We start from the raw sequence: 144,179 nt of genomic DNA, 5'->3' as shown, positions 1-144,179 counted from the left end.
TTTACTGTACATTTGCAAATTATACAATTTTTTTCTGTTTTCAACAATTGTAATGACGAATATTCAAAATTAATTAATTGAGGGGAATGAAACCTACAAAGTAGGACTTGTTTCAGATACAAAGCACGTACGGTCAGAAGACACGTGCACTGGATTTTAAATAAAATTACGATAATATAACATCTCTATGTATATTATTACTCAATAAATCCATCTAACTGTCTAATTACAAATAATAATAATAATAATAATAATAATAATAATAATAATAATAATAATAATTCATATTATTCTGCCTAAGGACAAGTATTTCACTGCAAACCCAGGTTTCTCGAGTCTTTCATATTTTCGGCCTTACTCTTTGCCTCCGCATATGATCCATATAGGGTCATTCCATAGTGACACACGTAACATTTTTTAAGTACCTAACTATGATCTTCACAGGATTTTTAATTAAATACTTAGTAATTCATGAAAAAGACATTACTGTCTTTTAACATAAGTATTCCTAAATATAAAGAAAAATTCTTAATGAAAATAAATAATTAATAATGCAAAAAATATTAAATATTGTATGTTGTGACACACGAATATTTTCTTGCCACTAGATTTATTACCAAAATGGAAAATGTTCATATTATTGTGCCAAATGACATAAATGAATTCAGTTGTTTTCCAAACAATTAAGACACTTGTGTAGTACATGTAACTGCTAAGCTACGAACTTTAAAAAAAATTAACAGTGCCATTAAGAAACAAAATATTGCAAATGTGTTGTGACACACGAACGTGACACATGAACGTTTCTGTCATGTTGGTTACTAATTGTTTTAAATGCACTATAAATACATCACTTCTTGTGGAAGACTATGCCTACAGTTCTTATTATACAAACCAACACTAGATTACACTAAAATACACTTTTAAATTTAAAATATCCACGGTTGTTTACAACCATATGTGGTGATATTTCCTGTGTAATGTCATGTGACGAATATACCAATATGTCAACCATTTGTAGTACTTCCCTTCCTTGGACATCACAGACACTTTAAATTCTTCGCCACCACAAGATTTTGTACTAGGGTAAATTAATTAATGTTATTAAATAAAACGATTTTAAATTAATATCAGAAATTTAGTACCATTTACCTAATGTGCAAATAATTACACCAATTTATTTATACACAGGCCTAGTATGGTGGCTATCTATTTACGATATAAATGTACTGCATAAGCTTGTTTTTAATATGAAATAAACATAAACCAATTTTTTAAGATTTTAATTCAAGGAATTAAAAAAATAATAAATATTTTATACGAACTTTAGGCATAAATTGTCTTATGCTAATTTTAGGCCTACACACTATATTTTTACAACAGTTGTTGTTTAGTCTGTCCAAACACAGGTGTGAACCTCACAAGTGATACCAAGAAGGCACCACTCATGAGGAAACTAGGCCAGGAGATAATGGGATAGTGTGGCCAGTTCCTTTCCCCCTTACAACAGTTATGGAACACATATTTTAAAGAGTGTTTAACTTACAGTTTCTGTACTTTGAAAAAAACGCACAGGTGCGTGTGCACGCACACACAATTATCTTAATCAACAATAAGTATTTGAAATTCCACTACTAATTATGTTTAGACGTAAAGACTTCCAATAACAACAAAACTTGTAACTGTATTTTAGGATAAACTTTAGTGACACACGAACATAACTTTTTGTTCGTGTGTCACAGTCATTGTGTTACGTGTGTCACGTGTTTTTCTTGTAGAATACGTACATAAATCAAAATGTTGTCCATATAAGAAGTTGATTGTTATGTGTTGTTTCTCACTTTTACATTTATGAAACATAAAAAAAATTAAATGGTTTTGAAGAAATATAAACAAATGTCCATTTGTGCGTGACACACGAACTCTCAACCTTTCCCTTGTAATAATTGCAATCAAGCACGAAATAGTCATTGTATTTCGGTTTCTATGCATTGTAATTATTAACAAAGGTCCGTACTTCATTATTAATTGCATTTAACATACAGAAATAATGATTTATTTGCCTTAAATGTGCATTCAAATATGTCATTTTTAGTAGATAATTTCGTGCTCTTAAACCACAGACTTCTTGGCGCTTTTTCTCCCACATACGTGTTGTTACACAATGAGTGTTATCAGATTCAAAAAATTCGAATCATAACGAAAAAAAATGACATATGACAAGCAGAGATTCGTGAGATTTTTATTTTTCGTGAAAATGTCGCATTTTCGTGGAAAGACCCTATATGTTAATGTCGTCTATCATCTGATATCTTCTGCACCGTCTCCCGTTCACCATTCCTTCTAGAGCATCCTTCAGAAGGCACTTTCTTCTCAACCAGTGACCCAGCCAATTTCTTTTCTTCTTTCTGATCACTTTCAGCATCATTCTTTCTTCATCCACTTTTTCCAATCCAGCTTCCTTTCTTACTTTATCCATTTCACATGCTCCACCCTTCTCCATATCCACATTTCAAATTCTTCTATTCGTTTCTTTTCAATTCGTCATAATGTCCATGTTTCTGCTCCACACAGAGCACTTCACTAATCTCTTCCTTAGTTCCTTCTTCAGAGGTCCTTTTTCTGTTAAAAGCTTCCTTTGCCATTGCTATTCTCATTTTGACTTCTTGAGAGCAGCTCATGTTACTGCTTATAGTACACCCCAAGTGTTTGAATAATAATAATGATAATAATAATAATAATAATAATAATAATAGTAATAATAATAATAGACTAATAATAATAATAAAAACTGATATTTTATTGGGTTAAGAAGTGTTTATAATAGAGACTTAAGATTATGTGCAACACACGGTTACCGTTATTTCAATGTTAAGAAGCGCTTATAATACAAATTTAAGATTATGTACAGCACACATTTCCGTTATTAAAAATGTTAAGAAGTACTTATAATACAAATTTAGTATTATGTACAGCACACTTTTCCGCTATTAAAAATGTTAAGAAGTTCTTATAATACAAATTTAGTGTTATATACACCACACTTTTTCCGTTATTGACTTCACACTTGACTATTATCAAACAATAACCTAAGTTACATATTTAATGCCTTTGTTGTTTTGCTGACAATTAAATTTTGTGTACTTCTTAAATGAAGCGCAGACAATGTTGTGGTACGTGTTCGAACAGTATGAAATCTTACTTGTCTGTTGAGTTTTCCAGCGGAGATCTTCGGCAAGAGAGAGGAAGTCTATTCTATCAATTTAGCTGTTATTCCGTTATTCATAAATTAAATATATGGTAATTTTAGAAGTGTAACACAGTTTAGCACACGAAATCGATCTAATTCTCAATTAAATTATGTTCTATGAATTACTGTAAGTGAAACTAATTAATTCCCAGTACTCAAGAAAAATACTTATAAACAGTTGTTGGAACAGCCTCCATATGTTCGATGTTATTTTCTTAAAGTGGAATCCTCTATAGTTTTGTATAGACTTGTGAAAGAGATCATGTTACTGCTGCAGAATTGTCACAAGCTACTAGACTGGTAAAATAGTTTGAGAAACAGGATCTACTAGAGCTGGTGAAATATGCTCCGGTCACTAGTAACTGGTGAACTACTGAACAAGTATTTTTGAGAAACAGTCCCCAGGATGTAAACAGTCACTATACCTTCTCGACGGCCGATTTGGAAATAATGGAGGTAACCCTGCAGCTCCTTCAGCTTCCGCTGCTCCTCGTCACTGATGGGCTCCTCCCACTCGGCGTGCCGGCTGTCGGACTCCACCAAGTGGTCGCTGCTCGAGGTCTGGTACACCATCATCGGCTTAGCCAGCTTCTTGTCAGTTGTTTCAAATCCACCTAAAAGGCAGTGTAATTCTGAGTTGAAATCTTTGTAACGCATAGGATAAATAGGTACTGCTCCGCCGAAAGGCTATTTCGCATCCCGCTTTGCCCACTCCTCTCTGTAAGGGCTAGTGGATGAGCTGTTACGTTCTTCTTTGCAAATATTTTCTGAACGGAATTCGAAGATTGCGTAGTATTATACAACTGTTTAAAATAACTTAAAGAGAAGGGCCGCCAACCCGAATCTGCCTAGCGGTACCATATGATACCACAGGTATATAGTTTCCGGTCGCTGTGTTGTCAACAATGATTATTTTCACAATTTCTCATTGTTTAATTTACTCACTGACATTCCAGTCCTTGTTAGGAAAAGAGTATTTTGAAGTTATTTGGCTTGGTATGCGTAGTGGCGTTCGGTAATTATATACATTTTCTTGAATCACTCAATTTTGGTATCTGTTTGAAGTAAATATTTGAATACATTCAATTATGATTATAATTTTGAATAAATTCTGTTTTCATACACCTATTGGAAAAGATTTATAGTAAAGCATTCAATTAATGTTTTCACTATAAATATACGAACTGTCAAATATATGTGACGTAGAGTAAGTCTGGTACCGTATGGTACCACTAGGCAGATGCCGTAGCATTTTGTAAGGAATCGATTTTTTCTCATTATAGCATTCATATTGATAATTTATTATGGTTCCTGGGACATAACACTTACTGAAGCTGTAAGAATCATAGAGGATGACAGTATAATAGTCTAAGTACTATCTATATTGAACTACCAGACGTCACAGTGAATTCTGATGAAAATTATAGAGAGGAAGATACAGGCGGTTTACTTGATAATCTCTTAGTAAATCAATTTTATTACTGTGAAAGGCATATGAATTATCTAACTGTGATGAAGATAGTGATGTGACAAATGAAGAAAGTTAGAAGAAATAAGAAAACATAAAGAAAACTTTTACTTTGAAGAATCGAAAGACGTTTGAGTATAAGAATGAAGATGAGATGAGGACAAGTAGTTCAATTTCGTGCTCATAAAATACAGAAGGAAAGCGTAACCAAGAAGGAAACAATCAAACTCACACTAAAACCAACTTCATCGATACGTGAACATCTCCCTTCTAACAGTTGCATTTATCCTGTAGTTGACTACACATTTCATAGAGGAAAATAGCCCACAGATTTATTTGAAGTATTCTTTGACTGTAATGTTATTGATTTTATTTTGTAACAGAAACCCAACGTTATCCTTTATTTCTAAATGTACAAGGTTTACAAATAACAGCTGAAGAAATGAAGTCCTTAATCAGAATTCTTCTCTTTAATGGCTACAGTTTTGTACCTAGCAGACGATGCTACTAGGAAAATGCTCTGTACACGCAATGAATTAGTTTACAATTCCATGTAGTGTGATCGATTTGAAAAATCGTGCGATTTGTCCATTGTGCCGATCATACCAAATTTTAGATCGGCAAGACAAAATGTGAAAGCTCCGACCTCTGGTAAATCTGATGAAGGAGAGATTTATGAAAAATTACATTCTGGCATAATGTATGAATTTTGATAAATGTATGATTCCCTGTAGACGTCATCCTGCAAACATTTCATCACGGGAAAGGTTCGGCTTCAATTATTGTGCCTAAACATTGTTTATGAGCATATCTCATATCTTTTGAAATATGCCAAGGGAAGAGTGTAAGTGCGAATGATCACTTTGAATTTAATTATGGTAAATGTGCAGCACCTCTCGTTGAAATGCTCGACAACTTACCATGTGATATGAAGAGCTTACCCTTCCGACTGTACGTTCTTTGATAACCTGCGAGGACTGGCTGGCTGGTGTCCTCGTATACTCACACAATGCATTAAGAGTGAAGTGGGACTCTGTGTAAAATGTTTTGAAAAATGATATGTAAAATCTTAGGAAGTGCAACTAAACCAAGGAGCATTGAGGTGCGAACCCTTGCTATTTGTAAAAGCTAGCTCCACTGCCCTGTTATTATCATACATGAAATAAAATAATAAAAGATAGTGAATGATATAGTGAAGATTTCTGTCATTCCAATAAATAACGACTTAAATTGATGAAATCTGAAAACAAAAGATATCTTGCACCCGTATCTGCGTAGCGGTACCGTATGATACCACCCCTTATCTTTGAAAGTAGATGATTTTAAACAAAACCGAGTTTAATTCCATAATAAGCACGTAAGTTTGAACTAATGTTGAATAAATTACAAAAATCGCCACATGTCAGAAAACCGGGCAGATTAGGGTTAATAAGACATGTGATTTCCCTGCAACGTAACCACTCGGACGGAAAGTAGCATGACAACATGTACGTCACAAAACTATTAACTTAACAATAACTGAATCATAAAAGTAAAGTCTGAAAATCAATCAAAAGATGAAGCACGTAGTAACTATTACTTTGTACATACATACAACCCCAAGCATTTGTTCTCTATGAGTTGTATTTAGTTACTTCTTACCTACTTTGAAATACTACTGATGTAAACAATTACTGTACCTTCAGAAATACTAGATTCCAAAGTTTGTGTGGACGCCTGTGTCAACACAATGACTACAGGCTCCATGTACAAGTTCTGGCAGCTGGTCTGAGTGGCTGCTTCTGACATTATTTTCTCTGCCGGTCCAGATGAAGAGCCTCCATCGTCTTCATCTAAGTTGGTACCGGTACCGGTACTTACTGGCGGTAAGTTGGTCGTCGCCTTCTCTAGAGCCGTCCGGATGGCAATCGGGCTCTCGGTCTGCATCGAATCTGTTAAGTAAAGCAAAATCAACTTAACATTGAACAACATAACTGAATTGCAGAATTTGAAGTTTACTCTCCTCAAATATTTTACTTTGTTCCTATTACCATGTTCTAATTTAACATTGTAAAATCCAGGAGTACAAGGAGAACAAGTTGAAAGCAAAGGAAACTTGTTGAATACAAGGATAACAACGTGAATACAAACAGAAAAAGAGCAATACGTGGAGAAAACGGAGTATACAAAGAAAACAAGGGCAATTCAAGAAAGACATAGGACATCCAAAAAAAAAATTGAATTGAAGAATCGTATCATATATATCGTGTCATGTCATGTCATGGTTCATATGAATAGTATAGGGGAAAAACCTGATAAGTCACGTTTTACAGTCACAGGACAGCAAGTTAAAAGTTTCAAGATCCATTATATTCTATTATCTTTGAGTGCGTGAGTGAGTGAGTTTTTGAAATTTATTAAGGAAGATAAACTAGAGGCGGCCCACTCTCCAGTTGTCAAAGTTTGTGAACTTACACTAAGAATTCCTACACCATTTCCTCTCTACGCTAAAGAGAGTAAAGGCATTTGTGAGAAACTCTATAGGCCAAGAGCGAATGTCAGAGTCGGCTGTTTTGAAACTCAAAATTCGTTTATTAAGGAACTGTAACAAGAATTTCGATTTTACGATATCGTCATAGACGAGTTTGAGAAATAAAACGGGAGAATCGTTCTGCAGTTCAAATAACAGATGAGTAGGTAATTTATTTTCTAAATATCTAGTGCATTTAGTTACTGCTTCCCTACTTTGAAATATTACTACAGCCATTGATGTAAACCATTACTGTACCTTCAGAAATGCTGGATTCTCCTGTCTGTGTGACTGCGTCGGTCTTCTGGATCACTTCGGGAGCTTGTGTGGCCGCGTCCGTCCATCTTCTTTCTTCCTGTACGTTGGTTTGGGCAATGATGTTTCCTTCCCCAGTATCCCCCTCCCGGACATCCGAGTGGGGGGATAGTTTACGTCCGGAATTTTTTACCAGGGAAAGACTCATCATGCCATTTAGAATCATATCTTCTGGGATATAAAAATGCGGCAGCTTCCCATTGCTGTCCGCACACCACTCTCTCTTTCGCATCTTAAAAGATCCCAGGGGGCCCCAGCGTGGAGGTGAGGAGAGTGGATTTGACTAATTGGGCCCTCCGGACTTCACCGAAATTCACCTCAAGGGTTAAATATCAGTTCCATCAGGGTTTTTGACCCGATCAGAGACCGGAAAATCCCAATTAGCCTTTGCCCCCCTTTTTGAGTCTGAAGCATTATAAAGATCATCAATGTGAAAAGACCAACTAAGATGCTTAAATCGAACATGACACCAAGAAACTGTCTTCCAGGATGATTTAGCCGTGTATTGTGGGTCCCTATTACCACGGCATGGCGCATCCTCAGGTTGCGTGTAGAGGAGACGGCCTCCAGATATGGAGGGTAGCTACGAATATATTGAATAAGCAGTCGTGGATAGCCGATAAGGGGTGGTCCTCCAGATTGTGGGTTGGACGAAGGGCTAGCAACCCATCACCGTAAAAACCAGCTTCTTACGAATCAATACAATAAGCCTCGGAATGGATCTGATTCCCTGGCACGATCATTGCAAAGTCTTGCACAGGATAGGGACCGTTGGCGGGCTTATGTGAGGGCGGCGTTCCTTAAAAGACATTTGTATGTATGTATTTATTCACACTGCAAATGGGTGTATACCCGGTGGCAGTGGTAATTAATTACACTTAAAATTGGCAATTAATGGTAAACAATACTAATAAAAAACAATAATTAATAATAATAATAATAATAATAATAATAGTAATATTAATAATAATAATAATAATAATAATAATAATAATAATAATAATAATAATAATAAGGACCATCCTGAATTAAATGAAGCATGATCACTTAAAATAACATTTCAATTAAATCTAATTTATATCTTAACCCTAAGTTCGAACTAAGACCAACGAGTGTGACAGGTCCATACCTGGATAAGTACCTTTCGGCACTACACTTATTTCGCTTTCAACTCACTCACTGCACTGATTCTATCCTGATTTCACTAACACTCCTAATTATTTCACTGTTCAAATACTTTGCACAGCCACTTCACTGACACAAACACACTTTCCTTACACAATAGACTTCACTGACACTACACACTTCACTGACACAACACACTTCCTCACTGATAGAACAACTCATATAACAAGATATCAATTACACCCTTGAAATAGTGTATATAATATACTATCGTCTATTATTAAAGTCCTTAAGCCTATTTTTAAATACAATTTTTGATAATTGGTAAAGCCTTTAGGAAGTCTGCAAATAAAGCATTCCAGTGTGAGTAAGTAAGTAAGGAAGTAAGGATGATTTAAGATTGAAGTCATGTCATTGAAATACTTGATATGCAAAATTAACATTATTACTAAAGAATAAACATAATGTTCTGTCTACATTAATAATAAGATTGCTAGAACGACATCATTTTTAATTCATGAATATCATTAATTAATATTCAGTTTGCGCAATACCTAGATGCGAAACAAGAACAAGACGAAGTTAAACTTCTGTAAAGATTAACCAAACTAACACTTCAATATTATTAATTTATGCAGTGATAAGAAAATTTGTGAAACAACACAAAGGAAAAATGGTGACCTTAACATAATTTATTAAAGTAATAATTATATGATTCATAGAATTAAAAAAAAGTTTTAACTTCAATTTTTATGTTCATGTGGAGTGAGGGGCACACAGGTAGGCATGGGGTAATTTTCATTGTGCTATGAAAGCCCCTTGAGTCTTGGTGTCCCTGAGTGAAAATACGTCTAGCAGAGCTCACATTTGACGGAAACGCCATTTCGTGGCACTCCGTTTTCTGAACTATTAGGATAACCTAGAGCATCGGTCATCAGCACAGTGCACCTCGGGCTAGCGTCTCTTACTCGCGGATAAGAGACTGCACCATGGTACATCCGTGGCTGCTCGCAGGTATGCTCTCTCCCTCTTCCTGATGCACGAAGAGGCATATTATGATGCACTGCATACCCGTTATCCATTTCAGCGAGTGTTGACGACCACTGACCGCGTAGGTTGAGAAAATTTCGCACTGTGTCATGTATAGAATGTAATGTACAGCTCTATAACATGTCCACGGTAAAATGCTAATTTTTAATTAATTTGTATTTTATATTTTGGTTCAGGGAAAATTCTCATCCTTCACAACACTCGCAAAATTACGATTATTATTATTATTATTATTATTATTATTATTAGTAGTAGTAGTAGTAGTAGTAGTAGTAGTAGTAGTAGTAGTAGTAGTATTAAGCATTTATTGAAGTGGGTGTAACTATAGAATTGAATCTATGTTAATAAAGCACATACATTGTGAAAAACTTGCATTTTGAATTTAATTCAAAGTGCACATTCGCTATCGGCCTACTATGAACTTTTATAAGATTTTCACGCTATAGTTCGGAATACCGTAAGTACTTACGCACAAGGAATGTGCAAATTAAAAATAATTAAAACGCATGTTTTTATTGATGCCACAAGTGTAGATAAATAAATAAACAAATAAATAAATACATAAAAATATATGTCCCCTGGACCAAAAATAAATAATTCAATAAGCAAAACCGACATAGCTATGTACTTAGGCCTACGCGGTATTCTGAAGTCGTTCCCATCTCTAAAAGAATAAAGAAAAAACAAAATAACCCTTACGGTGCGAATGTTATTATACTTTTATATTATTTAATCACTAATACACGTAATTATAACCTGTAAAACTAGGACTTGACAGTTCTGTTGAGATAGGTGATGTTTCATGTTTCCATTGATTCGTATTTTCGTGACATTGTACACATTTACATTATTCTCTAAATTTAAAATACTATTTAAATACAATTTACGATCAACGGAATTGCACGCTATTATGCCAGTCCTATCGTAGCTAAATTATCAGCCCTCAATATAGACATTTAACCTTAGAATCGCCATTGACGCCACAAAACGTAAATGTTCTTATTCCCTAAATATTGTTGAAATTTGCAAGCATAATTCTTAATATAACTTAGAAAGCTTACCTCAGTGTGAAGAGGTTTATCCTAGTTGTTCCATGGGATTCGAACCGAGCTCCTCAATGCACGTACTCTCCTTAAGGCGCTATCTTTGCTTGCTTTAACTGAAATCGACACTCATCATGGCGGTCCAATATGTTATTTGCATTGTTGAAGACGGCGTTGTTACGCGTTGAAAAATGAACGCGAATTCCATAGAGAATGAAAAAATGAAACTAGCGTCAATGAGTAGAAGCTGTACAGATAAGAAAATTTATAGTATTTGGGTTGGGAACTTTCGATCTGATTTTAAATGTAGTAAACCGGCGTAAGAGAATTTAAATATTCTCGTTTTCATTTGTTATATTTAAATAGTATTTTTTAAGTTTTCTGAAGAATTTGATGTAACGTACATTTTTATCTGTATAAAAATCACAAATCTCTACTTTTTCTGAGAATATGAATTTCAAAACTCTTTGGCTTAGAGATCTTTTTTTCTTTTTCTGAAACTTCATTCAATACTATGTTGGCTGCGTTTTTGTAATACTGGGTGTTCAGTTCAAAATGTGTCATGGCTCGCTGTATGCCGTCATGTGGCTAGCCGATGAGCCTAGAGAATTCAATCTTCCTACACTTCCGCAGAGGTGTATAACCTATGAGGCAGAGAAGTTGCCTAGCAAGTACGGCGTTCATTCTGAAGAGTACGTACCGATAAGTACGGCAACGCCGGTAGTGGCAGGAATGTGAACTGTTTGGAAATACGTACTGTCAGGATATGGGGAGAGGGTTAAGACGATTAGTTACGTATTTGTTGACATTAACTTCGACGGTCAACATGGACACGGAGCATTTGATTTGTGTTGTGGAATGTTACCTTACGCAACCGATGATAACAAATACCCTGCGTACGACTTGCCGGCGCAAAACACAGTTCGAAAGAGGTTATGGTAGCACACAGACCGTACAGACCGCCATCTGTTGTTACGACATTCAAGTTATACCGTACACGTTATCAAGTAAATAATAGGCAACTTCTCTAACATATAAGCTGAAACTCGCTTCAAATCGGTGACCCAACAACAGTGACGTCATGACACACATTGAAATGAACACCCAGTAGTTAGGAGATGAACCTTAATGTTGCGGCTGTGCAGTTAAGTAAACCTAATTCTTCCCTCGTGTTCAAATGTGTATTTGGTTTTAAAAAAATTACATTTATTTGCATGTGTCCTAATTTTCTCTGCAATAAGTGAAGGTAGACAATTGAAATTTCACCGTTTTTTTTACTTACTACATTTTGTCAGTCATATGGTAATTGGCTGACTGTACTGATAGAAAATATAAATTAGAAACTTCTGCTAGAAGTCAGATCTTTTTCACATATTAATGCAATAAACATAGGTTAATTCGGTATTGGATAATTGAGGGGCTTAGAACAAAAAGCAGGTAAGTGACGGACACCTAGTTTTGAGGAAATTACAGTTCTACATGCAATGAAATTATACACTTGTTTGGTGAAATGATGTCCTATAGCAGCACTGCACAGTGTAATCACTTACCTGCTTTTATCCCTAAGAAACATTCTTTTGGGCTATCACAACACGCGCTTGCCTCACTTTTTTTTAATAATGTCACTTACTTGCTTTTTGTTCTAAGCCCCTCAATTGGAATGGATGTTTATTACTACAACTGCAACTGCATTACTACAAAAATATAGATTTCCAGTTTGACTAAACTGTATATTTTTGCATACTTGACACAAAGTAGTGGTTTTTGAACGAACAGTATCTCTGTCTTTCTTTCTGTGTTCCTCTTTGTGAACAGGCAATTCGTGCATGTTATTAAACGAATACAGTTTACTCGGTAATCTACAGTTTACATACCAGGTCATCTTGAACAGTGCATTATACTAATTACAGGTGAACACAGATTGGATTTTTCGAAGCTGAACAAAATATACAACACGTCTTATCGAAGGTTAGATCTGCCTTGCTTCCTGCGTAATATAGACCATCAGTCTGTCGTGCAGGCGGTCTTGGTTTGAGTCTCGGTAATTCTGAGATTTTCCATTCAAAAATTCATAGTGACACTTGAGGCGGACAAGATCGCAATTAGGGTTTTTCTCGATATTCTTCCGTTTCCCCGTTTTAGGCATTAATATTTTTCTGGTCGCTCTCTATTCCGTTATCATATTCATCACACTTCTCTGATCACTATTCCGTTTTTAGTGCAGATAGTGAAAAATGGAAAGAAGGGAAACTTTTTAGTCCAGTCTAATGTGCTTGAATTTTCAACGTAGAATACACTGTTCAGAGTGTACACTAGTACGACACACCCGGCGGTGCAAATGTTTCGAAATTAGTGGATTTTTCGCCAGTTTTACCGGATTTTAGATGTTTAGCAGTGTTACCAATACACGTTCAGGGAAACCCGCCAGGCAAAAATGAATTCCGTCTGAATTGTTACGCTATCAATGTAAAGAAATGCTTCTTTGCACTGTGAGAAGTTAAATAACAGCTAAACTCTGCATGTCAGCTATTCTTCTCCGTTAAATAATATATACAGTATCTAGATCTAGCCGAAAAGCCTCTAATAATGCAGCATTGAGACTAGTGGCTGTGTCACACTATTGTACAGCTTCAATGGTGCATTCTACTTTGAATATTCAAGCATATTAGATTCAAAAACTATTTCCAACAAGTTTCTCCTCTTTCCATTTTTCACTACTTGCACTAATAAACGTAGCCTATCCGGATTTTCGCTCGGTCGCAGTTTCGATTCACGTTTGGGTTGATTACCTCGTTAGGTTTTTACCGAGATTTTCCACAACCGCAATACAAATGTCAGGTAATCTACGGAGAATCCTCGCCCTCAAGTCGTCAAATTCAATCCCACTATCATCAAACCCATCGACGCTATATAACCTGGTAATTGATACGACAGCGTTAAATGAGTCACTAAAAACACGTTTGTTCATGTTTACAAAGCGCTAGTGTCCCTAAAGTTATAACGTGTTCTCGATGATGACATCGTTTCTATAGGCAACACACATTACAAGGATTATCAAAGCATGTTCCACTTGTTAATGATCTCGTTATTAGAGTATATTTAGAGGGCTGTTATGATCATACTGCACTGTATGTGTTTTATGAAATAATGATTAAAAGTAAGGTTGTAAATGGTGCATAAATGGATGATTTACTTCAAATTTTTGCATTTGGCCCATTCGAATTTGAAGATAGACCCATAGTTCGTATATTAGAACGATTTGTATTTAAATGATCTATCATGCCTTGTGATGTCACGTTCACCATTTTTTACACCCTGTATATAATCTATAGCTCCAGGAGCTACCATCTGTTTTTCAACGAAACGATTGGGAGCCCAGCTGCAGTTCCACTGTAACTTACTATCAAATGCTCGCAATCATCCAGTTCTTGCACTGAAATATCGGGCATAATTTTTAACATATGAAACAAGCAAAACATTAATTTGACCAAAAAGTGAAACCACATCCTTTTTGCAGGGAGTTCTTCAATTGTATGCTGAAGAACGACAATTTTCATAAGTTGGTATGATGGTCACGTTTCTTTAATCTCGCAATCTTAGTAATATTAGAATCTGATGGTGTAACCAGGAAGATCGAATCCTGCTCAGATTGTATTTTCACCATCACACAATTGCCTGAACAGACGAGGATTTAATTAGCAAATTTATTTCGCTTTTATAAATTATAACAAGGCTTTTGCTTAAAGTTGATCATAATATATTATCGAAGGTAGCCATAAATCGTGGGATCCCATGTCAATGTTTTATAGAGCATTTACAAAAACACTGTAACAGTGGTTCAAATTCTCAATGGTAGAAGTGAGATAATAGAAATAAAACTGTGAATTGGATTAAAAGTGGTGTTTTTGCTGTTATTTCTACGATAAAGGAGAAAAATTGGGAGTATAAGGTACAGTGCATCAGTTATTCATATATTTCAAAAAGGCATATGACTGAGTTAAGAGAAACGTATTATATGATATTCTTATTGAATTTGTTATTCCCAAGAAACTAGTTCGATTAATTAAAATGTGTCTCAGTGAAACGTATAACAGTGTCACTATAGGTCCAATTCTGTCAGATGCGTTTCCAATTCACTGTGGACTAAAGCAAGGAGTTGCACTATCACCTTTACTTTTTAACTTCGCTCTAGAATATGTAATTAGGAAAGTTCAGGATAACAGAGAGGGTTTGGAATTGAACGGGTTACATCAGCTTGTTGTCTATGCGGATGACGTGAATATGTTAGGAGAAAATCCACAAACGATTAGAGAAAATATGGGAATTTTACTTGAAGCAAGTAAAGAAATAGGTTTGGAAATAACTCCAGAAAAGACAAAGTACATGATTATGTCTCGTGACGAGATTATTGTTCAAAATGCAAATATAAAATTTGGAAATTTATCCTTTGAAGACTTGGAAAAATTCAAATACCTGGGAGCAACAGTAACAAATATAAATGATACTCGGGAGGAAATTAAACACAAGAATGAATATGGGAAATGCCTGTTATTATTCGGTTGAGAAGCTTTAATCATCTAGTCTGTTGTCAAAATATCTGAAAGTTAGAATTTATAAAACAGTTATATTACCGGTTGTTCTTTATGGTTGTGAAACTTGGACTCTCACTTTGAGAGAGGAACATAGGTTAAAGGTGTTTGAGAATAAGGTGCATAGGAAAATATTTGGGGCTAAGAGGGATGAAGTTACAGGATAATGGAGACAGTTACATAACAAAGAACTGCAGGAACATTAAATCCAGACGTTTGAGATGGGCAGGGCATGTAGTACGTATGGGCGAATCCAGGAATGCATATAGAGTGTTAGTTGGGGGGCCTGAGGGAAAAAGACCCCTTTAGGGAGGCCGAGACGTAGATGGGAAGATAATATTAAAATGGATTTGAGGGAGGTGAGATATGATGATAGAGACTGGATTAATCTTGCTTAGGATAGGGACCAATGGCGGGCTTATGTGAGGGCGGCAATGAACCTCCGGGTTCCTTAAAAGCCAGTAAGTAAATTATTTCTACTCGCTTTACCATCTCTGATCAAATCGCGAGTTAATCTTTTGGGTGAAATGCGAAGGCCTGTGCACTATTGTTGAGACTGGTTCAATTGTTTTGAACTAGATGGCGTCTTTAGATGTATCACTGATTTGTTATGAATATGATTTTGATGAATAATGAAACCGGTGTTATTCAGGGATGATTTTGCCTCAATTTCATGGCATTTGCTTTACGGTTTAGGTAAAACCCTGGAAAACCTCAACCACGAAATTCAACCCGACCGGGAATCGAACCCGGATCCTCTGCATAAGAGACAAGCATGCTGAACGATACACCACAGAGATGGTCAAATATGTCTTCTTTCACACAATATTTTAACATAGTCTGGTCGAAGAACTATTGCAGTCTAAACCCCTGATGTGCCGGCAAATTCTCTGCATCTGGTGTGTAGCAAGACGATATACTCTACAGGCGAAATCTGCAGATTCTTACTGCATCGGGAGGGGATTTTTTATGTTTATTTATTTATTTAACCTGGTAGAGATAAGGCCAACAGGCCTTCTCTTCCCCTCTGCCAGGGGATTACAACTACAATCTTAAGAATAAAATTGCAATTATATTTACAAATAATATTAAATTTACAAATACAATAAAAATCAAAGTACTAAAAGATTAACTGATTAATAAAAGCTATTGTAAAAGTTAAGAAGAGAGAAGCATTTCTTTTATTGATTAAGTAAAAATTAAACCTACTGTAAGCAGTAAGAAAATGCTTAATAAGCTTGCTTTTGAACGCTACTATATTCCGACAGTCTCTGATACCACTAGGTAGGGTATTCCACAAGCGCGAGAGCGAGATTGTGTATGATGATGAATACGATGATGTCTTATGTGTTGGTATGGCTAGTATGCTGCTATTTTGCGGGCGTGTGAAGAGATTATGATATGACAGGTAACTGAAACGGGAGACAAGGTAGGTAGGTGTAGAAGTGTGAAGGACTTGGAAAAGGAAAACAAGAGAATGAAAATTTCTACGTTTGTTAACCCGTAGAGGAGAGTTCCAGATGTGAGCTGCAGAGACGGTGAAAGGTGAAGAGAAGGAGGATGTTGTCTGTTTAGGAATGGAGAGTATGATGTGGTGTTGTGAGCGAGTATCTATTTTGTGATATAAGGACAAATATGTTGAAAACGAGAAACTAAGTAGATAGGGTTGAGTTCTGAAGAATATTGTAACGTGAGAGAGTGAATAGTTCTTCGCTCTTTGAGACGGATCGACGACAGCATAATTAGAGAAGGTGAGATACGGTCAGATCTTAGTCTGTCTGTCCATAGCCCGCTCCTATACAGTATTACTGTACTCTAACAGCTTTGACAATACATACCTCTCTGTGTTGTAGTACGTAGTTCCTTCTGTCTCCGCTGAGGCGCTGATCAACGATTGTTCATCCTCACAGCATGCTGCTATAATCGTAACACCTTGCGACCAAGAGGTTTTGAGTTTAAAAATGTTGGTCTTTCAAAAGCTTCAGTTTGAACAATTGTCACACGTTTTAACACTGTATGCAAAAAGTATTTACACACGCCACTTGCTAGAATTGTTGAATTATTTTGCGATTCACAGTAATCCCACGTAGCAGTAAAAAACTTATTTAGTTTTGGTATTAAACTCTATTGTAGTTGTTTCCTCACACCACACGAAGGCAAGAATATATTTATAGTAAAAATGCAGTTCTTAGCTTGTTTCTTTCCCTATGGACTGAAACAACCCAGAACTCACCACGAGGAGGTGGCTGCATGTCGAGTTCCGCCCTGCCCAACCCAACTCCCTACCTTCTGGACAAGGGCTCTTCGTTGTTATTTACTCATGTATAATTATCAGTCAAATGTCTTCAGAATGTTTCAAGTGAAACCATGTCAGTCTTGTATTTATATTAGCGTTCCATTTTTGAACTCTTTATGTGAGGCTTTGAAAGGCCCCATGATGAAATTCTTGTAGTACTATCAATAATAATTAATGATATTATACTAATCAAATATATCACATTCTTAGTTACATTTCTTTGTTTCTATATCAGTTGTTCTTTGCTTCCAAAGACCATTTGTCATTAGTAAGAATTAGGTAGTATCTTAACATTGAGTTCACATAACATCGATGGCTAAGAAGTAATACCTCGTATCTGTGAATTTGCAGGTGAATCAGAAAATTATATTTAAAATTGAAGACATCGGGGGTAAGTAATGATAATCCACATACACAAATTACATACTTACTTACAAATGGCTTTTAAGGAACCCGAAGGTTCATTGCCGCCCTCACATAAGCCCGCCAGCGGTCCCTATCCTGTGCAAGATTAATCCAGTCTCTATCATCATACCCCACCTCCCTCAAATCCATTTTAATATTATCCTCCCATCTACGTCTCGGCCTCCCTAAAGGTCTTTTTCCCTCCGGTCTCCCAACTAACACTCTATATGCATTTCTGGATTCGCCCATACGTGCTACATGCCCTGCCCATCTCAAACGTCTGGATTTCAAGTTCCTAATTATGTCAGGTGAAGAATACAATGCGTGCAGTTCTGTGTTGTGTAACTTTCTCCATTCTCCTGTAACTTCATCCCGCTTAGCCCCAAATATTTTCCTAAGCACCTTATTCTCAAACACCCTTAACCTATGTTCCTCTCTCAGAGTGAGAGTCCAAGTTTCACAGCCATATAGAACAACCGGTAATATAACTGTTTTATAAATTCTAACTTTCAGATTTTTGGACAGCAGACTGGATGATAAGAGCTTCTCAACCGAATAATAACAGGCATTTCCCATATTTATTCTGCGTTTAATTTCCTCCCGAGTGTCATTTACATTTGTTACTGTTGCTCCAAGATATTTGAATTTTTCCACCTCTTCGAAGGATAAATCTCCAATATTTATATTTCCATTTCGTACAATATTCCCGTCACGAGACATAATCATATACTTTGTCTTTTCGGGATTTACTTCCAAACCGATCGCTTTACTTGCTTCAAGTAAAATTTCCGTGTTTTCCCTAACCGTTTGTGTATTTTCTCCTAACATATTCACGTCATCTGCATAGACAAGAAGCTGATGTAGCCCGTTCAATTCCAAACCCTGCCTGTTGTCCTGAACTTTCCTAATGGCATATTCTAAAGCGAAGTTAAAAAGTAAAGGTGATAGTGCATCTCCCTGCTTTAGCCCGCAGTGAATTGGAAAAGGATCAGATAGAAACTGACCTATACGGACTCTGCTGTATGTTTCACTGAGACACATTTTAATTAATCGAACTAGTTTCTTGGGAATACCAAATTCAATAAGAATATCATATAATACTTCCCTCTTAACCGAGTCATATGCCTTTTTGAAATCTATGAATAACTGATGTACTGTACCCTTATACTCCCATTTTTTCTCCATTATCTGCCGAATACAAAAAATCTGATCAATAGTCGATCTATTACGCCGAAAACCGCACTGATGTTCCCCAATAATTTCATCTACGTACGGAGTTAATCTCCTCAAAAGAATATTGGACAAAATTTTGTACGACGTCAACAAAAGTGATATTCCTCGAAAGTTACCACAGTTCGTTTTGTCCCCCTTTTTAAAAATAGGTACAATTATGGACTCCTTCCATTGTTCTGGTACAATTTCCTTTTCCCAAATAGCAAGTACAAGTTTATAAATTTCGCTATATAATGCACTTCCACCCTCTTGTATTAATTCTGCTGGAATTTGATCCATACCTGGAGACTTGTACTTTTTCAGATTTTCTATCGCAATTTCGACTTCTGAAATCGTGGGTTCGGGTATAAATGGCTCAGCAGTTTGTATTTCAATATCGTCCCGATCATTTCTATTTGGCCTATGTACATTTAGTAGTTGCGCAAAATAGTTTTTCCATCTGTTTAGGATTGATGAAGAGTCTGCAAGCAAGTCACCATTCTCATCCTTGATCACGTTTACCCTTGACTGATATCCGTTCTTAAATTCCTTTATACCCTTATATAAATCTCGAATGTTTTTATTCTTACTATTTGTTTCTACCTCATTCAGTTTTTCCTTCAAGTAACCTCTCTTTTTATTCCTAAGTGTACGACTTGCTTCCCGTCTTTCATTGAAATAATTATCTCTCTTCTCCTCAACTGGATCCTGTAAGAATTTCAATTTTGCCTGTTTCCTTCTTTCTACTACCATGCAACAATCTTCATCAAACCACGGTTTCTTTTTCTTAGTTTCATAATAACCTATGCTCTGCTCAGCTGCAATTTTGATACTATCTCTGATATTTTCCCACACGCTATTAACATCTAATTCTTTCTCAACTTCGTCGGAACTTTCTAAAGTGGCAAACCTATTCGAAATTTCGACCTGATAATTTTGCTTAGCTTCCTCGTCCTTTAATTTCAAAATATTGAATTTAGTAATATTAACTTGTTGCTCTACTCGCTTGGCTACTGATAATCTTTCTCTTAATTCTCCAATCACCAAATAATGGTCAGAATTACAGTCTGCTCCTCTGAAAGTTCGAATATCTACTATACTAGTATGTCTCCGTTTATCTATCAAGACGTGATCTATTTGGTTGTGTGTCAATCCATCTGGAGAAGTCCAAGTATATTTATGTATATCCTTATGGGGAATGTTGTACTTTTGACAATTAAATTTTTCGATGTGGCAAAGTTGACTAATCTAACTCCATTGTCACTACTAATTGCGTGTAGGCTCTCTTTTCCAATAGTTGGTCTAAAAATATCCTCCCGTCCTACTTTAGCGTTTAAATCCCCCAATAAAATTTTCATATGATATCTAGGGAACTGATCAAAAGTATGTTCCAATTCCTCATAGAAGCTATCCTTTATATAGTCGTCTTTCTCTTCTGTAGGGGCGTGAGCATTTATAACTATGATGTCGCACCATCTACCCTTAAGTACTAAATATGATAACCTGTCACTGATAAATTCGACCTTTTTTACTGCTGATTTTATTCTTTTATGTACAAAGAATCCTGTTCCTAATTGGTGATTATTGTTTCCTTCCCCATAATACAACAAGTACATATACATTTTAATTTTTACTGCTAACACAATAGGATTTTCATACTTTTCAAGTAGCATAGGCTATTCCAATAACTTAACGTATTTACGTAAATATTTACCAAGTCAAATATTATGTGACTTAGAGCGTGTTAATAACCAGAAAACTGTCGATCACAAATTGTCCAGTTTTGTAAATTTAATGATGTAGTTATTCTAAATAATATAATGCAGATCAACTAAATAACCATTTTTGTAGATACGACGTATCACCTCTTAACCATCGACATAAATAATAATCCTCTTTTCTTTGTACATTTTTTCGTATCGTAGGGTATTGAATTTCTGTCGTTCAGTAATTCTGTATGTTTTTTTATATTTTTCTCCATTTATTTTTTTTTCAATATCTCTTTGCGTGTTTATTCTTCCTCTTCTTATTTCCTTTATTTTTTCATCAGTTTCTCTTCCTATTATTTCGTTGGTAGTATCTTACCATAAAAAAATAAATTGGCCAATGAAAGTTTAAGTAAATTATTAATTTTTTCCAGTTCACTCGTAATTATTGCATTATTCTATTACTCTAGGTAAGAATTTATTGTGGCATTCATAGTATTATCACAGTCTAGTATATACAGTCACGAAGCTTGAGTTGTGAGGGTGCTAGGAACTATAGACTGTGACGGTACTATTTTGCATTGTCTGTAATGCGGCGATATTAGCGATCTTTATGGTTATTAACTATATAGTGATGCATATTTAGTACATACTGAGCTTCATGACTGTATATATTAGACTGCTGTATTATTATGCTCATTATTTCTTACCTTCCCGTCTCTCGCTTTTCCTTATTCTTTTCTGTCATAAGTTCGATTTCCTATTGTCTTCAATTCATTCATAACTTCTTCTCTTATTTAAATTTAATATATTATAGCAATAATGAATAATACACATGATCTTCTATTTATAAAGGCGCCTGCGTTTATCATATGAAAATAGCCGAAATTGAAGTGAAGTGGTCACTTAAACAATAATTTACTGTAAAAAAACTCCTTTCGATGTCGCAAAAAGTGATAAAAACATAAGAATAATATCACTGATAATTTTTATGCATTTCTTCTATCATAGTGTGACTTTCCTTTTTTCACTAACACATCACGCACACGACTTATGTTCGAGAATCTAGTATAATTTTTTTCTTGAATACACGTTAGCTTCCTTTTCATCTTTTCAGAACCTGTTCCAGGTTTTGCATGGCTAATCATTCTAGATGAATACCGGGTTCAAAAGGCAATCGGAGTGTGGTGCCGACCATATCACCCCGTTCTAGTGTCGCGATTAGGACGGCATGATCTTCCTCCATATCTCTGAAGTATCTTCATGGCGTAATATTAATTTGATTTGGCATTATCTGATTATCGCTGTTGCACGGCCAGCAAAAGCTGTATCCATGTTTGTCCACTCAGTGACCGCTGTGATAAAGTCAACTTGAACTGAAAGAACTTAGAACAAATGCCACCCAGTACCTTTGCTGCCACAACTTGAAATGATTACTATTTTAATATAGAAAATATCTAGTGTAATAAAAAATATTGATTAAACATCCATTTATTGGTATCTTGTAATTTTGAATTAAGAAACAAATTTATTTTGAAATCGATAAAACTGATTACAAGGATAACAAGGGAAATACAAGGATAACATGGGGAATACAAGTAGAACCAGGGGAATACAAAGAGAAGAAGGGAAATATAGGGAGAAGAGAAATACAAGGAACAAGGGAAATACAAGGAGAACGTGGGAAATACAAGGAGAACAAGGGAAATTCAAGAAGAACATGGGGAAAGCAACTATGACCAGGGAAATAGAAGAGGAACAAGGAAAATAGAAGGATAACATAGGAAATACAAGGAAAGCATCGAGAATTCGAAGAGAACAAGGGGAATACTTGGAAAATAGGGGAGGATAAGAGGATAAGAACGGAGGTACAAGGAGAACAAGGGGAATACCTAAAGGACAAGGTAATAGCTGCTTTACAAGTGTAATGCCAGAAGAACAAGGGCAATATCTGGAGAATTAGGGTACCACCTGGAGAACGAAGAGGTATACCTGGAAAACAACTCGAATATCTGGAGAACAGGCGAAATATCTGGATAACAAAGGAAATGCGAGAACAACCAAAGCAAATATAAGGGAAAATGCAAGGAGAAAAAAAGGAATACGCGGAGAAGAAGTGGAATAGGAGAGGAATTGTTTTAATAAAGAGGAAAAAAGGGAGTACAAGGAAAAGAAAAGTAATGCAAGAAGAACAAGGAGCATGCAATTAAGACAAAGAGAATGCGAGAAAAAAATGGAAAGAGGGAAAAACAAGGAAAATGTAAGGTAGACAATGGGAATGAAGGAGAAATGACGAGAATTGCCAGGAGAAATGCAGAAAAAGGGCAATGCATTGAGAAAACGGGGTATACAAAGAGAACAAGGGGAATTCAAAGAAGGCATCCGACTTCAAAGATAAAAAATGGGATGGAAGAAGGGAAATAAAATGAGAAAAACGGAAATGTGAAGAATAAGGGGATTAGAATGAGATCAAAGGGAATGAAAGGAGAACATGAGAGGTGTAAGGAAAGATGGGTAAAACAAGCAGAACAAAGGGAAATACAGGGATAACATGGGGAAAGCAACTAGGACCAGGGGAATAGAAGAGGAACAAGTTAAATAAAAGGAGAACATAGGAAATACAAGGACAGCATCGGGAATTCGATGAGAACAAGAGGATTAAGAGCCGAAGGAAGAGATAACTGGAAGAATATGGCAAATGCGAGGAGAATGGGAAAAATACTAGAGAACACGGGAGATAAAAGGAGATCAAGGAAAATACAAGGGTAACATGGAGAATTCGAAGAGAATATGGGGAATTTGAAGAGAAGTAGGTGGTTACGGGAAGAATAGGGGGAATGCAGGGAGAATAGGGAAAATACCAGGAGAACAGGAAGATATACGAAGAATTGGAGGATGAAAGAAAGGGGAAATACTAGGAGAATTTGGGGAATTCGAGGTTACGAGGAGAATACTGGATACGAGGAGATTTTTTTTTATTTTAGTATGCTATTTTACGATGCTTTATCAACATCGCAGGTTATTTAGCGTCTGAATGAGATGAAGGTGATAATTCCGATGAAATGAGACCGGAGTCCAGCACCGAAACTTACCCAACTTTGCTCATATTGAGTTGAGGGAAAACCCCGGAAAAACCTCAATCAGGTAACTTGCCCCGACCGGGAATCGAACCCGGGCCACCTGGTTTCGAGCCCAGACGCGCTAATCGTTGCTCCACAGGTGTGTACCGATACGAGGAGAAAATGAGAGATACAAGTAGAATAGGGACGATGTAATGAGAACAAGGAGAATACAGGAAGAACAGGGGGGGAGATACGAGAAATAAAGCAGTATAATAAGAGAACCGTAGGATGTAAGGAAAATCAGGCGAACAAGGCGATTATAATGACTGCAAGGAGAACAAATGAAAAGAAGCAAAACAAGAACAATACATGAATATGAAGAGTAATACAAGCAGAAGGAGGGGAAGACGAAGAAATCATGGGGAAGATATGCAGAAAAATCATAATACTAGGAGGAAAAAGACATGCAATGCGAATAAGATTAATAAAAGAATAAAGATGGGAATAGAGGGAGAGAAAAAAGAATAGAGGAGTAAACGAAGAATAGAAGGTGAAGAAGAGGAATAGAATGAGTACGAAGCTGTGAATACAAGCAGAACCAAGGGAATGCGAGGAGAAAAAGAGCAACATGAGAAATAGTAGAGTCCAAAGAGAACAAGGGGAATACAAGGAGAACAAGCAAGGAGAATGAGGTAAATAGCAGGAGAATACAGGGAGAACAAGGGTCATACGAGAATAATAAGGGGAAAACAAAGAAACAATCGGAATGCTAGGAGAGCAACCTAGGTACATGGATAACATGGAAACTGCAAAAAGAACAAGGGGAATGCAAGAAAACCAAGCGGAATACAAAGATAACTATGGGAATACAGGTCGAACAGAGTGAATAAAAGAGAATACGCGCAATTAAAGGAAATTAAGTGGAATACAAGGAGAATACTTGAAATCTAAGCGAAGAAGGAAATACAAGGAGAAGAAGGTGATTGCAAGCGGAAAAATAAAACACATGGAGAAAACGAGCAGTATAAGAACATAGAGCATACAGTGATAAAAATGGAAATGGAAGGAAAACAATGGGAACACACATACAGTCAGGGATAGAAATTGGTATACAATAACAATTGCGGGAATAACAGGCGAATTGTAGGAATACTAGGAGAACATGGGGATATGGAATATAAGATGAAGAAGACAAATAGAAGTATGACAACAGGAATACAATAAAACAAAGCGGAATAAAAGGATAAGAATTCATTCAAAGGATAGCAAAGGGAATACTAGGAGTACAAGGGATGACAACGATAACAAGGAGAACGCAAAGAGAACAAGGGAAAGCCGAGTAGAAGGAAAACATAAGAAGTGTAGATGACGGGTAATAAGACAAATATGAGAAAATGGTATACGCAGAGAATAAGAGGAATACAAGAAGAGGAACGAAGGGAATACATAGAGAACAAGACAAGTGAAAGGAAATAAATGGAAGGGGCAGGAAAACTAGAAAAGAGACTGAAACAGGAACAGAAATACAAAGCGGCCAAGGCGAATATAAGGACAATAAGGGGACTGGAAGAAAAACAAATGGAAGGAAAGGAATACAAGAAGAAAAGGTTAATACAAGCAGAGCGAGGGGAATGGTAGGAGAAAAGGAGAAGTGGATGAAAAGAAGAATTGAAGGAGAAAAAGGACATAATCTACAATGAGAACAAGAAGATATAAGAAAAATAATGTGAATAAAAGGAAAATGACAGCGAGAATAGGGGTTGAAAAGAGAGAAGGGAAGGGACAGAGGGACAGAAGTACAAAGAGAACACTTGGAATACAGGGAGAACTATGGAAGTACAAGGAGAGAAAGTGGAATAGAAGCAGGAGAAGATGAATAAAAGCAGAACGCGTTGAATATAAGAAGAACGATGGGAGTACAAGGAGAGAGAGGGGAACACAAGCAGAAAAGTGGAATACAAGAAGAATGGATATAAAATAGAGCACACATGGAGAATACGTGCATACCAAGCAGAATACAGGGAGAACAAGTAGAATACAGTGAGGACAATCGGCGTATAAGGATAACTAAAGGTATGGAAGAGGAACAAGCGGGAGAACAAGGAGAAAAGTCGAGATACAAGGAGGATAAGGGAATATCATGATAAGAAGGAGACTAGGAGGACAACAGGGTAATAACAGGAACACAGGGGTACATGAAGAGAACACAAGATATACGAGGAGAACAGGAGAATACGAGAACAGGAAGAGACGAGGAGAATAGCAGGATACGAGAACATTTCGGATAAGAGGAGAACAGGACGATACGAGGATGTTAGAGGGTTTATAAGGAGAACAGGGGGATCGAGTAGATCAGGGAGTAACGAATAGAAGATTGGAGATAGGCCTAGGAGAAGAAAACATGGGGGACACTTAGAGAACAGGGGAAGTCGAGAAGAGGAAGCAGAATTCCAGAAAGACAGGCGTGGGATTGGGAGGTAAGCAATAATAGCAAGATTGGAAGTGCGAGTAGGAAAACTGAAACATACAAACCAAGTGAATTAGGAAATATAAGCAAAATTGCAAATAGTGCTAGTCATAATGCACACAAAGAAAATTAACAGGAAGAACAGCAAGAGAAATTCCACGAAAGGAGAGCAGCAATGTAAAGAGAATCTGCATGAAACGGCAGACGTACCGACGAATCCCCCTGAGTTGACAACTAAGGCGATGTTACAAGAAATTCTCTCTGCGATAAACCTAATAAAGGAGCAAAACGAACACTTCAAAGAAGAAACAAAGAAAGAAATAGCAGATCTGAAAACGGAAATACAGAAGAGAGACGAAACGTGGAAAAACGACAGAGAAAATATAAAAAACGAATTGGATAAGGTGGAGAGCTGCCTAGAAGAAAAAATAACAAAGTTCGACAACAGGCTCAGAGAAATTGAGAGAAGTGAAGAAATGAGGCGAAGAAGAGAACGTAGGAATAATATCATAATCAAAACCAGAACCATAGCAGATAAGAAGGAGAAACTAGAGCACGAAGTGAAGGAAATCTTAAAAAAAAACTCGAAGTGGATGTTAGCTACGAACATATGCACTACATAGGCGAAGACTGGAAGAGAGGTGTGGCATTGGTACGCCTGAATAAACTGGAAGACAAAATGAATATCATTAGAAATAAACGCAAACTTGGAGACGAGGAATGCTACATACAGGACGATATGTCAAAGAAATAGAGGGAAATCGAAGCCGCAATAAGAATGAGAAGAAAGGGAGGAAGGTAGAGAAGTCAAGATAGGCTTCCATAAGATCATGCTGAATGGGAATTGGGAGAATTGGGAAACCAGCCCTCCAAAAGACGTTACGCGGAGTTCACAGGTGATCCCGAGCCAAAACACCGGAAACCAATAATAGAAAATGCACGGAAAGAAGATCAATTCGCATTAGCCATAGCAACATACAACGTAAGATCTCTTAGAACAGAAGAACAGCAACAGGAACTTAAACAGCATTACAGGAATGCCAGGTGGATGTGCTAGGCTTAAGCGAGGTAAGACGAATGGGAGAATAAATTATCGACAAACCAAATAGTGATATATTTTCCTATGTTGGCGAGACGAAAGGTCATAGAGGAGTTGGATTCATCGTCAAGAAACAAAATCCAATATTAGGGAGATAGTAGGTATCTCTGAAAGAGTAACAGTGCTGTCTCTGGAGTTAAGGAAGAAAAAAATTACTATAATTCAAGCATATGCTCCAACAGACTCAAGCACAGAAGAAGAAGTAGAAAATTTTTACACCGACCTAGATGATACGCTCAACAATTTTAGGGGAGATATAAACTTTGTCATAGGAGATTTTAACAGCAAGGTGGGAACGAAACAACACAAGTTAGAAGACCCAATCGGTCCATACGGCTATGGAATTAGAAATTCGAGAGGGAATGGATTAATCAGCTTTGCCGCAGGACAGAGATTGAAAATAATGAACACGTTCTTTAAAAAGACGAAGGATAGTAAATGGACATGGAGATCTCCAGATGGAAAAACAGGAAAGGAAATAGATTTTATTCTCACCCACAAGGGAAGTTATGTAAAAGACGTACGAGTTAATAACAATCTCAAATTCGATTCAGATCACAGAATGGTCAGAGGAATAATTAACATCAGGAAGAGGGGTAGAAAGCATATCTGGGACCGAAACATACAAGCTGAGAACATAAACTATCCAGTATACAAATCAGAACTACAGAGGAAAGTGCTAGAATGGAGAGATAACGAGACTGGTGGAGGAAATCATGCAGTCTTCCAAATCCGTAAGAAGAGTCAAGAGGGAGCCGAGTGAAGGGACACACTGGATGCTTAGATTAAAAAGACAAAATGAAGAGAAAATCACACAAAGAGATAAGATTGTTGCATCGGCAACTTCCTTCTATAGACAACTGTACACGAGTACAAGAATTGTTACAGCGGACTCAACAGAAAAGTTCATACAGGCGCTTCCCAAAGATGAAGAAGTACCTTCGATTCTCGCCAGCGAAGTGAGAACATCTATAACAGAGTTAAAGTCAGGCAAGAGCCCAGGAAAGGATGGCATCCTTAATGAACTGTTGAAACTCGGCGCCGACGAACTCATACCACCAATGACAGAGATATTTAACAAGATTCTGCAAAGTGAAGTTATACCTGAAGAATGGACTAAGAATACAATAATTCTTTAACATAAGAAAGACAAAAGAGACAATATAGATAACTACAGGCCCATCAGTCTCATGTCCAACATGTATAAAATGTTTTCGAAAATAATATTGCGCAGGATCACTAGAACGCTGGAAGAGAATCAACCTCACGAGCAAGCTGGATTTCGTTCTGGATTTTCAACGGCGGACCACATTCAGACATTGACGCAGATAATGGAAAAAGTCGAGGAACACAATTTAAAATTGTATATAGCCTTTGTGGATTATGCAAAAGCTTTCGATCCGATAGAACACATTAGTGTTTTAAAAGCACTCAAGAATCAGGGTGTTCCAATCAAATATATTAGAATGCTTGGCGTGCTATACAAAAGAAACACAACAAAAGGGAAACTGGATACAGAAGCAACACCATTCAACATACAGCGAGGAGTAAGACAAGGAGATCCCTTGTCACCGAAGATCTTCAATTGTGTATTGGAGGAAGTCTTTCGCAAGTTACCTTGAGCTCGCAAGCACGGCATATCTATCGACGGAAGAAAACTGACCAATCTACGCTTCGCTGATGATGTGGTTCTGTTTGCCAGATCCAGGAAACGATTGGAAGAGATGCTGAACGAATTGTGCGAAGAAAGCATGGAGGTAGGCCTAAAAATCAACACCAGCAAAACCGAAGTACTGACAAATGACGCAGAAGGGCAGATAATCGTCAACAATGCGAACATCGAATTTGTCACGCAATACATTTACCTTGGCCAGACCATATAATTTCAGAACAGCATGGATAAAGAAATTGATAGACGAATAGCATCGGCATGGAGAAAGTTTTGGAGTCTGTCCTTCATCCTAATGGACAAGAGCCAGAAATTGCAGAACAAGAGCTGCATTGCACCTGTACTTCTGTATGGGGCGCAATCCTGGTCCCTCACAAAGAAACAGGCATTACAATTAGGAAGATGCCAAAGAAGAATGGAAAGGAAAATACTCGGAATAAGCCTGAAGGACAGAATCAGAAACGAATAAGTACGGCGACGAAGCGGCGTAGAGGACGTGGTCACACTCGCTAATAGGATGAAATGGCGCTAGGGAGGACATGGTGGTACGAATGCATCCTACCAGATGGGCACACACGGCGACACTGTGGGATCCAAGATTGGCTGGAGAAACCGTGGACGACCGAGAACCAGATGGGGGACGAGTTCAAGTTGCAGGTAGGAGGACTGTGGACCAGAATAGGACGCCAAAGAACACAGTGGAAGGACGCAGTCAACCAACTTCGAGCGGGAGCAACAACCAGTGCTAGTGAAATTGTGGACAAAGAACTAGTTAAACAGACCATGCGGTCGGCTCTTCTCATGGTCAAGACTCGAACCACCCGTGCCCAAGCAGGAAGCCTTGCCCCACTTGGGATTTATGGTTTTTATTATTATTATTATACTAGGAGAAAAAAGGGATACGTAGAGAACAGGGATATAATAAAAGGAGAACAAGGGGAATACTTGGAGAATAGGGGAGGATAAGGGGAGAACAACGGAGATACAAGGAGAACAAGAAGAATACCTAAAGAACAAGGTAATAGCTGCTCTACAAGTGTAATACCAGAAGAACAAGGGCAATGTCTAGAGAATAAGGGTACCACCTGGAGAATGAGGAGGAATACCTGGAAAATAACTCGAATACCTGGAGAACAGGCGAAATATCTGGATAACAAAGGAAATGCGAGAACAACCAAAGCAAATATAAGGGAAAATGCAAGGAGAACAAAAGGAATACATGGAGAAGAATTGGAATACAAGGGCAATAATTTTAATAAAGGTAAACCAGAGGGAGTGCAAGGAAAATAAGGGTAATGCAAGGAGAACAAGGAGTATGCAATTAAAAGAAAGAGAATGGGACAAGAACAAGAGAAATTCAGTGAAAACAAGGAAAATGCAAGGTAGACAACGGGAATGAAATGGAAACAATGAGAATGCAAGGAGGAATGCAGAAAAAGGGCAATATATTGAGAAAACGGGCTATACAAAGAGAACAAGGGGAATTCAAAGAAGGCTTCCGACATTCAAAGAGAAAAAATGGGATGGAAGAAGGGAAATAAAATGAGAAAAACGGAATATGTGAAGAATAAGGGGATTAGAATGAGATCAAAGGGAATGCAAGGAGAACATGAGAGTTGTAAGGAAAAAAGGAGAACAAGGGAACTATAAGGATAATATGGGGATTACAAGGAGAACAAGGAAAATAAAAGAACAACATGGGCAATGCAAGTAGAACCAGGGTAATACAAGAAGAAGAGAAATACAAGGGCAACAAGGGGAAAGCAAGTAGAACCAGGGGAATAGAAGTGGAACAAGGAAATTAAAAGGAGGACATAGGAAATACAAGGAGAGCATGGGGAATTCGAAGAGAACAAGAGGATTACGAGGCGAAGAAGGAGATAACGGGAAGCATAGGGCGAATTCGAGAAGAATATGGTAAATACGAGAGAATACGGGGGATACGAGGATAACACGGGAGATACAAGGAGAACAAGAGAAATACTAGGAGAACATGTGGAATTTCAAGAGAAAAAGGTGATTAGGGAAGAATAGGGGGAATGCGAGGAAAATTGGAAAAATACAAGGAGAACAGGGGAGATATAAGGAGAATAGGAGGAAGCAAGGAGAACAAGACTAATACCAGGAGAAAGGGGAAACACAAGGAGAATTTGGGGAATTCGTTGCTCGAATTTATTGTAACGTTATCCATGATCGCGGCACTACGATGAAACTGCGTGCTCTTCAACCAAGGCTCAAAAGCAAACTAAAGCAGACAGAACCAGTGTTGCCAACTCGATTCTTAAAAACCCGCTAAGATACAGTACAGAAACCGATAAATTGCTTTACTATCAGTGTAAAAATAATATCGTCGCTTAAGAAACAATACCGCGTTAACTGACATTTTTGGTCAAAACTGTTTTTTTGCACAGATGGTACCTCCACTGTCATCTGCATGCATTGACAAGCGCGGGAATTTGATTGCATGAATGGCCTGCGTGTGAAGGAGGGGGGTACAATACCGCGTATCTGAAGTCATGAGAAGTCTGTAGGAAATACCGCGTATCTGACAACAGATAGGCTGTTATGTCTACTCCCTGCGCGCCATCAGTACGGAAGCTGGTTCTCGTTACTGCCTTGTGAAATTGTATCAACAATGTGTAATATTCTGAGAAGATTAAAGAAGTGTTCAGTTTCAATTATTTAAGAGGTAAATATAATAGAACTATTTCACTAATGTCAATTGAATGTTAGTTCAGCTGAATTCCCGCAGAATCTTACTGCAAGTTCATTCACTGAAATATAGTACATTTATTATTTTATTATTATATAGGCCTACAAGTACAAGAAAAGAAATGGATAATGAATCAGACGACAGTCAGTTTAGCGAGAATGAAATCCTATCTGTGCTATGTTCTGCATACAAGACGGAAGAAACTTCTGTGAACATTAACGAAGGTATGGCATAAGAAGTATCACAGTTATTAAACGTTTATTTTTCTTCAGTTACGGTATCATAACAGCAAACTTAATTTAAGTACTTAATATAAATAATCATGAATGGGCCGCTAAAATAATTTGCGCTACATTCACTGGTCCTGAGCTTGGTTCCTTCCATTTCCTCCGGCAGGAGGAAGATCTAAATTGATGATAATATTTACATGTTTTTTAATGCATTTATATCACATTTATAAACACTAATAACCTCATCTTATTCATAGGTGTACTGCCTGATAATTCAAATGCAAAAGAAAACCGCCCTTCTGAAAATGGGCTGCTGCAGTTCAGGGATTATCCGTCTAGTGTTGCCGGTAAGGTTATGATCGTATTATGCAGTCTGGTATGATTTAAAGCAACACTATTAAAATAATACACCTAGAAATAGGATAGGACAGAAACTGAAGACAATACCCTGTCAATGATGGATCTACACCAAATTTCGGGTGCGTCTTCAGATGTAGACGACCCCGGAGAATTCGTGAGTGCTACTTATTCTGCATCTTTACATTTGCCAGAAAAAGGTAAAGAAAAGAATCTACAAGCGTTTCATGGAAATTTGGCAGAAAAGAAAAAGAAGTTCAAAGCCACAAAATGGTAAGTGGAAGAAAATTAAAAATAGAAAACTTAGAGGAAGCTTATCTTAGCTACAAGAGATCGAAAGATGGCAAAGTGACACATGATACGGAAAGAGATGCAAGGAATTTGGGGCCAGAGTGTAGTTATAAAATGTGCAAAAATTCGAAAGTAAGGGGCTGTAATTTAATTTCTAATGAGAGAAGACACATCTTTCAGGCATTCTGGAACAGAGGACCGTTTACATATCAAATCTTGTGGAATTTCACTCCTATGAAAAGACCTGGCAGTACAAATTCTGAATCGAGAAGAAAGAGAACATTTGTCTACAACCTAAAAGTTAATGAGAAAAAAATTTAGGTTTACAAAAAGATGTTTCTGTGTACATTGGGAATTACAGAATGAACTGTGCGATATTGGTTAGCTGTAGTACTGATGGCGTCCCTTCAGTAAAAAAAAGTCATGTTCTCGTGCAAAAGCACAGAAAAAAAAAGCATTAGTAGCTTGCCTAAATTACCGTCACATTATTGTATATAGAACCGATTGTGCCATAGTTTTTATAGATAGTATTCCACACTAGAGTTACTGAAGGATTACTTTTTGTGATTTCAGCATAGGCCTATAATTATTTCTTTATTGTGTTTAACGAATGTTGTGCCTGAAAAATTATCATCATTATTATATTTTATATGATTTTCTTTTCATTATTCGCAAGTCAGTCAAGTCCATTGTCAATAATAATAATAATAATAATAATAATAATAATAATAATAATATTACTATTATTATTATTATTCATTATTTTATTATAAAATTATATTTGTCAGCAACGTTTTAGTAACAATCAGATTGTCATTACTATTATTATTATTATTATTATTATTATTATTATTATTATTATTATTATTATTATTATTATTAAACAATAAACATTGAACTGTATCTTCTTTTTCCTTTCCCATAGTTTCAGAATTTGATTGACGAAGAATGCAGCAATCATTGTCTGGAACGTAATCTAATGCTGATTCAAGCTACAGCCTACCGACCTTGACCTCAAGTCAGATGGTAGGACAACAATTCAGATAACACATTGACATATATAAGAGCACGAATAATATTTCGAGCCGGTAAAATTTACATTTTGTCAGTTACACGGTATTGGTTCTTAAGTGACGATATTATTTCACGGCTGTGAGTGTTAAAAAAAACGCTAAATCCCTATATGAACAATACAAATTTTATAAATTTTAACCGCTACGCTAACACTTAAAAACACTATATCGAGCGGAAAAACTGCTGAATTGACAACACACAAAAGAACGAAACGAAAATGGTTGCTCCGAAAGGATTGAGGTCAACTACGTTCCAGTACAAACCTCCTCCCATATGGCTGCGCGATAGGAGATGCGGGTATCGTCATTTAAGGGGAGACAGAGGTGAAATTTTCAACAAAACTGAAGACAAAATGAAATTTTGGTTTTTTCCGTTTTTATTATCTTTATTTTCATATTCCGATGTTAGTTTTTGATTTTGTGCCCTTAAAAGTATGAAATTAAAACCAAGATAACTGAATTACTATATTATTCTCATAATAAACTAATACTTATCATTATTTATACACCTTCTCTGAACATATAAATAAAAAGATATATTGAAAATTTCTTACAATATGGTGCATGGAGCATTTTACCGAGTGTACGCTTGAAATGTTATACCACAAAGACAACGTGCCTTATCTGCGTGACCTCGCTGTACCTTACGGCCAGTATTGGTCATCTTGAGGCGGTGACTAACTCGCTTCGATATGCGTCAGTCCGTCTCTTCATTACAGATCGCTTAACGTGAAATATCGTGTGTGCGTGCTTTTTCAGTGCAATGCAGGGTTGCCAGATTGGGCTACAAGTAGCCAATTGGGCTACTTTAAATTTTAATTGGCTATTGATTTTTACCTTTGGACTACTTGCGACTTTTTGGGCTACTCAAAAATTTTCGGGGCTATTTTTGGGCTATTTTTTCTGATTTGAATTTGTGGAAAATTAATAATAATAGGTGTAGTAACAGTCTTCCTCTCCGTGAAGAAACCTGTTACAGTGTACGTCTCGCTTTATTCCACCACCACCTTAACCAGAGAAACGATGTATCTATGCGAAATGTATAGGCTATTTATTGTACATGTCACATGACCAAGCCAGTGTAAGGGGATTTTCTCGTTTTACCATGACCAGTGCCAGCAGAAATGCAGTGGCGAAGTGCAGCCTGCAGGCACATAATAATCAGTGGCTGTTTTTCCTCCAATTCAAGCGTTAGATATTTTTGTGAATGCCGATGTAGATATTACAATAATCTTAAATTAGGAACTAGGATCTTTTGTAAAAGTGATATACAGTTTTTAAGTTATATTAGAGAATTATTTTTTTTTAATTTTTTGTATCCTAATTATAATGTAGGCTAATTATTCAATTCTGAGTTCTATAGTGAAATAATTTTAAGAGAACTGTGTTTGTTATAGAAGTGATATACAGTAACATTTTTAAATTGTGATAGTGAATAACTTTTTTATACATTTATTTTGTTTTGTGATTATACTGAAAATGGAACTATTCATTATTTTGTTCTGTAATTGCTGAAAATGGGAAAGTGGGAGAAGTATACCAAAACGTTTAATAGGCAGTGGTTAAATGGTACTTCATTCTCAAACTGGCTTCAGGATGTGAAAGACGACAGCAATAAAGCGGATTGTAAAGTTTATAAAGTTCAAATTAGGGCTCATAAAGGAGACTTGGAAAAAAAAAAAAATTCCGATTTAGTTAAAAATATAAAATCCGCGAAATATAAATTTTCCATTTATATTGGCCTACTTTTTCTGAATTTCGGCTACTTTTCCAGCGAGCTTTCGCTACTTTTAGTTATACCAATCTGGCAACCCTGGTGCAATGTAAATTTATAATTGGTGTCTTCAATACAGTTCGGGTAACGTGAAATATTGTGTGTGCATGCTTTATAATTCGACACTGTCTTCTGCTGTGGCTCAATTGATATCTTTTCTGCGGATTCAGGTTCGATTCCCGGTAGGAATGTAATGTTACATGGCGTTTACAGTCCCACAAAGGGTATTTATAAATAATGCATTTGTGAAATATTCATCTTGGAGAAGGTGTAGTCACAAGTAAACGTACAATTTATAAAATTGCTAAGAAATTTCGCGAAACGGGGTCTGTACTAAATAAGAAACCTGAAAAAAAAAGCCGTATTCTAATGGAGGAGAAATTAGACGAAATCGGTGCTCGATTAGAGGCTAGCCCTAGAAAATCTTTAAGACGTCTTGCTGCACAGTGTGGAATATCTAAAACAGCAGCTCATACTGCAACCAAACTGTTAAAATTAAAGCCTTATAAAATTAGGAATGTGCAAAATTTAGAACCTCCAGACAGTCAAGCAAGAACAGAATTTTGCAGGTGGTTTCAACAGCCATTTCATGACGGTTCTCTCGATCCAGGACTTACATTTTTACAGATGAAGCTTGGTTCACGTTACGAGGACGTGAAAACAGTCAAAAAATAGGCATTAGAGTCAAGAAAATCCACACGATTTTCATGAACTTCCTCTACATGACAGTAAAATCGGCGTCAGGCTTGTATTCGCGCCGAGGGACAACACTTCGAAAACTAAGGTAGGTGCTTATAGCATCAAACACACATGAAATTTCCCAGAGAGTGTTGGTTATCTCCCGCATCCCGCTCCCGTGCTAGCGCCGGGGAACTCGCTGAGCGAAGAGCCTGTATATCAAACGATATAAAGTTTTATAAAATTATTAATATTTACAAAACTATTGTACTTAGAAAGCTGAAACTTGGTATGTCCATTACTAATAACATACTTAGTATCCATGATCAATTTCAAACAAATCGGATAAATTTTGTGGATTTTGAAATATTCACCTCTGCCTCTCCTTAATTGCCACACCTCGTAAACTTAAAAATCACTACTTCTACGTCTCAAACACGAACAACAACAAAATATTTTAAAGAAAATACCACATTTTTTCTTCTTCTTCTCCTTCTCCTTCTTCTCTTCCTTCTCAACTCTGGTTTCCTCTTCTGCTTCATAGTCCACAGACTGTGTTTCTGCAAAGAGCAAAATGAACTTGATCGTTAAGCATGCATTCACTGGCTTTCATTGAATGCCATATTAATAGGGAGAGGATTCGTAATCAAAAACATTTTATATATGTTTGAGCGACTGCAATCACGAATAAAAGTTACTCGTATATATGTTTGCACATTTCAAGCGTTTTTCTATATAAACTGGATTCCTATGCAATAATTTCTTCAGTTTTAAAATCACGGCTTCATCCACGGTACTATTCCCGAGCCAGGTCGATGGCATTTAAGTGTGCTTAAATGCGACGGTCAGGAGATTTACTGACCTCTGCAGTTGCAAGCTTCGTTAAATAAAACATAACCTTTCCACGGTATTTGTTCATGTAGAAGCGAGTCAGTGACACCAATTGCATCTTTCAGTTGTAGCGACGAAGATTCCAAGTACTCAATATATTTTGGAAGGTCACTGAAATGTGCCTTGAGGAAAGCAAGGGAGCCATAAACGTTGTCGCTGCTAAGTACAGATTTTGCCTTAGGGATTGAGGCAGCCTCCTCCAAGTCGAGGGTGTTCTCTCTCTCTATCTCTCTCAATGTATTGATGTTTCTCTCTCTCAAGAAAATCAATATATAACGCAGTAAATGCAAGATAATGCTTATCAACAATGATTTAGGTTATTTTAGGTACTAAGGTCCGATTGAGGTATTTTAGGTTCAACAGATTTCACATATACGACTCCTACGATCATGTTTCGAAAAAGTATTAAGAAATTAGGAATTCAAAAGTAAGGAAAAAAAAAAAAGGTAAAAGCCCATTAATCCGTTCTCTATAAAGTGCTCAGTAGTACCTTTTTGTAGTTGGAAGTCCATTTATTACACAGTTCTGCATGGATTTTGTTGTTTTGAAATACATGAGCGTTTCTGAATCACAATTTCACACTGATTGCAAAAACGAAATCCGTTTTCGCGTACCACGTCAGGATTTTTTACAATTCAAAATTTTATGTTTTCAATATTTTTCGTAATATAGTAATATTACAGTGTGCTTGTTGTTTGTTAAAAAGGCACGACAGCTTATAATTTAAAATTTATTACTTAAAATGTAACATAATATATTTTATTATGTTTGTATTTGATATTTATTAAAATCTCTCCCTTGGGGGATGTACAAAATTGTATCCTCCTCCTTAAAGTGAACCGAGGTTAAGACATCCGTTGTTTATTCATGGAGATTTTTACCTGTCTGCATCCAACGTTATCTATAAACACGAAGTTGAAATGTTTAGTGTCTTAGGTCATAAAAAATTATGAAGAAAATATTTACTCTTAGAGATTGCTATTAAAACTAACAATGAATTGGAGAAATGACATAGGGACCCTGTGTGTATATATATATATGTATATATATATATATATATATATATATATATATATATATATATATATATATATATATATATACACTCAGGGACAAAAAAAATCGGACACTTTAATATTTGCTGGTATTTTGCAAAACATTATCTTCTCATACAATATTATGGTAGCCATCTGTTGTTATGGAGACGTGTATACATTGTTGATTGTTTTTTGTTTTATAAACAAGTTGTTTTTTGTTTTATAAACAAGCCATTACAACCAAATATTCCAATTTTGCTTTCGGAGTCTCAGCTATAACAATTTTGTCTCAACCATTTTGTGCTTCATTATCGTTATCATTCGTTATTTTTTTACATTTTCTGAGTTTAAGTGGGGTTGTAACATTTGTCTTAAAACAAGATGCGACCTGAAGATGTGGCTCGAGCTGTAGCCCTTTACGATGATGGACGCAGTGTACGTTACATTGCAAATGTTATGAATATGGCTAGAAGCACAACCCATGATGCCATAAAACGGTATAGAGAAGCCCTAGAATATACCAGAAGACCAGGTTCGGGTCGTCCAAGAGCTACAAATCCATGTGAAGACAGGTATATGGTGTTGAGAGTTCTTAGGGAGCGCAACCTGCCAGCTACTAGTCTAGCCCAACAATTTGTTAACATGCATGGACGCCCAATTTCGGCCAAAACAGTTAGAAGGAGGTTGAAAGCAAGTGGACTGATATCAAGTAGACCTGCAACTGGTCCCAGACTTCTCAGGATGCATCGAGTTTAACGACTGCGTTTTGCAAATGATCACAGGGATTGGAGAAATGGACAGTGGAGCTGTGTTCTGTTCACCGACGAGTCCCGTTTCAATCTGTGCTCACCTGATGGACGTGAAAGAGTTTGGAGAAGGAGGCGAGAACGATTTTCACAGTGTTGCATTTCCAAAAATGTGCCGTATGGAGGTGGTGGAGTGATGGTTTGGGCAGGAGTGTGTACGGATGCTCGTACAGAGTTGGTTTTTGTTGAAAATGGAAGACTAACAGCTGATAGGTATATAAATGAATGTTTGGCTGATCATGTTGTGCCATTTGGCCAATTTGTAGGCGATAATTTTGTTTTAATGCATGATAATGCACGGCCGCATATTGCCCATGCGGTCGGAGATTATCTCCAAGAAGTGGGAATCCATGTTCTTCCATGGCCTGCAAGGAGTCCAGACATGAACCCAATTGAACACGTGTGGGACATGCTGGGACGGCGTGTTAAGAATAGACGACCGAGACCAGAATCGTTACAAGAGTTGAGGCGAGCACTTGGCGAAGAATGGGAATTTATTCCTCAAGAAGACATTGCTAACCAAATTGAGAGCATGCCAAGACGTATGGATGCAGTTATTCAAGCCAGAGGGGGTAATACCCGTTACTAAAAAGAGTTTTTAATGTTTAAGGCACCATAAAATGAAAAAAAACAGTTAGATCAAACGATGCCATAGTTATACGCCCTTTGTAATTTTTTGTAAATTTTCTCATCAGAGATTTTTTTTCTAATGTTGTCGTATAAGGTGCTAAATGAAACATTATTTTGTTTAAATGGGTTTTGTTTCATTTTTAAATAATTGGCAACAAAATAGAAGCAAATATAGAAGTGTCCGGTTTTTTTTTGTCCCTGAGTGTATATATTTATGGACGTGCAATCAAGTTTATAAGGCTACAGATTTCCTTACTGAGATAATAAACCTATCCCCTTTTAAAAGTTGTTTTAAAATTAGAGGTTCAGTTTTGTGTTTTTGGTTGTCGTGTAAAAGTGAAGTGTGTGAGTTCTCATTTTTCTCGAGAGTATAACATAATAGTGTTGTTTCATAGAAATGTCGAAACGTGGTTGTGTAAATGATTCAAATTTGTTTTGCTATATATGTGGATCATATACGTTAGTAAAACAGAGACAGAATATAACAGCTTTTGTGAAGAATACTTACTTTCAATATTTTGGCATTAAGTTAGGAGACCAGGACAAATCCTAGTGCCCCCACAAAGTATGTCGTAGTTGTGTTGAAGAGTTGAGGAGTTGGAAAAATGGAAAAAGGAAGTCATTGCCCTTTGGTATCCCTATGATTTGGAGGGAATCTACAAATCATGGAGACGATTGTTATTTTTGTACAGTTAAGGTAGCTGGATATACTGCTAAAAACAAGAAAGAGATTCTATATCCTAACATTCCCTCTGCCATTCGGGCCATACCTCATGGTCCTGATATTCCCGTTCCGCTACCCCTTGAATCAGATACATTGCCATCTGCATCCAGTATCAATGAAACTGAATCTCCAGTGGATCATACTTATGAACCAGAGAATACTGGTGATGATAGATGTTTTAATCAAAGTGAGCTTAATGATTTAGCGAGGGATTTAAATTTTCCTGGAGAATCAGCAGAACTATTAGGTTCTAGGTTAAAAGAAAAGAAAGTATTAGCTCAAGGTACAGTTTCCCTGGAAAAGGATGAGACGATTGAATATTCCTAAGTCTCAGATGTAAGACACTGCGCATGATCGGAGACCAGAGCACCGATACACAAGATAACGAATATTGAGTTACTTAAATTCAGGCTATTTGGTTTGTTACTAGCATCGTTCCGAAATTCAATTAAAAACTGCAAAAAATATGATAATATTACGTAAATAAAAGCTAAATATATACATAAATCGTGTAGTTAAATCGACAATGGACCTTCATGACTAGATCGACACTCCGCACAGAAAGGAAAGCTTTCATGTCGTTTCCATAGCTCAGACGGTAAGATTTCTGCGTGTTGTGTAGAAGAGTGCGAGTTCGATTCTTAGTCTACACAACAATTTTTTTTTGTCTAAATAACGTTGAAATAGCTAAGTCACGTTGAAATATAGTTTTACAAAGTCCTGAGATTAAGTGTTAATGATCGCAAACAATACAAAATTACAAGTTATAATATTATAAACGTTAATCTAATTAATGCATTTATACACACACATATACAATGTAAATGCATATATATTGAAAACTAACAATTAAAATGAAATTTAAAAAATATATAATAATAGATACTTTTACAAAGGTTTAGAGTCCTAAGGCTATGTCATTTGTTGAGTAATTATTACAATAATTTATTAATAGCTTTCCCATATGTGTAAGAAATGCACTCGCAAAAAACAATTTTTGTTAAAAGTATGGCTTTGGATTATTTCATTCTCACCCCTGCAGTTAATTTTAACTATTTTATCTACGTGTTTGCATTCAATTTTATTCATGTTATGATTGAATGTATAAGCAATGTTGCAGTTATTGACTAATTACATATATTAATACTAATTATTAAATACATATGTTAAGTAACCAATTGCAGTATCTTTTTGCAAAATCTTGAATGTTTAAGTTGTCAATAATATTTCTGTACTATATACTATAATACGTTAAAAGAATTTGCAATAGATTTGGGATCCTCTACTTTATAATCATTGGTTTTTAATGAAAAAATATTTTCTTTCTTAGGATATCTACAAGTTTAAATTTAATAATATTACGAATAGGTTTAATTGCATTATCTGAATTTTGTACTTTTCTACTCAAATATATTCTATTTCCCTCTTTCATAATTTTTGATAAATTACACTGTACTTCTTGCAGTATTTAAGACCATGAAGATCATTACATTGCAACTCATTACATATAGATTCTTCTTTTTAATACATGAGATTTTGAAGTCCCTGCGTTATCTACATGTTTTAACTTTTGAATTTTTTCACAACATTGAGTGGAGAACATCCACTGAAGTGATTATGAAATTAAGTGAAAAATTCAATATATTTACTCTTAATATCAGTAGTACCAGTATCATATATGTTTTTCCAAGATTCAGTTTGTAGACATAAATGTAAATAATCACTAGATACAGCAATTACGATCCTTTCTTAGTTTTTAAATTAATATTTTGAAATTGTTCAGTGACATTGGAAACACATAGGATTTGTTTATCATGGTCAGACAAGCCATTGATTATAGGTTCTGTCGAATAGGAATTCAGTCTAATTCTGTGTACAAAACGTTTATCAATGGCTGTGTTACTTCAGCTTGTAAGCTATGGGAAAATGACCCTACGAATAAGGTTTCCAGTTTCAAGGAGTGAATTTAATTTACTTTTACGGAAAAGGTCCGAGAGATAATCTATGTTTATGTCACTACAGATCACAAATTCCATATGAGATTTCTAAAGTCTTTTCTTTACAAATTCAATGTTGGCTATAAATATTAATAAATAATGTAAGAAATATGAATGATTGTAGTTATAAGTCTGATTTACATTATAAAAAGCAAGAAGTTACATTCCTCGGCAAGATTCGAACTTTCGATGTTTGGTTTTGTCGTCCAACGCACAACCACGGACCTATTCAATGCTTATGTTAATAACATACAATTTAGCTGTAGCAATGTGGTGTCATAACTTGGGGTTTGTTTATTTAATGTAATTAGATTTAATTTGATTAGTTTCGCAACAATTGGACTTCCTGTTATATCCTGTTATTTAGATATTTAATTTAGGGTTGATTTATTAACTCTTACTATGCAAGATGCCTCTTATTTCAATAATTCTATATGATGTTAAATAGTCATTGTCTACACCAAAGTATCATCGTCATCTCTCATTTCTCATCGTAATGGCGAACCGACGTGACATGAGACAGCGAGTTATAGCTCTAGTTGAGGCTGGATATGGGGCTAGATCTGCTGGCCGTTTGGTCGGTGTTCCTGGAAGTACAGCCGCGAGATGGGTTCATCGTTACCAAAATTTTGGGGAGGTCGAAAATCGCCCTATTCCTGGGCGTCCGCGGATTTCTTCATTGGAAGAGGATGCTCTTTTATTCGAGACAGTTCGACAGGACCCCTTTCTGACTGCTAACGAAATAAGAGCAGCATCTAACTTTCCCGGCTCTTCACAGACTGTGATCAGCAGGTTGAGGAACCGCGGTATTAGGAGCCGGAGGGCTGCGCAAATGGAAATATTGGGGGAAGCACAAGCTGTCGACCGTCTTGCCCTCGCTACCAATCGAGTGGATTTCGATTGGAGAAATGTAATTTTCTCCGACGAAACAACCATCTCGAGTGATTACGAAGGTCCTGTCCGTGTCTATCGTGAGGATGGTCTCCGACATGATCAGCGCTATGTGCACCGACGTGAAAGATCGGGGCGCTTTAGCATATCGTGTTGGGGGTGGATGTCTTACGATGGACCTGGCGTTATAGAACGCATCGATGGCCGGTTTAATGCGGAAACTTACGAGCACATTCTGGAAAATATATTCCTTCCCTCCGCCCGAGAACGTTTTCCCGAAGGAACATTGCTGTTCCAGCAGGATAACCATCCCGTGCACTATGCTGCAAGCATTCAAAGATGGTTTCAAAGTAGACCCGAGATCGAAATCATTAATTGGCCTCCGAAGTCACCTGATTTGAATGTCATCGAAAATTTATGGGCGGAATTGAAAAAGAGAAGGATAGCCACCTATGCCCACCGACGCCCTCGAAATCGAGACGAATTGTGGGATCAAGTTGTTGACACCTGGGAAGATCTCGCCGGGGATCAGAACTTATTCCACAATCTCGTGACATCCATGCCGGATCGACTTAGAGCTGTAATAGAAGCTGATGGCATATGGACAAGATTTTAAGTTAACAGGTCTCTTTTTGTTTCTTATGATTTTTGTTTGAAGAAGAATACTTTTAACTTCCAAGTAAGATTTATTTTTTTTGACGAGGTTCAGCCCACTTGTAAGACCCAGAAATTGGGCATAAATTATTCCATATTTTTCGACAAATTGGACAGTCGAGGAACTCTGAACAAATTAATTACACCTCAATAAAAAAAGTTTTACCTGGGATCGAACACGAGATGTTTCGGTTATACAATGGAACCGGCACGCTACTATATGAGCTACCGAGACAAGACAGTGATAGCAGCAGTCCAGAATGTAGATCCCTTAGCAGGCATTTGCCATTCGGTACAGTGAAGCAATGATATTTTGGGACTCGAGCTATGTTGTGAAATCCTGGCCTTAAATGGCAGTCTTCTTCGTGATCCTTATTCTGGTCCTTGTCCTTGTTGTGGTCCTTGTAACAATTCTTGTACTATCTGTCATGTTATGTATCCCTACGTCGATATCGAGTGAACCGCGCTGTAGAACTTTAACTTCCGACGACCAAGAATCGTCTCATTCTTTTTCAGGGTAACTGTACATATTTTTCATGGTACAGGCATCGTGAGAAGGAACTTGTCCCCCCCCCCTTTTTTTTCTGAAGAAGAAAATTTAGTGTATTACCAAGACATCATTGCCGTCTTAAATTTTATAACATAAACTATAATTCCAAAGAGTGGAGGTTCTTCATAGATTCTTTTCAGAAAAGTCTTAAAGGTGTTTTGCTTCATAATGGAAACATTGCGGACTATTGCTGGATGTTAAAAAGGGACTCCTCTGAACAACATGCAAGGAGGTCAAAGAGGAGAAAATTTGAAGTGCAATATTGAGGTAAGGTTATGAAAGTGTTTATAATTATTAATTAATATTAATTAATGATTAATTAGTGGCAAATAGCAAATTGTGGCCTAGTTTTTCTCACAAAATTCTTGTTGAAAATAATTTTTATGACTTTTCACAAAGCAATAATTTCATTTCTAGTTATTCATGAATTGTCTGAAAACCTGACGTCATGAGGAAAAATGGAGATTATTTTCGAATTCAGCACAAAAAATCCGTTTAGAATCACCTATCAGATTTGAAACAACAGAAAATAAGTTTTGAAATGCAGAACGGTGTTATTTTTAATTATGTTTTTGAGTGACTTACTACGTTTCATTGTTGTGGATGCGGTATTATCATTGAAAGTATAGGGGTAAACGACAGCCAAAATAAGCACAAATGTGTTTCAAGGCTACAGGCATAATAGGCTATCATATTCACGTCTTGACTGCATGCACACTTGAATAGGAAATGTAATAATAAATATCATTCGTTTCGAGTTGTATTTTGTCGTTTATTTTTACATTATATTTACTACCATAATAAAAGCTAGAGAATGCGTGTTAAATTAATGTTCTTCCTATCTGTAAAGAACTTAATTCAAATATTTAACAGCAGGTTCTACGAACTGCGACAAATTTAACAAGCGGTTTGAGCCACCTGGCTGAATGGCACTACTCGATAAATCTGCTCTTCGCAACCAGCAACCGAACTTGTGCGTAGCTGAAAGCGCCACCACTTCAGGAAGTAAACAATAAAATTACTGTAGCCTACCTTCTTCACTGCTCAAAGTGATCGTGCTTGCTTTTCTGTCCAGATGGTGACCGCTCGACGTCGCGTTCACTTCGTACATCATCACCTTGTGAATCTGTTTGGACATATCTGAAATGCAACATAATTCTGATTTTAAATCGTCGTAATAAATTGATTGTTAGATAATGTAATGAACATGATAAATAGGTAGCATATTAAGTAGACAATATGTACGTTATCTAACTATTAACAATAAGTAAATCATAAAAGTGAACCTTGAAAAGGGATCCAAAGTTAATCGCGTAGTAAAGTTATTTCTAACGCACTTCTTCCATTCAGTACAATATAAAATAATATTATTCCGAACAATTTAAGTTCTCGAAATAATAAACAAGTCATTTACGAAGCTAACAAACCAGTGTCATGATTAAAAATGTTTTCCATTTTCATTTTAATTCTAAACGAATTTTAAAAATGCTCTCCGCTAAAATTTACAAAACAGTAGATAGAACCTTGTTAGTCTGAGCACTCGATTGTTCGGCTTGGTTAAGTGGTAATGATTTTACCGCCAAACATTGAGTTGAGAAAAAAAATATTTAGAACTTTTTATCATGTTTCCTTATTAAACGGCAAGCTAGGACGGAGTTGTTAATCTAGTTTCAAAGTGCCACATAATCTTCAAAAATTCTAGAATACTCGTAATTACTAACTACATTGAAGAAAACAAAGCAAATGCATGAGCTTAGCGTGCAGAAAAATCTTTTGCCCTTCACACATTAATTTCAGTGCACTCTAGAGGGAAAGTGATTTCTTGGGTCGGAAATGTGAAAAAAATAAGTGCCAAGAAAAAAAAATGTACATTCCTTTCCTGTTGCATGGCCATAAAAATGTTTAAATCATAATATGCAGCTCGAAACATTTCTAAGCGTGATGTGCCTATCGGGATACAAAAGAATTAAGTGGAAAATGCGACAACACGCGGTTAATTATCGCAATATTGAGTGGAGCCAAGGAACGGAGCGTGAGATTCAGACATATTAAATCTTTAAGTTAAGAATTTCATTTACACTGAATAATTTTATCGTGCAATTCGGTATAATCGGATATATTATATAAATTTATTTTATTTTTATGTTAAAATTAATTAATTGTTTTTGTATATGTTGTTGATTAATTTTTTTTTTAATTATAGTTTATTTTTACTGTATAGGTAATTAACATAACGAAAAAGGCCGCCAAACAAAACGAAAGTTTTAAGGGTTGGTAACATTAAGGAGAGTATATAATTTACTATGATATTTCAGATTTCTTCGTGGTATTGTTTCAAAGGCTGGAAGAGGGTGGGATTTTTATTATGTAGTTTGATATTATTGTTTTTAGCAAATGAAATATTGCGAAAGTAAACACTTATATTTTTGTTTGTTTGTTTGTTTGTTTGTGTGTGTGTGTGTGTGTGTGTGTGTGCGCGCGCGTTTTTTTATGCGATAAAATTTATATTGTCATTGTGTTATACATATAATGAATTCATTTAATTCAAATAGTGCTTATATTTCGTTAATATTTAATTCATTTTTTCACTTCCGTGGTTGTGTGGTTATCAGCTATGGATTTTTAAGGCCGATAAAAATCTTTCGCATGGATTTCTTTGGAAAGGATGCTAAAGCATCCACGTATTAGTATAGATTTACAATATGTAAAGAACTCTGTCTCAGAATAACAGGGCTTCCTATAAAATTTACGAGAATTTCTTGCCAATGGCAAGATTCCATTCTGCTAATCCTAATTGCTGCCTGTAATCCAGGTGCCTCTGCTCACAAATGAAATATTTCACATTGAAAGACAACTTTCTCATGTTTATAAAATTTGTTTATTGTTCAGGAACTTACTATGACAATTAATGATGTTCGAGTCTTATTTGGTTGTTGGGTAATACGTTGCAAACTTGTATGCCTTATAAGTTGATGTAATTAATTACATATTTTCTATATGACCAGCCTCATAGTCTAGTGGTCAGAGCTTCTGGCTATAGTTCATGAGGTCCCGGGTTCGATTCCCGGAATTTCTCCTGTGTTCGTCCATGGTCTGGAATTTAGGTTAAGTTTAGATTTAAGATCTCTCCTGGCACTACATTATCATAATCATCCTATCATATCATCGGAGTAATGTAACTCCGCCTTCCAGGTGCCCCAACCTCAGAAGTGGGTTACAATTAAGCCACAGCCAGGAGAGAAGACCAGAAATGTCGAAAAGACAACCTGGTGGCATTGGATTTAAAAAAAAAAAAAAAAAAAACATAATTTACTATTGCTGTAACAGGAATGCTTAAGTGGGGAAGGAAACACAGAAACACGCGAGGGCGATCTGTCTGAAACTGGCTCTTAGACTTACAATTTGTAAATACTTACGTCTAAAAACACGACGAAACCTAAGAAATACATTTTTTAAACAGGGACAGCAGCCACCATTCGCACTTTCCTTATCTTCGTCTTTGACGAATGACAGTCCAAACTTTAAATCTTCCTTGTTTTCTTCTTTTTCTTTTTCGAATGATTGTACTGGCGTTGGAGCTGGTATGGGACCCATGGACGTTGTCATGGAAGTTTCAAAGGCCGCTGGGTTGTAGGCTGCAAGAAGCAAAACAAATTTGATCGTTGAGCATGTGCCATTTCATTCACTGGCTTTCAGTGAATGGCATATTAATAGGCGAAGGATCCGTATACAACTGTATATTTTTTGCTGTCAATTTGCAAAGTCATACAAAATCTTTTTTTTTTTTACGACTATAACGAAGAATATTGAAAACTAATTGTATTTATTTTTGCATATTTCAGACGTTCCTGTATATAATAGACTATTCAGCATGCAACGTAGAATATTTTCAGTGTTTGAGTAATAAAGCCGCAAATTAACATATCGATGTCCTTAGATCTAGTGTCAAGTATTTGATATTTCCAAAATGTTCAGGAGAGACATGAAACTATTATTATTATTATTATTATTATTATTATTATTATTATTATTGTTATTATTATTGTTATTATTATTATTGTTGTTGTTATTATTATTATTATTATTATTATTATTATTATTATTATTTATACCGTATCTATTTGAACCACTGAAAATAACAATAATTAGCAAGAATACTATATACATCTGAAATAAAAGCTTCATGTTTGTGTGAAATTTCCAATTAACATACACCAATTTTAAACTTACGACGTATATAAAACATGATTTGAATTTTGATTAAGTTCAACAATCCTTTGAATTTTCTCAGCTACATAAAGCTTCAAAATGCAGGTTTCTCAGAACTTTATATTTTGCGTAGTTTCACTTTCGCTCTGGGCCGTCGATATTGTATTCCTGTTTGCACACTTGGATAAGAAACAACTATTTAATAATATGATATTATTATGTTTACTGCCTTATTAAAATCCTAGAGAATTTCGTGTTAAAATGTTAAATTAGTGTTCTTCTTTTCTGTAAAGAACCTAATTTGCTTTAACTTCAAACATTTAAGAACAGGTTCTACGATCTGTGACAAATGGAAATGAGACTCGCGACTGGTGAGATCTGGGTGAATGACGTCACTGAATAAATACCCTATTCGTTAAGCCTACTAGTGACAACCTGTCTCAGATAATCAAAACAAAATATTGCAGTTAGTGTTTAATATGTGATTTAGTGATTCCGATTGCAGTTTTTTTTTAATTGGGTTATTTTACGACGCTGTATCAACATCTAGGTTATTTAGCGTCTGAATGATATGAAGGTGATAATGCCGGTGAAATGAGTCCGGGGTCCAACACCGAAAGTTACCCAGCATTTGCTCGTATTGGGTAGAGGGAAAACCCCGGAAAAAACCTCAACCAGGTAACTTGCCCCGACCGGGATTCGAACCCGGGGCACCTGTTTTCGCGGCTAGACCGTTACTCCACAGGTGTGGACCCGATTGAAGTGATGAAGAAGTTGTTGTGAGAAGAGCTAAAACTATATCGAGAAAGAACATTATTCCTTTATTGGAGTACGGCTTAAATATTTTAAAGAACGGTTAGGTAAAGTGCTGAAAAGCTTGAAGAGTTGTTACATGTAGTGGGACCTGCCATAAGAAGACAAACGAATAGAAGGCGTGCATTATCAGCAAAGCTACAAATAGGCTACAAATTGGGATATTGATTACTTTCCAATGCCATCAGGTCTTTCTGTCCTAGACTAGCAACACTTGCAGAATTTTTATCTAATAACCTAATACAAATTCATCAACTGCAATAATTTTTGCTGGCTTTCCTCCGCCACTGCCAGTTCTTCTGACATTCTCAACTTCAGCCTACAAATTAAATATAAAACTACACTAACGTATGAATAGATCAAATGTAAAAATGAAAATAAAATAAAATTGTGAATTCTTTATCAAGTCATAAGTGGCATTCGTGTCGGCGGTACACCCAATAGCTACATAATATGTTCATATTAAGATACTAACTGTGAACTTGAATTGGTACTTATTAAAGTTGCTTTCTTAATGTTGAACCAGTAAGTGTTCCTAACGTATGTAATATCTTAGTTCTGAGGTATCAGTTCCACAGCCCCACCTATTACGAATTTTTAGTCTATTCGTTTACTTTGTTGATATACTTAGAAAATCGCCGAATAATATATCCTTTGATTCATTAATCATATTGAGTATGGTAAATTTGCCTTCCATTGATGGCATTTCAGCCGAAAAGAGAAATCAGAACCAAAATAAAAACAACTTAGTCTTCTAACCCCAAATAACAATACCTACCAATGACTATGAACAAACGAACTCAATCAGCTGACCAGTGAAAGAGATCATTTGACTAGTGAAAAATTATCACAATCTGCTACAATGGTAAAATAGTTTGAGAAACAGATTCTACTAGAGCTGGTGAAATATACTCTGGTAACTAGTAACTGGTGAACTACTGAACAAATATTTTTTAGAAACAGGCCCCAGGATGTAAACAGTTACTATACCTTCCTGTCCACACCTGTGGAGTAACGGTCAGCGCGTCTGGCTGCGAAACCAGGTGGCCCGGGTTCGAATCCCGGTCGGGGCAAGTTATCTGGTTGAGGTTTTTTCCGGGGTTTTCCCTCAACCCAATACGAGCAAATGCTGGGTAAATCTCGGACTCATTTCACCGGCATTATCACCTTCATATCATTCAGACGCTAAATAACCTAGATGTTGATACAGTGTCGTAAAATAACCCAATAAAATAAAAATAAAATATACCTTCCTGACGGCCGATTTGTAAGTAATTAAGAAAATCCTCCAGCTCCTTCAGCTTCCGCTGCTCCTCGTCACTGATGGGCTCCTCCCACTCGGCGTGCCGGCTGTCGGACTCCGCCAAGTGGTCGCTGCTCGAGGTCTGGTACACCATCATCGGCTTAGCCAGCTTCTTGTCAGTTGTTCCATGTCCACCTAAAAGGCATGTAATTCTGAGTTGAAATGTTTGTAATGCACAGCATAAATAGAGGGTAAATAGGTACTGCTCCGCCAAAAAGTTATGTCGCATCCCGCTTTGCCCCACTCCTCTCTGTAAGGGCTAGTGGATGTGCTGTTAGCCTCGTTTCTGCAAATATTTGCTGTACGGAATTGGAAGTTAGCGTATTATTATACTACTGTTTAAAATAATTTAAAGAGAAGGGCCGCCTAAAGTAAGTAATTGTCACGTGATTTCCCTGCAATATAACAACTCGCATGGACAGTAGCATGACAACATGTACGTCACCAAACTATTAACAATAACTGAATCATAAAAGTAAAGTCTGACAATCAATCAAAAGATGAAGCACGTAGTAAAGGTTACTTCGAATATAGATACAAACCCAAGCTTTTGTCCTTTATGGGCTGTATTTAGTTACTTCTTACCTACTTTGAAATACTACTGATGTAAACAATTACTGTACCTTCAGAAATACTAGATTCCATTGTTTGTGTGGACGCCTGTGTCAACACAATAACTACAGGCTCCACGTACAAGTTCTGGCAGCTGGTCTGAGTGGATGCTTCTGTCATTCTCTCTTTCGGTCCAGCTGAAGAGCCTTCATCGTCTTCTCTAAGCTGGTACCAGTACAGTTGTAGTTGGTCGTCGCCTTCTCTGGAGCCGTCCGGATGGCAATCGGGCTCTTGGTCTCCATCGAATCTGTTAAGTAAAGCAAAATCAACATAACATTGAACAACATAACTAAATTGAAAAATTTGAAGTTTGCTTTCCTCAGATATTTTACTTTGTTCTCATTAACATGTTCTAATTTAACATTGTAAAATCCAGAAGCACAAGGGGAAAAAGTTGAAAGCAAAGGAAACTTGTTGAATACGAGGAGAACAGCGTGAATGCAAACAGAAAAAGGGCAATACGTGGAGAAAACGGAGTGCACAAAGAGAACAAGGGCAATTCAAGAAAGACATAGGACAAAGATAAAAAGTGGAATGGAAGAATCGTGTCATATCATATATATGGTGTCATCTCATGTTATGGTTCACATTAATAGTATAGGGGAAAAACCTGATAAGTCACGTTTTACTGTTTTCACAGGGCAGTAAGTTAAAAGTTTCAAGATCCATTATATTCTATTATCTTTGGGTGCGTGAGTGAGTGAGTTTTTGAAATTTATTAAGGGAAATAAACTAGAGGCGGCCTACTCTGCAGTTTTCAAAATGTGTGAACTTCCACTAAATCCCTACAACCACTTCCTCTCAATTCTAAAGAGGGTAAAGCCATTTGTCAGAAACTCCATAGGCCAAGAGCGAATATCAGAGTCGGCAGTTTTGAAACTGAAAAATATTTTAATAAGGAACTGTAACAACTTCGATTTTACGATGTCGTCAAAGACGGGTTTGACAAACAAAACGGGAAAATCCTTCTGCAATTTAAATGACAGATGATAGGTAATTTATTTTCTAAATATCTAGTGCATTTAGTTACTGCTTCCCTACTTTGAAATATTACTACAGCCATTGATGTAAACCATTACTGTACCTTCAGAAATGCTGGATTCTCCTGTCTGTGTGGCTGCGTCGTTCTTCTGGATCACTTCGGGAGCTTGTGTTGCCGCTTCCGTCCATCTTCTTTCTTCCTGTCTGTTGGCTTGGGCAATGATGTGTCCTTCCCCAGTATCCCCCTCCCGGACATCCGATTGGGGGGATAGTTTACGTCAGGAATTTTTTACCAGGGAAAGACTCATCATGCCATTTTTTTAATAAAATTTTCTTGGGATATAAAAATGCGGCAGCTTCCCATTGCTGTCCGCACACCACTCTCTCTTTCGCATCTTAAAAGATCCCAGGGGGCCCCAGCGTGGAGGTGAGGAGAGTGGATTTGATTAATTGGGCCCTCCGGACTTCACCGAAATTCACCGCAAGGGTTGAATATCAATTCCATCAGGGTTTTTGACACGATCAGAGACCGGGAAATCCCTATTAGCCTTTGCCCCCCTCTTTGAGTCTAAAACATTATAAAGGTCATCAATGTGAAAAGACCAGCTGAGATCCTTATCGATCATGACACCAAGAAATTTAGTCTTTGATGATTATTTAAGCCATGCATTGTGGGTCCCACGGAATGGCGCATCCTCAGGTTGCGGATAAAGGAGACGGCCTCCAGATATGGAGGGTAACAGCGAAAATATCGAATAAGCAGTTATTGACAGCCGATAAGGGGTGGTCCTCCAGATTGGGGGTTGGGCGAAGGGCTAACAACCCATCACCGTAAAAAACAGCGTCTTACGAATCCATACACTAAGCCTCGGAATGGGACTGATCCCTGGCACGATCACAGCAAAGTCTTGCACAGGTTAGGGACCGTTGGCGACATATGAGCGCAGCAATGAACGTGCGGGTTCCTTAAAAGCCATTTGTAAGTAAGTAAGTAAGTAAGGATGAATTAAGATTAAATCATGTCATTGAAATACTCGATATGTAAAATTAACATTATTACTAAAGAATGAAAATGATGTTCTTTCTACATTAATAATAAGATTGCTAGAACGACATCATTTTTAATTCGTGAATATCATTAATTAATATTCAGTTCGCGTAATACCTAGACGCGAAACAAGAACAGGACGAATTTAAATTTCTATAAAGATTAATCAAACTAGCACTTCAATATTATTAATTGATGCAGTGATAAGAAAATTTATGAAAGAATACAAAGGAAAAATCGTGATCTGAACATAATTTATTAAATTAATAATATTGTATGATTGATAGAATACTGAAAAGAAAAAGGTTTAACTTCAATTTTTATATTAATGTGGAGTAGGGGGCACACAGATAGGCATGGGGTAATTTTGATTGTGCTACGAAAGTCCCTTGGTCTTGGTGTCCCTGAGTGAAAATATGTCCAGCAGAGCTAACATTTGACGGAAACGCCATTTCGTGGCACTCCGTTTTCTTAACCATTAGGATAACCTAGAGCAATGGTCATCAGCACAGTGCACCCTCGGTCCAGCGGATAAGAGACTGCACTATGATGCATCCGTGGTTGCTCCCAGGTATACCCTCTCCCTTTTCATGCTGCACGACGGGGCATATTACGATGCACTGCATACCCGTTATTCATTTAGCGAGTGCTGACGACCATTGACCCACAGTGTGCAAAAATGCAAATCTAGCTGCACAAAATTAATAACTTCTCTGCATTTTAGCTGGTTGTTATGAAACTTTGTACAGACCTTATCGGTAGCACACATCTTTCGTGTACAAACTCTGATTACGGTTGTGTAAGAGGAACTACCCTTTATAAGGGAAAATTATATACAAAATTAAGAACTTCTCTCCTATGTAACAGATTTTTATTAAACATTGTACGAAAGTTAGTACAGCTAGCATATATTTTTTGTGTACAAACTATATTTACGGTTCCATAAGAGGAACTACCCATTTATAGGCGGTACATTTACACAAAATTTAATTCTCTCCCATAACAGATTTTTATGAGATTTGGACAGAAAGAATTTAAAGTAACATATATATTGTGTACAAACTGTGTTTACATCCGTATGCTACCTGTAGACTAAATATTTTATATAGAAGAGGAGTTATTAATTTTGTCTAAATGTACCATTCCTAAATGGAGAGTTTTTCTCATAAAAACATATTCAGACTTTGTAGACAAAAATATATTCCACCTCTAACTTCCGTATGTTTAATAGATATATTATTTAATAACTAATACATGTAACTATATAAAATATAGTACTTAATAGTTCTGTTGAGATAGGTGATGTTTCATGTATTTACTGATCCATATTTTCTTGAAATTGTACACATTTACAATATTCTCTAAATTTAAAACACTATTTAAACACAATTTACGATTCACAGATTTCCGAATTAGTATGCCTGTCTAATCGAGGCTTAATTATCAGCCTCTAATATACACATTCAATCATAGAATTACTATTGACGCCACAAAACGTAAATGTTTTTGTTCCCTACTTATTGTTGCAATTTTCAAACATAATTCGTAAAGTTAGAAGAAAGTTAGAAAGCTTACCTCAGTGGGAAGAGGTTTATTCTAGTTGTCCTATGAGAATCGAACCGAGCTCCTCAATGTACGTACTCTTCATAAGGCGCTATCTTTGCTTGCTTTAACTGAAATCGACACTCATCATGGCGGTCCAATATGTTATTTGCATTGTTGAAGACGGCGTTGTTACGCATTGACAAATGAACGCGAATTCCATAGAGAATGAAAAAATGGAACTAGCGCCAATGAGTAGAATCTGTAGATAAGAAAATTGATACTGCTTGGGTTGAGAACTTTCGATCTGATTTTAAATTTAGTCAACCGGATCAAGAGAATTTAAATATTGTCGTTTTCATTTGTTATATTTAAATCGTATTTTTTAAGTTTTCTGAAGTAATTGATGTAACATACATTTTTATCTGTATAAAAATGTATTATCTCTACTTTCTCTGAGAATATTAATTGCAATGCTCTTTGGCTTAGAGATTTTCTTTTTGTTCTTCCTTTATTAATTTTGTTGCTGAAACTCATTCTATACAATGCTGTCTGCGTTTTCGTAATAGTTAGGAGATGAACCTTAATGCTCCGACTGTGCAGTTTAGGTAACTTAATTCTTCCAACATTCATGTGTGTATTTGGTTTTCAAAAAATTACATTTCTTTGCATGTGTCCCCATTTTCTCTGCAATAAGTGAAAGTAGACAATTGAAATGTCACCTTTTTTTAACTTAGTACATTTTGTCAGTCTTGTGGTACCGTACTGATAGAAAATATAAATTAGAAACTTCTGTAGAAGTCAGAACTTTTTCAAATATTAAGCAATACAAATAGGTTAATTCGGTATTGGATAATTCGAAAGGATGTTTATTACTACAACTGCAACTGCATTACTACAAAAATATAGATGTCCTGTTTTTTTTTTTTTTTTTGCATACTTGACACAAAGTAGTGGTTTTTGAACGAAAAATATCTCTGTCTTTCTGTCTGTGTTCCTCTTTGTGAATAGGCAATTCGTACATGTTAGTTATTGAACGAATACTGTTACTCAGTAATCTACAGTTTATATACCAGGCCATCTTGAACATTGCATTATACTATTTACAGATAAACACAGATTGGATTTTTTCGAATGCTGACCAAAATATACAACACGTCTTTTCGAAGGTTAGATCTGCTTTGCTTCCTGCGATGGCTGCGTAATATAGACCATCAGTCTGTCCTGGGACATGTTTCTCAAAAATACTAGTTTAGTAGTTCACCAGTTACTAGTTACCAGACTATATTTCACCAGCTCTAGTAGATTCTGTTTCTCAAACTATTTTACCAGTCTAGTAACTTGTGACAGTTTTTCACTAGTCACATGATCAATTTCACTAGCCAGCTGATTGAGTTCATTTGTTTATAGTAATTGGTAGGTATTGTTATTTGAGGTTAGAAGGCTAAGTTTTTTTGTGTTTTGGATTTGATTTTTCTTTTCGGTTAAAATTCTATCAATTGAAAGCAAATTAACTATACTCAATATGATTAATGAATCAAAAGATATACTATTCGGTGCTTTTTCAATCACAATAAGAAAAATTATAAAGCAAACGAATGGACAAAAAATGTTGTAATGTGTGAGGCTGTGGAACTGATATCTCAGAACAAAGATTAAGCATATATTAGAGACACTTACTGGCCCAACATTAAGAAAGCAACTTTGATGAGTACCAATTCAAGTTCACAGTATCATCACAGTCTAGTACATACAGTCACGAAGCTTGAGTTGTAAGGGTGCTAGGAACAATAGACTGAGCCGGTACTATTTCGCATTGTATGTAATGAGGCAATATTAGCGACCCTAGTGGTTAGCAACTATCTATGGATGCATATTTACTACATATTGAGCTTCGTGACTGTATATACTAGACCCTGGTATCATAATATAAACATATTATGTAGTTAGTGGGTCTACTGCCGACATGAATGCCACTTATATCTTAATGAAAAATTCGCTAATTCTTTTTTTTTTCAGTTTTACATTTGATCTATTCATAAATTAGTGTCGTTTGATATTTAATTGACAATGCCAGAAGAACTGGCAGTGGAGGAGGAAAGCCAGCAAAATTCACTGCAGTTGATGAATTGGTATTAGATTATTTGGAAAATATTCTGCATGTGTTGCTGGTCTAGGACAGAAAGACCTGATGGCATTGGAAAATAATCAACATCCCAATTTGTAGAGCAATTTGTATTTGAAGCTTTGTTGATAATGCATGACTTCTATTATATGTCTTGTTATAGCAGGTTCCGCTATATTTAACAACTCTCCAAGCTTTTCAAAATTCAAATTATGGTTTATTTAACGATGCTCGCAACTGCAGAGGTTATATCAGCGTTGCCGGTGTGCCGGAATTTTGTCCCGCAGGAGTTCTTTTACATGCCAGTAAATCTACTGACATGAGCCTGTCGCATTTAAACACTCTTAAATGCCATCGACCTAGCTCGGGATCGAACCCGCAATCTCGAGTATAGAAGGCCAGCGCTATACCAAGTACGCTACCCAGGCTGACTCCAAGCTTTTCAGCACTTTACCTAAACTGTTCATTATATTTAAATAAATGCTCCCGTAAAGGAATAATAATTGTTCCTTCTCGATATAGTTTTAGCTCTTCTCACAACAACTTCATCACTTCAATCGGAATCACTAAACCACATGTATTAAAAAAATAAATACGATATTTTGTTTCGATTATCTGTGAAAGTTTGTCACTGGTAACTGATAATATAGAAATTACCAGTCTTTAGAGTCTTGTAGGAATATTCCTGTTGAATACTAGTATAATCAACTAGATTAGCATTTTGAGAAACAGAATCACTTGTGAACTGGTGAAATAGACCAATATTACAAGTCTGTGAACTGGTAACTACTACTTTACTCTTGTAGTTTCTAGAAACACAGACTTGTAAAATAAACTAATATTACTACTGTACAGACTAGTAGTACTAGTCCATGAGTTTTAAGAAACAGGCCCCTGCAGGCGGTCTCGGTAATTTTAAGATTTTTCATTAAAAAATTCATAGTGACACTTGAGGCGGACGAGATCGCAATCAAGATTTTTCTCGATATTCTTTCGTTTCCCCGTATTAGGCATTAATATTTTTCTGGCCGCCCTCTATTCCGTTAACATATTCATCACACTTCTCTGATCACTGACTTATAGAGAAGGCCGGCTGGACTGCGGACATGAAACCAGTATGTCTATATGCAGCTAACCTTAGCGAAGTCAACTGGTATTGGTGAAAGTGCATCTCGCCAGGGGATGGCGTAATAGTAGATTAGGTGTTCACCCTCCCCCTTCAAGGTGTTTTCAAGTGAATTATATTAGGAGAAAATGTAGAGTAGATAGATGGATTTATTCAGCAATACAGAATGGTTCGAAAACCATGCGACATAGACAAACTCCGTTTTTAATGCAGATAGCGAAAAATGGAAAGAGGAGAAACTTGTTAGTTCAATCTAATGTGCTTGAATTTTCAACGTAGAATATACCGTTCAGACTGTTCACTAGTACAACACACCCGACAGTCCAAATGTTGCGAAGTTAGTGGATTTTCCGCTAGTTTTACCGGATTTTAGATACGTAGTGTATCGGATAAATTACGAAATTATGACGATGATTAGTAGTATTACCAATACACGTTCAGGGAAAACCGCCAGGCAAGAACGAAATTTCTCTGAATTCTCATGCTATCAAAGTAAAGAAATCACAGTCTAATATATACAGTCACGAAGTTTGAGGTGATGAGAGTACTAGCAACAATAGACTGTGCCGGTACTATTTCGCATTTTCTGTGATGAGGCGATAGTAGCGATCCTAGTGGTTAGTAACTATCTATGGATGCATATTCCCTACGTTGCTGTATATACTAGACTGTGAAGTTGTGATTCTATGCACTGTGAGAAGTCAAATAACTGCTAAATTCTTTATGTGAACTATTCTTCTCCGTTAAATAATACATACAGTATCTAAAATCCCGTAGAACTAGCCGAAAAGTCAGTAATAATACAGCATTAGAACTGGCAGGTGTGTCATACTAATGCACAGCCTCAACGGTGCATTCTACGTTGAAACTTCAACTATATTAGATTCGAAAACTACCTATTTCCAACAAGTTTCTCCTCTTTCCTTTTTTCACTATCTTCACTAATAAACAGAGTTTGCCTATGTCGTGTGACTTTTGAATTATGCTATATTATACATACAAATGCACTACACTATCAAAATGTGGTCTTAAATCCAATGCATGGATCTTTTAATCGTGCAAAACTAGCCCTACTTTGTAGGTCTCATGTCATTCCTCAAAACTAGAAAAACCAATTTTTTGTATTAAAAATTGCAGTGAAAAATGTTTTATTATTCGGTGACATAATTTAGAGAGCGGAATTGTAGACCATTATCTGAAGTTAACTGTGCATTTTACTGTCGCTCGACCATGTGAAAACGAAAGCCTTTATCGACCGTACAGTCGTATTCAAAGAAACTACAGACTATACCGAAGTCGACGAGTTTTATTTTAATTTATCAAGAACTTACCATCAATTATATATGGTAAAATACAATATATTTCATACTACAACTGAAGTATTGTAGCTAATGTAGATGTAAATGTAACGCATGTGCAGTAAGTACCAACCACTTTCAATCTAACGGTCGCTATCGGTCAAGATATACCGGGAGCATTATACCAGGTGGCTCATCTGCGCAGTTTTAAAAATGATTATTATAGAAAATCCATCAAATAGAAAAACACGAAAAGTTTTCTACATTACAGGGGCAATGCCTTCGTGAAATCAATGTGATGGCGATTGTCTCTGATTTAGATCCATGGCTAAATATACTGAAAGAGATTTATAGCTTGTAATTATTATGATTACAAAAGCCTGCAAAATTAAGAATCATACAAATAAAAACATATGTTACATTTATGTTTTCTTGGAACGCTGAATCAAATATCAGCTCACATTTTCTCTATCACGTACCGTACCATTTTTCCGCAACATATACAGTGGTAAACCAGAACACAAAAAATACATCACATTAACATACGAAAATAAAAACACACACAAGATCGCATCTTCATTGAAGAAGAAACAGGACATAATTTAGGCAATATAAATGATACACTTATAACGCTGAAACCCAACGTAAGTAATAATTCCATAAATATACTGTAGCTAAATAATTTTATATTAACAAATTTTTACAGGAGGAAACACAGATTCTTAACGAAAATTTAATGCATGTAAATAATCCTCTGTATCACATTCACACAGTAATATAAAAGTAGTCCCTACGCGCATTACTACATTTCCGTAAGCCAAACTGCCTCCCCTTTCCGCAGTAGAATGATCATCACCGCTTCAGACACACGTACCAGATACACAATCTAATTACGTAAGTATATGATCGAAATTTAACTTTAAACTTTAAATAGCAGATATAAATTTTTCAAAACGTGTTGTTATTATTATTATTATTATTATTATTATTATTATTATTATTATACAATATTTATAGAACTCAGGACTCAGAATATTACTCGGGACAAATAGGAATACCGCTGATGTCCGAGGGCGGCACTATCATGTTTACAGTATATAGGCCTACGGTGATTGGAGGGGAAGAGAGAGAGCAAAGCTGCAGTACTTACCCGAGACATGTATGACTAACTCGGATCGAGAACTTACATCGAATACGAGTATATAACCGTAGCAGAGAAGAAGGCCCGGAGGAAGGTACTACATACTACTACATGCCAAAATGTTATTCATAGCTAGGAAAATACGCTATATTATAGGCACAAATTGCGTGCCCGAAATGGTAGCGTTCTCGTATTCTTTTGCTATATTTCTCACCGATTTTTCACTTTTTCCCACTGCTTTCGCTATTCTTTCCACAGCTCTTTTCAGAGGAATAGCTAGACCACTATTTTTTTCTTCTTTGCGAATTTATATACATTATATATTATCTTTCTACTTTGCGAACGTACTTTTCCCGCGGTGACTTCCTAGGCGGAGTTTCCATGTTTCAAATTACACACAATGCTATCACTACGTATAGAATACTTCCGAAGCAGTGTTGTCAACCGTACGATCGTGCTCGTACACGTGCGATAATTTAGTATCATGTACTGTACCAAGAGGGCTCTAGCCTTGTACTGTACGATCCAACCCGTGGGTAGTGCATAAAATGTATGACCCTGTCTGAAAAGGAGGTAAAACATGTCAAAAAGAGAGGATTTTAAACATTTATTACAATTTACGACATTTGAAATTTTATATATATACATTTCTGCTCTATTACGGATATTCTTAATTTATACATTTATAGTAGTTTTTGCATGTAGCACTTTTGCAAGTAATGTACAAGTCGACTGTCCCAAAATATATTTCTATAAACATTGCTCTCCTAAGTCTCCAAGTCCAGCTGACATGACAGCTTTATTTTGGTAAACATTATTATAGTGACAAGGAATCACGTAGTGTCCATTACTTGTGACTATTCAAAAATGATGCTGAAAAACATTCCTTTTGAATAATTTCAAGGAAAAATTGTTCCGGGACCGGGTATCGATTCCGGAACCCTTCGCTTAGCGCACGAATGCTCTACTGACTGAGCTACCCAGGTACTACACCCGACACCGTCCCAATTTTTCCCTTTATCTCCACACAACTCAAGTGGGCTGACAAGGCGCCAGAAACCCAACTTTGAGTGCACACAAACTTGAATTGAATTGTGGTTTTCTGTTAACGTGCCTACAGTGACATATAATTATGCAAATCTGGCTTTCAAGTAAAACTCCCTGTGAAGCAGACTTGAGTAATTTCAAGGGAAATTTTCCGCATAGTGACAGAGCAGCAACTGATTGCATCAGTTTGCTGTTGAGTGTACTCCCGATATCGCAGCGCAGTCGAGTTGATTTATAAACAGACCGTCGGTAAAGATAGCTGTCCCGATTAGTACTTGAACATTTTACTTCCTGTCAAGATCCTCTACACTTTCGGCCAAGATAATCACCAACATATGATTCGACTAGGTCCACATCAATATCTTCATGAGCATAGACAACTTACATTGATCCAATTTAGAATTTAAATGTCTTGAAGAATAATGCAAGTGACATTTACATCTTATCTACAACTTAATACATCGTGAAATATACATTGCAACATCAACAGTTTACGATATATCTCAATTACTACGATGTCTGCTTCATACATACGGTAATCAACTTTTAGTAATTCAATCAAAAAACAAGTCAGTGTAACTAACACACTCGAATAGTACAGGAACAGCATTTTATTTTTACTAACATTTCTAATATTAACCTGGCTATACCTTTGGATCAACGATTAAGAACCGTAAACACCGTTTGCTACCCTCTTCCACTACTGGAGTTCGATGATACTGGCGTAAAATACAAACAAATAGTTTTACTAAGTATGTTGTTCTTTTCTAATGCCAGGCGTTTGACAATAAAGTCATTTAACCTCTTGCACTCCAATATTTTTCAAAGATGTTATCATGGTCAGCCACTAAAGCACAGATTTTGAGGTGTTCCGAATCCATTTCTTGGTTTGAGTTGCACAATGGGCTTTACTAGGTATAGGAGGGAAGAAAAGCAGTTCATCCATTTACGTAAACTAGGAAATATCGCGATTTTCAGTTTGATCATTTTCATTAGGTTTTTGTTTAATCAAAATACAGTACAGTATTAACAAGGAGTGTTTTTACTCACTAACTGAGTTTTCCATGCGGACGTATTCATTATGCAGTGTATATTATACTGTCTACAGCACATTAGCGTACACTATAGAGAATGAAGTTAAATTGAAAAATAATCTTAATATGGATATTTAAACACATTTTTGAAAATTGTGGCCGTTCATTTCGATACAGGCTTCAGTTCTATGTGCATATTATCGCACTATAGACTATTGTACGTAATTCCAATTACCAGGTTCGTACTTCGTATCAGTATCTCATGTTGAAATAATTCTGTACCTACTCTATAAAAGAAACCTTACGTACTGTAAATTCAGTCTTCAATTCTGCCCGATCCGAATAGATAAAATTACTCAGACATGCTATCTACTGTCAGTCTAAGTGGTTACGTCGTAGAAAGGGAGGAAATACGTGACAGTTAATTACTTAACGAGGCCCTTTAATTTATTTTAAACAATTGTATGTGTATAATATTACGTAGACGTCCAATTCCTAACAGAAATTAATGTTCTCAGAAAAGAGCTAAGACAGCCCAGCCGCTAGCATTTACAGAGAGGCGAATAGAAGCAGGTGGGGGAAACCGGGATGCGACCTAGGTAAATGGAAAATGATGCAATGTTGAAAGCTCTTTCGTCATTGGAAAACGCTAACATATTTTTGGAACGTATTGTTTACTATGACCGTAAGACTACTATGACTGTATATGCGGTCTTGGATCTGTGTGGAGGACGGTTGAACTTCATTAGTAGAAGGGGTGGGAGTGAAGTACATTCAAAAACTCAGGTACAATAAAAATTGAAGTAAAAATAAAATGATGTCCCTGTATTTCATAAAACGTATAACAACTTCTTCATTCTTCCAACAAGTGCCTTTATTTTAGTTGATAATTATTCATGTCATAAGGAAGAAAAAATGTCCTCACAATTTTTTTCTAATTGCAATATTTAACTAATTATTAAAGTTTACAATATTAGACATTTTGCAACGTTGCTAGATGGGGAGAAGAAGGTGGCTTACAAGTACACAGAACAGTTCAAACGGGTAGACATACCGGTACAAAACAGATGCTCTGTTCTAATGCAGGTGCGGACAGGGCAATGTTGTTTACATAAAACGACCAGCAAATACAAACTTTCAATCTCATTAATAGAACATTATATTAAATTTAAATTTTATTTAACAATATTGCTCCATTTTTATTGTAGGTCTAAAAAATAAACAATAATGGTTTACTGCACAAAATCAGACGAAGTTTTTCTAATGCAAAATTTTAATCTCTTCCATTTCCGTAAAACAGTGTCTTTTTTTTTTTTTTTTTTTAATTTCTGGTTGTGTAAATTTCGAAACGGGGTAAGAGACTCCCAGTTTCTAATAAATCGTTGAGAACTGCTTTTTTTTTTCGAATAATCATGATTATTTGGGAACAATATTAAGGAAATACGGAAACTGAATTTATAAAGGAAAAAGCTAAAACGCCGATTAGATAGCCTTCTTTGAGGAATACGCTGAAATACGCACTTGAAATACGACGTCTTTCTTCATAAATTAATAACATATAATGATATTCCTGAATTGTGAGTGACATTGTAAGTTGTTTATCGAATACCCTATACTGAACTGCAGGAGACCTATGGGCAGGAAGCTTGAACTCAGATCTGTACGTCTGTGCAGACTACTGACTGTCAGCAGATGAATCCTACTGACATGTTGCCACGTCTCTCACGCCAGAATATTAACAAATTTAAGGATGCATATGCATTATTATTTATTTCACAAAAACGTAATAGAACACATAAATATTTATTTACACTAATATGAGCTCTTTGCTAGATATACCTACTGATGTAATTGTTTTCGTAATTTTGCTAACGATATAAGCAGTATAACGCAAATAAAATAAGGAAGGAAATATTTTTTCTGAAAAAAATCTAAACTTTTGACCCTATGTTGTATGGACATTTTTTGATCCTGTAGATAGTCTCCGACGACTGAAAAAAACGGCACTTATACCCCTTACACCCTGTTCTTTAAATATCAAGCACGTATGTAAAACAGGACACATTACATCTAAGTTTTCCAGAATTGTTCAATTCTCTATGTATTCATATAATGTATTCACAACGTTTAATTTGAAATTTTGTATTGAACATAATATATATAACAAATCACACTATATTAAAATAGGAATTGACAATCATATGCTTTGAGTTACGACATAATTCATGATCCATATTGCAAACTAAACATCCATATATGTAGGCCCTACACATATGTTTAAATTTTAATTCACGTATGTAATACAGTAAAACAGGACATATTACATCTAATAACTTCTAGAATTGTTCAAGTATTTTATATGTATTCACTAGATTTAATTTGAAATCTTGCATTTAGTAAAATATAATAGAGCACACTACATTAAAAGTTGTAACTGACAACCATATCCTTCGAGTTACGCAATATTTTTAAATACATAATTAGTGATTCATTAAATTAATTTGTAATATATAATAATACAATCAGTATAGCTCGTGCGGAACCTGGTGAAGCTTGGAGGGAGAGAGCAGTAGAGTGTGGTGTGGGGTTGGCTACCGGCCGATGTTACAGTGACGAGATGCTAGCGAGACTGAACAAGCGTTACCCCTTCCACTCCTAACCGCCCCTAGAACTGATTTCGCCATCAAGGTCAAGCTTCATCAGTTTCGTTCGAGCTATACACTTGAATAACTTTTCATCTATATACAATAGACACATTGTAGTTTAACAAAAACAGTTTGATATCACAGTCTACTATATACAGTCACGAAGCTTGAGTTTCGAGGGTACTAGAAACAATAGAATGTGCCGGTACTATTTCGCATTATCTGTAATGAGACGATATTAGCGATCCTAGTGGTGAGCAACTATCTAATGTATGCATATTTACTACGTATTGAGCTTCGTGACTGTATATACTAGACTATGTTGATATGTTGATTCAATTTTAATTTATTCTTAACTTGTTTTTTGTAAAATATGCATATTTAACAATTTTATATATTCATATAGTAGTTGACAATCATATTCTCTCATGTACGTAATACATTCAACCACAAATTTGTATTTTTTTGCCAAATGAATCTAATAAGGCAATGCAATCAGTAGGCTATACGTATTTGATTAATAGTTCTGCAGTGCTTGGGAAAAGTGACATAAGTCAGTTTTCACAAACCTTTTTTGATAATTTATTGACAACTTACGCTGGTTTATGTCGATTTGATTTTTTCTGTATGAATTATTGTAATGGGAGGAATACCTATGTATTGTTTTCCAAGCGAACATATGTTCCGTAAGTTGTCAATAAATTATCAAAAAAGGTTTGTGGAAACTTACTTGTGTCACTTTTCCCGAGCACTACAGAGTTTTCCATGTATATTTCTTTTTTGCGTAGTATGATATGGTTACCTAATTCAATTGAAATTGTACATAAATATGCATATTTCAAATCTGTGATTATAATTTGTACATGTAAGTATATTTCTTAATATTGACGTCAACAATGTATATTTTGATGTATGTAAACAAATATTGAAGCACAGTTTTAATGCAATATTTTTTCACAAGATATCTTAAATTGCACTGGTCAACAAGATTTGAACTTTTGTCTGTTAAATGGGAAACAATGGGTAATTCTAAGTAACTTTTTTGTGCTGATTTCAAATCTTTTTACAGAACTTTTCCATCACCCAGGGTTTTAGAGTAATCACATGAAAAACATTTTTCGTTTCTATACATTATAGTATTACTATATCTTAGCTGAAATTACATTTATTGACATAAAATGTATGTGAAGCATATTTTCGGCTGTACTTTGCTTGAGGAACATCTCTTTTCAGTATCCAACAAATAGTCTGGCAACATATTTGGACATCATTTACCCTGGCAGCGCCTTTCCATTTCCACGATGTCCTAGTGGAAACGCTCCCCGTGTTCGTCGCTAACAGCCTTAGGTTTTCAGGTTTTCAGGAAAGAAATCAAGATGGGATGCAGAAAGTGTATTTTTTAAAACATATTACATCCCATGATCTTGTAGTTCTCAATCATCTCACTGACAATTCTCTGTAGTTCTCAGAACTGAAGTTTCCTAAAAAGATTGTGACAACATTTTTGAAATGCACCCATGGAGCTGATTTTTGGGAACTTATTTTTCAGAAAGATAAATGGACTACCATCACGATCCATTGCTTTCACAAAATTCTTAATCAAGCCTAATTTGATATGCAGTGGAGGCAATAAGATTTTTTCAGAACGTACAAGTGGTTGGTGAAGAACATTATCTTGTCCTGGATTAAAGTGATTCTCTCTTTGGCCAATTCTTTTTATATAAAGATTACTTTTAACTCTGCTATCCAACTTGCACAAGAAGCAGCAAAATTTAGTATAGCCAAGCTGTAACCCAAGTAAGATAGCTATTACTTTCAAATCTCCACATATCTGCCAAGAAAAATTGTCACACTTGGTAGTGGTTAGTAAGAGCTTCATATTCTCATTTATTTTCCTTCATACCAACTGCATAGGCTAAAGGAATGGATGGATATTTGTTTCCATTATGTAGTAACACTCCTTTCAAACTTGTTTTCGAGGAGTCTATGCACAAACGCCAATCCTCAGGTTTATGCTCAACACCCAGTGACTCGAACAAATTCTCAACATCATCAAAACTAGGTCCTCCCCTTTAGAAAACAAATGCTCAAATTCATTTTGGCGTTGGCGAAAGAAACTTACTTTGGTGTTACCTGCAGCAGCTTCCAGTCTTTCAATCTTGAGGCGAGTAATTCTGCCTTGTTTTTACTTAAACCAAGATCCTGAACTAAATCATTTAAATCCTCCTGTGTTAGAAAGTGAGGTTCATTTAAAGTATCATCTTCCACAAAATCTGGATCATTTTGTAATTCAGTTTGAACATCAGAAACACTTTGAATTACTTCGGTCAATGTTATGTCATCTGGTGGAGTTGGTATGGGAAGTCCTGGCCCATGAAGCACCGGCCGAACTGCAGAAACTAAAGATTGATATTTAACAGTGTCTGGACTTCGAACTTATTCCAGATATATTTGTCAAGCAGAAGTAGCAGTCTATCAAATGATCCTTAGGTTCCCGCCATATCATAGGGACTACAAAAGGCATATGACGGATCCTTTTAACCAGCCAGTTAATAGCACTACACATTTAGCACAACAGATTTCCGGGGCCCATGTCTTGTTCTGGTCTATTTTGTTGTTAAAATAAGTCATAAGCTCTTCTAACTAGAGGAGTAAAATTTGGCCTCTGCCATTTTAAAGTTAGCTCACCACACACTTAACAGAAGTTGTTTCTATCTATAAGACACTTCCAAGACATGTTTCTTATACATTATACACTTATACATTACTCCTTACAAACACTATTAGGTACGGTATTATATACTTAGGCCCTATATCACAATTCAATTGACAACGGAAGAGAGCACAGGATTAGCTTCTTTCTGTAAAGAAAGCTTCTATTCATCTGGGAAATTTACTTTAAAATCACAGTTTTGTGAGGGAAATGTCATTATTGTTATTCGTGAATTCACAGGCAACAATACCAAACGTTATAAGTCAATTGTTGACACAATGTAATGGAAATATAAATGTAAAATACGCCTTCTAATCAGCATGTTATACACCACAAATGCCAATAAACAGGAACAAATGTATTTTCAAAATTTAAAAAAAATGGTGGGTGATGGAAAATTTCTGACTTCATTTTTGGAATCAGCAGATGGAAATACATAAGAAACACCCGAAATTGTTTATTTAACAAAATCATTGTTGACCAGTTTTATTATCAATGTCTGAAGATGCCATACTAGAATGGCGAAAACGTTAACAATTTAAAATACAATGTAAATTTATAATTGCTTAATTTCCATTAAAAATAGGTCACATGATTGCATAGCATTTTCTTTGAATTTATTACAGTAGAGCATCGATTATCCGAAACAATTGAGAACGGGGGGTGTTCGGATAACTGATATTTCGGATAACCGATCATTTACGAAAACAAATTGTACCGGTGTCATAGGAGCAGTGTGAAACAAATAAACACTGATATTAAACACAAAACTGTAGACCTACATATATATTTTGTATCACACGTCTTGCAAATAACACAAAGAACTGACTGCCTAGTTTGACAAGTTCAAAATGACCGTTAAAGTAGGCCTACAGTTTAGGAAAAGAATCCATTTTTTTTCCGCTAAATCTCACGAACAGCGCTAGCGGAACTTTTACATGACCCGCTCCCAAATTTTAATTTGCCGACTGGAACGCTTTCGGTTAACCGATGTTTCGGTTGACCGATATTCGGATAATTGATGCTCTACTGTACTAAATTTATTGGAACGTTTCAAAATGAACTCAAAATTCATTCAAGAATTTAAACTACAAAATCGCATACAGAACACAAAACACTCTACAAAAACATCTCGACACACAAACAACATAAACAAACAAATACAACCTCACGATTGTATACAAACTCACATGCAATAGCTGCAACAACTTCTACATCGGACAGACAGGCAGATCATTTCAAAAACGTTACAAGGAACACATCACAGCCATAACCAAATCACACAACACTTCCACGTACGCAGAACACATCACAAACGCCAACCACACCTGCAGTAACATAGACACAGACATAGAAATTCTACACATCCAACCGAAAAGTCAGAAACTAAACACACTAGAACAATATGAAATATATAGATACACAACAAATTCTCAACACACAACTCAGTTTAAGTACACACACTATTCGACTCCATACTACAGTATACAAATGCACCCCCACAAGAGACGAAAACAACTGAAGATGGTCCCCAAGCCGAAACTAGTCGACTAAAGTAACTTTAAACCTAGTTCATTAACACGAGAAAGTTTTATATATAAAGGCCTATTCCTATATAATTGTTTTTGTAATGCTCCCCAGTGAGTTCGCTGCGATGCTCCATGGATGGTTAATTTTTAACCATTGATCTGTGAGTATTGCATGATATTTCGTAAGTTATAAAATATTACGGAACTCATGTTGAAGATATGGTCTATACGTTTTCTGAAACTAATTATAAAAGTAATGTGAAAGTTAATAGATTTTCTTTCCATTATTCTTCGTAATTATTCTAATTTATAAAAATAAACTGTACAAACTATACGCTTTCGAAGGTTTTATTACACCTACAGTAATTCAGTTACTTAACTTTTATTTTGAAAGGCCTTCTTATAGAGTGAAACAGAATTGTACAACTAATTTTAGTTGGTTCTAGATGCAGATAGTGCGAACTTGGAAAGAGCCTAAATTGGGTTTTGCCTTGGTATCACGAATTTCGAAGGTATTTATTATCTGCTGCTATATTGTGGTAACGTTAGAAAATGTTCTTTTTACCTTTCCAAACTTCCTCTTTTTTTAGACAAGTCTTCCATGAAAATCTTTTGCTCTAATGCAAATTTCATTTGTGTAATTTGAGCGAGCTAATCTAAACAAATGTGAGAATAATGATAATAATAATAATAATAATGATAATAATAATAATAATAATAATAATAATAATAATAATAATAATAATCGTACTTTTGTGAGTGTTGTAAAGGACACGAGTATTCTCAGAACCAAAAAATAAAATACAAATTAAGTAAAAATTAGTATTTTACTCTGTACTTACTGCACCTGTTCATTTTCATTCTTTAGATTAGTTGCCCCTTTGCAATTTCCCAAAATAAAAATAAACCATGCTGTAACAAACTTTATAAAGTAATTACATAACAAAAATGTGATCATTTTGTCCAGGCAGCATAGCATCCGTTTTTACACAAGAATAAATCCTTCAACATGTTTCTGAATTGAAGAGTCCACTGCAAGAATGATGGATGTCATTTGGAATACATTTTGCAGGAGAAGCAATTGAAAGTTTGAAATGCTTAGCGCTCAAAGCTTAAATGAGATTTTCCGATCATTACTGGACAATTACTATCAGTGTTAATGCCATATAACTCTGTATGTACATTCTATATATCTTAAGCTATGCATTGACAGTCTTGGTTCATATTCGACAAGAAAGTGACATCCATCATTCTTGCAGTGGACTCTTCAATTGAATTTGTATCTAAATAATGAAATACGATAATCTGAGTCCATGGAGCATACATTTGGTGTAAGAATAATTCCTTTAACATGTTTCGAAATCAGTCTTGGATACATATATCAATTTCAATAAAGTGAATTGTGTACAATATATTCATATATTATCTTCATATATTGTGCAATTTTTTATTAAAATAATACATTTTTCTGTCCTCATCTTAAAGTTTAACTGCGCTGTGATTTCCGAAAGAATTTTTTTGTGTTGGCCAAATTGTGCATTATTGTTTACATTGTAAACAAATACAAATAAAAATTAACGTGGAACGCAAATATTATTTTAAGAAGCACAGGAAAAAAAATGTGGTTAAATGATGACCACAGAAACACAATTTCGTGGCACTTTGTTTTCTTAACCCCTAGGATAAGAGTTAACACAACTTCTCACCAACTCACAGTGTGTTTAATAATATATATTTTTTTTAATTTCCACTTTTGACTAGTGACTCATCTCCGTCCCCTTCCGTGGTCGTAACTGAATGTTTACGATGGATATAGTTGACTTACTATAGTCACTGTAACTCTTCACCACTATTCGGAATATTACCTGTATCGTCTGCATCTAGGATTGTATTCCTATAGATCAGTGGTCGTCAGCACTCGCTGAAATGTGTAAAGGTTAAGCGGAGCCTTCTCGTGTCCCCCGTCGTGCAGCAGGAAGAGGTAGAGAGTATACCCGCTTGCAGCTATGAATGCACCATAGTGCAACGTGTTCTCCGCGGGTAAGGGACGGTAGCCCCAGAGTGCTCTGTGCTGATGATCGCTGTTATGGATGGTGTTCTCCCGCTCTAAAGCCGTCCGGATGGCAATCAGGCTCTTGGTCTCCACGGAACCTGTTGACCAATGCACACTCAACATAACATTGAACAACATAACTAAATTGCACACTTTTAAGTTTGTTGTCCTCAAACATTTTACTTTGTTCACATTACTATGACCTTATAGGACATTTTAAAATCAACCCGTAGCCAGTAAGCAAGCCTGTATAAATCGGAAAGGTTTATTTAATTGATTTACAAATCAGTGCATTGTGGAGGGTATATTTTTACAATTATTTATAATTAGGACTCTGAAGTTGATGACCTAAAAATCACCGGTAAATGACTTATAAAATGGCCTTAAATTTGTGAAAATGTAACATCTCAATTTGAGAAAATGACCAAGATTATAAAATAATAATAATAATAATAATAATAATAATAATAATAATAATAGTACCGAAAATGCAGTAGGCCTATACACAGTGTAGCTTTCCACATTCGAACGTGGAAAGATAAAATGTACGCACTTTTTTTTTTCTCTTTCCGGCAATAATAGCAATAAAAATAATGATAATGATTCGTAGAATCTCATATTTGACTCCTCTACTTCGTGGCTAACGAGATTCAACTGACGTCATGGGCACATGCTTGAAGTGATCAAGTCCGCTGGCGAAAAGTCTTCATCAAAAACACTTCAATTTCAAATTCAAATTTATTCATAATTTACATTTGAAATGGTTCATTTGAATACATACCCGAAATGAGCATGTTCTCTTGCTCGGGTACAGTCCATTAGAGTCTACATAAATTTTACAGATATCAATAATAATGTTGTTGTTGTTGTTGTTGTTGTTGTTGTCTCGTGCCTTGCATTTGGCAATGAAGCCATTAGCAGTCGTGCTTTCCAATACTTTTTAACTGTAGTTTCTTCTGATCTTAATGCTTCACAGGTCTTCAAGTGGTCTTCATTCATTTCTGCTGGATCGTTACACAGGACACATATGGGTGAAGCTGAGATACCTATTCTGTAGAGATGACTTGCTAGACAGTCATGATTTGTCAATAGTTTGAAGGCTGCAACTGCTGTTTTCCTTGGTCTCTGGGGGTTACATCTGGGTTGGAAAGTAGTGTAATCCATTTTTTGTCTTTAGCATTTGATTCTATTTCTTGTAGGTATGAATGAGAAAGAAGAAGAAGAAAACAGTTACATGAAAGCCACAACATACATGAGTATGAGTCCTAAAGATAAATATTCCGCAGTTAAAACTGTCCCCCAATCGGATCTCCGGGTGGGGACATCTTTAGGCAAATCTCACCATACCAATTTCAATAATAATGTTGATGATAGAAACAATAGTAACAATAATAATATTATTAATAATAATAATAATAATAATAATAATAGTAGTAATAGTAGTAATAGTAATAATAGAATAACAGTGACGGAGATAATACAAAGATAGTAATACAAATTAATTAATAATAATGATAAAATAAAAATATTAACAATACTAAAATAATAACTAAGAATGATAAAATAAAATACAAAACCGCTTAGCGAGAGTTAACACAACTTATATAAGCATATAATAAGAAAAAGACCTCTCTTACTCTGGTCTCTTACGCAGAGGGCCCGGGTTCGATTCCCGGTTGGGTTGAATTTCCTGGTTGAGGTTTTTTCAGGGTTTTTCCTCAACTGTAAGGCAAATGCCAGGAAATTCGGGCCACAACATCCCCGAAAATCACTGGCCTCATTCATCACGGAAATCATATTCATAACAAATCTATAACATATATACAGTTGCCATCTAGTTCACAACAATAGAACCAGTCTCAACAATAGTACGCAGGCCTTCGGATTTCAACCAAAGATTAACTCGTGATATGACCAAAGATGTTAAAGCTAGTATAAAATGTGAGGGGGAAAAAAATATATATATATAATATGAAAAAAAAATAACGATCTCGAAATCAACAAAAAAGTTAGTTATTTCGCAGACGACAGCAACCGCCGTATTGATATTGTGTTATGCATTATTGGTAGGAGGGGGGGGGAGCCGAAGGTCTACATCCTAAGGTTCTCTTCGAATCTTCACTGAAGTCAGTGTTTTCTTCTTGCAGAATTTTCTCGACTTCAGACATCGACTGGTATCCAGTGTTGTTTTCAATACTTTTTTCATTTTCTCTTTAACTTCTTGTCCAATTTTTCCTACTCACTGTTGCAAATGTTCTCGAACCCTTTAATCTTTTTGACAGCTGACTTTCATCTCTTTTCTCTATTCATGTTATTGTTGTTGCAGAAATTGAAAAGTTACCGTTGACATCCCTTAATTTGAGGATCAGCCAGCAAACCTTGAGAAACTGCATCAATACTGCCTTCATTTGTAAAATACATTATGCTGACTGCGAGTACTGCGGCTGCAGTATTTGTTCATTTGCGTTAAATGGGGGCAATCACGTTACACACGTGATCAGGAGTGATGGTTTTTGCATCCATAAGGCAAATTCCTGCATGACGCAATCTGCAGTAGCAGACTGAACAGGCGCTACAAAGAGCGAACAGCACATCTCAACAATATATTAACCAAAAAGAAAAACTGCGCATTCTCCTACGCATTGAGTACTTATTATTCTCGAAATTCTCTCATGGAGCGCGTCTTACCTGTATATAGGCAACAATTATTTCGCACGACTATCCACAAGTAGCATATATATAGGGGCTCATGTTTAAGTGCACATGCGCAGTGTGTTGTAAGCGAAACATACAATAAGGGAACTCCAAATTTTTTTCCGTATCTGTACATACTCGTAGGTCTGTGGTTTATACTTTTGTGCGTGGTTTGTAACAGCTGTGTTGCCTAAATCCCAAAAGGCTCAAACCCCTATAAGGAAGAACATAATGTTTTATCGTCGTTAAAAGCTACATACTTCCACACGTTCGAATATGCAAGCTGTCAAGAAAGCTCTACAAACTAATTTCAAGAATTAAGGAAAATTGCTTATTCTAAACGTTACGAAAATGAAATAATTTAACATGAATATTTCTCAAAGCAAAAGCCTTATATGTTGTTGTTGTTTGTTGTTTTCTAATGCCAGGCGTTTGACAATAAAGTCATTTGACCTCTTGCACTCCAATATTTTTCAAAGATATTATCATGACCAGCCACTGAAGCACAGATTTTGAGGTGTTCCGAATCCATTTCTTGGTTTGAGTTGCACAATGGGCAGTTAGGGGACCGATATATTCCAATTCTCTGCAGGTGTTTGGCCAAACAATCATGGCCTGTTGCCAATCTAAATGCAGCTACAGACGATTTTCGTGGTAAATCGGGAATTAACTGTGGATTTTGTTGCAGAGAGTTCCATTTTTTCCCTTGGAACTGAGTTATCAAATTTTGTTTGTTGAAGTCTAAGTATGTAGATTTAATGAATCTCTTCACAGAGTAATACTTGGATTTGGTAACAGGTCTGTAAGTAGCAGTGCTACCCTTCTTTGCTAAAGCATCCGCATTCTCGTTTCCCAGGATTCCACAATGGGAAGCCTTATATTTCTAGAGGTAAATGACCTTAAACCCTTAGTTTCCTGCTACTGCAGTGCGGACTAGGAATACTGCTGGAGTAATAGAATGAAGCGTGCATTTCCATAACGTTATAAATGCCGAAACCGGGAGAATCTTTTTTTTCACATATATCTGTTGTAGGTCCCCTGTTTGACAATATTACGAAAGGTTATGAAGAAAATGCTGCTACAAGTAATTAAGTAGAGCACTTTCAGGTTGTGCAAGTTACAACGTTGTATGTAGTGTATAAAACTATTTCTGTTCCTACTGTAATCTTCACAAATTGGCACTTACAACGTTCTGGAAATGTACGCTTCAGTTGTGCTAATTCAATTATTTGATCTAATAAAAAAGATGAAAACCGTAAGGTCTTACCTTGTTGGCGAAAATTTTAGGCCACCAGCATTACTTCCGTTGGGTATCCCATTCCATTGTCTGGTATCCAGATGCAGCCAGATGTTCGGCTGGATTAGTCACAGGGTTCCATTCCATGGGCTGCATGTCATTCTCGGCGTCGATGCCTTCCCACTGCATGGGCTCCTGTTATTCCTAGAAAATTTCGGAAATGTGCAATAATAAATGGTAAAATTTTAATCGACGATGGTGAAGTTTTAAGGACTATAAGGACACATGTTTTTTATTGATGGCACAAGGGTAGGTAGATAAATAAATAAATAAATAACTAAGTAAGTAAATAAAAAATAAATAAATAAACGAGCACATAATGTACTTACGCGGCTGGATAACTAATGCGCAAAATAACCGAAAATTATAGTCAAAAAATTTTGTTTCGATACCGCAAAAACAACATTTACAATTCCGCACAATTGAAGGGCTCAGAGTCAAAGGCGACCAACCCACAATTTTGTATTGTTCATCATTAAGCAGTTTTTCAAAACTATACATTGTTGTTATAGATTCATGATATTTTTTTGTGTTTATTCAATGTAGACCATTTAAAATAAATTGTGAAACCAATCATTTTTGTAAGGGTCCTCTTAATATCATTTTGTAATTGTGGGTTAGTCGCCTTTGGCTCCGAGCCCTTCGATTCATCTGATAACGTAATATAAAATTTATTCTAACCCATTCTGTACTGGTGAAGATGGCGCTGATGAATATGTTTTCGATATTGGGTGTAGATGGCTCTGAACAGGGCCGGTGGGTTCAATGTTTACTGTATCTGATCGGTTCAATGTCTCCATAACCACAGATGAAAGGGACTGCTGGCTGTGATAGGAAGTGAATTTAAAGTGAAATGTCATTTATAAGAACGGTTACAAATCGTGGCGTGGAATACATTGTTAAACACAATTTCAAATATAGAAAACAGCGTAAAATGAGTACGGGAAATATTTCGTGGGAAAGAAATGTACCGCAATTTTACAGACTAATGCAGAAGTTAATGAAATAGTATATGTAAGAGACTTGCATGATCATGAAAATAAAACCACTAGGGCTATTGAATCACATATTTTGCGGGTAAATTGTAAAAGAAAAGCGTGTGAAGAAATTACTTTACAACCCAGTAAAATAATACGAACAGAATTATCGAGCTCAGATACTTTTAATATTCAGAGAATGGAGACGGTCAAACTTCGATTAGCATTGTACAGAGCCCGGAAGAAACAGATGTCCACTCACCCTCGCAATGTAAATGAGGCGTTACAATAGTTAAATATTTAACAAATCGAGGCGAAAGGTTCTGTTTTGCAGACATCGAAAATAAGGCAGTAATTTTTACTGGTGAACGAAATTTGTAATTTTTGTGTAGTAATGCACGTAATATATTAGCGGATGGAACATTCTACGTTTCACCAAAACACTTTCATCAGGTTTATACTATACATACTTATACTACATTGGGGTATGTCTAAGTTGCTTTTTGTTAACTGTTACAGAAAACTGTATCAGCTTACGAATGCATGTGGAAATGTATTCGTGATTTGTGTAGTGATGATTTTAATCCTGAAACCATAATTTAAGATTTTGAAGTTTCTGCTCATAATGCAGTCAAAAAAAGTGTTTCCTAACATAACCATTAAAGGCTGCAGGTTTCAATTAGGTCAGACGTGGTATAGGAAGATACTCGACCTGGGACTTGCTCTGTAAATACCAATCCTAATTCCAAAGTAGGAAAGTTCCTGAAATATATGTTCGGTTTAAAATATGTACCTCCATGCACAGTAGGGGATGTGATTCTTGAGTTACATAGCGTTTATCTTAATCACAATCAGTTAACGAGATTCCTAGATGTACTGAAAACTATGTAAGTGAAGATGCTAAATTCTCTCCTAAATTGTGGGTCAGTGTACCAACAGATGAAATTAGAACAAATGGGGCGGAATCGTTCCATCGTCGTTTCAAACGACAATTTTACAAACCTCATCCCTCTATCCGTGAATTTACGGAAGTGTTAAAGCAACTGCAGAGTGGAACGTATCTTTCTTTCAACACAGTGCGTTATAACAGAAAAACAAACAGACGTGACCAAGATAATCATCGTGTGCAACTGAACTATGGAGAAAATATCAAAGTGATGAATTATCATTACTGGAGTGCGTTAAAAAATTACACTTCGGTTCCAGCCCATCGTACTGTTGACAAACGGCATACCGGGACAATCACTGGGCAGTGTGCTTTAAAGGTAAATTGTTGTACATGTATTAATTTTATTTAAGGATCTAGTAATTTAGGGACTTGAAATATTTTGAGCATTTATAATCCGTCGTTTTGCGGGAAAGAAAGTGTGGAATTTTTCGGATTATTAGTACCTATTTGGTATTCTGAAGTCGTTCCTTTGTTTTCATGGATAAATTGGCAGAGAATCCAGATATGAAACTGATAAATATTAATTTCTTTTTAGATCTTCCGTAGTATTAATGATATTAATAATAATGAAATATAATTATTAATATTTATTTTGTAATATTACGATTATATCATAATAATTATTATTGGTGATGTTTCATGCTTTTATTGATTTGTATTTTCGTGACTTTGTATATATTTTTCAGTATTCTTCAAATTTAAAATAATATTAAAATACAATTTACGATTCACGAAATTCCAAACTTTCAGAAGTGCTGCACTATACAATTTATTTATTATTTTTTGTACTAAATTAATAAGGAAGGATGGTCATAAAACAGTGTGATGTATTAAGACCATAAAACCTCATTGTCCTCGGTAATTTTTAAAGTGCGTCGCACATTCGGTAGTGTTTTTAAATATTCCTGTCCAATCGAGGCTTAATTATCAGCCCCAATATCACATTTATTCCTAGAATCGTCATTGACGCTACAAAACGTAAATGTTTTTATTCCATACTTATTGTTGCAGTTTTCATACAGGAATCGTAATAAAACTTAGAAAGCTTACCTCAGTGGGAATAGGTTAATCCTGGTTGTTCCATGAGAATCGAACCGAGCTCCTCAATGCACCTACTCTCCATAAAACGCTATTTTTGCTTGCCTTAATTGAAATAAAAAATCATAATGGCGGTCCAATATGTCATTTGCATTGTTGAAGACGTCATTGAGCTATGAACGCGAATTCCATAGAGAATGACAAAATGGATCTAGCGTCAGTGAATAGAAGCTATAGATACACAGAGAGATAAGAAAATCGATAGTACTTGGGTTCAGAATTTTCGACCTGATTTTAAAATGTAGTCAACCGGCCGCAAGGGAATTTAAATACTATCGTTTTCATATTTTATATTTAAAACGTATTTTTAAGTTTTCCGAAGAAATTGATATAACATATCTTTTTTGATCCAATTATGTACTGCATTCTTGTTACTTATCAGTATAAAAATCACAAAAATACTTTTCGCGAGAATATTAATTTCAAAACTCTTTGGCTTAGAGTTCTTTTTCTTATTTTATTAATTTTGTAACTGAAACTTCATTCTATACTATGTTGGCTGCGTTTTCGTAATAGTTAGGAGATGAACCTTAATGTTGCGACTGTGCAGTTAAGGAAACGTAATTCTTCCTACGTTCATGTGTTTATTTGGTTTTTAAAAAATTACATCTCTTTGCATGTGTCCCAATTTTCCCTGCAACAAGTGAAAGTAGACAGTTGAAATTTCACCGTTTTGTTTAATACTTAATACAATTGGCTAATATGCATAAAATGATAGTAAATACTATTACGAGTATCATAGGAAATATTAAAAAAAATCCTTAGGAAATTCTTTTGTTTGTAGCAAAAAACGATCTAGAAGCCATGTAGCCTATAATATTTACTTCTGGCCTTAGTAGAAACTATGAAATTCATGCATAATACGTAGTTTAGATCTCTGCTTCATAGTTTTTCCAGCGTATAGATAATTATACAGTATGGACACTTCCCGTCGGTACCTTTGATGCAGCAGGACTGATTTCAATTACCTTCAAACCAGTTTGAGCGTGAGATTCTGTTTTCTCCCAGGAGTTGGCACTGACATCACACCAGCTAGCAGTCGACACAGCGGAAATATAACACATACAATTAATACATTATGTACTCAAAATAAATTGGATCGATGAAACAATAAATCAGTCATTAACTGTAATGTGTAGACTCTGAGTTTCTTTATAATGAGAGTTGAGACGTTGACCCCAACAACAATTAAAATATGTAGCCTAATGATTTGATAGCGCTGAAATGGAAAAACAAAACTCCTATGAAAAGTAAAACCATATATCTATATTATACGGTATACACGAATTTGATACATCATTTTATAATGTAGGACTATTACATTATTTTATAATATAATTTATTATATATGAAATATAAAAAATTATTATTACAACTAGGCTAGTAAGAAAAAGCTGGTAACTTGAATTTATTTAAAGCAAAGCGTTACTGGATTATGCAATAAGATAGGCGATGTTTGGATCCTGTGTCTCAACTCTATTCTCAATTATTTTCTTAGTGTGTGCTCGATTACACTAACCTCTAGCGCTTGAAAGTGGAACTAAACGCCAGCGCACAGAGAAACAAAACATTCTTTGTGACCCCTCGTTGATTTTTTCTAAGAAAAATTGTAGCATGCCTGTTTTATGGCTTCGCGTGTTTAGTAAATTGACCATGACAGGTTAAAATGGCTGCTTTTATTTTGCGCGAATTCGGGCTGCGAAAACATACAAAAAAAGAAGAGCATCGGGAGATAGTGACCTTAAGAAACTTGATAGATTTTATAAACAAAACGTGGAATGGTTATAGCCATCCAACAAGGAAAACTCAGTGCTCAGAAACCAGCGGACGTGACTGTCTCGCGCAGATGACGTATGCTCTCGTTCCCAGCATGCTCTCACGCCTACTGCAGGGGAGTAAGAGGGGTATAGCATGCGCGCCGCGAGGAATCCAAGCTGAGTTTTGCTTGTAGGATACTTATAAGCGAGTATTTTATTGGAAACAACGAAGAATAACGCGGAGGAGCATTAACCTCTCAACAAAAAAATGAGAATTTTCTTGCGTTATGTGGCAGACCCAGGTTTTCAGAATGGAATAGGAGAAGAAATAGGAGTTCATCAGAGTATAGTTTCAAGAACAATTGCTTTTGTGTCAGAAAAAATAACAGAATAGTCTCACATCTGGATCAAGTTTCCTTCCAACATTGAATATATGAGGACAGCTAAGGCAAGTTGGCAGCAGAAGTACAACTTTCCAACTGCAATAGGTACACTCGACTGCACATATGTTAATATTCCTAAACCAAAGATCAACGGAGATGAATATATCAATCGTAAAGATTTTGCTTCAATCAACGTTCAGGCAACATAATTATATAGTACTAAAGAATATTTCACAAGTGTTGACGTCAGTTGGCCTGGTTCGGTGCACGACTTACGAATTTGGCGGAACACTACGGCACAAGCTGTGATGCGTAGGACCAAAAATGCGGTACTAATTCAGATGAGGGTTATGGATGTGCACCCTGGCTCATGACACCCTACAGAAATCCTAACACACCCCAGCAACGGTCTTACAATCGTATACTAGTTTCAGAAACAGTGATTATTGAACGGTGTTTTGATCAGCTAAAGAGGAGATTTCCAAGTCTTCACTACGGTGTGAGAGTTGATTTACATCGTGTACCATCATTTATACTGACCTGTTTCATTCTTCATAACATTGCAAAATATCTTGAAGACGATGATGATTTTAATGAATTTAGTGACAGTGATGATTCAGGCGATGACGATTGTTATGATTATAATTATGGTAATGCATATACAGTACGTAAGTTAGGTCAGTGTAAGAGGGATGAAATTGTTCAAAGTGTACACAACATGTAAATTATAATAATCAAGTGTTACTTAATTTTTACAAAGTTTGAAATATTTGTTTTTAAGTAACACATTACAGTCAAAACTACTTCTTAAGATTTATCAAATTCTATCCCTGTCATAATTTTCATTAAATAACTAATATGGTACCTATGCAAAAATACGAGTAATTGTCAAATAATAATAATAATAATAATAATAATAATAATAATAATAATAATAATAATAAAATGTTCATAAATTGTTGTTTTCTAATGTCAGGCGTTTGACAATAAAGTCATTTGACCTCTTGCACTCTAATATTTTTCAAAGATATTGTCATGGTCAGCGACTGAAGATTTTGAGGTGTTCTGAATCCATTTCTTGATTTGAAAAATAAAAAAGTAAATTAAGTGATAAAATAAGCAGTGGAAAAACATTATAAAAATAGAAAGGAGCTTATGGGCAGAGTGAAACAAAAAAAGGGGGAAAAGGTGCTAGAAAATTACCTCAATTTTCATTCTGAGACAACGTTTCATAAAATGATTTCCTTCAAAGACCTGAAATTTACCCTACAAGAAAAAAGTGAGCACATAAAAATTCCAACTCCGGTTATTACAATATGCGTAATATATTTTACTGAAAATGTTGAATAGCTATAATTTTTTTTCTATAATCTCATGTATCATTAATAATTAGGTAAAGAAATCAATCAATGTAAGCCAAACATTACGTCGTCATTATTATTTTAATGCTTCTTTCTTCATATCCACAAATGATACGTATATTAGCTTAAAACAAAATGGAGAATACAGTGAGTTTTTTACTATATTTATTACCTATTGTACGACACTTATTACGAGGTTAGTCTATAGCCTACTTCATGTTTAATAATACAGTAAGTACATAAACATTCCTCAATGGTACAAATTACTTAGGCTACATGAAATGTTTGAGCAGATGTAATGTTGATAGTAACATTAATTGATTGCTGTTTCTAACCTTAATAACTTAACCTGCAAACTAAATATGCTTCATAATAATTCCATTTACACCTAGGAACACAACAATTTCGAGACATTTTTAAGTTTGCAAGTTAGGTTATTGAGGTTAGAAACAACAATCAGTTTTACCAGTCACTTAGTGTAGGAACATATACCGGTAATTAACAAAAACACTACTATTGTAAGGATGTTGTTAGAAACTTCAAACTAAGAATTACTATTATTACTCGACCGAGGCGAGTGGAGCCTCGGGCGTAATGTGAACTATCGCCATGACGCTATACGAACGCATGAGCAGTACAAGTGGCGCTCCGGGCTATAGGACTTCGCTGGCCTCGGTCGAGTAATGCTAATGGATAATAAAATGGATTTTACATGTAAACATTATCACATGGAACAGAGATGGAACGAACACTTCATATAACACGATACATAGTCTTCTTTGCTTTCTAAACTGTTAATATCAGGGGGGTGTAACTCAAATGATAGATGTTGGATGCTCATAGATGTTCCTTAGTTTGCCGCATGTGGTCAGGACAGCGCTGGCTGTATTTCGATCACAGAGTTTGTAAAATTAGCAGTACAAAACTCTTTGGTTTCGAAAGTTCTTTGGTTATAAGTTTTGCCAATATGACAGTTTTGAACAGATATTATTAATATCCATTATTTACAGAATGTGTCAGTTTTATAACATTCGGATTATTATTACTATTACTATATAGCTAATCTGCATTTTCATTCGAGGACAAAGTAGCCATATTAGTGTACTGTGTATGACCTATTAACCTCATTTGTTCAGTTTATCAACTGTTGGACGTTGGCATTCCTATTCTGTTTAAATCTTGTATAAATTATGGAATGGACGAACACGGCTGCTTAAGGAAGAAATTTGAACAGGTCGAGTTAATTTAGAAGTTACTGGTGCCTTCCTGCAACAAGAAATAATTCGCAACGTTAAAGGTAAGAAAGAAATACGTGTGAGATTACATCTACACGGTTCAACTTTTCTTTCAACTTCACACATTCAAACAATGCCTGCAAAATTGGTATTTAATAATAACGGAAGTGCACACAATGTGCAGGATAATATATTATTTTAGCTTTCGCTGCTGCAGAACTTGGTCAGTGAAACTAATCGGTTTTTACTCTCCATCACATGGTATCTTGGCATTTTAATATTAATATGGCGTACCTTGTAGATAGAAAATCTTAATGGATCTTAATTCAACATGCGCTTTAAACTTGATTCTTTCAATATTCTTCCCAGACTGCGTGCGTACGAGCATGAAAAACTGAACCGTGTAGATGCAGCTTAACTGCACCGTCATGTTTTCTAATTTAAACTGAATTCTTCCATCATATCTCAAACGTTTATTAAACTGAGATCTGTAATTGTTTTCAGGGATAAACTTCAGAACGCGATTACCTTTTTTCTTCTACCACTACCACATGATGAACTTACTTCTGTGTTGAATTACAAGAGTGTATTAGGCCTAACTGCAATTACGCCAAGAGCTTTAAAGGTAAGCTAACAGAGTTAATATACACTTTGGGTACGAACGAACATCTCATTTTTGTATATAGCTAAGTTAAGTTGGTCAGACATCTTAAAATTCGTGGGACAGAATCTGATATGACTAAATATGTTGTTCCCGGTTTAATTCTTTACAGTTGCGTTACCAAAGGATGGCGGCGTACCCTAGCTTGGTAACGCAATAGTAAAGAAATGTCGTTCCCGAAAAAAGATATTTTAGAAAATTTGACTTTACAGTTAACAGTAGTACCTTTACTGGAATAATTTTGATAAAATAAAAAGAGTTAAATTGCCGGATATATTTATTATTTTTATAGACTCGTGGATAGAATTCTTCCAGGAATATTTCACAAACGTTGATTATACTGCAATCCTTCAATTGTTCTATGAAATGTAGTGTTATTAATGCATTATATGATACTAGGCTACTGCTCGTTTGTTTCAGTTAATAGAAAGACAAATTGCGGAGTTTTACACTGTGAATGTGCTGCAGTGTACTGTCAGAAATCGGATAGTAATGAGAAGACCTGGTTATTCCTGTTTCCTGTGCCAAGTAATGCAGCACAGCTTAAAAGGTAAGCAATGGCATTGGCATAAGCTCAATGCAAAGATATCCTTATATATCTTCAGTAAATAGTCAGGGTTGGTAAACTGTAGTGATTTTTAAATTTAAGTGAGAATTATTTGTCGAATTCAGATTTGTTTATTAAAATGAGTTTTTGCCTTCTTTTGTAATTCATTTAAACTTAATTTGTGCATTAGTTCCTACATAATTGTGTATTTTGTTAATGTGTTATTTTAAGTAATTAACAATATCGCTTCAAAAATAATTTACTATGTTTACACATAGGCCTCATTATTAATACATGAATAGTTACAGCACTAATAACCTGCACTTAATGATAATAATAATTAGCTTAGACTTAGGCAAGATATTATGTTCAGTTTGTTATTCATTAGAAAAGAATTCAACTATTTAGGGAGATTAATATTTACAAATAAATTTATCAGAAGAGCTTAGCATTGTGTGTTTTCAGAATAAATACATAGTCCATTTGGCATTGTGCAACTTTTACTTTGAATATTGTTATGAGCTACAACTGTTCATTTCAATCCTCAGCATCATACTGTGCTTTAATTAGGTGGTGATTCCGAAAGTAGGTTCTACTTGACTATCTGTACCATGTGTTCTGTTGCTCCTTAATTAGGAGTTGGGAAAAGACATATGAGAAGCAAACTTTCAAAACCTGTCCATTTCTTCAGAAAATGCTAGAATTATATGTCTGTAATAAACAAAGATTTTTTTGTGGTGAAATTTTATATGAATTCATAGGAAGAAAAATATATTTCACCATAGAAAATATTTTGTTCATTGCAGAGATGCAAGTTTTTGGCATCTGAAGTGTATTTTGTAAAAATGGACATGTCAAGTTTTGCAAGTTTGCTACTCATATATTGCTAATAGTTTTAAGAAGCAGCAGAACAGTCATATGTAAAAACGTTTTTTTTTTTCTTCAGGAAGTTAATTTCTCATCTTAATCATGTTAGGTGCATATAATTTTAATCTGTGATTTAAGTAGTAACAATTATCTGATGTAAATAAAATGAAAATTATTTTATTTACATCATGATTAAATCATTAATTTAAATTAATACCAACCCTGGTTTGTGCATTTTTTGAAGATAATAATAGAATTTTGATTGTAACAGGTACCACATGTGGGCAGCTGTGGCAGAAAATCCTCATCCTTACAGAAGGGCCTATATATGTGCAAGCCATTTTCGCAGTAATCAGTATAACGGTGACTTCTGGCACAACTTACTAAGAGGGGCCATTCCATCAAGAGATGCTTGGTATCCCACTCAAGAACTACGACCCACTTCATCACCAGCCTACTTACATTAACCTTTTTCACCACCTAACATAATTGCTTCATTCATTGCACTTCACTGTGGCATCAATTTGAACCTGTATTCTCTTTCAGTGACTGATTCATTCATTGTATTTATCATTTAACAAAATTGTGTCTAACGATCTTTAAGACCCTAAGTTAACATTACATAGTAATATAAATACAAATAATAATTACTAGTACAATGAGCATTTCAGTTGTGTCAGCTATAGGGCATAGGAGGGAGTCCAGTGGCAGCGATACGAATCTGCAGCTTCTGCAACTGGTGAGATTTGGGTGCTTTATATAGAATTTTTAGAGAGTAAATATGTTGATGTTTTCTAATGCCAGGCATTTGACAAAGTCATTTGACCTCTTGCACTCCAGTATTTTTCAAAATTATTGTCATGGTCAGCCACTGAAGCACAGATTTTGAGGTGTTCCAAATCCATTTCTTGGTTTGAGTAGCACAATGGACAGTTAGGAGACTGATATATTCCAATTCTATGCAGCAAAATAGTCCCCCAATCGGATTTCCAGGCGGGACTACTTTAATGGTACAGAAGCAACTAAATTTCTTATAATGTAATGCTTGTCGTATAACATCAGCTAAGAAGAGAGTAAGTATGGTACAATATTTTGTCTCTTCTCACTTTATAGATCTCTTGGATATGGAACAAGTTTTGATGGTGAAATCATTGTAATAAGTGAAAGTCTCAGGAATCTTCTATGCCACATCAATAAATTTAAGAATGCAGTTATATTGTCAGACTCCAAAGCAGCTATTCTATCAATAGTCTCTAAATACACACCTTCATCTCAAAGAGCAGAAATAACTAAAATGCTCTCTCAATTAATATCACTCAATAAAAGAATTGTATTCCAATGGATACCATCCCATTGTGGAATCCTGGGAAACGAGAATGCGGATGCTATAGCAAAGAAGGGCAGCACTGCTACTTACAGACGTATTACTAAATCTACGTATTACTCTGTGAAAAGATTTATTAAATCTACATACTTAGACTTCAACAAACAAAATTTGATAACACAATCCCAAGGGAAAAAATGGAACTCTCTACATCATAATCCACACTTAATTCCCGATTTACCACGAAAATCGTCTGTAGCTGCATTTAGATTGGCAACAGGCCATGACTGTCTGGCCAAACAAACACCTGCATAGAATTGGAATATATCAGTCCCCTAACTACCCACTGTGCAACTCAAACCAAGAAATAGATTCGGAACACCTCAAAATCTGTGCTTCAATGGCTGGCCATGATAATATCTTCGAAAAATATTGGAGTACAAGAGGTCAAATGACTTTATTGTCAAACCCCTGGCATTAGAATACAACAACAACATATTTTGAGCAATGGGGCCACAACCAAATCAAACACTCAGTATCAAAGCTCAAAATTAGGAAATGTTGCGAAGTATAGACTTATCTCTAATAAATTGTATTGCACTTTTTCTAATATGTTCAGTGTTTTGAATCAACTATACATCAGAGAATGAAAAATAATTTTTTATTTGTATTTCTTAATGGTGTTTTTATTAAAAGTCTAAGTTAATTTTATGTCTGTTGTACACAAATAGTTTTATTTGTATTCTTTATCAGTGGCGATTATTGATTACTTAGATTTTTAATATCCATATATTTGACTAATGGCAGTTACTTTTAAAAATAGATGTTCAGCTCTGATGGTGTAAAACAAATAAAGTGGTGTTTTATAAATGTTTATGAATGTGCGTTGTACTATGTATGTCACAGCAAAACATCTTATGACTATTTTCAAGCTAATGTTTGACATAAAAAAATTAAAGAGCGAATTATATAACTGACCAATAATAACTCCGAAGTCAATATTCCAAAGTCAATCTTTGTTTTTATCTTCCAATACATGATGCATAACATTATTTAAAAATAGTGCTTAAGGTGTTTTGGAGAGAAGTATCCTATCCTATTCGCATCCTGTATCTCAATTACATATTTGATCTAGAAGATGCAAAAACTTTTATTAGTCAAATTTGGTCAATTAATTTAATAAAAGGATTAAAGGACGGTGTTAAAAGAGGGAGTGTGTTAATGGTTTTCAGTTTCATGTTCAACCATTATATTTATATTCACATGTTAAAAAAAATGTGATATAAATATTGTGGTTAAACATGTTATTTAAACTGATAAACCATTACACACTCCTTTGGCGATATGAAAAATACTAGTATGTGTTCGTATAATAGTTATCTGCAGTACCGATCGGGCTCTAATGTTGGCATAACGGATACCTGTAATACCGATCGGGCCGTGTAACAAGGGATGTAGTTCCGCATTCTGCCGCTATGTGTAACGAGATGTAGTTCCGATGTTTTGTCGCCAAGTGTCTCGACGTCGCGTCAATAGCGTGTCGAAGGTAATGCATTGAGTTGGGGGTCTTTCTATTTATTTGTCTATGGTTAATATTACTACCTCATATAAAATATGATAGGCCTAATTGCAGTCAGAGCTTGATTTAGGTATAGTGTCATCCCTAGGCATGCTACAATTTGTCGCCCCCAACACCCACAAGCAATTTATAAGCAGCTATTATACAGATCATGTTTAGTTTAAATTAGTTGAATGAAATGTTACAAATCAGAAAACAATAAATTACTGGAATAAAAATACATGCATCTTACTTACGAATTATAAAAATTTCCTTCGCACTTTCTTCACAGAGAAAGCATTGATGCTGTCATCAACGTCGATCTGACAAAGCACATCACATCAGACTCGATGCAAAGAAACACATTCAAACGTATTCATTGTTGAAACAAAATTGATTTGTAAAAGTCAGACTGTGGTTTATTTTTAAGCATTGGCTTTATTGGTGGTATAATAATTATTACGAGTATTTCTTACTTCCATAGGAAGTATAAAGTAAATGGAAAAATAAACAACTCTTTACGGAATAAACCTTTCATATCGAATTATAATGCACTGCTGAAAAGTGATTAAATTGTATTGTTGACGATATATAATGGAAATGTAACCAAGAGTTCCGGTTACTATTCATAGCGATAAATAAGAACCACACATTAAATTTGGTTTTCAACAATGCATTCTTGTTTATACAAGCAGTTAAATTCAAGCAGTTTCATAAACGTGATATCGGATCGCTACTATCGCAGAGTCTATTGTTCCTATAACTCCCAGTTGCTAACCGCTTGGAGCATTGTATCGCGAGAGATGCAAAAAAATCACCAAGTTTCGTGACTGTATGTACTAAACTGTGCTAATACTATCACATTTCACATTGCAAATAATAAACAGCGCTTAGCTGCACAACCACAAGACCACCACACATGAACAGCTGTTTTTCCTACTCTCTAACTCAGTTTCAGGTCCGTAACTACTAATGAGGTTGTCCTGATTATATCAAAGAACACACAGCGTTATTGAACAAGTCGCAAACTCGTGCCGCAAGAAGTGATAAAGAATACACCATCCAGGTTGTGAAATTTGTGGAAGGTTACAGCGGGGGGAAAAAAAAATAACGAGAAGCAAATATTGAAGGAAATAACATGAAAAATAAAGTAAACCATATTACAAACTGTGGTGGTCAGAGCTTCTGGTTGTAGTTCATGAGGTTCCGGGTTCGACTCCCGGTTGGAGCACAGGAATTTTTCCTTAAAAGAGATAATTCCTGTGTTCGTCCATGGTCTGGAATTTATAGGTTAAGTTTAGATTTAAGATCTCTCCTGGCACCACATAATCATGACCATCCTTTCATATCATCGAGGTAATGTAACTCCGTCTTCAGGCGCCCCAACCTCAGAATTGGGTTACAACTAAGCCACTGCCAGGAGAGAAGACCAGAAATGTCAAAAGACAACCTGGTGGCATTGGGGGAAAAATATATTACAAAGTGTAGGATTCCTGCAAGGAGATCCCATCAGCCCACTACTATTTAACGTAGCAACACATGACATAATCAAGGCCATCTCTACTGACCAACTGAAGCTATACTTATATGTGGATGACATAGCAATAGTATCACAACACCAAGACAAACTGCAGGAAGCCTTCAATCGACTAATAGAATGGTCCAAGAGCAACAACCTGACTATAAACAAGAATAAGACTGTCGCGAAGGTAATCCGAAGAGGAGAGAGACCACCAACCCACGACGGAATTATGCGATGGTACAAAATTAGCTACTGTCAACAAGTTCAAATATCTGGGAGTGACCTTGCAAACACGCGGAATAGTCTTCGGAGCACACATCAGAGAGAGAACTTCTGCGGCAATAACAGCAATTAGTAATATTAGGAAACCAACTTTCACTCACAACAGCAATGACCCTGTTCAAGCTAAAAATAATTCCAATATTGCTATTTAGCAACATATGGACTGAAATTCAACTGAGATCATCTTAAAAAGAAAGACCTGAGGAGATTGAAAGCAGCGTTTCTAAAAAGAGTTATGTTTGTATCCAAGTATACACTATTACGCTTGGCATATGAATTGGCAAGAGAGCCGCCCTTCTAGAAGACCTACGATATCAGAAGATGCTGCCATCTACTGCAGGTTATGACGAACTACTGCACGAGTTGAAGGAGAAGAAGCAAGAAATTTGGAGTGACTTCTACACTACGGATGCAATGATCTCCATAGACTGGACAAAAAGTGGATATGAACTAAGACACTCGGTAACTCGTTTCGCAGTGCACGGATTCCAAAATATAGTATGCAGAATTAAGAAATATCACGAACCAAACTCAGAATGTGTATGTGATTGGTGCGGAAAACCGTGTGACATATCATATTCTACAGTGTAGCAATAGAAACATATCGTTGACCAAGCTGAGCACAGAGTTAGTTATAGACTCACTCTTGCACATTGTGCAATTTTCCTATTATTATTATTATTATTATTATTATTATTATTATTATTATTATTATTATTATTATTATTATTATTAATACTACTATTATTATTATTATTATTATTATTATTATTATTATTATTATTATTATTATTAAAAATAAAGTAAAGCCAGTCAGACATAAATCATATGGAACTAAAAAGTTAGTCATTAAATTTTCATATAACCTAAAATATTGTAGGCATACGGAGTATTTTCACGCAAGTTAAATGTATTACAAATACATCATAAAATCATTTTTCTAAAAATATGTTATTTTTAATAACAACAAAAATTAACTAACTTTTCTAACCAAGAACTCAATTTCAATTAAGTTGTTTCTTGTAATATTCCGTCTGTAGGTCGAGCAACGTTAATTGCTTAATTGTCAACAAACGTTGTAGGTCTCCTGTACTTAGCTTCCTTGTTTCGTCAGCTTCAAAGGAGGCAGAAGAACGGGGGCACTTGGCCGGCCTTAGTCTTGGAGGGATGTTTTCGGTAAAATCTGGAGTCCAAGAATGTGAAGGTCCTGCCAATTCTGAAGAGGATATTCCTACGTCTAGAGCACCTGAAATAAATATTACGGCAACATGTAACCTAAAAGAACTGCTATAGGCCTATTTGTGCACTCACTATCAAAGTAATAATGATTACCATATTTAAAGCTGCTAACACAATTGTTAATCTATTACACAACTAAAACGCTAAAATAATTAATGCTTACTTACCCGGTATTCTGTTCATAGTGGGATTTTCCTCGCTGGACGAGAGACAATATTTTCCCAAGACAGTAGCTTCATTTTTCGATTTCCCTTCCGATTTATGTCTGGTTTTGACTCTACTTTACTTTTCATGTTATCTATTTCCTTCATAATTTGCTGTTCGTCCATTTTTTTCCTGCTGTAAACTTCTAGTTCAACTTTCATAGCCTGGATGACTCTTTATCACTTCTTGCTGCAGGAGTTTGCGACTTATTTAATAATGCTGGGTAATGTCTTAATAGATTAACAAACAGCAGTTGTTCTCCTCTCTCTTCTGCACTTTCCACTTCGCCGTAATTGTCAATTTTTTGGTTAAACTAAACAATCTTATCGTATGCATGTAACGTACAAAACTTGAATTGTTTACCTTAGTTACGGAAAGACTTGATATCTTGACGAAATTATACACACATTTTGCCATCACTTCACAGAATTTACACGAAACAAGTAAAGCAGTACCTACTGGTGATGAAAATCACACAAAATAATAATAAGTAGTAAGACCCTAAAAGAATTAGAGCTTTGTGTGATCGATAAGAAAGTTAATCTTGTTAAATCCCCCCCCCAAAAAAAAATGTTTTCTTCAACCCAAGAACGAGATGATGAAATCAAGGATTTCATAGGAAATAGGCGAAAGTCCACCTTACTAACATAATCAGAGATGAAGCAGCCACTAATGCACAATAACATAACACTTCAATATCCGAAAGTCCAGCAGTTGAAGAGTAATGAACTATTATTGTTAAACTAAACTCAATTTTCCCACAAAGAAATTGACAACAATGCATGGAAGGCGAAAATTAACGAATCTTCCCGGATAAACCCGAAGTACTGTCGATAATCGATATAATCGGATACACTTGATAGCTCGTACCACTGCCTGCTGGATCGCATCTTAAGACTAACTTATGCAGCCATAAAATGCGATCCAGCAGGCAGTGGTTCATACTATCACAGTTCTTCCCACGTGTCCATGTGTGTATTTCGTTAAAAAAAAATACATTTCTTTGCGTGTGTCCCCATTTTCTCTGGAACATGTAAAGTAGATAGTTGAAATTTCATAGTTTTTTATCATCCTACTACATTTAGACCGGTTAGCGCACACATCATGTTTTGTAATTACTAGAGTCCTGCATTTGGGAGTACAAATTAGATGCACATAGATCGTAATAGCTTCGCTTGCAAAGAAGGGCTGTGACTCGTTTGCCTGCTCCGTTTCGTGTGTTTATATTTGCTTATTCGTATAGGGCAGTATAGGCAGTGAACAATGAGAATGCTACTTACGTACAAAATATACCGTCAAAATATAGAAACAAAATATTTGTTTAAAGCTATATTATGGGCAACAGAAGATTATTCTCACAATAAGTAAAACGCATCTAGATTTCAGATAGGACTACTTCTTTTGTTTCACAATATATTTTTCACCCAAAAAATTAAAATCACAGTCTAGTATATACAGTCACGAAGCTTGAGTTGTTGAGGGTACTAGGAACAATAGACTGTGTCGGTACTATTGCGCATTGTCTGTGATGAGGCGATAGTAGCGATCCTAGTGGTTAGCAACTATCTATGGACGCATATTCCCTACGTATTGAGCTTCGTGTCTGTATATACTAGACTATGGTAAAAGCTAATGATCATTATTTTTCGCCAATTACAAGAGTTTTGACTATTTAAATTGCACCAAAGCGAAGTGAATTTAGAAGTAAATAGGATGATAATTTATTAAAATACTTGAAATTTGAATATTCACAATTAAAAACGAGTTAATATTGAAATATATATATATAATATGTTTCGGCTCTGATGTTTCAACTCTGTTCATTTAGAAATGTTTTTAGTTGTTTTTGTCGCCATTTATTACCGTCTCTAATATCAGATTACAGAAATTAATTATGAATATGCCTACTTGTTTTACATGTAAACGTTATAACTGGACACAGCCTATATATGTACATATCCATAAATAAATACATAAATAAATGGTGGGAATTACAATAATGCAATAAATCACAGTACAAACAAAATTGCTTACATTGACTACTTGCTTTACGAGTCTCTATACAAGTGTTGCAGAACTGGCGAGAAAGGGGTAGAAAGCATGGGTTCCCCGTCCACAGTCTACTGGCGTTGAATGACGTCACTGTGCCCAGTATGCAATCACATAACACAGACACTGAATACAAATCCCCTCCCCTACCAAGTCAATGACGCGGGGATAGAAGGAAGGGCTGTGTGACGTTTCCGATGAGTGACGTAAAGCAACAATTGTCGCCCTGTTCTTTAAGCCTGCTCTATACATTGAAACGAGTGACTGTAAACATTTTAATGTTTCAAAAGAAAAATTTATCCTTCTTTCTGATAAAATACGTTTTCTTCTTTTCTAATGAAATGCTCGCTACCAAATTCTTCTATTGGAGCACTCATTTCAAACCGTCTAGCTTTGTTTTGTTTTCACATGGTTCACTGAACAGCAGACCTGATGTGTGTATGCTATACTCCATACATAGACCTACCTACATTGTTGCGCGTTGCTCGGGGGACTTTAAGTAACCCGTACTAATGTTTCTCCAACAAACCATGGAAGTATAACGGTGAGAAGGTACGCAGGTATTGTTCCCTCTCACTCGCATAGATGAAGTTACGCTAAGACCTAAAGTGCGCTACTGGGACCAAGATCTAGCCTTGCTTTAAGTGACATAGCGTAAAGCATAAAATTGAGGCGGTTCTGATCATAATAATCTAACTCGAAGGCATCGTTGATGAAAATAAATATTTATTACGGGGCATTATAATTACAACAATGGTAATATGCTGAAGATACATCGATAACTCTGTGCACTGAAGGTGAAAATGAAGTGGACAACCGTAAAAAATTGCAGTTGCACAATTATTGGTATATTAGGAACAACCATTGAACTCTATATCAATTTTGATAATTGTATATCGTCGTTGTTCCTGCAATAACTCCTATGTGCGAAATATAAAAGTTTTCAGTAGGAAGAAAAAACATATTTATTCATCCTATGGCAGTCGTACATAGGAGACTCTGAATTCTTACATTTTCGAAACAAAGAAATATAATTACATATAGGAGATTTTATTATTTGCTACATCACTACTTAAGTTATTTAATAGAGCAATAATCTGAAAAAAAAAAAAAATATATATATATATATATCGATGGCTCAGAACGAGACTGTTACAACTCAAAAAATTCACTTTTTGAGTTATCATCATCATTTGAACACTTGACTTGAGAACTGTGCTATGTGAAATTGTTACAACTCTAAAAATTTCCTAGTGGGACATAAATGCACATATAACAGTTTTAAAATTATGCTATTTAGTCTTTTTCTCAATTGGAAAGTGTTATATTTTGCGTTGTAACAGTTTTCCATTCTCAACTGTTGTTGCTAAATGCAATGTTCCATTTTGACTTGTAACACTTTCGCATTCAAAATATCCATGATTCGAGTTTAGATTTGGCACATCTAATGATAAGTTCATACAATAATGATAGCATAATACTGGCTGCATTGTTTAAAAACAATGTTATTATTAATTTTGTCTTCACCATCGACGTAGTATTGAAACATTAATCATCGTGAATATCTTATACATCAGTATTTAGTTCAGTTAATATTTAATTTTATACCTCTAAGAAAGGTTAATGTTGTGTATATACTGCATGTAAGAATAATACAGAAAGAGAGAAATTAACTGCAAGAAAGTTATAATAGACATATAAAAGAAGAAGCAACATTAAGGGCTACAAAGACTAAAGATATTGAATCAGAAAACAGGATCCAAGCAAAGTTGTGTGCTGCTTTGATCTTCAGGCAGTTCTTCCTTCACCTTGTGATGAGTGTTCCTCTTAATATTATAAAAGGAAACTGTCCTATTACAGTCTCACAATATATGACATCGCAAACAGCAGGCCATTGTTATTTTTGGCATGAGGGCTTGGCCAAAAGAGGTTCAAAAGATATTGGCACATGCCTCTATAATTTATTATTTATTTGCCCAACACAGTAACAAACCAGGTAATTATGTTTTCAGACAATTGTGTTGGACAAAGCAAGAACAAATTCATTGCCTCGTTATTTCTGTACTGCGTAATTAACCTGTGTTAATGTCATAACACAAATTTTTAGTCACAAGTCATACCTAGAATGAGAATGATTATGCATTCTACTGTTGAACGGGTGGAAAAAAAGAGTTCTTAAAGAAGGACCTATATTACTGCCAACGCAATGGGTACCAGTACTGAAATTGCCCAAGAAAAAAAGGCAATATATACAAAGTCAATGAACTAGATACACCAGATATCTTAGATTTGAAAGACTTAACTCAACAAATGGGAAATAATTTTTCCAGAAATAAAAATGGTGATAACATAAACTAGTCTACTATGAAGATCGTGGAGGTCAGAAAACAGGATCCTTTCGCCATCTTCTATAAACACTCCTATGAACAAGATGATTTCGAAAAAAAAGGAGTCGACAAAGACGGAAGCGCAAGTCTTCTCTAGCAATACGAAAGCCAGCATTTTCTTCGCCTCCAGGGATAGATGTGGGGGGGGGGGGAATTTGCTTGATCTGTGTAAAAGTTTGGAAGTTTCCAATGGTGTTGAAGAAAATAATGCTACATTTGAATAACAACCAAACATGTTTTTTCCACTACATGTTGATGTTTAGTTGACTGTCCGAAGACAGGTTTGAACCTCACAGACCTAAGTTACACCAATAAGGCATCACTCATGAGGCAACTAGGCTACATGATGCAATTTATTTCTTGTTATTGTTGTAGTCATCCTGGTTGGTGTAATTTATTTCTTTTATTGTTGTAGTCATCCCGATATCAACCTATATCATTTTGTGTTTCTAAATCTACATTTGACACATTTTTACATTGTATTATCTAAATTTATTAGAGAGTGATGTAAGGAAAAACCTGTTGCAAATAATAATATATTATGGAATACTGTTATATCTGAGAAATTTTGTCACAATATTTCAATCCGAAACTGTTAAAACTCAAAAAAAATGTCACAAGTTGCATAAAACAAATAACGACAAAATTAATATTTCAATAAACTTCTATAACAATAATGATTATATATACCAATTTTCATTGCTGTGCCATGATTCTCTGATTTACCATCTGCAATGGAAAAAACTTTAAACGGCTCTACTGAAAAATCTCAATTTTTGAGTTGTAACAGTCTCGTTCTGAGCCATCGATATATATATATATATATTATATATGTCACATAGGAGTTATTGCAGGAACAACGACGATATTCATGACGTTACTTTAAAACATAAATAAATACGGTTCTGTCAACTTCGATATTTTTACAGCTTAGAACTATGTTGAATGTACATTCTTTCTTCTCTATATACTATTCTCATTTTAACTATGATACCTTTTATGGGAAAATGATGTTAATATTAGCAGAGCTTTTACTGCTCAGAAACGATTAGAACGAATTCATTATTGAAAGTACAGACTCTTGTCAATCTTCTTCTTCTTATTTTTTTAAGGAATACAGAATATTACTCGTATGGCCTTTACTTATATTTTTATAAATGTTTAATGCTGTTAAAGCGTAACTAAACTAAATGTATAATAAACTATTAGCCTATCATAATTATAATTAGAATTGAAGAAAAGTATAGGTATCGGGATAGTAAATAATTTCTATATAGGCTACATTGTTTAAAAAATGCGTCCCGTTGCAGGGTGTCTGTACTGGTGTTATGCATTTCAAGCTCTATGTACGGTTCAAGTTTGTCGAGCGTGACAAGAACTTGAAATCTGTGTTGAAGAAGCGGATGTGTGCATCTCGATCGAATATGCCCCTTCAAGCTCACTGGCCTCACCTACCCTCCCCTCCCAATCCTTCATGGTTTCAGTTGCGTAAGGATTTTAGAACAAATCTTGTGAAGTTCAATATAGTTGTAGTGCAGATAAGTTTGTTATAAAACTATGATCAAACATTAACATCAATACACATATTATAAGTAAATCGCAATAATTTTTTAATGCGTGATACTCTTTACTATACAAACGACCGAGAGAAATTATAATTACATTCATCATATAAAATTCAAATGAACCACATTTGCTCAGAAGTAGTAGATGTGCGACTATACGGATGATGAAAGGAGAATAACTATAACAGCGTAATATGTGTGTGTGTGTCTAATGCCTACCCACTTCACTTAACATGATTCGGGTTTCACATACTGCGAACAGATGACAGGACTGTGACCCATTTTCAAGTTGCACACCACTTCGGCGGGCCACGTTATGCATGATGTGTATCTCTGAAGAGTTATGTCGTGTACTAGGTGAGTGTATGTGTAAGTGTATTGCAGGGAATGGATGAGGATCAGTGAGGGAAGTGGGGAAAAAACCAGAGGTGGTATGCTACCCCAAGATTTTTCCCTGGCATATCTCGATTTAAAAAGGCGTAGGCCTACCCCTCCCTTACAACATACACATACATGATATATGCAATAAATTGTTTCGTGCAGTCAGTAACGCAAATCTTTTAAGCTTACGCAACACATTAAATTTCTTAATAAAATAATTTCAAGTTACTGCAGTTATTTACGATATTATTTCGCAATGTCCATTGAGACTTATTATTTAAAATAATGTTAAAGCTTCAAAGTGCCTTACATAATTATTAATAAAAAGTGCAACAACAAACATGACATAGTCACTAAATTGGCAACATTGGCCACCACAAGCTACAGACCACAGCCTTTTTACACTTGAAATACTACGTTGTAAGCATTCCAGGGGTTGACTTATCAAATAAACGTGTCCCAAATACACGTTGAGGTTGTGGTTTAGATTTACAAAGCAAATAGATAGTACTATTTGCTGTGAAGAAATGTATAAACAAATTTTTACGGACCACATTTTTTCAGTGACAGTATGTCCTTTTTCACTAACGGTATGTCTGCTGGCCATAGAAACCAGTGGCGGTATTCCATACTAGAGCATACCGTCTCACTTCCCTCACTGGTGAGGATGATGGTGAAGGTGAGGAAGGAAGAAGGGGAAACCCGGTGCCGGCACGTAGCCTACTCCTGCTAAATAGCACCAAGTATGCCGCCAGGCTTAACGTCGCCTTCCGACGGACGAATCACTATTAACAATGACATTATGCCATCTCTTCAATGCACTGCGGAGAGATTTGTGATTCAACTTGTGCATATTGGTACACAATCTAGTGATTAAAAGTTGTACACCGCCATCTCTCCTAGTCCCGAGATAGAAATTTTACATGAAAATTTCTGACCGCGCCGGGAATCGTACCCGGGCCGGCTAGTCTGGAGGCAGACGCGCTACCACAGAGCTAACTAATGCATATTTCCATAAATATAATAATTTCATTTTCATACTACACATCATTATAACTTATAATATCCAATCTGTCCGTAATTAAAATATTCATTTTCATACTACACATTGTTTTAGCTTATAATATTCAACCTCTTAATAAATAAAATAGGCCTAAATTATTTCATTTTCATACTACATTATTATCATCGTACGTGACAGACACTATGTTCGGTTCGTATTATCGAGTGTGGCAAAGTTCGATATTCGCTTTTCAAGAGGAGACCTGTCATGTTTGTTCGCCAATATGATGCTGTCTTCCCCTCCCATGCCTTCGTATTTTGAACCACTGAGGATTTGAGCACTTATCTTGCGATTAGTTCATATGGGAGCGCATATAATTTCAGGAATATTTATTAGGGTCCGCTAATCCGATATGAAATTTGAGGAAAAATCCTTCTAAGTGTCATTGTAATTTGAGGACAAGGCACATAATATTTGAAGGCAGGTCATGCAACATTTTACACGAAACAAGAAATTCCTTCCCACTTTTCCCAGTCTTAGGACTGGCATATTGTTGTGGTTAAAATAATTTTGTGTGTGCGTGCGTGCGTGCATGCGTGTGTGTGTTTTTTTTCGCAGTACAGTTTTTAACTTTGTCCCACGACTGCCGCTTTAAAAATGTTCACTTCTCTAGGGATGGTACGTATTATTACTGGACTGTTAGACTAACTGAAATCTATTTAGTGTTCTTTGTTCCCTAGCCAGTGTTTTCTGACGTTTGCGGACAGTGATACGTGTTTTGTTGACCTCGTCGATGCTTTGCATTTTTAGTCTGAAACTATATTAAATGTCAATAAAGTCGAATAAGTTGGGATGAGACTTATAAAAGTGAACATTAAAAGCTGAGTAAAACGATTTACATGTGTTCGTGGTGATTTCCAAGGAAGCTGTAGCTTAACCCCACATTTCTGGAGGGAAATTTGAATAGCTCTCTATATAATTTTGTATGTATGTATTTACACTGCAAGTGGACAAGCACCCGGTGGCAGTGGTATATACAATATAAATAATACACAATAAAATGATACACAATAAAATTTACAATACACAATACAATTTTACAACACATACACAATTTTATACACAATACAATTTAACACAATAATAATAAAACATAAATAAAATACCTAATTTTACAATACAACCTACATAATTATGTATAGGTCCTACATAAGTTCCAATAGTCTTTCACTTTACTCCCATATCATTCCCTGTAGTGGCACTATGACGCATTTCACTGACACTTTAGCACACATTTCACTGACACTCTGTAACACTTTTCACTGACACTCTATAACACATTTCACTGACACTATAGGACACATTTCATTGACGCTATAAATTATCATTGATCGGAACTGTTCACTGCACTGTAAAACCATAACTTCACTGGCTCACCTCGCTTCACTGATACAACAGTTCAAATAAGTCAAATAATTACATCCTTATGCATACTTATAAACAGAATTACATTTAAACTAAACATTTCTAGTCTAAGGCCCTCTTACACGCTATTTTTAAATAATTTACAATTCAAACCAAGGAAGTAAACTAGTCAGGCTAGATAAATACATGTCACCTTAAACAATTAAATGTTGAATGTCATCTTAATTTTAATTTGCACTTTATACACAACTTTTTAAGTTATTCTTGAATCTCCTTAAGGAAGGACAGCCCTCAAAGACTGCTGCAGGTAGGTCATTCCAATCATTTATAGTTCTATTTAAAAATGAGAATTTACCTACATCCGTTTTCTGTTTCCTACATTTGATTTTAAAATCATGATCGTTCCTACCATAGTACGTTGGCTTTTCTAATCGAGCCGTTATAGACATAACATGCTTTCTGATCTAGATGTGCTATATACAGTGATGTTATTCTAGTTTTCCTACGTCTGTTTTCCAAAGTTTCCCATTTAAGTTCTTTTATCGTATCGTTTCCATCTTCTCTTTTACCTTTAACAAATTTAGCTGCCCTATGCTGGATTCTTTCTAAGGAATTTATCTGATATATTCTATAGGGATCCCAACATGTAGTTCCGTATTCCATTAACGGTCGCACTAACGTTAGATATGCTATTTCCCTCGATTTGGGGCTAGCCTTTCTCAAGATTATCATAATAAAGTGAAGTGCCCTCCATGCTTTACCCGTAACATTACCAACATGCTCTCCCCAAGAAAGTTTGGAGTTTAAATACACTCCTAGGTATTTACAACATTGTTCTTGCGGAATTACAACACCACTGAATTTCGTAATTTTCAAGAAGGTAATCGAACAGTTCTGTTAATTTTGAATAATTAGATGGCTGACACTCAAATAAGTCGAAAGCAAAGCAATCACCAACGTCTTCAGGTTTTAGAAATTCCAATCCAAATAAATAACACAACCACTTACAAGGGACACAGATCAATAGTCACTGATCACTAGAGCACGGATGTTTGGCAAAATGCCTTTTTTACTGATTGGAATAAATCATTATTTGCATAGATGTAAATGTGATTTGGACTAAGTCAAAGTGATAGGACCGAATTTTATTTTGCCTTTTTAAGGTGTTTCTTACTAATAAATGCCTTTTTTGTCATTTTAAAGCAATGTTTCTTGTTTATTTGAAGGGGTCAGAGCCATAGTGGGCCAAACGCCATACATTAAAAACGGAGAAAACAAGGATTAAAATGAAGTGCTTGCCATAATATTCAATGAAACTATAGCAAATAATATAAAGTGTACACATTGAAACTAAATTATATGTCAATCTTCATTAATTTATGGTATTCACTTAACTTTAACCCTTACTTTCTCCGTTTTTAATAAATGGCGCTTGGCCCACTATGGCTCTGAACCCTTCATTTGCAATTTTCTAATTAATTGTAATATAATGTGTATGAAATTTAAATGTTTCAAACAATGACTAACTTCACTAACAATAGTAAACAGTAATTAATTTCGGTGCTTAATCTGCTAATAATTGTGCTTTAATACTATTGGTGTAATATGAATAATGATCGACAATCCATAGTTACAAATATATTGTCATGTCTTCACAATACCAACAGTCAGCTCTATAATTTTAAATATTAAGCTCGTTCTCATAGAAGTTGTCACGTAGCATTTTCAATTGTTTTCTTTCATATTTTCTATTGTTGCTACACGTAGGAAAAAGAAATTTGAGTGAGGAACAGTCAGTTATTGTCGGGTGACAGAAGGTATAAGATCGGTTAGCTAGAATGCCTAAATTCAGTAAACCATTGGAAAGTAAACTTCAAGCTTACGTTAGTGAATTTGGTGCCCATGTGTTTTCAACCGATGGTACAGTTTTGTAGTATTATGTGACAAGTTAGGTTAGGTTTGATTAGGTATGTAGTATTATGTGAGAGGTTAGGTTAGGTTTAATTAGGTGTGTAGTATTATGTGAGAGGCTAGGTTGGGTTAGGTTTGATGAGGTGTGTAGTATTATTACTATGTTGGCGACATTGAAACTCACTGTCACATTAAGGAAATATGGCCGTATTTTTCATTCACGCACGACGATTTTTGTATATAACTTAAATAAGGTACGTATTTAGGGCAGGTTGGTGGGCATACAGTTCTCCAAGTGATCACATCAATTTCTAATAATGAATACTATAAATCCAAGGAATTTTCAAGGTATTTTAGCAAGTTCCTATAGTGGCCGGGACATAAGTAAGCTTCAGTCTACGCCGTCCTGGTATGTCTACAATGTTTACTAAACACAGCACGATGCTCGAAACAACAGACCACTATTTCACCAAGTCAACTACAGTTATTATGGGCCAGGCTTTTCAAGCTTAGTACTTGGTTCCCACTCCTTCCACAGCACAGCACTTTTAATCATTGCATTTATTGCTCTTTATCAGGCTGTTTGTGTTTGTGGACGAGAAATAATTGGTTGCACACGAAATGGTCATATTGAAGGAGATCTTGTCATATTTCTGTCGCTTAGTAAATACTTGCAGCCATAAGTAACTCCACTTAATGTCGAACATGATGTGTTTAATATATGTACTCGGCTGTACGAGTTGTGGCCATTATGAAGGCGGTCTAATAAGACTTAAAACCCTTTTTGGATTTCCCGGTCTGTGATCAGGTCAAAAACTCTGATGGAACTGATAAATTTCGGTGAAGTCCGAACTCCTCATCTCCACGCTGGCGTCCCCTGGGATCTTTTAAGATTCGAAAGAGTGAGTGGTGTGCGGAAAACAATGGGAAGCTACCGCATTTACCATTCCCAAGAAAAGCTGCAAACATGGATCATATGCGGAGACTAAGAGGAATGCAGAAAATAGTAAAGACTGGAGAATGGTGGATTTGCAGTGAAAGACCTTCCCTTGGGAAGAACATAATGAATGAATAAGATTTCTGTCATTACGTTTAATATGCAGCCATAAGTGGTCCAGTATTCATCTGTCGGGGCGGTCCCTTGTGAGGCAGTGTGTCGGATCGTGAGCGTAGCTCCAGGGTTTTTCGTCTTGGCAACATCTGCTCGCGGCCAATTTCAATGACTCAATTTGTCTAGATGTCTAGCGTCAGTTCCGCGGTCAGGTTACATTTCTCACGTCATATCAATACGCAATATGATACTGTGTTTAACTTTTAAGGCAATTTACATTCAGCACAGAGGAAGATAAATAGTATGTAATGTGTTAAATTATTTAAAAGGAAAACGCGGTGTTGTTAAAAAATTAGGTTCCCTCACAGAGTCGTTTTTTTGTAGAAACATTTGCTTCAGTTATTGAATTGTCCTTAAGTTAGAATATTATTATTATTATTATTATTATTATTATTATTATTATTATTATTATTATTATATTATTGGCTTAACTAGCGCAGAGTTAGTTCCCTTCCTACTTCGCTTATGGATCTTCAACAGTCATACCAACATAACTTTGGTAACATTAAGAAAATATCACTCTAGTGTTCACTCACGCTATGAAAGTAATAGGTTACGTTAGGTTAGGTTAGTATAGACTTTTGTTATACCTTTCATATACGAATCTGTGCAGAATTTTCAAAGACTGGTGATTTTTGTTTAGTGATGTTGTCAGTACTGGTTAACGTAATGGCAGACTTGGAAACGAACTTACATTATGAAAACTGTGTGATTATTTCATTATTATTTATTGTGCTTCACTATTTTTCACACGTTATTGAATTAATACAAGCTTTGCATTCTTCATATTACATCGTATAGGTCATTAATAATAATAATAATAATAATAATAATAATAATAATAATTTATGCTGGCAGAGTTAAGGCCATAGGGCCTTCTCTTACACTCTACCAGGCCACAAAGTATGCAAGCAGTTAAAATTTAACAAAAAGTTAAAGAACAGAATACTAATATATTACAAAAAAAATTATAATAGCATAATAAAATCGACACTAAACAACATGAAAATAATACCATAATAGAAAAAAGAAAGTAAAATACAGTAAAAGCAACTCATTTAGTACAAACGGTTAATATGGAAACGTAAGGAAGAATATAACAAAATGGAATGTAATTCGTTATCTCGTGAAACCTATAGGCCTAATAGTTTCCATGTTTTAAAGCGACGAAACAGGAAGTAGTTCTATAGGCGAGGGGTGAGTGCGGACTAGAGAGCTAGCTTGTACAGCGTTGTCACATTGAGTGAGAACGTAACTTTTCACTGCAGTTTATAATGCAGAAATTCATCTGCTAGCGACAAACTGGCAAAACAATGCCAACCAAGCGTAGTGCGATAGTCTTTTTTTTTTTTTTTTTTTTTTTCGAAGGAACAACAACGTTGAAAAGCTTACGGTGCCGGGCCACGTGCTTTATATGTAGTTGCTTTCATGTGTTGTATCATTGGCGCTGTTGTTGCGGGTGTAAAGTGTAAATTGTGTTTCTGATATTCTGGTGAAAACTGCCAAGCGCTTAATTCAATTTGAAATAGCGCTGCGACTATGTGGCAATCGAGCCAATACTGACAGCAACATGGTGTCACTTCCTGTTTAGTCACTCATAAAGTGGAAACTAGTATAGCTGCGCACAAGGGGGAGAAAAATGTGAAGTAGGAAACTTCCTTCCCACGCTACGTTTCCACTTACATGTAGCTATCTCCCTTATCCCCACCAAGGTTCTTACTGTAAGCTACGGCGCACTCATGCATTTGGTTTTACGAGATTACGAATGGTCTATACTGTGTTTTATATTCCTTCACTAGAAACCACAACGTTGCACTTCCATTACCAGGTACCTCTCATTTCACACGTAAATTACTACATTTCCAACAATTTCCTTTCCTCAAATATTTTCCTATAAAATCCTTAACTTTTCAAATCCATCTCTGCAATAATATTCTTAAAACTTCAGCCATTTCCATTTCCAAAATTACTGGAACTAGCTCAACGTTAGTTTATTATTATTATTATTATTATTATTATTATTCTGCACCCATTGTATTCTTCACCTGACAAAATTAGGAACATTAAATACAGACGTTTGAGATGGGCAGGGCATGTAGCACGTATGGGTGAATCCAGAAATGCATAGTGTTAGTTGGGAGGCCGGAGGGAAAAAGACCTTTGGGGAGGCCGAGACGTAGATGGGAAGATAATATTAAAATGGATTTGAGGGAGGTGGGATATGATGGTAGAGACTGGATTAATCTTGTTCAGGATAGGGACCAATGGCGGGCTTATGTGTGGGCGGCAATGAACCTCCGGGTTCCTTAAAAGACATAAGTTATTATTATTATTATTATTATTATTATTATTATTATTATTATTATTATTATTATTATTATTATTTTGTAGTCAGGTAGGCCTAATTGTTATTCGGGGTTTCATCACAGGGGCTAGTTACTTCACTTAGGTTTTTCGTGGTTTCCCGAGCTCCTCTAGTCTAGTGATGGACAGTTTCCTTCACTGCGTGCATACACTGTGCAAACTACAACGGCCTATACACAGTCTTACATTTCAAAACTTCCCAGTCTAAATAACTAAATATTTAAATTGAATTCAATTTAAACAAAAAACACTTCAATTTAGATATTGAGGGGAAAGTCTGAAATCAGACTTAATTGCATTTTAGATTTCACCCCCCACCCTAGCCACCCCGATTTGGAATTTCAAATGGTACCCCTATATTTTTATACTTGAATATGAAAGAGCATTCAATTGTTTATACACCTCATTCACTTGTTTTCGCACCTTTTGTTTTCTATCGTCGCCTGGCAACCTGGATTGTTGTTATTGTTGATTAGAGCTGAAGAAAATAAAGCTACAAAAACTTATTCAGCATTTCATGTAATAATTGTGTTTGTGTATTAAATTATTTTAAAATGGTGTATACCATTCAAGAGAAAACATAAATCATCTTTATTGATTAAATTTAGGAAATTACACAAAATAAGCTGTGTTTTCATCCTACAATCTACTGATAACAACAAAAATACAGGTTGCCAGGCGACGATAGAAAACAAAAGATGCGAAAACAAATTAGTGAGGCGTATAAACAATTGAATGCTCTTTCATATTTAAGTATAAAAATATAGGAGTGCCATTTGAAATTTCGAAGTTAGGAGGCTGGGGAGTAGGGGTGAAATCTAAAATGCAATTAAGCTTGGTTTCAGACTTCCCCCTGAATATTTAAATTAACATGTTTTTCGTTTAAATTTAATTAAATTTAAATAATTAGTTATTTAGACTGGGAAGTTTTGAAATGAAAGCTCTGTAGCCTATATTTCATAAACGAGGAACCGGTCTTGGCTGAAGCGATACCAGAATATTAGAGGTTGAGTCATTTAAGCATTAGCGATTTGTTTCGATAGTGCAAATAAAATTGAAATCACTTTTCATAATAAGGTACTAAATAATGTTAAACAATAAAATTAGTGGTCATAGAATATCTCCGAGCCTGAGGACCGTTACGATAACGATTTCGATTAATGGAGGCGGACTTGTGGGAGGAAGGGACGAGTGTGACGACATTATATATATGGAAACAAATCCTTCACACTGCTGGAATTAAAAACATCTCGCTCACTGTCACCGTTGGACTCAATTACTTCAATGCAATAGAAGTATGAGGGACAGAATTATCAATCTACGAATACTGATCCGTTCACATACACACCAGACACATCATATTGACAGACCTACAATGTTGCAAACAAAACATTTTCAGGTACAGAATCTATAACTCGGACGGTAAGACTTGAACCAAACAAAGGGTTTGCGCAGACGTCTGCGATGACGTAACCTCGACTTGTCTGACCTTCACAGTACGTGATATCCATTCTCTTCTACCCCTACTCCTCTCTCTCGCTACCGGCGGAATCTAGCTGCGCGTGTTTGTGTTCAGGTCTTACCGTCCGAGTAATACTAAGGTAAGGAGTACGGCTAAACGCACGAGAAAAAAATTTATCTGTCTGTTGAAGATTTAGCAGTGATCTGATAACTTTTCCTTCCCCGAACACTTCTCCCTTTCACTATTCTTCGCCAGTGACCCTGCCAGTTTCTTTTCCTGATCTTAGTTTTTAGCATTATGCTTGTCAATAATGTATGGAAACTGTTAACAGTTCAAACATTTGCGTCGATGGCAAATACAAAGCGGCAGAACATTCGCCAAAAAGAAACCGGGTTTAGCTCAGATAAATACAGTCGGTCTTTATTGTTATACATCCAACGCGTCTGCCGATGAAATATACTTTTCCCCTGGATCGAGAGTGGAAAAGTTTTGCGTTGCGTAATTTGGATAGATAACAGTGGCTGAAGGACGTCAAGGTTAGAGCGTTAGTACGCAGCTCACTTCCTTCAGTACAGTGCACTTCAGTTCGTGGATACGCAGTAAGCCTATACAGCGAATCTTCATTTGTGATATGTATATTACGAATAAATCGTACGCAAATTGTCTTGATATAGGGGAGAGTCGGGTAGTATCGGACATCGGGTAATATCGGACAGTGAGTTTCTTTCATCTACCACATGATGATAGTACCTGATTGACATGGTTACGTTTCTGTGATGTCGCGTAGAGAAACGTAACCATGTCATCCAGGTACTACCATATGGTGGTAGATGAAAAAAACGCACTGTCCGATACTACCCGATGTCCGATACTACCCGACTCTCCCCTATTTCTACGAAAATATTCTGGCTTCAAGAGCCATTTATTTATTTAGGTATTCATTTGCTTATTTATATATTAATTTACTAATTTTCTTATTTATTTATTTATTCGTTTATTTATCCTTTTGTTTATTTATTTGTTGTTTAATTGTTTATTTATGTTTCTTTAATTGTTAATTTCTTTATTTGTTTATTTATTTTTTCTTATTTATTTTACTCATTTATTTATTTATTTTACTCTTTCTTATTTATATATTTACTTCTCTATTTATTTATTTATTTATTTATTTATTTTTATTTGTTTGTTCGTTTACTTATTTAATTTAATCATTTACTTATTTATTTATTTAGTAATTTATTTATATATTTACTTATTTATTCATCTATGTATGTAACTGTCTATTTGCCTATCTATCTATCTATCTATCTATCTATCTATCTATCTATCTATCTATCTATCTATCTATCTATCTATCTATCTATCTATCTATCTATCTATCTATCTATCTATCTATCTATCTATCTATCTATCTATCTATCTATCTATATATCTATATATCTATCTATATATCTATCTATCTGTCTGTCTGTCTGTCTATCTATCTATCTATCTATCTATCTATCTATCTATCTATCTATCTATCTATCTATCTATCTATCTATCTATCTATCTATCCATCCATTCATCCATTCATCCATTCATCCATCCACCTACCTACCTATCTACTTACCTGTGTGTCTGCCTGTGTTATTTATTTATTTACTTTTTATTTATTTATTTATTTATTTATTTATTTATTTATTTATTTATTTATTTATTTTATCCAGCATTCTGAAATCCATCCTATTTTCCGCCTTCCTCTTAGTCTCCGCATGTGATTCATGTAGCCTCAACAACCATGTCGTTCAATTATCCAGAGTTTAGTGAAAAAAAAAAGTGTGAGAAATCGGTTGGTTTTGCAAATCGAATTTTAACTGAAGAAGATCTCTATGAAGTAGGCTATAGACGACAATAATACAGTCTCCCTCGAAATCAGTAAGAATGTTAGCTCAACAGACAGATACATTCAAGACCTCACCTTGCAAAATGACGAAATTGTTAAACCTAAACCCTTAAAAATGTGTTAATGAATTTAATGAAGCAGATCATGTGCCTAGCATTATTTCTACTTACGGAAAGAGGCAAAATCCAGAGTATGTCTATAAATCATTCCAAAAGGTATGAAATGTGCAACAGAGAGGATGATGAACAGTTCCAGCACTTATTACAAGATAAGCCAATAAAATAGGCCTGCATCTGTACAAGTCGCGAGTTTTTATTGCCGAAAGATGACGACTTGAATCACTGCTAAGTGGGCTATTACTTGCTCGTGTCGCTTTAAGAACGGCGCCGTGCTAAGGAAACTTGTTTCCCAGCGTACACCTGTTGGATCAGACACTTGTTATACAATTGAACAAACTACAGTTGCATTGGGAGCAACTGAACAATACGTACGGTAGAGCAACGCCTACTGCGCTGGCCACTAGTCATCGGGTCATACCGGGCAGTGTGAAACAAAAGACATTCGAAATGGTGGTAGTAAAATTCGCGACTATATTCTTAAAAATTGACTCTATTAGTCAAGTTCAAGGTTTAACAGAGTATAATGGCGGTGTTTTGAATACACTGAAAGGAAATGCAAATTAGTAAGATCTTATAGTAGGTTATCACAACGAAATAAAGGTGTGGTTCAGTGATTATCATTGAAATCAACGAAAGTAAATTTGCCGTTAATGTTCACCAAAGCGTTAACTACGTAATTGTGACCGCATTACCGTTTTATTTTTGGTCTAGAGAAAATACCTCGTCATATAACATTTTGTATTACATACGAGTTATACTTAAATGAAACAATTTATTAAAAACATAAAATTACTTAGTCATACATTAAAAAGTGTTAAAATTTTAAAAAAGGTATATACCTTCGACAGACGGCCCGTTTCGACGTGATGTCACGTCTTCTTCAGTGTCTCCTGAACTACTGGTGATCTTGAATTCTGCGATGTGCGTTTGTCTATAGTAGGGGTGGGAGTATGTTGCTCTTATGGTGGGGGCTGGTTGTTTGTGTGTTTTGACGTATCATGACGTCGAATAATGTGTGGGTATTGAATTGTAATTGTGTGTTAAGTAACACAAAACAACCAGCCCCACCATAAGAGCAACATACCCCCACCTCTACTATCAACAAATGCACATCGCAGAATTCAAGATCACCAGTAGTTCAGGAGACACTGAAGAAGACATGACATCACGTCGAAACGGGCCGTCTGTCGAAGGTATATGCCTTTTTTTTTTTAATATTAACACTTTTTAACGTATGACTAAGTAATTTTATGTTTTTTAACAAACAAAGTGTTAACGTGAACTTTAATCAATGAAACAATTTATGTTTAAAGTTACAAATTATTTATTAATTAAATTAGTATATGGAGAATGAAATGAAATCTTTTGTTTAAATTAATAAGTTTTGCCACGTGCGGCTCGTGATAGGACCAGTTTGGCTGTGAGATGATAATTGCGCATGCGCGAACTTGGTTAAAAAAACTAAACTAACCAAACCTAACCTTCGTATATGCAAGATGTGTAACCGGAAAAAGAAGAAAATAAGAAAAATAACATTATCTAATGCTAACGTCGATATTTTTGAAAATATAGATAATGAACAACAATTAGAATATATTTCAATATACTTTTAAAGAACAACATAATTCTAACGAGAGTATGTTTCAAACTATTAATAAGCCTTGTCCGTGTGTCTAATTTAGACTAATACGAGTATATGTCTCTGCTCATCAAACCCTATCTAACCTTGACGCTAACAGTGGTGCTATCTGTCAGTAATGTTCAGAACGAAGGAGGTAGAGAGAGAGAGAGAAAAAAAAAACAAATTTCCCCTCGTAACGACTCCACAGGCCAACGTCATGTCCTTATGTTGACGACATTGTGTATTTAGTTCTATTGGTCATAACCGTAACGGCACGGTTGAAAGCTACCGTAGCTAGTTCTCCAGTTTAGTGCAGCATTTTTTTTTAATTAAGTCCGTTTCCCTTTTAGTAACAAGTAAGTTTACTTGTCTGTGTTATTAAGACACAGTCTAGTCCAATGTTACAGCTTGCTGGTTTTACTCTGTAGAATAGAAATGTGGGATTTAAAAGCCGACATCATTATGTGCGTTGAGGCATTCGAGATGTACGTATGCAGAAGAATGGTTGAGAATCCAATGAACAACCTGATTATATAACTATGAAGTCTTCAGGCAAGTCAGTACAGTACGCCAATTATTCTTAAACATAAAACGCAGAATAGTATAGTTGTAGAACGTACGACACATCTTGCGAAATAATATATATAGGGTGAATACTAAATGCTGTCTTCGAAGACCGGAGTGTGATAGAGGATATTGTGGCTATGAAATTCGAGATAGGAACCGTCATGGTATGATCACAGTCTAGTATTTAAGTCACGAAGCTCAATACGTAGTAAATATGCATCCATAGATAGTTGCTAACCACTAGGATCGCTAACATCGCCTCATTACAGACAATGCAAAATAGTACAGGCACAGTCTATTGTTCTTAGCAACCTCACAACTCAAGCTTCGTGATTGTATATACTAGACTGTGGTATAATGATTACTGTCTTCGCGCTACGAATTGGCGCGGGAAGTAGATAGGCGGGACGGGGAACTTTACGCTACACTCTGACCTGAAAACTTCGGTCCACTTACTTGGCTACACGGGAACGAAGTCAGACATAAAAAATTCCGCATCTTCGGTGCTGTCGCTATGACTATCATCATATTTTTCTAAATTGTTGGAGTATCATCTGTCCATGATAATTGTCTGTTTATGTTCCAGCCGTGTATATTAACTCGAATCTCTCAACAAAGTCATTAGCCCCACCGTCCTCACTCTGACGGACAACAATGAGTCTTTTTAATTGAAGTAAACTTTATTGTACATAAATAAATACATTATAGTTGGGAATAACAAACACAGAAAGGAAAACAAAAGAAAAAAACAATAAAATAAAATAACTTGACACTTGTTTATGGGTATTGCCCACTGGCAATCCCAAAAGTACCCTATAGCCTCATATCACTATGCAGTTTTCTTTTTAATCTTCTATGGGCTGGATCTTGTGGTGGATTAGTGAAAATTACTTGAAGTAGCGGATTCTTGTGGTTTAGGAAGGAGTTGTACAGTCTGATGTAGATGTGTCTTAGGACCTCCGTCGCCTCAGGAATACAGAGATCATCGTGCAGGTTCTTGTTGCTAATATACCAAGGTGCACCAGACGTCAGCCTCAATGAGTCTTCTGGACACATTTATGGTAGTCAAAACTCCCGTAACATTTTTATTCTGCTAGCACTTGGAAAAAGTTAAATTTGTAGGCCTATCTATCCGCATCTCGTCCAGATACAAAATCTGGTTTTTCCACTTCCCTAAGCTTTCTTATTTGCTATAGATATCTTCACATATTCTAATTTATAATGTTTTCCTCTTCAGTTATTTTTTTCTCGATGCACACTACTTCCACCTGAAGGCCTTTTCCTTCAATATTCGTTTTAATGTTGCCTTTCATTTCAAATAAATTCTCTCATGTAGCGGGGGTAAAAGTTTGTTGCAATTTGGTACTTCTGTTTTTACTTGGTTATTTAACGACACTGTAATAATTACTAGCTTCTTCAGTGTCGATTGAATTGATGATGGCGAGATAGTATTTGGCGAAATGAAACAAAGGATTCGGTATAGATTATCTGACATTCGCCTTCCGCTTGGGAAAACTTCGGAAAAAACCCAACCAGGTAGTCAGCTCAAGCGGGAATCGAACTCACGCCCGAGCGCAAGTGCAGATCAGCAAGCAAACGCGCTACGTCCTGAGTTACGCTGGTGACCCTCTTTCTTTTTCAAATAAAAATTCTCAATTTTATACCTTTTTCATCAATCTCTGGTCAAAGTCATCTACATTTGCGTTTCGGTAGTCTGGACGTTTCCGTTTTTTTTTCTCCCTCAGGTGTCGACAACACACTTCCTTTTGTGCAGTCTTTCATTTCATTCCTTATGCGCTGTATTGTTCTTGTGGACAGATAACAGTACATTTCTGCCTTTGCTGTAGGTTTCGTAAGAGGAATGCAAAGGCACTGTTCTTTTTCTTCATCACAGAATTATTTTACACTTGCAATAATATTCCTTTCTTCGCTATAGATTGTCTGTTTTTTTTTACTTGGTTATTTAACGACGCTGTATCAACTACGAGGTTATTTAGCGTCGATGGGATTGGTGATAGCGAGATGAGGCCGAGGATTCGCTATAGATTACCTGACATTTGTCTTATGGTTGGGGAAAACCTCAGAAAAAACCCAATCAGGTTATCAGTCCAAGGGGAATCGAACCCGCGCCCGAACGCAACTCCGGTTCGACAGGCAAGTGCCTTAGCCGACTGAGCTTCGCCGGTGGCCTAGATTGTCAATCCTTGTTTCCTCTTTGTCGACATATTTACAAAGGCCTGCTATAAACCTAAACTAACAGTATACAGTAACATAAATTCTATTAACTATATTATTATCAACACTATTAACACTAAAAGCAAACAATACGTAACTAAAGCAATACAAAGACTTGCGGTATATTGAAAACAATCGTCCTGTTGCAACTAATAACACACTACAATAAAAACACCACTATTATTTCACAAAGTCGCAAAGACTCTTAAACACGTGTTTTGATTAATTTTATTTTTTACTTGGTTATTTAACGATGCTGTATCAACTATTCAGTTATTTGGCGTTGGTGGGACTGGTGATAGCGAGATCATATTCTGTGAAATAAGGCCAAGGATTTGCCATAGATTACGTGACATTCGCCATAGGATTGCGGAAAACCTCGGAAAAACCCAACCAGGCAATCAGCCCAAGTGAGAATTGAACCCACGCCCGAGCGCAAGTCCGGAGCAGCAGGTAAACGTGCTACCGACTGAGCTACGCCGGTGGCTCCTATATATCTTGAAATGGTAGTTTAATTCCCTAAACTACAAACAGAAATATCATTGGCAACATGAAAGAAACCGAATTGTTAAGCAACGGTTAAAACTGGCAAGAATATTTCATTCTCATAGCAGCGACGTTTCTGCTTCGTTCATTTATCTTGTTTCCTTTCCGCTGGTTAATATAATGACCAGTGCATAACAGTAAAGACCCCTAGTAGCTACAACTTTCAAAACGAAAGGTTACGATATAAAAAACTACATTTCAACATCATTATTAAGCTCATATGTCCTCAGGGATGACACGAATGGAATCATACCGCTGGCTTTGATGTCATTAGTGAAGACTGAACGTATGGACCATGTCATTATATGAGCTTAAAACTTCTTGACATTTGAAATATATGATTTCCTCGACGTAGTATAGGCCTACAGTAAATATGGACGTATGGGAGGAATACAATGTGTTTATATAGTCATTTATTTTCTAGTTCACAGCCGAAGGCAACGTCTGCGGTTCAGCTTAGCTCTTTGGCCTTTCATCTAGGCGATGTGGGCCATGTTCGATGTACAGCCTGATTTTAGCCTAATAGAATTAGTTGAGGGTTTCCCTGGGGGTTCTCCTATTTTCATATTTCTTTCCACCAACGCACCTACCTCCCACTCATTTCATCTATACAGGATGGAAGTGAAATTACTCTGCAGACTTGCAGTGCAAAGTGATCATATTGAGTACTAGCCGTACCCGTGCGCTCCGCTGCACCTGTTAGAAATAAATATAAAGTAATTACATAATTAAAATAGGACGTTTGATCCAGGGAACATTCGTGTTTGTTAGAAGGATAAATCGTTTAATATGTTACTTAATTTAAATTGTATTTAAATAATTAAATTGCGATCATTTTGATCCAGAGAGCACTCATTTGGTGCAATGACAATTCCTTTAACATGTTTCTTATTTGTTATTACACGCAATAGTTTAGTCAAGATTGACATATCATTTAGTTTCAATGTGTAAATTTTATATTATTTGCTATATGGTTCCATTGAATTATGATATTAACTTAATTTTAACTCTTGTTTTCTACGTCTTCAGTAAATGGCGCTTGGCCCACTATGGTTCTGAACCCTTCAAATAACTTAAATAGTGATACAGCATAAACAGTGATATGTAATTATATTTCTTTCTTTCGAAAATGTAAGAATTCACGATCTCCTATGTACCATTGCCATGGAATGAATAAATGTGTTTTTTCTTCCTACTCAAAAATTTGATATTTTGCACATGGGAATTACTGCAGGAACAACAACGCTACAATCTGAGGCGGCGGTGAAAACGTATTGTACTGTTATTTTAAAAGTCTATCAGACCTACCAAATTTTGCATAGAATAAAATTTATCGGAAATCATTTTTAAAGAAACTTTCGGCTACATATTTATTATTATATTATATTATATTATATTATATTATATTATATTATATTATATTATATTATATCATATTATATTACAGTATATAAAAAGTGCGTTGATACGGATGTACTCCGATAAGAAAGTTTTTAATTTGTTGTGGGGGGGCTCTTGAATCTCAGAAGCAACAACTTTTACAACAGCGCAACATAATCTGCTTGGCTCATTGCCCAATTTTTTTTGCACTGCATTTATTGCATATATAGTCTATTTTATGTATTTTAACACGATTCGATTGAGAATAGTTAAAATTTGAATTACAAAATAATGTATTGCTAAGCTAACGTACAATTACTGTATACTAAATCAATACACTCTCGTTGTTCGTTAATTCTCGGAGATTAAAATGAGTGTGTACATAAATATTATTTTAATAAATACAGAAAACGAATGTACAAAAAAGCCTGTCAAATTTTCTGTGCATAGGAAGCTATTTTAATCTTACCTCTCCTCGATTTACTAAGAAGTTACTATAATAACATTATAGCAGTTAAGTCCATCTAGAGAAACTACACTTTCCAATGGTGAAATAATAATTAATTATACAAATCGGTTAATTTATCTTCCGATATTACTTCATACAAACACAGAAACATTGTCTGTAGGCTAAGTTTAATAGCTTTCGATTGTTGTTGTCCAAGGCCCCTTTTTCGATTGTTTTTGTCCAAGGCCCCTTATAGACGAAGTCATTTTGTTATTTCATTGCACCGTCTTAGATGGCCATATTTTAATTTTAAAACTCATTTATCTCATTAAATATCAGTCCTATCAAAATTTTGTAAAGAAAAAAACTTATCGGAAATCATTTTTAAAGAAACGTTTATTATGTAACATTTTTCACAAAAATCAATAATAAGCGAGATATTTCGATTTATTTAATTCAGGCCCCCTTATAACCCCCTTTTAAATAAAGTATTTTGAATGCCATATAGCCTAAAATCTAAGTTACAACGAACTTAATTTATATTCCAATTTTCATATAAATCTGTTCAGCCATTATCGCGTGAAAAGGTAACAAACATACAGACAGACATACAAACAAAAATTTCAAAAATGCGATTTTCGGTTTCAGGGTGGTTAATTATATATGTTAGGACCAATTATTTTTGGAAAATCGAAAATTACCAGAAAAATTTCGGCTACAGATTTATTATTATTATAGATAACAAAAAAGTCTAATATCATATCAGTGGAAAATTTATAAGTTTTGAAAAAAATATAGGGCAAAATATTATGATAGTACTTTCTGACAATTTTTTACAATTTTACTGAGCGATAGAAGGACCGGTTTTGTGCAGAAACTTTTCCACGAACATTCCCTTAACACAGCCGTGGCGAAAATGTGACTCACAAGCACATTATGGCTCGCAATGATAGCTATGCATTTCTCTTGCTTCCCACCTCCCACAATTCCCACCCTCTCACTCACTGGAGTCAAACTCCGTTCCATTTTTATTTGTCTCTGACCTGCGAGCGGCGTATCGTCGCAATGTCTCTCTGGAAACCATGTACCTCTACAGAAACGAAAGTTTCAAGTAGGATGTGAGGACGCATTTTTTATTTTTTTTTGCCAATATGATGAGAATATTAAATGTATGATTTGTTTACAAGTATTACGAGGAAAACGGTTGTATAACATAAAACGGCATTATACTACATGTTACTGATGAAAAATTAAGAGGTAAAGTGTTGTTATTATTGTTATTATTATTATTAATTATTATTATTATTATTATTATTATTATTATTATTATTATTATTATCATCATCATCATCATCTCTGTACGTCGATCCTTTTTCAGCAGATTTACGAATAATGCGGTTAGATTTTCAATTTAAACTCACAAATTTACAGCGTGATGTTAAATGAAAGCTAGATGTAAGGTCTTGACAAATGTTGAACTTTTCAAATCTTTGCCAAAAAATAAATATCCGAAGCTTCGTTCTTTCGCTTGCTCTGTTGAAGCCATGTTCGCTACAACTTACGTTTGTGAAAAATTATTTTCAACAATGAAAATACTAAAAACCAAATTAAGATGACGACTGACAGACAAATACCTTCGTGATTAACTACGACTGCCAGTAAGTGACATAATTCCTGATTTTGAAACTCTGTCGCAGAGATATTCTGAAGACAGTTAATTTTAGGTTGTGATAATGTGTCCTATGTTTTCTTGTTCATTTCTTTCTTCGTTACACATGCTAAACATTAGTTTGTAGCCTTGTACTGTATAAAATTATATTTAAGTGCTTGACTTAAGGAAAATGAAAATCCGTTAATAAGTCAGACAGTTGCTTCACCTCCCCTTCGGGTGTCCGACTCCCTTCATAGTTGCAATGCACGTTGCAAGTTACACAGTGGCTAGGCGCACGATCACATTTTCGCCATGGCTGCCTTAACACGTTGACGTAAAAAATCGATCTTTCTCTCGCTCAGTAAAATTGTAAAAAATTCTCAAAAAGAACGATCATAATATTATTATCACAATATTATCAACCTTTACTCTATATACTTTTCCCCTCAAAAATTTAATGTCATCGTCGTGGATAATTATTGTGCATAGGAGCTTCATTTCTGTCAATAATAATAGAGAATGTAATAAAGTTCTTTTTTTCGTATGAAGTATTTCGATAGAATGGATAGTTTTCATTTAAATTAAATACAACTATTGCAAATTTGTTGCCTGGCTAACAAGACTAGACGTGGCAACACTTATCAGCTGTTACCGACTTCTTTCGATACGAGTAGTCAAGGTCGTCTTGTCCCAGCATTACGTGAACATCCAGTAGAAGTGAGCGTTTGAATCTTCCAATCTTAAGTGAAGATTGTATTGCAATTCAACTTAATGTATCGCAATTCCGAAGTTTTCTAATTCGGAATGTCTGGACATGATTTTAATTTTTGGGAAGACGAAATGCAACTTGCGTGTCGTTCAACGCTTGTACGCGGAAAGGTTTCCAGTAGGATATAATCCACTGCAGAGACATTCATCGCTGTCTGCTAGCTGGTCCGTGACACGGGCAGAGTAATTCCAACATTTCGCTGTCGGGATCTACAAAGACCTGATGAAATTGTTGACAGGGAAGAGGAGATTTTAAATTTACTACTACTACTACTACTACTACTACTACTACTGCTACTTACTGGCTTTTAAGGAACCCGGAGGTTCATTGCCGCCCTCACATAAGCCCGCCATTGGTCCCTATCCTGAGCAAGATTAATCCAGTTTCTATCATCATATCCCACCGCCCTCAAATCCATTTTAATATTATCTTCCCAGTCCACACCTGTGGAGTAACTGTCAGCGCGTCTGGCCGTGAAACTAGGTGGCCCGGGTTCGAATCCCGGTCGGGACAAGTTATCTGGTTGAGGTTTTTTCCGGGGTTTTCCCTCAACCCAATACGAGCAAATGCTGGGTAACTTTCGGTGCTGGACCCCGGACTCATTTCACCGGCATTATCTCCTTCATCTCATTCAGACGCTAAATAACCTGAGATTTTGATACAGCGTCGTAAAATAACCCAATAAAATTAAAATTATCTTCCCATCTACATCTCGGCCTCCCCAAAGGTCTTTTTCCCTCCGGCCTCCCAACTAACACTATATATGCATTTCTGGATTCTCCCATACGTGCTACATGCCCTGCCCATCTCAAACGTCTGGATTTAATGTTTCTAATTATGTCAGGTGAAGAATACAATGCGTGAAGTTCTGCGTTGTGTAACTTTCTCCATTCTCCTGTACCTTCATCCCTCTTAGCCCCAAATATTTTCCTAAGAACCTTATTCTCAAACACCCTTAATCTCTGTTCCTCTCTCAAAGTGGGAGTCCAAGTTTCACAACCATAAAGAACAACCGGTAATATAACTGTTTTATAAATTCTAACTTTCAAATTTTTTGACAGCAGACTAGATGACAAAAGCTTCTCAGCCGAATAATAACAGGCATTTCCCATATTTATTCTGCGTTTAATTTCCTCCCGAGTACGATTTTCAATTTGGCGGAGAAAAACCGGGACCGAAGCAATCGCTTGGTTGTGCAATACGTAACCTTTTGTTTACTTCTCACGTCGGGTGAGTTCAATGCCTCCGTTTGGAATCTCGGGCACTGCGGCGTTACCAGCGAGTTTAAACTTTCGATGCAATTATTTAATTAACCATGCACTTAATCGCAAAACGTATAATATGTTTTTTCTTCATTTTCATGTAATCTATCTCTCCTTTCAATTTGCAGGGTTATATCGCTTCTACCCTTGTCGGCACTTATGGAGTTTTTCAAACTATGGGTGCGCCTATATATATATATATATATATATATATATATATATATATATATATATATATATATATATATATATATATATGTCGTAATACAGTTAATATTTATAAAATGTACAACTAAATGCCATAATTACTTTAACTATTCGATTAAACAGACTGGTTAAAAAGTTTAAAAATATAAATCTGTCCAAACTTTTTATGATGCATGTAAAAATATTTACAAATATTCTGGGGTAAAATTTTGGGGATAATATGGATTTTCGATGCTGATACAGAATAGTCTTGGAGCTCCGCCCTGGAGCTTATTACGTACTCGTCTGGGAATGGGGCTGCATGAAGGATGAAGTAGGATGGCCCACCTGTTAGCATCGGGTTCACAAATTAATTCCTGAATATTGGACGGACTGGAACAATCATCGCACACAGTGGGTCAATGCAAGCTTCGAGTGCAAGCATCCATGCCAGGTCTGACCCTCTAAAAGGCCCCTCCACAGAACAAACGCATTACTTGTATGTTACTTACTTACAAATGGCTTTTAAAGAACCCAGAGGTTCATTGCCGCCCTCACATAAGCTCTCCATCGGTACCTTTCCTGAGCAAGATTAATCCAATCCCACCTCCCTCAAATCCATTTTAATATTATCCTCCCATCTGCGTCTCGGCCTCACCAAAGGTTTTTTCCCCCCCTTCAGGTCTCTCAACTAACATTCCATACACATTTCTGGATTCACCCATACGTGCTACATACCCTGCGCATCTCAAACGTCTGCATTTAATATTTCTTTATTATGTTAGACTTAAAAAAAATCCCTCAACGATTACAATAATGTCTCTTTTATACTGAATTTTTTCTGAACTTAGTATTGGCCTCGTACATTATTAGAGGAAAAGTAAATATCGTATGTTACGCGTTAGTATTAGTAGTATTTATTTATTTAACCTGGTAGAGATAAGGCCGTCAGGCCTTCTCTGCCCCTCTACCAGGGGATTACAACTATAATATGAACAATAAAATTACAATTAACATTAAATTTACAATTACAATCACAATAAAAATTGAAGTACGACAAGATTACCTGATTAATGAAAGCTAGACATTTTATCATAGAAGTTAAGAACAAAGAATATTTTTGTATTTACTGAATTACAAATTAAACCTACAATAACAAAAATCTATAGTAATGAAATTACCTGATATTGAAATATTTTGTGATAGATCAAGAGAGCTATTTACAAGAAACCATGTCTGAACGAGTCTCAGTTACTGACCAAGTGCCTAGTAAGTTTGCGTTTGAATTCAGTTTTATTCCGACAGTCCCTGATGCTAGCAGGTAACGAATTCCAGAGTCTTGGCAGGGCTATTGTGAAAGATGATGAGTATGAGGAGGTGCGATGGGATTGTATTGTTAGTATTGTTTCATGCATTACTGATGTATCCAAATAATATAAATCTTATTTACAATCGTAACTTCTTTGTTCTTTGTTCTTTAAAAGATTATATGACTTGATTTGGTGAAAAATAAAAATTATGTATTATCGTGGACTTACTGCAAAAACTCGTTACGTACATTTTTAATCATTTTTGAGTTCTGTATATACAGTTTTGATCAGGAAATGAAGCTCCATCGTTTGCAAGAACCTTTCATGTGCAATTCCCTCCCAATATTGAGAAAGAGATGTTGCAGAAATCAGTTAAGTACAAAATTGACAAATTTATGCAGGTAAAATCATGCATGTGTGTATAATTGCTTCTTCTATTCATTTATATTATACGAATTAAAACTACTTTACATCAAAAATAGTCTAAGTGTACTTAATGGATTTTGGTTGTTTAAGATTATTTCACAAACAAATATTTGTCTAATAGCGAAAGTCCGCCAGGTACACTTAAAGGGTTTTAGTAGTGGGGAGCGGGGATTTTAGTAGTAAAATGTTCCTAGGCATTGAACATAATTAATTTACACACACATCAATCTGCATGAAACTAAGTTAAAATGTAACTATTATTGAGATATTCTTGCAAAAATGAAAACAAGATTAATTTGTCCATTGTTAACTGTTTCAGTATTTATATTTTTGTCAACCAATTGTTTTTTTAATGAAAATTCAAAATTTGTTTTTTCGTTACATGTGTTCATATTTCTGGTGGCGTGGAAGAGGAGACCTGATGGACTTAACACCACCAGAATAAATAAATGTATTATTATTATTATTATTATTATTATTATCATTATTATATACTGTACATTAATATCAAGAAAATGCATGTGGTACGGTGAGGCTGCGAATATATTTGTTTGATAATACATGAATAAGCGTGAAAGAATTTTTTTTTCAAAAAGATTTTATTTTTATTTTTTTATTTCAAATTTATTCACAATTTAACATTTTAAATGATACATATGAATAGATACCCGAAATGAGCATATGCTCGTGCTCGGGTACAGTCCATAATCCACATAAATTTTACAGACATCAATGATAATGCTGATGATAGAAATAATAGTAGTAGTAGTAGTAGTAATAATAATAATAATAATAATAGTAATAATAATAATAATAATAATAATAATAATAATAATAATAGAATAACCGTGGCGGAGATGATACAAAGATAGTAATACAAATTAATTCAATAATAATAATAATAATAAAACAAAATATTTACAACTATAAAGTAAATACTAGGACGGATAAAATAAAATATAAAACCACCTAGCGAGAATTAACTCAACTTACATAAGCATAATATAATAACCAGGAAAAAAATGAACTCGAAAATCAACAGAAAAGTACGTTGCATCGCAGACGACAGCAACCGTCGTAGGGTGAAGTGTCTAATTTGTCTGTACGCTAGCAAGAAAAAATGTATGTTTCACTAATCGTATTTTATGAACTCAAAAATGTCCTAGATTTCGTGACTTACCGCTTAATAAGGCAGTACTGCGTGGCACCGTAGGAGCTTGGTTTCGAATCCAGTCAGGGATAGAAGATAAAGACACGAGCAATATGCTGTGCTGCTGCTCTTTCCGTGGCATTGCCCTGGATAGGAATAATTGGCACGCGGGATCTTGTTTGTCGCTCGCGCTCCTCTGGGAGCGACTCGTTATCTGCTCTGTCACCTCCGCTCTGTTCCAATCGCCGCACACGAGATGGTCTGCCGGAAGCTTAACACAGCTGCCAAGACACAGGCTACTTAGATATCTTAAATTTTTTATATAAATAAGTTAGCCCTTTTCTTTTACAGAACTTGAAATAAAGAACTACAATATTACATGTCATCTTCTCTATCACTTTTTTTTTGTTCGAACAGAACATTAAATAAATAATTTCAATTACAGTTATCGTCTCGTCAACTCCCAATAGACTTTTTTTTTCACACGAAATAAACTACGATATTGACACGAAATAAACTGTGATATTGAATATGGAAGAAGTAGTTTTGCTTTATTTTTATTTATTATTTATTTATTTATTTGTTTATTTATTTTTATTTATTTATTTATTTTTATTTGTTTATTTATTTATTTATTTATTTATTTATTTTCTTTTTGGATGAATATGCTAGTATTTTATTCATAACTACATTATTTTATATCATCTTCTTCCGTAGTGATATTAACTCTATAGGGTATTTTTTATTTTAAGCTTTTTTTACTTCGGAATATGTATTTATATATTAGTTTTAGCCTGTTATTGGCCATCTTGAGAACTGATTGGTGCTGGTCTTGGCGCCTTTTGTTTGTATTTTCTGTGGGGGTGTATTTGTGTAGTGTAATGTGGAGTCAAAGAGTGAGTGTTCTGAAATTGAGTTGTGTTGTATTTTTTTTTATTATATTTTATACAGTCGAAGCCGGTTCTAATGACTCCGAAGGGACCGCCAGTTTACGGTCGTTATAGCTGATTGTCGCACAAACCGGATTCTTGTGTTTTTTTGCCAAATATTTCATATCTGTAAATTTTAGGCTGCACACTTACAGGGTAAATAAACAGAGTAGAGTTAAAACTTCGAAAAACATAACAGAAATACAGTACATACAGTATTTATAATACAGTATTATGGAGAGGGATTGAAGAGGAATTTTTCTTTTAATGTTTACACAGTAGGCCTACGTATAGCAATAATATGCCAGCAAAATATGACAATCTATAATAAGTGGGGAAATAAGTAGCAACAATGTATGTATGTATGTAATACCTACCCACTTCACTTTACGTGATTCGGGTTCTGCATATTGCGGATAGATGACAGGATTGTGACCCATTTTCTAGTTGTATACCACTTCGGCAGGCCACACTGTACATGATGTGTATCTGTGGAGAGTTATGTCTTGTACTAGGGTGAGTGTATGTGTGTTTGTGTAAGTGTAGTGTCTGGAATGAGTGATGAGGAAGGAAGAAGGGGAAACCTGGTGCCGGTACGTAGCCTACTCCTGTCGAATAGCACTAAGGGGGCCGCCAGGCTTAACGTCCCCGTCCGACGGACGAATAACAATCAACAGTGACATAGGTATGCCTTCTCTTCATATGTACTGCGGAGAGATTTGGGATTTAACCCCGGCATATTGGTTCACAATGTAGCGATTAGAAGTTGCGCCGCCATCTAGCCTAGTCCCGAGGTATTAATTTTACATGAAAATTTCTGACATCGCCGCGAATCGAACCCGAGCTGTCTAGTCTGGAGACAGACATGCTACCACAGAGTTAACTCGGCGGACACCGCAACAATGTACATTTTTCAATAATACAGTACATACACGGTCTTGGCTAATGAATTTATAAGATCAAAGATTTTGTAAGTAATTAATTTAATAATATTATTTAAAATATTAATGTATGTAATCTGATTTAATTGATATTTTCTTTTATTTAAGTAAATAGTCAAATTTGGTTGCACATTTTGAACCTCCTATTAATTCCACCATACAATGCATATGCACAAAAATCAGGTTTCTATGTCAAATTAGTTTCTGAGAAAAGTGTACTTTAAGTTGGAAAATCACAGTTTATGGGGAAGGGCAATTAAAAAAAAACATGACAATGAATGAAACCTCAATTTAAAGCCCGAAATTTTGATTTTTAAAAGAAACAATGCAAATTCTATTTTTTTTTTTTTTTGCCCTAATCGCTTCCTGATGTCCTTAAAAGTTACCAGTTTTCGTCTCCGAGAAACGTATTTCACTTAAAAGTACACTAAAATTTACTAATTAATAATGGACACTTTCTAAATTCATATTGCACACATTTTTGTGGAATGTCGCAGTTGAATTTTGTAAATGATGTATGGAACGATACCTTCGGACTGCAGGTAGGCCCTAAGTTTCTGGTCACGAACTCCACCCATTACTTTACTAATTAGTTCATTCAGACAGTACAGAACTGCCTTTGTGAGGAGTACGTTCCATATTGGATGCTTCGTGCACGCAATTGGAGCTCACTGACACGCAAAAAGCGATTTACGTTACATTCATACAAGGAGCAGCCGATCTCGTTGCCATGGTGACGAATAGAACGGCTAGTTCGACTATTTGACAGAAAAAATAATTTATGTATGGGTTATACTTAATATTTGTTAAAGACGGAGAAAAATTCGCTCCGGCACAGAGGATCGATACCGGGACTCCCAGTTATACACTGGGTACTCAATAATTTTCCTTTCTTTTAGTCCTTGAAAAAAATATGAGAAAATTCGCACAATATTTATGTATACTTAGCGGCAAAAAGAATGGGCCGACCCTTGGTCGATATAAAATGCTAAGTTCTATCGCGCGGTTCACTCGTGTAAACGTAACCCACTGCAAGGCATTGCTGTGGTGTCTCTTCATTGAAAGTCATCCGTCTATAATGTAGTACACCTTACGAGCAGTGTGTGGCCCAGTGGTAAGAAGTCTGACATCCGTACCAGAGGTTGTGAGTTCGCCTCCCGGCACGGTAAAATTATTATTTTTTTTTTTTATTATTTTAAGTTTTACTTAATTTATTAGTTTAAATGTGATATGGCATTTGTTAACAAACTTCGTTATGCCTGCCTTGTAAAATATTATTATTTCTTAATATATTAACAAAACAAAGCCTGTGATGGGGACTAGTATCTCGTCCACAAACGACCTGCGTCAACAACTGCCCTCATTCTGCGCGGCATGGAGTCCACAAGATTATGGAACAGGTCTAAATTCTTGGCCATCTCCTCCCACGCATCTAGAACTCTGTCCCACAATTCCTCAGGTGTCCGAACGGGTGGTTGTTCTGCCCAATTAGAGCGTAGGATCCTTTTGACTGCAGCCCACAAATTTTGAATCGGATTCATATCTGGTGAATTTGGAGGCCAGTCGACTGGGTCGACATCACGCCTCCTCGTAAACCATCTTTGAATCCGGTTGGCGGTGTGTATCGGATGATTATCCTGCTGGAAGATAAGTGTTCCTTTTGGATATCGTTTTCCGTTGTATTAACAGATAGCAGCATTGCTTGAAAGAAAGAGGGAGGTTTATTATTTATTAGAGTTTGGGCATATTCTAAGAGATGTCGCCACATAATTATAGCTTTGCGAGACACATATGATGGCAAATTTGTAATTAAGAAAAGAAGATTGGGGGAGATTCGAACCTTGAGCTACTATTATCAACTTGTTCAATAGACCAATGCTGTAACGACTTACGCTGCTGTGACTTGTTAATATCAGTTCAGCATAATAAGTGGTTTTCCTGTTCATATTCGCTCCGGTTGATTTTATATTTATCAATTTTATTATTATTTCACTCTTCAAGGGCCCTGGTGTATCTAGAATCAACCCGCCATTCGATTTTATTACATATTTTAGAATCTTAAACAAAATACAGCAAATTTAAATGGTTTAATATGTGTTACCTAGTGAACTACGGCTTTAACGAGACGAGCATGCGTAATGTTATGTTTCTGGAACTTAGAAATTGTCGGCCGGCCCATTCTTTTTGCCGCTAAGTGTACAAAAACGAATACAATAAGACATATGTATTATGCAGAAATAATGACCACTATACGCACCGCAAATATAATTCTATGGGAACCAGATATCGTTAAAAGAAACTGGATTTGAATGTAAAGAATCAAATCTTAAAGACCGGCGCTCCTACCGTCTCTCCGCAATAAAGTATGACACACATATCGCCAGCTATCGCGGATAACGTTTTAACTGTCCTCATGCACCACAGTCTGGCAAGTGATCTTTCGCGTAATTAGTAATTATTAGGGAACGAAGTCTGGACATAAAAATATTGCCTAGAGGAGGCTACAGGTTTAAGGAATACTGGCTATAGGCTGATGTTATTTGTTTACTTTACTGATGTACCTTCAAGTTCGTATGCAAAATGAAATACGTCGCGTGAAGAAAGTTCTTCTCATTCGAAATTTAATGGGTGCGGGTTTTGTATCGTTTACTGCATTATAATAGATTGTTTTCACACAGCACGCAACTTTTCTATTTAAAGTAAACCTTTCGTAAGGAATTCAGTTGTGATCTAGTACTGTGAAGATGTATTAAAATGCCGCTAATAAAATCTGCAACTTTGCCTGTGCTTGTAAAAGACTTTGGAGATGATTGTTTTTCAGCCAAAGACGAAAATATATTATGGTATAAATTGTGTAAGTTAGACATAAAAGTTAACAAGAATCATTATTTACAAAAACATTGTGACTCTAAAGAACATCTGGAATTGTCCAATGATTTGATTTCAGATCAGTCCACTTTTTATTATGACTTGTGTCTGATGCTGATGTGTGCGAATATTCCGTTCCATAAACTTGAGAATTCACTTTTTAAACACTTTATTGAAAACCACACATTAAAAAGTATATGTTTACAAAATTTCCGACTCCAACAACCATGCGTACACAATATTTACCTTTGTGTTATGAAATAACTTTAAATTCTATACGATCAGCTGTTAGTAACAATAAAAGTGTTAAACAAAAAGTAATAAAATAAAGTACGGTAAATAATTTTGTCCATACGTCATTTCGTACGTGTGATATCTGGTAACAGTTGGCAACACTGGTAAGACGGGAATATTTGCTCTTTAGGAACTGTTCTTATGTGACCCTCACTATCACTATTTTCTACAAAGAAGAGAATGAAGCAAGTCGCTTTTATAAATGTGTGTTATATCCTACTTGTTTTAGTCATCTGATTATACCGAGCAACTTTTTATTCAAGCACAGCAGTGCACTGTATAAATCCCTGTACTACCCTGAGTTGATATAAACAACAAGACTTGTATAATACACGACATAGTTAACTTCATAGGTTCGGTGTCCGAACTTCCATCCCTAGTAATTATTTAAGGAAATGGAGAAATTTTTAGAGCAGTTTTCAAAATGTACTTCATTATGATCTGTACCAGTGGTTCTCAACGGGTGTGCCGCGAAACTTCTGAGGCTTTATTGTTGGTAAAAGTAATTAAAACAATTTCGTTTAGTATTTATTTTTGCTCTTCTTCACCTGAAATAATTAGGAACATTAAATCCAGATGTTTGAGATGGGCAGGGCATGTAGCACGTATGGGCGAATCCAGAAATGCATATAGAGTGTTAGTTGGGATGCCGGAGGGGAAAAGACCTTTGAGGAGGCCGAAACGTAGATGAGAGGATAATATTAAAATGGATTTAAGGGAGGTAGGATATGATGATAGAGACTGGATTAATCTTGGTTCAGTTCGTGGTGGAATTGAAGACAAACACACACGCATTTCTTGTTCAAATGAGAGAAGTCTCTCGCGCTTCTTGGTTTTTCATGTTTGTTAGTTTCTTAAGCCCAGCCTATTTTGTTCCAAGATGCTGGATATCGAATTACACATCTGCTCCGGATGACATTGAAGGTAAATCAGTACATGAAAGGAATTTTTCAATATTCGAAACCTCGTGAACAAATCTGATGTAATTTAGTAATTCACATTTCATACGTATATCTGTTGATTCATCGAGCTGTAGTGGAAATACTCAACCGTCGCTTTGCTTTCACGTACAGTAGTGGCAAAAAAACCGGACCGACCCTTGTACCTGATTTCAGAGCCTTGTTCACTCCAGAGCACGATAGACTGGTAAGTAAGACTTTCGTGCTTCAAATCCTGCCTGGGAAGGAGACTTTTTTCGTTCCTTATTCAAATTTATTCCCAATACTTTTCGATTCCTGGTAAAATTCATGTTCTGGGAATAATAAGTTAATTAAGTATTAAACTATCGCTGCTAACGAAATTTTTTAGGAATAAATTTGAATAAGGGACAAAAAAAGTTTCCTTCCCAGGCAGGATTCGAACCACGAAAGTCTTAATTACCAGTCTCTCGTGCTCTGGAGTGAACAAGGCTCTGAAATCAGCTACAAGGGTCGGTCCGGTTTTTTTTTTTGCCACTACTGTACATGGCACTGGCTATCTGAAGACATGTCATCAATCCGATGGGAAATACTATCGTTTGACAATGGAACCAAGGATATTTCCTCGGCGCCGTCACCTAACTCGATTTTAGTATTTCCTCGCAGGCAGGAAAATTAGTGTGTGGCTGTATTCTTTTCGCTACTATTTCGGCAACTTTATAACTGCCCACTTGCGCTTCTTTAGAAATAGTTTCTCTCCGGTCCATAGCTTTTGCTTGCTTTCCTTCCGATGACAACAATCGGCTGAAATAGTTCTTATCTTTCTCGGATAAGTTACAATGTTTGGTATTCAAAAGTCTTCTCAATTTACTATGGGCCGTGGATTCGTTGCTTAGTTTTTCTCTAGAGACGACACATTCTAGTGCAGGATGGTTTTCAGATCCACTGAACGTAAATCCAAAGTTTAAATACCAGTAACTATCTTGGTAGTTAGGACTGTTCCAGTAGGTTCTACGCCCCCCCCCCCGTGCTGCTTTCACAACAATTACCCTTGAAATTGGTTCGTTCTCACTTTTGTTACTGTTAAATTATTTTCACTCACTCATCTTAAACTTTTCTCCTTTTAATCAAAAACTTATTCATATTGAAGTTAGATTAACTCCTTCAGACCTGAATTTATATTTTAAAAAAACTGGTCACATAATCATTCTGGGAATCGAAAATTCCCAAATCAAGTCTTCACAGAAAATAAAAATTTGGGGACAATTTTGACCCCTGGGGTCCCAAAATTTTCAATTTTATTTTTAATTCAGGTATAGAAATGTTTCAAAAATAATATTCTCCATTTGTATCACATTTAATTTTTCAAAATATTTAAAAGTATCGAAGAATTCCAAAAAAGAAACAATGTACACTATAATGTACATCAGACCTGAAGGGGTTAACATAATAACGCAAATAACATGCGTGGAACTAAAACTCAGTCTCAAAATATGCCAGAATATGGACAAAATGGCTTTACAACTGCAGTCTACAAACAACTCACTGGTGAAGGAAAGCTGTGAGCGCGCTCTTGCATTGTTGCCAACTCGTACGTTAGTGTGCCGCTGAAACTCACTACATGGGATAGTGTGCCGGGAATAAAAAAATATTGAGAACCACTAATCTATGCACATGGTACAGCGATGTGTACAATTCTAGGGCATTCTATACATGAGATCGGGAAAACTTAACACGCTAATTGCCACACAGTAATCTTGCAGTTCAGTACGGAAACTTAGTTTATAGGATGGCTCAGGACGTATTGCGTGGGTTTTTCCTTATAAGTTGCACTACTCTCGCACTAAGCTGTCTGAACTCTATTGAGAAATACGTATTTTAAACATGGTTAGATACATGTGCAGGAAAACGTATCTGCAGAAGAAGTCATGCGAATTATGTTCATGCAAGTTGAAGACTATACAATCATCGAAACATAGTGTTGTTAAATTTTTTAACAAGTGGCAATGACAGGTTCCGTTCTGGATAAGAAGGAACGTTGTACACAGCTAAATACGTAATACAGTAGAACCCCGATTATCCGACACCCTATTAACCTATCGGCGGATTATCCGATTTTCTTTCTGTCGCTCTTTTCTTTCTTTCTTTCTTTCTTTCTTTCTTTTTTTCTTTCTTTACTGCGGAAATAAACATTTAAGAAACTTAGTACTGTACCTTATATTAGTACCTATTTTCTCTAGAGTGTTTTATTGCAAGTCTTTACCTTTACATAGTACTACTGCAGGTAATAAGAACACTTAGGCCTTCTTGAAGGTGGTTTTCCTAATTTGTAAAATAGTCTCTTCTTTATTTTTTTATTTCAGTAGGTTATTTTACGACGCTTTATCAACAGCTTAGGTTATTTAGCGTCTGAATGAGATGAAGATGATAATGCCGGTGAAATGAGTCCGGGATCGAACACCGAAAGTGTAAAATAGTCCCAGGAACTACCGCACAATAGCATTCAGTTCTCGTTCTACTGTTCGAATGCCCGTACTTTATAACTTCTATGCAAAATATCTTCCACGGATGTCAAAAGTGTTTTGCTAAGTATCGAAATAAAAATGCAAACAATTGAAAGGTTTGGTAAAAGAGAAACCGTAGCTTATTTCGCATCACGTGTTTGGGGTTACAACTGTGCGTGATTTAATAAAAAAACAATGATAAAGTGTATAGCGTATGTAGATCTACAACAGGGGCCCTCTACTATTCTATCCTTCCGCAAACAACCATCGTAAGGAATTTCCTTGGCCCTCATAAATCCGTCGTTGACAACCAGAATTAAAATAGTGAACTTCTAATCCACTATCTAGCATGCTAAACACAACACTATGGAGGAAATTATGAGACTGTAGTATGGACTTATGAATATATTTTATGGTACGGATTATCCGATTTTTTCGATTAACCGTCCAGTCCATTTCCCCTTCATTACCACGGATAATAGACGTTCTACTTTATTGGTAATGGTTTCTGCAGAGTTGTGTTCCAGATCCTCATTTCCCTAACTTTGTTGTTTAGTGACGAGACCTGTTTTACGAGGAATGGTGTTTCATTGAGGTCAGAAAGAGAACCGGTACCAGTACCTGATTTGAATTTATAATTTATAGAATTCACAACAAGTGCAACTATAGTAATATGTCTTGTGTAATTATTTTTTTACTGAGTTTGTACTTAATTATGAAGTAAACTTATTGGAACAACACAAGATACAGCATTTTCAATAATGTATCCTATCACAATGTTCTAAAACGTAGAAATACGTCTATAATGCTCCTCTCCATTTCAAAGTTCACCATCAATAACTTCCCGTCACAGCATATAATCTATCGCACTAGACCTCAATTAATATCTTATTTTAATATTTTTCTACAACCTTGATCGTGGACGGAAATATACATTAAAAACTACGTCCATAAAAGTTCAAGAAATTTTCATTTATACGCTTAATATTAAAAAGCATCTCCGCATATGAGTCCGAGTGAGTATATACATATGAATATAAAGAGAATGACCTACTACACATTGCTTTGGCTATGAGAATTACAAGCTCATAAGTGAAAATCATGCATGCGAAATGTCCCATTCACTTCACTTCTCATTACTTCTGCTAAGAATTACGAAAATGGACATCACCAGTTGCCTAGCGACTTTATGCGACGGGTTTTCTAATAAAATCTACACGATTGCGTCCGATGTTTTCATGAGCAGTGTAATTATAGAATCAGCATACCATACAAACAGAATTGTAGTCATAATGAAAGAACGAATAGTCTTTCAACGTGGAACGTTCTTCTGCATACCAATAGAGAAAAACTGTAACAAAGATTACACATTTTCATTAATGGGAGTTACGTCAATGAATTCCTTAGTTAAATAATTTCATTCGGTCATTCATGGCTCAGATTTTGTTTCTAATACAATATTGATCAATAATTGGAATATACAACTTATGCTAGCGCAGGTCTGCAGAACCCGTAAGTAGGGGAAATATGACGTCAGCCTCACTCCACTTCTGTTGGGGATGATCGACTTCCGAGTAGAGTTATTTACATTCTCTGCCTGTGCAAAGGTCCATCAGTGGCGGCATGTAATAAATTCATTGTATTTATAATGCGTTATCTCGTTTCAAGGTTTACAATTATGCTAGATTTCCTGTCGGTAGTTTCTTTGAGATTTCTTTGCACCTAACCTGTTTTAGATTTTCGAAAACTTTCCTCCTGTCATCACTTACGGAAACATAAATTTATAGCATTTAAGTAATGAACCTTGAAAGTCACTATTAATTTCAATTCAAAATGAACACAACGAGTGACGTCCTTAATTTAACACAATATAAATAAATAATCAATATACAGTTCGTAATAATGATCTTACACGAAAGTTTGTGCATTCCATAATTCTTAATATGGGCTTTGTTGAAATGTGGTTTAATATTGAAGTGACGAGTAGAAATAAATTGGATGGGACACAGTAAACAAGCAATTCTTTCGTCTTCAACAAGAAAATAATATTATTCTGATTTCCTTCGGAAGTAGTATTTCTTCACAGGTTTAGATTTTGCCATGTTCCAGTTCTCTTTAAACTGCAGTACGCGTATTGTGTATTTATTTATTTATTTATTTATTTATTTATTTATTTATTTATTTATTTATTTATTTATTTATTTATTTATTTATTTATTTATTTATTTATTTATTTATTTACTTATTTATTTATTTATTCATTCATTCATTCATTCATTTATTTATTTATTTATTTATTTATTCCTTCATTTATTTATTTATGTATTTATTTAATTTATTCATTTATTCATTCATTCATTCATTCATTTATTTATTCATTCATTCATTTATTCATTTATTTATTTATTCATTCATTTAGAGTACGTTACAATGTTGAATGATAGCATTGACATCCGGTCATACAGCTATCACTCACTTAACGTACAATTCGATTTGTCGAATTAATTATCTTTGGGCTGCATTTCTGTCACATATAAACAATATTATTGCAGTAATATATTTTTTGAAAATACGCATATGTTTTTAGATTACGATCAATATAGAATATTGTGCCTGCATTGTATGATAATATGGAAAGAAAATGTTTATTTACAGTCAGTGAAACAGATGTCGCCGCTCGTAAACATTCGGTTTCACCCCCTTCCACCTGATGTTACCTTATTTACGAACACAGGGACACATTCAGTATTCTAAAGGTTGCTCATCTGGGTACTAGCACAGTCTAGTATATACAGTCACGAAGCTCAATACGTAGTAAATATGCATCCATAGATAGTTGCTAACCACTAGGATTGCTACTATCGCCTCATTAGACAATACTACCTGCACAGTCTATTGTTCCTAGCACTTTCATAAACTCAAGCTTCGTGGTTGTATATACTAGACTGTGGTATTTAGTAGTTAATACATGACAGACAAATGAGTCGAAAAGGACAAAACACTACATTTGAAATAAGGCAACTTTGCATATTTCATCATGTCAAAGGCCGTAAGTACAGACCGATTATTTAGTCCTGACAGCTCAGCGACCCGAAAGAGGGGAAGTAATAGGAGTAGTGGGGAGAGCTCCGGAGTAGAGATAAGAGCGAGCGGTCAGTAAAGGAATGCAGTACAGCTTTACTGTACAGGAAACATAACGCTATACCGCATGCGTGACATCCGATCGCTCTGACTGCAGGCGACAGACTAACCTGAACATCCCTTGGCTTAACTTAATGGACTCGCCTGACTCAGGCACACATTGCCGGCGACTGTCAGGACTAAATAATCGTACTGTATACAGAAATGTTATATATTCCAAAGAGTACTGTTGGTGACATCATTAGGAGATACAAAAATGAAGACGAGTGGAATTTGTACCACCACCAGGTCGACTAAAAAATTAACCGACAAAGAAGAACGTGCTATAATTAGAAGAATAAAGATAAGTCCAAGATTATCTGCACCCCAGATTCCGGCACAAGTGAATGAGGAGTGGAACAAACAGGTCAGTCCACAAACAATTAGGAGGACACTTAAAACAGAAGACTTTGATGGAAGAGTAGTCAAGAAGAAACCATACATCAGTGAAGTAAATAGGAGGAAACTAAACTTTGCTAAGGAGTACATTCAAAAGGCCAAAAATTGGTGGAATGATGTATTCGCTGATGAGAGTCCCTACAAAGTTTTGGGTCAAACGGGAGGACAATGGTGTGGCGAAGACCTAATCAAGAGCTACAAAAAATAAACCTTCAGCCAACTGTGAAGCATGGTGGAGGAGGTGTGATGATTTGGGGTGTATTTCTGCTCGTGGAGTTGGAGAGTTGGTGTTTATTGACGGTATTATAGACAAGCATAAATATTTACAATACGTTTTAAGACAATTTCCGGAAAAGTGCTGAAAAATTATGGATACTGGAAATATTCAAGTTTTACCAGGAAAACGGTCCCAAACGCACAGCCTATGAAGTGCGTACCTGGCTGCTGTACAACTGTTCCAAGGTGATTGGAAACCCGGCGCAGTCACCGGATTTGAATGCGATCGAAAATTTGTGGGACGAACTAGACCGCAGGATACGAACGGAACTAAAGAGAAGACTGTTGAAAGAATGGGATAGCATTAGTTCTAACTACTCGCACATACAGAAGTTAGTATCTAGTATACCAAAGCGTCTGAACGCCGTTTGGCGTCAAAAGGGCTTCCCACTAAGTAATGAAGGGCACAAAATGCCGTACCAAAGTGAAAACCGAATATTGAGCACATAATATTACGTTTTTTATAAGTAAAGGTTTTCAGTTATCTATTTGATTTATAATATGGACAAAATACTATCGTTTTGTGTTTGATATGGAATTGTGCATGTCCTGAAATGTTAATGTTGTACTTATTTCGTTTATTACGAACAAGATCATAAATAAATTAAGAGTAATGATAGGTCAATGCTTTCAAATTTTACAAAACCGAATGTTTATAGGAGTCACTGTATAAATACTGTAGCTTATGTGGCTCTTTCAAACTGCAGGAAATGGATCAGGATATACCGTGTATATGAAATACGCAGAGAAACAAAAGCTTTCGAAAGCTTCAATCGAATCCTACGTAATTGAAATGGTTTTGGAGTTACAGCTTATACATAACTAATTAATTATGCGTGAGCTGGCTGCTACGAAGTCAGAATGTATTATCGTCACCGAGTATTCCATAACACTGTGTTAAAATGCATAATCGAAACGAGCGGTACATATGCAAACGGAAAAGATATTCCTAAATCAAACTATTTTCATCATAATTTTAACCTGAGACATCATTGTCGGAAATGATTCTTGGAAGCCTGGTTCTAAAGTACGCAACTATCGACTGATGTGATTTTGTGTGTCTGTATATTTCGTATTGTTCTAGTGTGTTTAGTTCCTGGCTAGAACAATACGAAATATACAGACACACAAAAACAAATCCAAATGAAATTCTCAATACACAACTCAATTTCAGAACACACAAACTCTTTGACTTCACATTACACTACACAAATACACCCCCACAGGAAACAAAACAAAAGGCGGCAAGACCAGCAACAACCAATTCTGAAGAAGGCCCATAACAGGCCGAAACATGTTAACCAGGTACGATAGAATTTAACACGAGAAAGTCATATAATACATATTCCAAAGTGATATAGTGTTAAAAGTTGTGTAATCAAGATGTATGTTAACTTTATATGTCGTAATTTTAATGTTATTTTTTACGAAGTGTCGTAGATATATTCAAGGTTCCCCTTTAAGAATAAATCGTAACGTTACTGGCTTCTAGCACACAGCAGAATCACTTCCCAGTTGAACGTATTGAGATGTGCTCTAACAAACTCTGAACTCTACAAAGGTCTATAAATGGAAACGAGAAGCGGCATTGCTAATTGGTCACGAAGCGTCGGATCGATCGAATTCTTTCATTGGCTTTGGTCCAGTTTTCTTTTGTTTCTCTGGAAACGTCATCCAATCAGAAACTTTATAATAAGAACAATGAAAAGACGGACCGGAAATAGATGGCTTTTTTGTAACAGTCGTTAATGAAGCCAGTTTTTGTGATGTGTGACACAAGAATGATGTGATCAGAACTCTCGAAATTATGAGCCAGTGATACAACAAATGTTATATGACGGCCATTATGTGACCATAGCAATGGTATGCATAATGACAACTATCAGCGTCGGATAATTGCGTTTGTCGATGTCTTGTTCCGAGAATTTCATGTTTGAACTTTGAGAATGCTATCAGAACACATACAATTATTGCACACAGTTATTAAATTTATTTACAGAATTAATGCATTAGGCCTATTATGAATTTGTTGTCTTATCAATAAACTAATTGAAATATACAGGGTGATTCACGAGAAGTTACCGCGACTTACGGAATATATTTCATAACGCATAGGGTGACAAGACGTCCTCTTTTGTCCGAACATGACCTCCTTTTCAAGCCTTTGTCCGGCGTCCGGACGGATTTTTTAAAAGTCGAGAAACGTCCTCCTTTTCGTAACTTGTAGACCTGATATTTTGAAATTATCACATTTGACGCTTTTTTCAAGTAATTTTCCTGTATGTGGCAGCAGCATTGACGGAATATACTCTTTGGCAACGATCATGACTATATTGGCTTACAAAGTAATATTAAATTCACATTTTGTGCGGTCTTTTTATGTATTTTGATAATAATTATAGTTCCCTTGGCTTTCATGTAGTTAACTGTATAATCATCTTATATTATTAAGTTTGATCATAAGTATACTGTAATAAAATAGATATTGACATAATTTTAAGTATAATATAGGCCTAAGCCTAAATCTAAATAGATATTTTCTGTCCTCTTTAATAATTATAATTCCCTTGACTTTCATATGTAGCTAACTGTAAAACCATTATTATGAAGTTAAGTCTAAATCTATTCTGTAAATATTTTGTAAGAAAATAGATATTGACGTAGTTTATAGTATAATATAGGCCTAGTCCTAAATCTAAATACATGGTTTCTGCCCTATTTTTTCGAACAATGTCCTCCTTTTTGAAGCTTTGTGTCCTCTTTTCTATCGATTGAATCTGGTCACCTCAGTAACTCATTTTGAGCAAAAATGTCATATAAACATGAGTTCTATTACCAATATTTTTAGACTTACACTAATTTGAAGTTGTTAAAAATACCTTTTTTTCTTTAGTTTTAATGTATATATGTATGTATGTATGTATGTATGTATTTAAACTGCAAGTGGGCAAACACTCGGTAACCTAATTAATAAATGAACCAAATATTCCATTACAACCTACATAATATGTATAGGCCCTACATCAGTTTCTGATACTGATAATCTTTCACTTCACTCTCATCTCACTTATTGCACTGGTACTATAACACATTTCACTGACACTATAGAATACATTTCATTGACACTATAAATTATCACTGATCGAAACTATTCACTGCCACCATAAACCGTAACTTCACTGACTCACCTCGCTTCACTGATACAACAGTTCAAATAAGACAAACAATTACACCCTTATTATTTCGTAGAATCATACTTATAAACAGAACTCCATTAAAATAAACATTTCTAGTCTAAGACCCACTTACAAGTTCTTTTAAATTGATTTGAAATTCAAACCAAGGGAATAACTCGTCAGGCTAAGTAAATACATACCACCTTAAGTAATGTAGCGTATCTTTTTTTTTTTTAATTTACACTTTATACACAACTTTTAAAGTTATTTTTCAATCTCCTTAAGGAAGGACAGCTCTCAAAGACCGCTGCAGGTAGGTCATTTCAATCATTTAAGAGTAAAAGAATATTACAGATAGTGAACTATTCAGAAGTACCATTTGTTTAATTGACTAGTATTCTGAAGCTAAATTCCATAGTTGCATCGTATAGCATTTTTTTCGATTTTTAATTACAGAATTACATTTTTCTTACGCACTTATCACAAAAATTGTTACAAATCATGCCACTTCTGTAAACTCTTTAAAACTGTACATTAGTATGTAAAATTGAACTGTAAATAATCAAGTTGCTACAAATCGTGTGATTTGTAACAATTGTTGCGATTAGCATCCTAAGTAGGAATATTCCGATTTTTAGTTTAAAACTTGAGAAAAAATCAACCAACGAATTAACAACAAATTTTTAGCTTTAGAATGCTAGCCAATTAAAGAAATGATACTTCTGAATATTTTTAATTCTCTGTCTGTAATAGTTATTTTACCCTTAAAACTAAATAAAAGAAAGGCATTTTAAGAACAACTTCAAATTAGTGTAACTCTGAAAATACTGAGAATAGACCCATGTTTATATGACTTTTTTTGCTCAGAAAGGTTTCAGAAATAAACTCCGTAAGTGGCGGTAACTCTTCGTAAATCACCCTGTATATATCAAGTTATGCAATAGAAATCTAAAGGAACAAAAGACGTAATTAAAGATAAATAAAAAATTTAAAAAGCAGTAGTAAAACGAAATAATAAAGATAAGTGATGTAAGGAAAGAGGATGAAGAGGTGAAATAAATAAAATTAATAAAGAAAGGAAATGCAGTGCTATAATGGAGCTAGTAAATATCAGCACATACTTCAGCTAAAGAGAGAGAGATATATATACTGGAAAAATTAAACAGTTGAAGGAGAAAGACTAAAAAAAAAGAACGAGTGAGTGAGTGAGTGAGTGAGTGAGTGAGTGAGTGGTTCATTGCTGTGGAGTAACGGCTAGCATGACTGAGCAGCGAATAGGGATTACAAAGAATGGACGCTGAGCGAATTTTCCTGTGTTTTGTTTCTCTGTGCGCCGGCGTTTAGTTCCACTTTCAAGCGCTAGAGGTTAGTGTAATCGAGCACACGCTAAGATAATAATTGAGAACAGTGTTGCCAATTCAGCGGTTTTCCGTCTCGCGGGTAAAATTATATCATCCCGCTTAGCGGGAATACTAGCGGTTTTTAAACTTCGAACTTTTTTGAAAAGAAAATATTCATATTAGCGTTATTGTTGTTTTTGCAAGTTTAATGCCGATCGATTCTAACAATCGGACAGTAAAAAATGTAAGTGTGGTGGCATTCTAATTATAATTAAACGTTAAACATCGAACATCTGCTGTCGCCGTGCACTAGTACTTCACATAATCTACAAAGACTTAATAATATAAGAAGAATGTCTATGAATAGTGCCCTTAGAAATTACATACAGACTAAATTCAGTTGTTTAAAGAATATTATTTGTGTAAGACGTGTACCATGACAGTGTTAACTATTACTCGTTTTATAAATATACCGGTACAATATCGTTAAACCTTTCTCTGTGTTATTTATCCGTAAATAATTGAGATGTGGGGCCTCAAGATCAGCAACGGTTTCGCAAAGAGCGGCTACGTGAAGTGTAACATATAGACAAACACAATTGAATTCTGGAGCGAAGTAGTCATTTACAGGGACGCATCTAATATAAATCCTTTTCAAGAATTGCGTGATCTTATTGTTTTCTTGGTCTAATGCTCAAGTGAAGAGAATATTTTTATAGTATGATGAATGTCGTGAAGTCTACGAAAATGGATGGGACAGAATTAATGGATGCAATTCTGACAATACGGGCAGGTCTGGATCATGTGAACAAGTGTTGCAAAAATTATCAGGTACCACGAGAGGTTTTGGAGAAAATAGGTACTTTGACTACGTACAAAAATGAAAGTGGACAGGCTAGCAATAACTTACTACCCCGGGGACCTCACAGTCACAGTATTACATTCCTGCGTTAGAAGATTCAGATGAAGCTGATCCAGAGGAGCTGCTAATTTGAGTGAGTGATTTTTAAATTACATGTTTCTTATCAATAATAATTGCATGCGTATAAAATTGAATGTCTTACATTGTGCCGAAACGAAAGCTTCATTGACCAGCATCTGCGACAGTTAAACTTGTGCGCTATACCACTTATTATTATTATTATTATTATTATTATTATTATTATTATTATTATTATAAAATTGAATAATTAAATACGTATTAAATCTAGAGATTTTTGTTAGAAAATCGCGGGTTTTCGAAAGCCATCTAGCGGGATTATATGAACAACTGTTGGTAACACTGAATTTGAGAATAGAATTGAGAGACAGGATCCAAGCCGCGCCTACCTTATTGCTTAATCCAGTAACGCTTTGCTTCCAATAAATTCAAGTTAACATATTTTCCTTATTTCTCAGTGACAAACTAGTTTTAATAATGATTTATTATATTTTATATATAATAAATTATATTCTAAAATAATATAATAGATGATAAAATTATGTATCAAATTCGTTTAATATTTGTGTACAATATAATAAAGGTATATGGTTTTACTTCTCATAGGGGTTTTGTTTCTCCATTTTCAGCGCTATCAAATTATTGCATATTTCAATTGTTGTTGGGGTCAACGTCTCAACTCTCATTATAAAGGAACTCTAGAGTATATACATTACAGTTAATGACAGATTTATTATTTCATCGGTCCAATTTATTTTGAGTACATAATGTACCTAGATTTATTAATTGTATGTGTTATATTTCCGCTGTCTACTGCTAGCTGGATGATGTCAGTGCCAACTCCCGGGAGAAAGCAGAATCTCACGCTCAAACTGGTTTGAAGGTCATTGAAATCAGTCCTGCTACATCGAAGTTACCGACGCGAAGTGTCCATACTGTATAATTATCTATACGCTGGTCTGACCATGAGACGAGCAAATCCTGCTTGGGACTAGTTATCTGGTTGAGACTTTTTCCGAGAAGCACAATTTGCTTGGTAACTTCGGCGTTCTACATCGAACTCATTTCGCCATCATAATTACACTTCGAAATACGAGTTACTGGTCAGCGATGTATGCAATGCAGTTAGTTGCTGGTACTAGTGCTATGTACCGTGGGCTTTTGGTAGTTCTAGGGACCACGGTGGTGCCTACCAGAAAGGTAAAAGGATTCTGTAGGCTGTCGGGGAGTTCAGAAGCAAACCGCAGGAGAATCTGTAGCGCATAGGGCCTTAGGGCTTGCGTATCATTCCATTTCGGGTTGTACAATGGGCCCACCTAAGCGGCCTACGTGTGAGGGCAGTCCGTGTGCCTCTCTTCAAGGGGGACTAATAGAGTTAGTGAGTGAATAAAGGAGTGAATGACAACTAAATAAATTAAGATTTAGGCCTAATGGAAAGAAGTATGAAATAAACATCAAAGTAAAGAATAAAGAAAGGAGGAAAGGAACAGAAAATTAAGGTAAAAACAATAAAAAAAGGGAAAAAATAAAGGAGGGACGTAAAAGTAAAGAATAGTGATGATGGTGAAGATGATATTGATGAAGATGAGAATGATATGAATGACTCTGGCGATAATGAAATTATTGATAGCGGTGATGACAATATTGATTATAATACTACAGGTGGTGATGATAGTGATTGTGATGATAATACTGATACTGGGAATGATGATGAGGGTGATAATAATTACAACAATGTCGTTGATGATGATTATGATGATTTGACTATGTCGGCGATATCGATTATAATGATATTGATGACGATGATGATAATACTGATGATTGCGATATTGGTCATGGCGTGATGATGATGATGATGATGATGATGATGATGACGAAGGAAAAGACGGATTGGCATTTCCCGGTCTGTGATCGGATCACAAACCCTTATAGAACCTTGCGTTGAATTTCGATGAAGTCCGAAGGGCCTATTAATCAAATCCACTCTCCTTACTTCCACGCTGGGGTCCCCTTGGGATCTCTTAAGATACGAAAGAGAGAGTGGTGTGCGGAAAGTAACGGGAAGCTACCGCATTTACCTTCACCAAGAAAAACTGCAAACATGACATGATAAAGGAGAATCTTCTGCGGACCTCTGGAGAAAGAAGTAAGGAAGAGACTAGTGAAGTGCTTTGTGCGAACTGTAGCATTGTATGTGGGAGAAACGTGGACATTACGACGAAGTTAAGAGAATCGAGTAGAAGCATTTGAAATGTGGATATTGAGAAGAATGGAACGTGTGAAATGGACAGACAGAATAAGAAATGAAGCTATGTTGTAAAGAGTGGGTGAAGAAAGAATGATGCTGAAACTGATCACTGGTTGAAAAGAAACTGTCTTCTGAAGATGCACTGGAAGGAATGATGAACGGGAGAAGAGTTCGGGTCAGAAGAAGATATGAGATGATAGACGACATTAAGATACATGGATCATACGAGAAGACTAAGAGAAAGGTAGAAAATAGGAAAGAGTGGAGAAAGCTGGATTTGCAGTGAAAGACCTGTCCTTCGGCAGAATAATATGAATGAATGAATAGTGTTGATGTTGAATATTATGATGTTGACGAAGATGTTGAAGTATTGAATATAATAAACATAATACTATGGTTTTCCTTCATATCTGCTGGAGAGCACGTTTACATCGGGCAATACGTACAGGAATAGATGGCAGGTCTATCGCGGTAGACGATATGATGATAAATATGTGATGCTGAAGAGTTAATTTGGATTGGGTAGAGCCTCGTTCATACTTTTCAAGTAACTTGAATTCAAGTCACTTGATTCAACGAACTTGAAAAGTGTGAACTATGTTTCAAGTTGACTTGAAGTCAAGTAACGGCTTGGATTCAAATTTCAAGTGAAGTTGGATCCCTTTCTACTTTTTACTTGACTTGAAAGGACACTTGAAACAACTTGAAGAGTGTGAACGTCACTTGATAACTTGAATTCAAGGGGAAAAGCGCGGGAATTTAAATTAACAGCTGTTTTAAGAGCGTTAAATTAACAGCTGATTGTTTTTCTGTTCTACTGCGAACTTAACAGTAATAGGAAACAATAGTAAGAGAAATGATGACCAAATATTTGAGTTTCTAAAGTTGTATAAAACTTACGAAGGCCTGTGGGTTAAAGAAACTGCAAAGTTTCGTGACAGAAATGCAAAGGAAGCTGCTAAGGATCAGTTAATTGGTAAATTAAAAAGCAGGGATTTTGGCCCGGTTGCAGAAATGCAAATCAAGTTAGTCCCTGATCACCAATCACTTGATGTCTGATTTATTTGATTGTTCATTGCGTTGCACAAACGTGAATCTCCGACTTGTCTCGATTTACTAATTGCTTATTTGAGAAAGAACTGCATTTGACAATAGCGCTATTTAGCAACCACAACCAATTTGATGTTCTTTAAAAGTCGCAAAACGAATGCATCAAGTG

The sequence above is a fragment of the Periplaneta americana genome, chromosome 2, assembly GCF_040183065.1.
Source record: "Periplaneta americana isolate PAMFEO1 chromosome 2, P.americana_PAMFEO1_priV1, whole genome shotgun sequence".
NCBI lineage: Eukaryota > Metazoa > Arthropoda > Insecta > Blattodea > Blattidae > Periplaneta > Periplaneta americana.
This window is presented reverse-complemented; position numbering follows the sequence as displayed.